Genomic DNA, 117,826 nt, shown 5'->3' on the forward strand with positions numbered 1-117,826 from the left:
TCTTCTGCATCTACAATAACATACCACTGGAATGTCAGGGTGACTTCCTTTTATCCAGATCCCACAGGGCATAATCAGTGCACCAGGGCAGAGACCATGAATTCTCTCCTTGTTATCGTTATCATGTTAATTGCTGACTGTTAACTATCCTGTACCCACCTATGTAAAAGATGTATGTTCCTATCATTTTATTTTTCATCCAATCCCAGAGGTTTCCCTGCTTTGCTTCCCCCCACCTCCCTAATCTATCATCAATGGATTTCATGTAACCCACTTACATCTCCTCTTTTGGTTGTAATGTATAAAATAAGGTGCAAAACTGCCATTCTCTGGAGCATTATCTCAATCCATTGAGATTTTGCTTCCCAGAAATTGTTGACAGTTTAGCTCAAATAAACTCACAAAAATCCTCTATAGGTTTGAATGCTCTTACATTGACAGATCAATGGGACAAACAAAAGGGTCGAGGGTGTTGCCAAGGTTTACAAGTGGACAGGTAAGATTCCTATTATTTGAGTTTGAGAAGGTGGAGTCCGCAGTTTGCTTTGGGGCATTTATAGTGCCTGTAAAATGTCCAAGTGGAGAATGTCTCATTCCTCCTGGAATTCAGGTGTGGGGTTGAGGGTGGACGTTTGTGTCTTAAGTGTATAAATTGTTCTTAAAGCGGTGAGATTCGTTGTATCAAAAGAATGATTATAAGAAGCCTAAGAACTGAGTTCCAAGGCACTCAAACAATTAGAAGTTGGGGACATGTGCTCAACCATCAGAATCCACCTGGCCACCACCTCCCTGCCCGCCTAAGCTCAGAACTACATTTCCCAGAATCCTTTCCGCCCCGTGCTTCTGGGTTAGAGCGGCCAATGAGTCCCGCGTGATTTAGAAGGCGGAAGTGAAGCGGAAGCCATTATTCTCGGGAGGCGTTTGGCGCTATACACATGGGCTGTGGAGAGCTCCCCTGCGGTTTCCTTCCAGCTGTTGGCGACCCTCCGCCTCCCCGCGGCAGACTGGACCTTCCGTTTGAACTTCTCGACTCTTGGGCGGCAGCTTCCGTGACCTCCGCTCCCCCGGATTTTACCCTGTCGGGTAAGCCCTGCTTTCCCCCTTTAACCCTTTACTCTGGCTTTCCTGAGGCCACGAGAGGCCCGCAAGGCAGACGGGGACCTGGGACTGGAAAGCCAGGCAGCCAGGCTTGGAGTGTGTTTAAGACCCTGTCATCAGCGGTATGAAACTCTAATGACGCGAGGACTGAAATTTAGGACCATATTTAGCGACATATTTAGGCACTGGTGATCTGGGGTAAAAAAAAAAAAAAAAAAAGCAAAAAAAACCCTAACACCTTGTGATGGGGACGTAAAAAGCCCGGCCGAGTGAATTCAGGGCATTATGGGCGCTCAGGAAATGGAGACCGTGAGGATAAATTACCTTCCGTTTGTTTTTGTGGTCAATTTCCTTTGTGGTCAGCTTGTCTAATATGAATTGTGGCAGCATTTGTCTTGAATGCCTTTTATACTCAAACTTTTAGTTGATTCTTATGCAAATAGCCTATAACTAGATTTAAAAATTCAGTTCGACATTATTTAACTTGAGAGTTAGTCCATTAATAGTTATTGTAGTTACTAACATTTTGCATTGATTTTTACTACCTTATTTGGTTCCTTTTATTTATCCGCTCATAGGACATAGGTGCAAAGAAAAACCCACAAACGCATGAAAACACATACAATTAAAAGGACAACAATAAAGCAAATCCACAAATCAGTCCAAGAAAATATTATGAAACCTCAGAAACCTGTGTGCTCCTAAATTGCAACCTCCTCTTCTCCCAAGATTCTCTTTTTGGATTTTACTGTTTATAAGTTCTTCCCAAAAATGTATTTCCTAATTTGAGTAATTATTTTTTACTAGACTCACAATTTAAAGTACTTTCAGATACATCCTTTTTCCCATATTTGTGCAGCTGCAGATTCTAATTTAGAGATTTCTAAATATCTTATAGGTGACTTTTGTACACATACCCATTCTTTTTGAGGTACCTTACGGCTTAAATTTTATTTTATTTTTTCAAAATATTTTTATTGATTGATTTTTAAAGAGAGGAAGAGAGAGAGAAACATTGAATTACTGTTCTACTTATTTATGCATTCATTGGTGTTTCTTGTTATGTGCCTGACCAGCAATGGAACCCACAACCTTGGTTTATTGGGACTGTACTAACCAACTACCCAGCCAGGGCCTTACTAAATTTTAGAGTCAGTTTACAAAGTTCCACCTACTGGGGTTTTGTTTTCAGGTTGTGTTGAATATTAATTTTGAGAATATTGACATTATTATGCCATTGAATCTTATGATTAATCAAATTATGTACATTTACATCTTCTATAATGCCTTTTAATAAGGTTTTATAAGTACTAACAAAAAGGATTTTGGGGGGTTTTTTGTTAGATTTATTCCTGGGAGCGTGTGCATGCACTTTAAAATTAATTTTTTTCCAAAGCTTTGTATATTGAATTTAAGTTCTGCAGGGTTACTGAAGTATATAATTCTCTTAATTTTCATGTAGTGTTTTGGATGTTTTTGTCTGTATAGAATGAATAAGTAAATATTTATATATTTTTTTTGCTTAGTACACGATTTACTTTTTTTGCTGGAATAGCTGAGGACAGCTGGGGACTTCTGATAGCACTGAATGGAATTTGGATAGGAGGTAGTCCTGTTTTCTTTTTTACTTTAAGGGGAATGGACTTTAATGCTTACTGGAAGCTTTTTTTAAATTAATTTTTTAAGTTGATTTGAGAGAGAGGAAGAGAGAGAGAGGGATGGATTTGTTGTTCCACTTACATTGTTGATTTTTTAATTTTTTAAGAAAGAGGAAGTGGGAAAGAGAAACATCCATGGCGTTTCCATCGACTGCCTCCCGCACATGCCTCGGCTGCAACCTGGGTATGTGCCCTGACTGGGAATCAAACCGGCAACCTTGGCATATCAGGACTTTGCTCTAACCAACCGAGCTACCTGCCCAGGGCCTAGAAGCTTTTTTGAGAGAGTATTTAATAGGTGGAGGAAGCGCTCTTCTTTTCCTAGTTTAGGAGCTCTTCATTTTTCTCATGAACAGCTGTAGCTTTTTACAAGTGATCCTCCCCCCCAAGCATCTACTTTGATATCTGTTGATGTATTTCAAGCACCTTAAAGATGCCTGGCCTGTGATAGGTGGCTACTACTGTTTGTGCATGGAATGAATGAGTGAATAATATGCTTGTCTTACTTGTCTGGTAGTGTGGTGAACTATACCAATGAACTTTTCTAGTATTATATTAAATTTGCATTGGTAAATAACTTACTTGGAAAGGATACTTACTATTGTATCATTTTTGGTGATTCAGATTTATGTTTGAGTGAAATTGGCTTGTAATTTTCCTTTCCTTTGCAGGTTTGTGCCAGCCTTATAAAATGGGGTGGGGCTGTTCCCTCTTTTTCCTAAACTCTGGAGTATTTTGCCTAAGAATAAACTGACTTTTTCCATAAAGAGAGTTATACCAAGAAAAACTACTTAGCTCTGGAGTTTTCTTTGTGGGAAGTTTTAAAGCTATTGGTTCAGTTCCTTTAAGGGTTATAAGGCATTTAAGTTCTCTATTTCATTATGGTAAGTAAAATTTCTTTAGGAATTTATTCATTCTATCTAAGGTTTAAATTGTATAGTCAAAGTTGTTAATAATGTCATCTTACTATGTTTTTAATGCTTGCTACATCTGTAATGTTTTTTCACTCCTATGTATACGTTTCTTCTTTTAAAAAAATAAACCCTGTCAGAATTTTTGTCAATTTTGTTTTTCTCAAAGAACTTTCGACTTGATTGAACTTTATAATATGAATGTTTTCTATTTCATAACTTTCTGTTCTTTATAATTTTCTTCCCTTTTTTAAAAAAAAAAATATATATATCTTTATTGATTTCAGAGAGAGGAAAGGAGAGGGAGAGAGAGAGATAGAAGCATCAATGATGAGAGAGTCATTGAACAGCCACCTCCTGCACGCCCTCGACTGGGGATCAAGCCCGCAACCCGGTCACGTGCCCTGACCGGGAATCGACCCTGATCTCCTGGATTTTAGGTTGCCGCTCAACTGCCGAGCCATGCTCTCCAGGCCCCTTTACTTTTTTGAGGGTCACTCTTTCTAGCTTCTTACATTGGGTATCTGTCACATTCCACAGAAGTGCAGCATGTAGTATTATATTTCAGTTCTAAATATTATGAATATTATGACTTCCTTGACATGTGAATCATTTAGAATTTTCTCTTTTAATTTCCATTCCTATGGCTTTGTTGTTGTTATCTTCTGGTCATTGTTTGCTTAACTTCATTGCACTGGTCAGAGATCGATGCCATTTCTGAGACATATATTGTGCTTGTGTGGTTGGAGTTTCTAGTTAGGAAGTGCTGTCTCATCTTACTCAGTCCGTGTATAGTTACTGAATTATCCACCTAAACTATTTCAGTGAGAGTTCTGGTAGTGGCTTTGTCCATTCTTCTTAGAGTTCTGTCCTTTTTCAATGTTTTCATATTTTTGAGGCTGTGTCATAACATATACGGGTATATACGGCTTTTTCTTGAATTATACTTTTCATTATGTAATACCTCAGTTTTCTCTATGAGCCTTTTTGCCTTAATCCATTCTTTCTGGTGTTAATATTATAAAGCAGCTTAAAAAAATGTATGTGCCTTATATATATGTTTATTTCCATTCTTGTTATATCCCTATGTGTTAGATGTCTCTTACAAACAATATTTTTTTAATCTATTTTGAGAATATCTATTTTAGTTCAAGCGTTTAGTTCATTAACATTTATGTGTTAATATGTTTGGTTGTTGACTTTGTTCTGTCTTTTCAGTTTCTTTTTTCTAGCTTCCTTTTGAGTATTTTTTATTCCACTTTTTTCTCTGAGCATTTTGAATTTATTTTACATATATATTTACTCTGAAGAAGTTGGCCTTAGAAGGGAGGGCACACATCTCCTTGTTTGTAATAAGAGAGAAAGAGAAAATCATAGATCAGTTGGGAGGAAATTTTATATAACTAGAGACCAGAAAGTAAGAAAGATTTCTTCTACCCCTTTAAAGTATAATTTGCAAGAAAATGCATAGATCTTAGGTGATCAGTTTGATGAATTTTTTTGACAGTTGTATGCATTGTGTAACCACTAACTAAAAAAATATATGTAGAAAATTTCACTTGCCCCAAGGAGTTTCCTCTCTGTTCCCTCAGTCTATCCCCATCTCATGCTTCTCCATCGAGGCAACCATTTTTTTACTATAGACTTAAACAACTTTTGCCATTGACTTAAGTTTTGCCTATTCGTGGACATCGTGTAATTGGAATCAGAATTTCTTGTGTCTACCGTCTGATGGTCAATATATAGAGATTTGTGTATGTCTCAGTAGTTTCTTTTTATTGCTGACTAGTATTTCGTTGTACACGTCACAATTTGTTTATTCTCTTGTTGATGGATATTTAGATTGCTTACACTTTTTGGCTATTATGAATCAGATTGCTGTATCTCTGATAAATATCTAGGCATGGAATTGCTTAGTCAAATGGTAGGTGTACTATTTAAGAAGCTGGCAAATTGTTTTCCAAAATGTTTGAACCGTTTCACATTTCCACCATCAGTGTATGAGAGTTGAGGGTATGCCACATCCTTGTCAACATTTAATGCTGGTGGGCTTTTTTATTTTGGCTGCTCTAGTGGGTTGAAATGCTGTATCATTAGTTTTAATTTGCATTTATCAGATAACTAATGATGTTGAGCACTTTTGCCATGCTTGTTATATTTGTCATTAAATATCGTAAAGTGTCTTAATTCTAGCTTTTTTTTTCGTACCTTTTTTATTGTTTTGTAGGAGTGCTTTAATGTGAATATGAATTTTTTGTCAGGTATATGTGTACTACAAATATTTTCCCCCAATCTGTTGCCTTTTTTTTTTATTGAGGTATAACTAACATAACATTATTTCAGTTTCAGTTATACAACAAAATGATTCGATATTTTTATATATTTATTGAAAAATGATCACAATAAGTGCAGTTAACATCCATCATCATACACAGTTACAAAAATTCTTATGGTGAGAACTTTCAAGGTCCACTCTGTAGCTACTTTCAAGTATGCAGTGTAGTGTTATTAACTATAGTCACCATGCTATACGTTACATCCCTGTGACTTACTTCATAACTGGAAACTTGTACTTCTTGACCTCATTTACCCATTTCATCAACCACTGCCTCAGGCAGCCACCAGTCTGTTCTCCATATCCCTGACCTTAGTTTTTGTTTTGTTTTGCTTTGCTTTTTTTAAGTTTCCACATATAAATGATAATTTTTTCTGGCTGACATTTCACTTAGTATAATGCCCTCAAGTTCCATTGATGTCCCAAAGGCAAGATTTTTATGGCTAAATAATATTCATATATCACATTTTCTATGTTCGTTCATTCATTGATGGGCGTTTAGGTTGTTTCCGTGCCTTGACTATTGTAAATAAAGCTGTAATGAACATGGAGGTGGAGATATCTTTTCAAATTAGTGTATTCATTTTCAGATAAATACCCAGATGTGGAATTGCTGGATTACATGGTGGTTTAATTTTTAATTTTTTGAGGAAACGCCATACTGTGTTCCATAGTGGCTGAACCAATTTACATTTCTACCAACAGTGCACAAACGTTCCCTTTCCCTAATATCCTGGTCAACACTTGTTGTCTCTCTTCTTTCTTATATAGCCATTCTAATAGGTGTAAGGTGATAGCTCATGGTTTTGATTAGCATTTCTCTGATGATTAGTGATATTGAGCACCTTTTCATCTGCTTCCTGGCCATTTGTATGTCTTTGGAAAAATGTCTATTCAGGGCCTCTGCCCATTTTTTATTTGGATTTTTTTTTTTTTTTTTTTTTTTGCTATTGAGTTGTATGAGTTCTTTATATGTTTTGGATATTAACCCCTTGTCAGATATATGATTTTCAAATATTTTCTCCCATTCAGTAGGTTGCCTTTTCATTTTTCTGGTTGTTATTACTGTGAAAGGAATATCAGATTACTTGCTGGAACATGCTGAAAGTAAGGGTAATGTTAGACAGTTTTTTATTCAGAAAAACTTGAGATTTTACCTGGTTATGGGAAGATTGGATTGCCTAGTATGCTTTTCTTTAGTGTAGATATTCCTTTAGGGTTAACATCTTTGAGTTTTGAAGGTGACCAGTTGTGTGCAGACTGGTTTTCCCAGCTCTCTTCAGGGAGGAGGTAGATGGTTAGAATCATCCAGGGCTGGTCTTTTGCTCATTCAGGGTTATAATAGGCAGAGGAATTTGTACAAATAACTTGTAGAAGTAATGGATTGTGATGAATCTCTGCTTGATAGGTAGAGCAGTGAGAAGAGGAATTTGCTGTTCGAGAGCAAGATTATAGAAGCATGAGTGTCCTAGAATCCTGTGTAAAGTGAAGAGTTCATGCAAGAAGAATGTTGTGTAGAAGTTTTATCAGAGAGCAGATTTCTAAATCATTGCCTGTGAGGTAAAGTTGGTAACTAGAGATAACTAGGACAGTGCGTTGGCCCACAGTTGTATATGTTGGTGTAGAGTGTGGGGCCAAATAGCATTGGAGATTGGAACATGGAGTTCTAGATGGATCATCCTCATGAATACTAGAACCATCCTCAACCTTAACAAGCATTAAAGTTGAAGAACAGAAGTCGGGCCCAAATATTCAATGAGTGAAGGAGTTTAACAGAGTTGTACTTGGTGACACTTTACTTGGGAGAATGAATCTGAATCTTTCTTGAGGCAGGTCAGTGTTGTCCACCACATTGCCTGAAGGTTTTGCCAAAGGTAAAGGCTTAGGATCAGATAGAATTTGCTGTTCAAAAGAAATACTGGAAGGCAAAAATCAATTATCCTATGAGCAAGAGAGGTAGCCTTGACTTCTAGTAGTCTTTCTCTCTTTTACTACAGATGCCTGCTCAAAGAGTCCCATGAGAGCAAGAGAGTAGCATTCTGATGCCAGTGCTCTGTTGTTCTTCAAATTTATTATCATTCTCACAGGATGGCAGCTGTTGATCTCTCTCCCACATGTGGTAAGTTCTTGGGGTAAAGAATACCCTCAGAAATCAAGCTTAAATGGCCACTGCCACTTCACCAAGGTCAGGTGTGTGCAAGGACAGAGGGAGGGCTGCCAAAGGAGGATGGATGAACTATAAAGCAGTGGGACCAAAGTCCTGAGAGGCCCCCCAGGTGACTGACTGATTTATGCAGGGTCTCTGTGAGTTTGCATGAGGGAGGGAGTGTGTGTAGTTGGTGTGAAAGGAAGAACACAAGTATGGGTAACCCTGTACTATTCCATTTCTAATTTTGATAACTCTGAGCAAAGTAAAAGCCCTACCTCTTAAAGCTTTAATTTCTTTGCTCATAAGTTGAGAATATATATCACTTTTGTTATGGGTATGTTGGCCCACATCCTTTTTCCCTGTCTTTGAGTAGAGCAGGGCTGCTCTGGATTCTTACCAAACATGTATGTGTGTATATTGATTGGGGATGTGTACTGCACACTTACAGTTTAGTGGTTTGTGAGTGTCAGGCAAACTTTAGTTCTTATGGATCCTGTTTTCTCTAGCTATATCCACCCAGGACCCTGCCCATATCCAGGAGTCAGAAATTCCTCTTGCTTCAGAAGGCCATTCTTGTCACCAGGATGTGGACCTGTTTGCTTGTAATGACCTGGAGCCTCATATGCCAACTAATGCTGGCACCCAGGTAACACCAAAATCTCTGGGCCCCTGAGGGTGGGAGAGGCACTTCCTAGAACACCCTCAGTATCACATGATAAAATTTTTTTAGACCTTTATTCTGGCTAATTGATGCCTGATCAGGGATCAGGAGAAAGAGCCAAAGAATGTTGGGGGGCTGACCTGGTATCAGGGTTGTTAGGGAAAAAGACTTATGTACCAAATATTTCTCTTGTAATATGGTTCATAGCACTTGGGCCAGGCTAAAAGTGGACAGATATTTTGGTCCCATGTCAAAGTTGCCTTTGAGGCACTCATAGGGAAGAGAAGACAACTGCTGACTGGCTTCTGGAGTAAATGTTGAGACACCAGAACCCCATATTGGAACCCCATCCTGTGATTCGAGTCTCTCATACCCAGTCCTCAGTCTCTGCCATCTTTGAGCTCAGACTGGTTTCTCACTGACCACAAATGTGTGCGGTGTTTCAGGACTCAGTGACTTTCCAGGATGTTGCAGTGGACTTTACTGAGAAGGAGTGGCCCTTGCTGGATTCTTCTCAGAGAAAACTATACAAAGATGTGATGTTGGAGAATTATAGCAACCTTGCCTCAGTGGGTAAGACTGGCACCATTTTTTCATTTATGAGTCAAATGATTTTGTTTTAAGTACTTGCTATGACCTAGGAGCTGGGTGGGGATTTGGAACACAATTGTGACCTGGTGCCTGCCCTCCTGGTGTCTCCCCATGGATATTGAGACCTATTATATTGACCTTGGAGGTTGTCAAGTGTGTCTGAGCTTGGATATAGGTTTATGAATTGAGTAATCCTTAACTTCTGAGTTAAGAAATCTTTTGAAGGGCAAAACATGTGGGTATTTGTGGTTATGTTTTTTGTAATAGGTTTTCACTGTGCCCCTTAGAAATTTGTCACCATCATTTTGCTGCTCCTAAGTCAGTCTTGTCCATCTTCAGAACTCTGACTTCAGAACACGTGTCCTCTGCACGATCCTTCCTCAACATGTATCTTTCCCCGTGAGTAGGGTGTCAGGTGGGGAAACCCAGCCTCATCTTCCACTTGGAGCAAGAAGAGGAGCTGAGAACAGAGGAGAGGGGACTTCCCCAAGGCACATATCCCGGTAAGCACCAGGCAAAAACAAGTGCTTCTGAGTATTCTATCCAGTGATTGGAGTGGAGGGAGATCCATTAGGAAATGTCACCCAGGGAAATTTGAAAATGCTCATTCTCTTTCTCTGCTCCTCCATTCTCTCACAGATCTTTGGTTTCACTGCCCTTTCACCTTTATATTTAAGATGTCCACATGGACTCTTTCTTCTGTTCTTTCAAATTCAACATTTCTGATCATACTCTTTCTGTCATTATTAATGTTGATCTTTGGAGAATTACTTCTTAGTGTGCTGCCCCAAATGTCTACCCCTGTCATTGCCAAGTATCACACAGCCAAATTTTTCAGTCATTTTGACTCATGCATTCTTCCTTTTCACCTCACCTTTCCTTTTTTAGGGTTAGTATTTGCAAAAAAATTTATCTATTTTTGTCACTAGCATTTCACCATTTTCTTTTATCAGCAAGTTTATCTTTTTCCAATTTGTTTCAGATTGGGAGATTCCATCTAAAACTAAATGGTCCATTCTCATGGAAGATATTTTTGGGAAGGAAACATCCAGTGGTGTGACAGTGGTAAGATTTCCTTGGGATAACTCTGGATCTTCCATATTAGGAGACGACTGGGCCAGTGTAAGTTAGAAAAGGAGCTCAAGAACTAGGCAGGTGGCATTCCCCAAGAGGAAGCAGTGTTAGAGACACTAATATTACCAGTTACTAACCCCAAACTTTTCCACTTAGAGTTCTGATGAGTAAATATTTCTGTATCTCCGATAATTGAGTGTTGGGGCTCATTTCAGTTAACAAAGTGTATTTTGTAAAAAGCTTTGTAACGGTTACACACATGGAACCTTAGGGCATACATAGCATTCACCTGTTCTATTTGATAGAGTCCAAAGGGAGCAGGAGCAGTACTTTTGCACTGTAAATTATGACATCTTTAGTCATAATGATGTGCTTGAATTTATGTCAGTTTATGTGGGGATAATTCTTAGGAATGTAATGAATATTGGAAATGCCTTAATCAGCACTCATCTTAAATCAATAGGAAAGAACTCATCTTGGAGAGAAATCCACTGAATATGCTCACCTGTTTGAAGTCTTCAGCATGGGGGCTCATCTTACTCAGCAAATCACTGGCAAGAGGCCCTATCACCACCAAGACTATGGGGTAGTTTTCAAAAACAGGCCACATCTAACCCAACATGTGAGCATTTACAGTGGGAGAAAAATGCATGAATGTAATCAGTGCCAAAAAACCTTCACCACGAGTGCTTCCCTTACACGACACAGGAGAATTCACACTGGGGAGAAACCCTATGAATGCAATGTCTGTGGGAAAGCTTTCAATGATCCCTCAGCCCTTAGGAGTCATGGGAGAACTCACCTCACAGAGAAGCCCTATGACTGTAGTCAGTGTGGAAATGCCTTCCGGACCCTCTCCTCCCTGAAGATACACATGAGAGTTCACACTGGGGAGCGACCTTACAAGTGTGATGAATGTGGGAAGGCATATGGCAGGAGCTGCCACCTTATTGCACACAAAAGAACACACACTGGAGAGAGACCCTATGAATGTCAAGACTGTGGGAAAGCTTTCCAGCATCCCTCACATCTCAAAGAGCATGTCAGGAATCACACTGGAGAGAAACCCTATGAATGCACACAGTGTGGAAAAGCCTTTCGATGGAAGTCTAACTTTAATTTGCACAAGAAGAACCACATGGTAGAGAAAACATATGAATGTAAAGAATGTGGGAAGTCCTTTGGTGATCTCTTATCACGGAGAAAACACATGCGAATTCATATTGTAAAGAAACCTGTTGAATGTAGGCAGTGTGGGAAAGCATTCAGAAACCAGTCCATCCTTAAGACACACATGAATTCTCACACTGGAGAGAAACCATACGGATGCGATCTGTGTGGGAAAGCCTTCAGTGCAAGCTCAAACCTAACTGCACACAGGAAAATACACACTCAAGAGAGACGCTATGAATGTGCTGCCTGTGGGAAAGTCTTCAGCGATTATTTATCCCGGAGGAGGCACATGAGCATTCATCTTGTAAAGAAACGTGTCGAATGTAGACAGTGTGGGAAAACCTTCAGAAACCAGTCAACTCTTAAGACACACATGAGAAGTCACACAGGAGAGAAGCCGTACGAGTGTGATCACTGTGGAAAAGCCTTCAGCATAGGCTCAAACCTTAATGTTCACAGGAGAATACACACTGGGGAGAAACCCTATGAATGCTTGGCCTGTGGGAAGGCCTTCAGTGATCATTCATCTCTTCGAAGTCATGTCAAAACTCACCGGGGAGAGAAACTCATAGTGTCATCAGTGTGGAAGAGGCTCCAGTGACACACCTTCTTTAAGAAACATGAAAGCTCAGACTGAAAGGAAACTTTACAAGCGTCAAGAAGGCAGGAAAGTCTTTATGAATTCATCTTACTGAGCACAAGGAAATACATATAACTTGGGAGAAATATAGTTTGTGTAATAACTGGAAAAACTTGAGTTCTTATCACTTTAGAGATTTGTGAGAGTTAATGCTGGGGGAGAAAATGTGTGTCTGTGGTGTGGAAAAGCCATCAGTGTATATTTAACTCTTAACAAACATGACAACTTAGGAAGAGAAACCCTAGCCTAGTATTTAATGTTGAAATGACTATAGAACCACCTGGCACCTTCTGGGCACATGAGTAAGCACACTAGGGAAAATCTGTAAATCCAACACTAGGCAAACAATTGTTGGTCGTCTTGTATTCCTCATAAGAGAACACAAAAGAGAAACATATAAAGTAAGAAACATGGAAAAGTTAGTAATAGGTCATCAAACTAAGCCAGCTGTCTGTTTTTGTACAGTTCTCAAGCTAAGAATAGTTTACATTTTTAAGGAGGAAGAATATGTGACAGAGACTGTGTGTGGCCCACAAAGTCTAAAATACTTGCTGTCTGGCCCTTTACGGAAAAAAATTGCCAACCCCTGTTGCAGAGCAGTGTTTCTTAATGGGGTGGTTTTGCTCCCCAGGAGACATTTGGCAATTTCTGAAGACATTTTTGGTTGTTACAACTGGGGAATGTGTTACCGACATGTAGTTGGAAGACATCAAGGATGCTGCTAAATAGCCTACAATGCAGAGGAGCCTCCCAGAATAAAGACTTAGATGCCCCAAAATGTTAATATTGCTGAGATTGAGAAACCTTGGCCTAGAACAACTTAATTTTTATGAAACTTGAGTATTCATGATAGGAGAATTTCTATTTAAAACTTCAAAAATATAATCAGTATAATTCTTTCAGGAAACCTATAAGAACCCACACAATCCCTATGTGGAGATGATTTCAGCCACAGCCCCCTCACTTGTGCTTATGAGAATTCACTCACACCCCAAAGGAATTTTCTAGAGAATGTGAAATTGTATTTGATATCTTTCATCGTGAAAACAGACCCTAGCTCATAGATCTTTATTCTTTGCTTTAAGGTTATTCTCTAAATGGCTCAGGCCACATCACAAAAGGTTTGTATGTAGTATTTTTATTATTATTTCATTCTTAATGTTTTAACTTCCTTTTGGATCACTTACTTGACCAATAGACTCTTTAGAATCTTACGTAATGTGTAACATGGATATTTTTAGTGCCTGTTTGTTATGAGTATCTAAATCAAATGCATTGTGACCAGACCATGGTGTCATCTTCAGATGCGCCCTTTGGGATGTTTGAGCCAACAGTGGCATATACTTCTAGTTGCTTCCCTAGTATCTCATCTTCCACATCAAGAAAACTCAATTTTTGTCAGATTAGTAAGGTGTACTATTTTTAAAATCTCTTACAAGTTTCCTTACAACTAGTACAGTCCATGTTCCACAGCCAGTCCATTAACAAATAAGCAGATGTTACTGCGTGGTCTCTGAGAAGACTCTTGAAAAGGGCCATTTTTCTCCACATGTTTTGTTTTTTTGCTCTTCCCCCTACTTCTCACCTGGCAAGGAGATCCAGTACCTAGTGTTAAAAGATCCATCTTGTGACCGTGAGGATGCAAGGCACAGGCTAAGGAGGATCCTGCAGGAAATTCACAAACAATTCTGGCCTCCCCAGTGGCTTCTTTGAGTTTCTATACTAGCCCTGAATTTGTTATTTCCAGACTTCCTGTTACATGAAAAAATAAAACTGATTATTGGTTTAAGCTGCTTTGGATATTTCATTTTTTTCTATTAGTTTTTTTTATTGGTGGAGGGAGGGTTCTGCCTCATCCTGCTGGATGCTGTCTAACCCATTCACTTAGCCACTAGTGAGTTTTTATAACTGCTGCATGTGGGTATAATCTCCTTATGCTCTTAATTGTTGGATATGGGTTTTTAAATTCTTCAAGTCAAGTTTTAAAATTGCATTTCATATCTTTGATCAACTTAGACATTTAATTTCCCAACTTGTATTGAAGAACTGTATTCATTTTCACAGAAGTGCTGAGTGGAAATCTACTTTATTCAGTTTCTTCTTGAGAAGAAAACTCTTTGTAAATGTCCTACAGAAATATAGTAGCTTTCTGTTCACCCTTTGCAAGTAAAAAGGGTGGGTCGTTCCACTACTGACACATTTTTAAAAGTGCTAAGAAGCAGGGGCCATCAGTTTCTTTTGCATGTGGAGGCAAGGAAATTTAGATACTTGTCTGAGGCAAACCTGTTAGCAAGTAGTAGTGCTTGTATTAAACCCTGGTGTCTGGTTCCCGAGTCCGTATTTCTCTTATGTCAGGCCTTGTTCTGTGCCCCGGTCTGGAGTGAATCAGGATATTTGCCTTCATGTTGCTCACATTCTACTTGGGGTTGAGGCACCTGATAAATGAATGTATATAATATCTCTGATGATGGTCAGTGCAGTGGAGGAAAAAGTAAGCATGGTGATGATAATGTGGGATTCAGTGGAGCTGAGGAATTAGTAATTTTTTTTCCTTTTCAATGCTCTGGAATAATTTATACAGCATTAGTACTCTGTGGTTTTAGATTTGCTAGAATTCCCTGTGAAACCATCTGGGACAAGTGCTTTTCTAGTGGGATATTTTCTTAGGAACTTTATTTCTTTTATGGTCATTGCTCTGTTTTAAGCTTTCTAACTTGAATGGTGTCAATGTTGGTAATCTGTATTTTCCTAGGAGATTGTCCAATTCATCTGGTAAAGGTCAGCAAAGTTATCTTAAGAGTTTAAAAATGTTTTCTGATTCAGTGGTCATCACCTATTTTTTGTATATTTGCTTTTTCTTTTCCTGAATCAAATGAGCTAGTGGTTTATTTGTGTGCGTGTGTGTTTTAAAGAAATGGAATTTTGACTAGTTAGATCTATTGTTGTTTTGTTTTCCTCATTTACCCCCCCTGAAAATCAAAAAAACAAAAACTTTATTTAATTCCATCCTAACAGCACCAGGTGCAGTGTCTGGGGACAGACAGGATGCAACGCTGTGTGACCACTCACATAATGTGACTCCAAGAAAGCCTGGAGGGGAGCCTATCTCCAGGGAGCTGAGCCAAGGGGAAGAGGGGAGTCCCCAATGAGGTAGGGACAGACATGGAGAAAAGGCGCTACTTCTTGGCAAAGGAGATCTTCATGGGGTACTTCTGGGTGATCTTGAAGTCCTGTAGGGAGTTGTGAGCAGCCCCTGCCTGCACCTCATTGTCAAACTCGATGACTGCCATGTCGTACTGCCCTGGGACAAGCTAGACCTCCTTGAAGACGGAACTAGTTGAAAAATATAGACAGCATGAACTCCTTGGTGGTCTCTGGCAGGCTGGTGAGGAACAAGATGTGATTTAGTGGGTTTTCTGAAAGAGGCTCGGTAGGTGGCACCTGGCCTTACATAAGCTGCTGTTGGGGGCATGGCCCCCAGTGGGATCTGGCCACATTTGAAGCCTGGAGATGGGATCATGCCGGGGGATGGCATGTAGGGAGGCTGGCCCTGAATGTGGTGCATGATGTGGGGTGCCTGAGTCCTTGGCAGCATGCCCTGGACTGGCTGTGGGACAGCCCCCACCATGAGGGCGACTGTCCCACCCTGCACCACCGTCTTATTAGCGGCTGGGTTCTACTGGCTCTTGGCTTTTCTCTTCTCCTGCTTATGTTCCTGCTCCACGAAGGTGCCCTTCATCTTAACAATGATATCTGAGTCAGCCTTGGCATACTGGATACACCTGGGCTTGTAGAAGGGGAAACCTGCATGGAGTACAGGTATTGGTGCTGCTGACCTCCTTGAAGATGACAAAGGCTTGGGCCTCATCACCAGGCTCCATGACATCAGGATATTCAGGATCTGGTCAAACTGTGAGAAGGTGGCATACAGGGACTGCTTCAGCTCATCCTTCTTGATCTGATGTAATTAGTGTGGCTGGGGCAGGTCTGAGGAACTGTTGGAGGGAGGTGCTGTGGTTGGGCAATGGTGCCTAAGGTTTGGCAAGTGGCTCCTGCTACGTTTCTCAGTGCTAAGTACCTTCCTTATTAGTTTCTGCTTTTATCCCCATTTTTTCTTTATGCTTTTGGTTTATTTTTTCCCTTTTTTAAACTGGTAATTAATTTGTTCTTAATCTTTTATTTTATTGACAAGTATTTTGTGTAGTGAATTTTCCTCTAGTCACTCCTTTAAAATGCATTCCATAGATTCTAATATATAAATCTTGATAATAATTTCTTTAAAGTTCTGTAATTTCATTTTGTATTTCTCCTTTTACTCAGGTGCTAATGAGAGGTTTTTAAATGTCCAGGTAGAAGAGCTTTTTGGTTTTGTTAATAAGTTCTAAGTGTATTATATGTTGATTTTCTGCAATTTAAATATAGTATGCCTCTATGTAGATTTTCTTTGGTATTGATCCTGCTTGGTGATCTCTTAGCTTCTTGGATCTGTGGTAGTTCCCCTCTCATAAGTCCAAAATCTCTGCCATACCAAAGTGTGGTTCTGATGCTTGCCCTCTCTCTTTAGATTGTTATATTTTTCTTGCCTTTTGACGTGTCTTGCAGTTTTTTGTTGCAAAGCTTGACATGATGTGTTGGGTAAAAGGAACAGCAGTAGATAAATAGGCCTTTAATGGGTTTTTTCTAGCTAGAAGTTAGCCTGTTTACTGGTTGCTGTAACTATTGTATCAGAGACTAGTTTTCTCTAGTATCCTTATTTTTGTCTCCCCTGTTTTCTTTGGGTTCTTCTACAGACTCCTTAAATAGGGCTAAGACTAGCAATTCTTTTAACTGTATTCCCATTATACAGGAGCCCTAGAAAATTCTTCTTGCCCTTTAGTGTAAGGAACACAACAAGTTCCTTTATATGTCTTTAGCCCACTGCTACTTTTTTGAATTCAGAATAAAATCTGATTTTTTTTTCCAAACCTACCCATTTACTCCTTGGGAATCTAAATAAATAAATCTGCTTCCTAAAGACAAGTTCCAGACTCAGACCCTTTACAATTGTTTTGACTTAATGTTTTTCATAATTTTTTAAAAACTACCTTCTCCACCCCACACAAAAGATGTCATATTTGAATATTTTTTACATAGATTAACTACAGTCTTTCACACACCACAGTAAGGTAGCCAGTCACATGCAGAAGACAGGTGAGAAGAGTCAGCTTATCAGCTAGAAACTGCGACCCTTTGTCAGAGTGCTGACTGCTCTGCCTTTCATGTCTGCATCAATTAATGAGTCAGTCGGGCTGGTGGTGCGTGATGGAGGGGCACATGGTCAGAGGGCTTCTGTCTTACACTCGCCTTCCTGAAGTCCCTGCACCCTTCCTCTCCCCTTGGAATGCTTTTGTGCAGGTGTTTGGGTAAGCCGTGGGGGCACTTTCACATCCTTGAGTGAAGGTTCTGAATGTTGCATAGGCCTTGGTCAGTAGTTTTCCCAGACCATTAGTGAAGAAATAGCAACCATTGCCTGGCTCTTGCCTAGTTTGGAAAAAATAAATGTATGTACCCTAGAGGCCAGGCCTAAGGGGAAGAGAGCACTTCTTTCAGCATTGAGTAAAATGGGGCTATTTCTTTAATTAGGAGCCCTGGAAATCAATGCAGTTACTCCCTTTGTGCCCAGTCCCTCCATCACATTAATTAGCACAGAAAGAAACTGAATTCCCCTTGCTACCTAAGTGTCCCAGGGCTCTTGAGTCTCATTACACTTCCTGCCAGTTCTTGAAACAGACAATATCTTACACAATCTCTCTGGAGGGGACTTCTAATTATACTCTTACCTAGTCTTATGTCATTATGGCTTTCAATTCTTGGAGCCTCTCAGCAGTAAGCAGTTCTGTCTTGTGTAATATTTGGGTAACACCAATTCACTCAGGATTTTTTCCTCTCTGGAGAACTAGTGACTATCAGTTAAGTGTCTTACACAGAATTAGGCTTTGGGAAGAAAGATAATAAGACATACTACTGTCCTTAAAGGAGTAAAGGTCAAGGAGGAGGGACAGATGTAAACAATAAATAAGATAGTTAGTGTGGCCCGTTAATCATTCAGGAAGTCTTGAGAAGAGGTTGTTGGACTTGGAGTGGTCAAGGGAACCGTATGGAAGAGGCAATGCAAGCCGAGTGCAGAAGGCGTATGTACAATGTTGAATGAGTGTGCCAATCCTGAGTGTAAGGCACAGAAAGAATTCTCTGACATGTAAAAGAACAATCTTAGAAGCAAGAGATAAAGCTGGAGGGGGAAAATGAGATTATGTAACACACAGAAACATATGTTAGCACTACATACCACTCTCAATTTAAATGTTAATGGAAGTTAAAGGAAATCCATTGACATCTGATGAGATTTGCAGTTGAGAAAGGTGACCTGTGCCCCATAGTAGAATGGAATAAAGGGGTCCTGTTTATATTTGCTGCATAGTGAATTACCCAAAGCACAGTGGTTTAATACAACCACAGTTTATTTAGTTAACTGTTCTGTTGGTTGACAGCTTGGGCTGTGCTTAGCTGGGCTTACTCATGTCTGCAGTCAGCTGCCAGTTTGACTTGGGGGTCACTTGCTTCTCACTCAGGTCACATCGTCAAACCATGTAGGTGGGGCCTGTATACAAGCTGCCAGAAGGCTCAGAAGAGTACAGGCTCCACTGTGCAGGTGTCTGTTGAGTCCCTGCTTGTGTCATATTTGCCCTGCACCCCGTTGCCCAGTGCAATCACAGGGTAAGCCCAGAGTGGAAAGGTATTCAGAGTTATCCAGAAGGTGCGTAGGCACAGGAAAGTGAAGAAATCGTAGCTATTTTTGCAGTCACCACAGGGCCAGTGTTTGTATCGCAAGTGTCTAGTGGAGAGGGAATAGCTTTCTATAGATAAAATTGACATATAATACATTCTTGAAATACACAATTTGATTAGCTTTGACCTCTGCGTACACTTGTGAAGCCATCACCACAGTCAAGCTGGTGAGCCCCCAAAGTTTCCTATCCCTTTGTAATCCTGATTGTTCCCCAGACAGCCAGTGAGCAGGCAAGGTTCTTGTCCTCTGGAGTGTTGAGGTATTAAAATCTGTTCATCTGCTTATTCAACAGATGGCTTCTATTGAAGACCTAAGGCTCTTCCATGCAAGGACTCGCTTGACTAGAGACTGGTATCTTAGTTCCGTTCTGTTCTGGGCCTTAGGAAAGCCAGGGTCTTCCCCTCACTTCATTGTTTCTGCATTTCCTTTCCTGATTCTTCTGAGTCAAGGTAGATCAGTGCTGCTTACCCAGGAGTGGTTTTGCTCCTTAGGGGCATTTGGCAATTTTAAGTGTTAATGACTGAGGCGTGAGGGTGGGGAAGCTATTAGCATCTAGTGTATAAGGCCAGGGATGCTAGTAAATTTTCTACAACGCATAGGACAACCCCACATCATAAAGAATTATCTGGCCCCAAATGTTAACAATACCCAGGTTGAAACACTGTGGTAGAGGAATACTTTTCTCTACCAGGAAGTAATTGAAAGATAGAGGACAAATCAGATAGTGCTCTAGGCTCATTCGTATGGTCCCGTTTTCCTGGCTACTTCTAATCTGCCCAGGTCACCAGGGCCAAGTGCTCCGTAGGATGGTTGGTAGTAAGAGCTTCTGGCACTGAATGAAGTGATTTTTTTCCCCAGAAGCAGTCAGCTTGTATCTCACCGTCAGACATCTCTGGTGAAGGCAGCTGGGCAGAGCTTTCCAGGTTACAGCATCCTGCCAGTAGATGGCATAAGATGGGAGCACAAATAAATGCTGTGTTCATAAATATGATGCCCACTACTTTTTGAGAATCTATATATTAGATATTTAACACTTAATTTTCTGCAATCACCCCAACAACTATTTACACATAAAGAGTCCAAGGCTGTTTAGAGATAGTCAATAGTATCCTAATAAATGGTAAAAAGGATTCAAACATTGGAATCTGAATCCAGTGATCACCAAGAGGGTTCCATGGGCATCAAGACAATGCAAGACAGATGTTGACAGATTTTTATTTTTAAGTTTTTACTTTTTGCTCTCAGGTTAAGAAATTCACCCCATGAGCTGAACCAGTATAAAGAATGCTTTGTTTTCCCAGTTCCCTGTTGTCGGAAGTCTTTATCTGGGGTCATATCCTGGTCTAATCCTTAGTTTCTAGTCCAGGAACTTTCTCTCCTGGACCTGCTGGACTCTACAGATCTGATCAGCATGTGGTGCTCCTAGGACTGAGGCTTGCACAGGCCCCCCTCTCCTACATGGCTTTCTTGGTGCTCCGAGAGTTCTGGGGATGTATACAACCCCATCTAAACCCATATCCAGATCAACTCTAGCCAGTTCCAACTCTGTTCTGCTGATAGCAGATCCCTCCTCTGCACTTGCACCCCTACCCCCCACACACCTCCGTGGCAGTACAGCTATTTAATGGGGTTTCAAGGACAGAGGAGTCCCTGGCTGGCTGTTTATAATCTCTGCACCCTTTGTGTGGTCAATATAGACCTCGGTGGCCCTCATGGATCTTGTGGTGACTAACAATTATTGAGTGCTTGTGGCAGACACTGTTCTGAGCTCCCTTATGTGTAACGTTTAATCCCTGCCAGAACTCTTTAGGAAACGTTATTGCCATCCCTGTTGTTATGGATGAGGGTATGGAGGCACAGAGAAGTAACTTGGGCAAGATCGTACCGTTTGTTAGATGAAAATATTTGAGCCCGGACTCCTCTTAGCCACTATGCTATGCTGCCCCTCAGTATATGGTAAGTGCTATGAAAACTGGAATGAGTGGAGGGGTGGCCAGGGTAGGCCTCTGAAGAGCAGACAGTTTTGATCTGAAGCCTAACTTGTGAGAAGGAGCCAGGCATGTGAAGATTTGGTGGAGCATGAACCAGGCAAGGATGACAGAGTGGACTGCTTTGGACTCCCATTGCAGATCTGCTGACCCGTATGGATCAATAACAGAACTTTCTCCCAAAGTAGACACTACAAAGAAGTTTTTATTCAAGTCCTCAGTATAGGTCAATGGCCACCACCAAAGGAAAATACAGCAAGTAAAATTCTGTGGGGTCATGGAGGTCAGTATGAGACAGTTCAGAAAATGGTTCCAGACAGACCAGGGAAAACTTGGTGCAGTGGGCATGGTGCTTTGTTTTAGCTAGAACATAACAGGGGTAAAGATGAGTCATTAATGTGTAAACACTTGTCACTCTGCCTTCTCCCCTGCTGCATTCCTTGACTTGCTTTCTCCCCCTTTGATGCGTGCAGGAGTCTGCATTCTCGAAAGTTTATTTGCACAAGAAGTTTAGTTATTGGTTGGTCATGCTTTTTCCTTGGTAGATGGTGGGCCTTTGGGTGTGCTACTTCACGTTTGTCTTTGGTTCGGGTGTCTTCTAGTACACCAGGAATAGCATTTCTTCTCCATGTCTTCAGACTACATATTCAGGAACATTATCAGCACTTTGGGTCTCCATTGTCCTTAACTTGCATAATCTCACCAAGAGTAAGCTTCTCTACTGAAAAGTTTCCTCAGAGCCTTTTTCATGTCCCTGTTCCTCAGACTATAGATGAAAGGGTTCAGCATGGGGGTAACCACTGTGTACATCACCGAGGCTATTGAACCCTTTCTGGAGGGGTGAGCTGTTCCAGAAGTGAGGTAGACCCCAAGGCCAGCACCGTAGAACAAGGAGACAGCTGAGAGGTGAGACCCACAGGTAGAAAAGACTTTATACTTACCCCCAGCAGATGAAATGCCCATTATGGAGGAGATAATTCTAGAATAAGAAAAAAGAATCCCAGTCAGGGGAATGACACCCAGCAGGCTAGTTATAAAATGCTGTAGGATGTTGTTGGCAAGGGTGTCAGAGCAGGCAAGCTTGAGGATCTGAGCAAGTTCACAGAAGAAGTGGGGGATTTCTGTTTCTTTGCAAAAGGACACCCTCAATACCATCAGACTTTGCAGCAAAGAATAGGTCAGACAGATTAACCAAGAAAGCAGCAGCAGGAGACTACAAAGGCGAGGGCTCATGATGACTGTGTAGTGTAAGGGGTGGCAGATTGCCACAAACCGGTCATAGGCCATCACTGTCAGGAGCAAATCATCTAGCCCAGCAAAAATCATGAAGAAATACATCTGGGTCATACAACCTTCATACATGATGTCTTTGCTCTGTGTCTGAATGTTCACCAGCATCTTCGGGACGGTGGTGGAGGTGAAACAGATGTCAACAAAGGACAAGTTGGACAGGAAGAAGTACATGGGGGTGTGGAGGCGGGAGTCGGAGCTGATGGCCGCAATGATGAGCAGGTTTCCTGTAACACAGACTAGGTACATGGACAGGAACAGCCCAAAGAGGTGGGGCTGCAGGTCCATGTCTTGGGAAAGTCCCAGAAGGATGAATTTTGAAGTAGCTGTTTGGTTCCCTGCTTCCATAATATTTATGGGAATTGCCTGAAGGAGGCAAGAATAATGTTGAAACAGTAACAAAACAGGAATGTGCCACCCATTTCAAACTCATTCATTAAGTTTTATGTTTTATCTAAGAGAGTTGTTTTCTTACGTTGCTGAAAATCTCTTCAGTAATAACCTTTCCTTCCCTGCTTCCACCACTACTACCTGGAACACCTCCTCTTTAAAATGAATGTCCCACACTATTCAGGGTTCTCCTTTGCAAACTGCCCTAGAAATCCCGTGTGCCACCTATTTGCCCTTCCCCTCTCCAACTACTGGCGCCCAACCACTGATCTTGCTGTCACTATAATTTTGCCTTTTTGAGAATGTCATGTGGTTAGAATCATGCAACGTTTGCAGACTGGCTTCCTTCACTTAGCAATATATAAGATTTCTCTATGTATTTTCATGGCTTGATAGCTCATTTCTTTTTATTGCTAAATAAGATTCCATTGTCTGGATATACTACAGTTTCCATTTCCTATTGAAGATCTTGGTTGCTTCTAATTTTGGCATTTATGAATAAAGCTACATAAAATTTGCAGGTGTATGTGCATACATAAGTTTGCAGTTCACTTGGGTCAACACTAGGAATGCAGCTTCTGGATTATGTTTTCCTCTAAAGAAATAGCAAGTAATAATAATGATAACCCATCAAACTTAATGAGACTATCACATGTTGGTGATTGGCATGACAATGTATGAAAAGACTCCTTTTGGCTCAGAGATCAAGTTAGTAAGTATTAAGAGCCTTCCAAATGGGAATCCTCTATTTTAGTTCTAGGTATGAGACTGTCGGTAGTCTTACTGCTTATGGTACTTTGAATGCACTGTAGAGCATTGCTGTTGGAGTATAATGTTTATAGTTGTGGAAGTTTTTGAACAACCCAAATGGAGTGGTTAAAAAACACTAACCAACATGACAAAGTGAACATGTTATAATGTTAAATAGAAAGAATAGGACAGAAAGCCATTCACATAGAACATTAGCAAGTTAGAGATGAACTGTGACCGGAAAGAAATTCACCAGGATGTTCATGTTGCTTATATCTCTGAGAGGTAAGATTCTGGGTACTTACTTTCTTTTTCACTTCTTTTTCTGTACTTTCTTAATTTTCCACAATGAGCATATATTATTTTGTGATCAGAAAAAAATTAGAGAGAAATATATTCCTATCTTAAAACAGGTTTCAAGATGCCGCCTCTTCTCCCTTTTCCCCTGGGGCAGGTCAGGTACAGAGTAATCACTCAGTAAAAGATAATTTATCGTGAGCCATTATGATAGTATTTAAAAGATGAAAGACGAGAAAGCAGGAGGAAGAGAAACAAATATGAGATGAAAACAAGGAAACGAAGCTGTAGAATAAGTCAGAGTCCTCCAGAGAAAGAGAACCAGCGGGGGGTGGGTGTGTGGGTGTGGGGGTGGGTGTGGGGGTGTGTGTGTGTGTGTATAGAAAGATTTATTGTAAGGAATTGGCTCATGTGGTTATGGAGGCTGACAAGTCCCGATCTCCACTTGGCAAGTTGGAGACCCAGGAGAGCCACTGTGTAGTTTCTGTCTGAGCTCAGAGGCCTGAGAACCAGGAGAGCTGATGGTGTAGTTTCAGTCTGAAAGCTGGCAGGCTTGAACAGAAAGAACTGATGTTTTACTTCTAGTCTGAAAGCAGGATAAAAAAACAACACCCAATGTCCCAGCCCAAAGGTAGTCAGGCAGAAGGAATTCTCTTTTACTCAGCCTTAATGTTCTATGCAGGCCTTCGACTGGTCAGCTGAGGCCTACTCCCATCAGGGAGGGCAATCTGCCTCACTCAGTGTAGGGATTCAAGTGCTAATCTCATCTAGAAACAACCCAAGACACCCAGAATAATGTCTGAACAAATATTTACCATCAGATACATGCTCTGTATATATTTCTATATGATCACAAAATCATATAGATTATAATTATGTGTTCAGTTCAAAGGGCTGAAAAGGTCTGCACCTGGCTGCAGTGACAATGAGTTTGATTATGAAATGGGAATGATATCCATTGCCTTCAGGCCTCTCTGATGGGAGGCAGACATTATTGACCAGTCAGCAAAGAATTGGAGATAATTACCTTGATTTTGAATATTTGGTGGTGGCGCTAGTAGTGGGGGGGGAGGGTTTGTGTGTAGCATGCAGAATAAAAGATGTAGAATAAAAGATGTAGGGCATATTTTTCAGATATGGGAGGATTATAATCAGGTGAGAAATGCAAATTTTATTGCTTCGGGATTCCTAGGATCTTAGGAAGACAGGCTGCAGGAACTTTGTGGGAACACCTGAACCTCAGGTATGTAGTAGGACATGAGAAGTCAGGAATGGGTGGAGATGGCTGTTGCTACAATACCTTTTTTTTTTAATCCTCACCTGAGGATATTTTTTCCATTGCTTTTCAGAGACAGTGGAAGGGAAAGAGATGGAGGGAGGGAGGGAGCAATATCGATGTGAGAGAGACACATGGATTGGCCTCCTGCACGTTCCCCAAGCCTCCCACATGTGTCCCAACAAGGGCAGAGGGATCTAGCCCATAACCGAGGTACGTGCCCTTGGCTGGAATCAAACCTGGGACCCTTCAGTCCACGGGCTGATGCTCTAACCTCTGAGATAAACTGGCTAGGGCACTACAATACTTTTTTATAAAATAGGTGAATATATGAATATTATTATTTAGGAAGCCTCTGTCTTTGGTTCAAAATGACAAAATAAACTGCCCCTGGGCACTTTCTTCACTCACCAATGCTGCTTTAATTCAGATCCTGCTAATCTCTCATCTGTGCTACAAATAGATTGGCACCCATTTGGCCCATTCTGCAGGGGATGTGAGAATAAATCCAGTCTCAGCATTGTGTGCATCTTATAATTATTCGGTGGCTCTGTATCCCTCCAGGAGAGAGCCCAAACTCCAGTGCCCTCCATGATCTGACCCCCATCCTGTTGCTCTGTCTTTACCTCCCATTCCACCACCCTCTTCCTGCCTTCTAATCCATCCTTTGTATTAAGGAGGAAATCTCCCAAAACTTTTCAGTGAGGCAGAAGGATAACTATCACTGTGAAGTGTTGTCTAATTGCCTGCCTAATTCTCTCACTTTCTGGGGGAAGGTCCCTTGGCTTAGGACCTAGACTCTATGAAGTTAATGCTCATAGGAATTTAATAAATTGCAAGTGATTTTTGTCCAGCATTCATTCAAATTATTTTTTTTTTTCAGCTAAAAAGATTACCCCCAAAGTTATTGTTTATTGCCCTGTAGGAATCTCTATCAGGTAGAAAAGATAACCCCAAAGGCTATGGTTTTATTTTCCTATATTTTTACATCTAACTTAGAAAACTAATGCCATCATTCCTTTCCTGCCTATATAAATTTCTGTTCTTCAAATGCTCTGCAAACTAGCTTTGCTCCCCTTGCTCCTCATTAATAAGTCTTCGGCATGTGCTCTATATATATCTGTGTGAGTCACATTTTTATCCATTGGAAAACAATGCTTTGACATCAGATATTCAGCGTCTTACAATTCTGGGGACATTCTGTGTAGTTTCATAGCTTTGGACCTTTGCATTTACCAGGTCCTCCTCCTCCCTTAGTCACATGGACGAGTCCTATTCCTGTTCCCACACTGTCCTGAAATCTTATATTGACACCCCCACGCAGCACCCTCTTTGGACACTCTCTGTACCTTGGTAGACTGGACTACACATGGGGCAAGCCATCACCTCACATGCATCTGTTTGTTTCTAGACTTTTCATCCGCCCAGGAGAGCAGCGCATCGTAGCTACCTCTCTATGTGCAGCACTTAGCTCTGTGTCAGGAACAGGGGAGATGCTCTATAGATGTAGAAATGTCCCATCAAAGCAAAAATTGGGGGAGGAAACATTCAAGTGAGTGGAGAGAAGTTATGAGGGGAAGGCCCACAGCTGAGAGGCAGTGAAGAACAGCGGACCTGAAGACAGAAGGAAGGTCTAGAGAACATGAGGTCTAGTGAGGCTTGGAAGCCTGTCCCGAGCGAGGCCTTTAACTTGATTTTGTTGGGCTTTTCTTCCTCTACATCCCTGCCCACATGCCAGGAAAGCACGCAAGTGAAAGTTTTGTTCCCCTCTTACCTGTGCCACAGCAGCTTCTGAGAATCCTCGAGCATCACGATGGAATTTCTGAAGGTCTGCGCTCTATTATCTTTGCTTCTCCCAACGGACGACAAATAAAGACGCAGGAACAGGGATGAAGTGCTGAGCGCAGCGCCCAGGGGAGTTTCCTCCTGGCCTGGGCCAGGTGAGCCTAAAGTGAAGGGCACAAGAGGATTATTTGGTTCTGAATCCCCTTGCGTCTCATTAAATAAATTGCTATTTTAACGGAATGTTTCTGGAGAGCCCCTCCTGTGAGGGTCAGTGGAGTGATCTCCCCTCACTGGGAGGATTGAAGCCATGTGTTGGATCCTAAGTGCCAGGTTTTGAGTTCTGTGTGCCATGTAGCTGTTTTCATTTCATCTGCAAAATCCCCCTCAAAGTCTGCGTGAACACTTTATTATTATTTTATAGAAGAGGAAAGAAGCAAAGCATTTCTGTGTCATCTGTGCAGGTCATGAGGCAGAAAGGAGTGAAACCAAGTTTAAATCCGTAGTCTGACTCCTGACCTGGCGCACCTGGCTGGTGTTCTCCCCCTGCCAACCTGACTATTTATTCACTTCCCCGGACGCTCCGGGAAGAGACCGCGGACTCACTGTGTCTCCCCTTGGGGGCTTTCCAATAGACCACAGCAAAGAGCAGTGAGTAAACCTGCTGTAGCAACTTCATAGGAACAACGGATGGCTGGATCACAGGCAAAGAGCACAGCGTCGCACACAGTAATTTAGGGCAAAGCCCCTGTCCTGGATATCCCAGTAGAGCTGTCCCCTTCCTCCATTCATGCATTCAGCCCAGTCAATCTCAGAGAGACATGTCAGGGTCTTGGTTCCATTTCTACTCAGGAAACTAGAAACAGTTTAAAAGTATACCTCAGATATGCCTGTGGGTAAGACCTCTGGACTCTGCTTAAAACTTTCTAAAGGTTGGGAAACTTAATTTTGAATCCTTGTCTGCTCTACTACTATCTCTGTGACATGGGGCAAGTTCTTAATATCTCTGAGCCTGACTTGATTCCGAGTTGACACAACCACGTTGAATGATTGACAGATAGCGGATGCTCCCTGTGGGGTCAATGTGTGGTGGGTGCAGTACGTAAAGGAAGGGAAAAGTAAGTTTTAGATATCACCTTTAATAATAATAATGCCAATCCTTATGCCAGTCAACTTAAATGTTGATGGTATGATATCCCTTGGCCCCTGCCGGGGAAGCCATACTGCCTACGCTCTTTATGAACCAAAGGAGTGTGTGCAATATCTGGAAGAGATTTCTTCTGTTGTGTATTCGATGCTTCCTCTGTGATGAGAAAGTACAGGCCCTAGGGATTGAAAAATGAATGAGACACAATAATTTTTCTCCAAATACTAAGTGGGTGACAAAAATAAAATTTTTCAGACAGCAAAGTGGACAAAATTAAGAGGTATACTTAGGAAATAATTCATGAATTTTTGTTTCCTGGTACCAGTCAAAAATTGATTAATTTTGACATTAGAAGCCTGGCAGTGTAAGAGGTTACCCTGGTCTTTGTCCTTGAAGTTACAGTTTGAACAGCTATAATTCAACAAAGGATTCCCTGCTCAATACACAAACATCTGAGAGATCCACGCTGTTATGCAAAGTGCTGAGGTCCCAGAAAAACTCACTGTATTTTTTGTGGATTCCAAAGAAATAACCCAGAGGATTGGCTGTGAAAGACATGGCTTTATTAGAATTAACCTGCTCACCAGTGGCCGCTGACCGGTGACATTTACTGCCACACCAGCTGCCACTGGTGAAGTTGTCCCGCTAAGTCCCACCCAGCCTGCGAATGGGCCAGTGAGCCGCACCAGGAGCAGCTGGCCTGCGAGTGGGCCAGTGAGCCGCACCAGGAGCAGCTGGCCAGTGCTCTTATTTTGCCGCCACCTAGACTTTCCCAGCACAAGGTTTTAGAGAGCACAGAAAACAGAGAAAAACGGCCTGCAGGGGTACGTGTGTAAGCTGTGTGAGGTCAAAATACTATCTGTTTACGATCCAGGCTCACATCTAGAAGCAGTTTCTCTTTGGCCTTTCCTAGACTGAGTTGCTGGCCAGGCTCCCAGGGTCTCACAGTCTGCTTACAGACGGCCTTCACTGTATTTCCCATAGGGTGGGAGGGGGAGTTGGAGCATGGGAAGGGGCCCATGTTCCCATTTACCATACATGCACATTGAAACATCCAATGGTGGGCACATTGGAGCAAACGGGAGGTAGGAAGGAAGAAGAGCAGAGCCGGGTGCCACAGATGCTGCCTGAAGCTCACTGCATATCTCAGCAGAGGGGAGAAGTCAGGTTGCAGCCTGCATTCCCTGAAGCCTTGAAGATCAGAGAGGTAGAGGGAGCATCCCTGCTTGCGCAGAGCAGAGACAGAGTGCAGACATACGGCTACAATTGTCTGGCAGCTGCCACTGCCAGGCAGAAAAACAAAGCCACAGAGTTTGGATACCTCCCCTCACCTTCCCAGAGCTAGCAGTGGGCCCCAGAAGAAGCTGTAGCAGTGAAGGCTGGGCTACAGAGCACACTATATGCAACCCTGGGAACTGGAGAGGCAGAAGCATTTTCCCCCAAGGGGAAGGCACATGCTTGGGCTAAATCAAGAGACAAGGATGGAGATACAGAGGTAAAGGAACTGAGGTCTGACAAGGAGAGCAAAGCCACAAATGCATCATCCAGCCTATCTCAGCTCACCCCACTCCCACCCACTGTGGCTGAGCCTAGTGGAGGCACCTAGGACTCCTCCAGCAGTGAAGAACTGCTGACAGTGTCTGGCTACAGAGAACAGCACTGAGATTTCATGGGATCAGAACCCCATCACCCTCCACTTTCCCCCACAGAAGTGGTGCCCTGAGACTTAGCAACCTGTTCACAAAGGAGATACCCACCTCCTCAGGGAATACAGGGCATTTTTCACCTTCCTGCATGAGCAGGAATCCAGAGAGGATAGCAGTGCAAGAGAAACTTTAAAACTTGCACTTCAGCGCCACCTACTGGTAAACTAATTAAGACTTTACCAACCTACTAACTAGAGAAGTGCCACTCTTAAAAACAAACAAAGCAGACTTTATTCCCATAAACGCTTAGGCAGAGAAAGAATCCATCAAATACCAGGAAAAATCAAGGTAATAAGGCAGCTATAAATAAAATCTCTAGAAGGTAAAGACATGGAAATATGTGATTAAATAATAGAATTCAAGATTGCAGTTCTGAGAAAACAAGATACAAGAAAACACAGGAAGTTTAATGAACTCAGAAATAAAATCAATGAACAAAAGGAGAACTTTACCACAGAGATTGAAACTTTAAAAAAAGAAACAAATAGAAATTCTGGAGCTGAAGAACTGGATAAAAGAGGAGAAAATGAACTAGTGAGCCTAGGAAATAGAGCTAACCAGATAGAGGAAATAATTAGTGATCGAAGATAGAAATCCAGAAATGATGCTGGTGGAAGAAGAGTGAGACTTGAGAGTAAAAAAGAAAAGAAAAAAGAACTACGAGAACTGAGAACTATCTGACTCCCATCAGAAAGAACAATATAAGAATAGTAGACATACCAGAAGGAGAAGGGAACAGAGAGCCTATTCAAACAAATAGTTGACAAGAACTTCCCAAGTCTTTCGAAGGAGCTGGGTCCTCAAGTCCAAGAAGCAAACAGAACACCTAATTATCTCAAATCAAAAAGGCCTGCAAGGCACATTATATTAAAACTATCAAAAATTAATGACAAAGAAAAAATTCTCAAAGCCAGAGAAAAGAAGACAGTACCCTATAAAGGCAATCCCATTAGATTACCATTGGATTTCTCATGCTAGGAGAGAGTGGAGTCAAATATTCAAACTATTGAAAGGTAGGAATTACCAGCCAATAATATATCCAGCAAAGTTAACCTTTACATATGAAGGAGAAATAAAGACTTTTACAGACATATAGAAGCTGAGGGAATTTCCCACAAGACCTGCATTTTAGGAAATAATGAAGTTATTCTACCTGAAACAAAAAGACAAAAGGGACAAAACTATGAGTTAGATGACTAACAGACAGAAGCAGGAAATTGCAATCTTTATTCAGAATAGGGTATTATACATTTAAGTATAACATAGAAGTTAAAGGAGGTAAAAAAAATTTTTTAAGAGAAGAAATTAGCTACAGCAATTCAGAAATGAATTCACAGCATAAATAGGGATACTTTGTAACAACAGAAATATAAAAGGGGAAGGGACAAAGGTCTGAATTTGCAAAGGAGGATGGAGATTAGATGTATTCAAAAGAAAAAGACTATTTATGAAATTTTTTTTAACAAAAACATAATGGTAACCACATACAAAAAACACAAATCTGAGATACTTAAAGAAAATATTTACACCCGGCCAGGCGTGGCTCAGTGGTTGGGTGCCGACCTAGGGTCCAGGCGATCAGGGTTCGATTCCCAGCCAGGGCACATGCCCGGGTTGCGGGCTCGATCCCCAGTCGGGGGCGTGCAGGAGGCAGCCGATCAATGACTCTCTCATCACTGATGTTTCTATCTCTCTTTCTCTCTCTCTGAAATCAATAAAGATAAATTTTTTAAAAAAAAATAAAAAATAAAAAAATAAAAGAAAGAAAATATTTACACCTGTTAGAATGGCTGTTACCAACAAGACAGGTAATAACTTATTAACTTAAAAATATAGAAAACAAAGGAAAAAAATATGGAACGCCACCAAACAAAACCAACAAACAGAAACAAAGTGAAACAACCAATGGAGACACAGAGGTACCAGAAAATCAAAGAGAAAAATGGCTATAAAAGATCCTCATACATCAATAATTACCCTAAATGTAAACGGACTGAATTCACCAATAAAAAGGCACAGAATAGCACATTGGATCAAACAAAAACATATGCTGCCTCCAGGAGACACATCTCAGCTGCAATGACAAATAGGCTCAAAGTAAAAGGATGAAAAGTGATTCTCCAAGCAAATGGCTTTCAGAGAAAAGCAGGTGTAACTAGACTTATATCTGACAAAATAAATTTCAAGATAAAAAAGTGTAACGAGACAAAGGTGGACATTTTATAATGATAAAGGGGACAATACATCAAGAAGACATATCAATATATATTGTACTCAACCAGGGAGCACCAAAATATATAAAGCAACTACAAACAGAACTCAAGTGAGAAACTAACAAAAACATAATTGTCATAGGGAACCTAAATACCCCACTGACAGTTATAGATAGATCACTCCCCCAAAAAATCATAAGGAAATACCAGCCTTAAATGACACTGGACCAAATGAATATAATCGACATTTACAGAGCCTTTCATCCCAGAACATCAGGACATTCTCCAGTGCACATGGAACATTCCCAAGAATGGACCATATGTTGGGACACAAACAAGCCTCAACAAATTCAAGAAGATTGAAATTATACCAAACATATTCTTCCATCAAAATGCTTTGAAATTGGAAATCAGCTGCAAAACCAAAGCAGGAAAAGCCACAAGTATGGGGAGATTAAACAGCATGCTATTAAAGGATGACTGGGTCAAAGAAGAAATAAAAGGAGAGATCAAAAGATACATAGAGACAAATGAAAATGACTGCCACATATCAAAGCTTTTGGGATGCAACTAATTAAAGAATAGTACATTTCACTTAGAATGAAGAATAGATAATTTATAAAATAATTCATTTACTTTCAAATGAATTACAGAACTCCAATTTTTATGGTAAATCATAGAGTATCAATTTAATTTCCTACAATCAACTGGAGCATTTCCTTTTTCATTTAAATATTTCCTCATGTCCAAAATGAAAAATCATCTTATAGTTCTATCCTCTCTTCTCTTCACAACCAAAGTTCTTGATAGTGCTCTACACTCCCGAGGTCAGTTTCCTCACTGCTAATTCACTGCCAAGCCCACTATAAATGGACCCCTCCCCATCATTCTACCAAAATTGCTCCATTGTTTTCCGTATCACTAAACCCAAGACTTATGGTTCAGCCTGTATTTTATTGACCTCAGACCATCATGTTACAGGGTTGACTCCCTCCTTTAAAACAGGACTTGCTCCATCTCCACGGTGCGTTCAGCTCCACGTAGCCTACCCAGTCACAAGGGGTCCCCTGAGACACACGCATCTCCATTTGCTTCTGTGTTACTTTGAGACCCTCAGTACTGTGGCCACAGGGAGATGGGCCTTTGCAGCACAGACACATTCCTGAGGTGGAATCTCTTTTTCCCAAAGCCAAATCTACAGCGATAAGAGTGAAGGAAGAGGTGTGGGGCGGGGAGGCAGAATCCACCCGGCTCCAAAGCCGCCTCCCTGGAAACAGAATTAGCACGCGTTCAGGTCTGCCACTTGCTCTGCGCCCCCAGGGAGCTGGATGGCTTCAAGAGTAGAGCATCAGAGGAACAATTTATTTAATGAGGAAAGAGGACACATCATCCCCCTGGGCCTTGAGGAGCCATAAGTACTTCCCTGGCATCCTCACCCGTAGTTCAGTGACGCCCGACGAGGGGAGACCACACTTGTGCCTCTCACAGACATGACTTTGTGACAAGCTCCATCTCTACCATTCCCTGGGTGAGTGTCTTCAGCATCCAACAGTCAGAGGAGAAAGAATTGGTACAAATATTTAAGCAGTGCCGGTGGAGTGAGTCACCTGGCCTAGCCAGTACTGTGTATGGAAAGGAATATTTAAAAAGTGGGGAGAGGGCCCTGGCCACGTAGCTCAGTTGATTAGAGCGTCATCCCGATACACCAGCGCTGTGCATTCAGTCCCAGGTCAGGGCCCACACAAGAAGCAACCGACTAATGTCCAAATAAGTGGAACAACAAGTCGATGTTATTTTATTTTCATCTCTGAAATTTATTTTCCTGGTTATATATGTCTTTTTTTATTCCATTGTTTCTGTCACCACCAGCTCCAATGGAAACTCATTCTGGAGCCAATGACTTGCTCAGTGTCAGCGCCCTGCTAAGAGCTTTTGTCCTTGTCTAGTGCAGTAGTTCTCAAAGTGTGGTTCCTGAAGCAGCAGCAGTAGCATCAGTACCCCCGCCCCCCGGGGTGCTTGTTGGAAATGCAGATTCTCAGACCCACCCAAGACCTGCTGACAGAAATTATGGGGATGAGACCCAACAATCTGTTTCAACAAGCCCTCCAGGGGATTCCGATGCCTGCTATAATTGGAGAACCTCCGCTCCAGCAAAGTATCTGCTTCCACACCCCGGCCCCATCATCATTTGAGTTTTACGAGGTTATATATACTCCTTGATTCAACAAATATGTACTGAATGCCCACTATGTGTCAGATGTTATCTATGTTGTCATTGCAATTGTGAATGGACCTACTTTCCCTCTTATTTTTCCTAGTGATTCTTTGCAGATACAAGAAAGCTAATGACACTGATTAGTCCGAATGGTGTTTAAGTTGACTTTCTTTAGTGTTCCCAAGTAGGTAATCATATCAGCAGCTGATAGTGACCAGTTTTGCTTTTGGTTTTCAACTATTACATCTGATTTACTTTTGTTTGATGGCATTCCTTTTGAATTATTAGAAACAACATTAAATAATGATAACAGCAGGCATAATTTCTCCCTGCTGCTTCTTATGAGTTTGTTTTGTTTTTTAGGGTTTAATGATGGATCTTGGATTAGCACTTGAAATTTTACTGTTCCCTTCCCATCAATGACTGTTCAATTTATTATATGCATTTATGTTGAAACTATCATTATTTCTGCATTGGTCTATTCATGCAAATACTTTTGTTATCTGACTTTCTAATATTAAATATTTTTGTGCCTTTCAGATGAACATTAATGCATAAGGGAGTATGTTATTTTTATCAAGCCGACAACTTCATCTTACTCCTTCAGATTGCTGCATTTGTAGTCCGTGTGAGTTTAGCTTGTGGATTTCTTGTTTGAGTTATGTATTATTTTTGGTTTCAACCTTCATTCAACTTTTCATGCTCTTTGAGAACAAACCACTGTGAATACCAGGATCAGTAAATGTTATAGCGTGTGATCTGAACTTGTGTAGCTTATGATTCAGTGGTGAAAGGGACAGATATTAATTAAATAATTTCATAACTAAATGCAAAAACATAACAATGACTTAGGCAATGAAGAAGAATACAGGGGGCTATAAAAGCACGGACTGGGGGGCTGTGCTTGCTGGTCAGGGAGGGTTCAGGAAGGCTTCTTTGAAGAAATGATGTCCCATATAAGAGATAAAGACAAGAATTATCACAGAAAGGCAAAGGCATGGAGGACCACCCCACCCGGAGGGCAGTGTGTACACAGGTGTGGCTGGGAGATTTTTAGGATTCCTAAGAAGTCAAAAGAGTTGGAACTGGGAGAGTGAAAGGCTAGTGTTGTGCTTAATAACATTGGGAGGTTCGAAGGAACCAGCATGTGCTGGCAAACCTGGAAAGGGCATTAAAAGAAAGAAAAATCATAGACCAGCCTCCCTTATGGACACTGAGGCAAAAATCCTCAGATGAAAGCACCTTTCAGAGCATATTTGTGTTTGTTTCTGCCTGGGGCTTAGGATATATGTCAACCAGGACCACTTGGGACTGAATTCCTGTGGCTGAGGTCTAGGTGGGTGTGAATGTGGGCTCTAACTCTGGGTAGTCGCCTCAGCTACACTGATGTTGGATGTCAGACCCTTTCTGACTTTTCATGGATGGATTTTCTTCTTTTTCTACCCTGTACTATTAGGCATTGTGTGAAAGTGTTCTTTAACTCTGAAATTTTTACATTATTTTGGGTTTAAAGAACAGTTGAAAGAATAGTTCCTATGTATATCCTTTACTGGATCCCCCAAATGTTAACATTTTTTACCACCCTCACTTTTTCTGTCTTCCTTTTGTGTGTGTGCACATGTGTGTGTGCGTGTATGTTTTCAGAACCATTTGAGAGTACCTTGCACCTCTAAATCATTGATATTCCCTAAAAACAAGGACATTTTCCTCACACAGCCTCAGTACAATGATCAAAATCAAGGAATTATCGTTGATATAATACTGTGATTACATTTATAGACGTCAGTCCTATTTTGACAATTATCCTAATACTGTGATCTAGAGCCAAAGAAAACCCAAGATCATGCGTTACATTTGGCTGACACCTCTTTAGCCGCCTTTAATCCAGAACAGTTCCTAGACTTTCTTTGAATTCGATGACGCTGACATTTTTGAATGTCCCTCAATTTGGGTTTGTCTGATGCTCCTTAGTCTTTAGATTGAAGTTCTGTGCCTTTGGCAAAAGGCCTACGTAGTGACATTGAGTCCTTTCCAGTGCCTCCTACCAGGAGGCACATGATATTGATTTGTCCCACTTTGCAGCTTCATGACCACCTGACAGGGTTGTTATGAAAGGGATGCTTAAGATAAGTGGTCAGGAATTCTGTTTTGTAGGATTCTATTTTGGTTTCATTGTTATAAAATGGTTACTTAAGATGAGTGGGGGGGAGAAGAGGCCCCATTGTTTAGGATTCCATTTATATGTGAACGGAGACCCAACTTTTAGACAAAGTGGCAGACTTTATAAATAACTTCCATGAAAGGCATAGTCAACATTTCTGTTATGTGGAAGGTGACAGTCTGTGCTAATTTGTGTTGTTCTTGCCTTTTCCTTCATAGATATTTCAACTACATGAAAGCAGGAAACAAAACAGGAATTTTCGAGTTTACCCTCCTTGGACTCTCTGAGGACCCAGAACTGCAGCCCCTCCTACTGGGGCTGTTCCTGTCCATGTACCTGGTCACCGTGCTGGGAAACCTGCTCATCATCGTCATCATCGGCTCAGACTCCCGCCTCCACACGCCCATGTACTTCTTCCTGTCCAACCTGTCCGTGGTGGACATCTGCTTCAGCACCACCATAGTCCCCAAGATGCTGGTGAGCATCCAGACAGAGAACAAGGCCATTTCCTACATGAGCTGCCTCACTCAGGTATATTTTTCCATGTTTTTTCCTATCCTGGACACTCTGCTCCTGACCGTGATGGCCTTTGACCGGTATGTGGCCATCTGTCAGCCCCTGCACTACACGGTCATCATGAACCCTCGCCTCTGCGGCTTGCTAGTTTTTATGACTTGGTTCATTGGTGTCATGACATCCCTCCTCCATATCTCTCTGATGGTGCATCTGAATTTCTGCAGAGATCTCGAAATTCCGCATTTCTTCTGTGAGCTGACACAGGTCCTCAGGTTGGCCTGCTCTGACACCTTCCTGAATAGCATATTGGTATATTTTATGACGGGTGTGCTGGGTGTGGTCCCCCTTTTGGGGATCCTATTCTCCTACTCAAGAATTACCTCTTCCATAAAGAAGATGTCCTCGTCGCAGGGAAAGCAAAAAGCATTTTCCACCTGTGGGAGTCACCTCTCAGTAGTTTCTTTATTTTATGCAACAGGCATTGGGGTTTACTTCACTTCTGCAGCGACTCACTCTTCCCAGAAAGTCTCGGTGGCCTCAGTGATGTACACTGTGGTCACCCCCATGCTGAACCCCTTCATCTACACCCTGAGGAACAAGGATGTGAAGGGGGCCCTGGGAAGGCTTCTCCACAGAGCAGCCTCTTGTCTGTGCTAGATCCATGGGCCCTGGGACTGAAGTTTAGTGAGTACTAGTGGCAAAAACTTTCATTCTAAAGTTCTTACTCTTAAGTCTCTCAAGCTGTCATTCTTTTATCCAGTCTAAGGATCTATGACTTTGCTCTCTCCTAGTTTTTAACACACATTTAAACAACTAATCTCCCAGTGATTCCTTTGATGATCTTTTTGTCCCATCTGCTGTCCAAAAATTATGTCCTTGGTCTTCTTCCTTACCTTCACACTAGTGAGTTCTAAACTTGGATTTGAAGAGAGCTTAAACTACTAGAGAGTTTAAACTACTGATTGTTCACCTTAATTTATTTCTATGTGTTTGATTATGAATTTGTGCTATTTGTGTGTGTGTATCACCAACAGTGTTTTTTTTTTTTACTGGATAAAGTATGATTAAAATACATATCAAAATACAGTTGATGTGTCAGTGCTTGTTATACGGTAAGCCTGTGCAAACTGTTCTCTGTTATCTTCCGTAATCTTTGCAATAGGGAAAATTACTGTCCCCATTTTAGAGGTGATGAAACTGAGACTCTAAGAAAGCTAAAAACAAAACAAAGCTTTCCCAAAGTTATAGAGGGATGAGGGACCAAGTGGCAAAAGCAGGATAAACCCAGAACTCTAACCCTGAGCCCATAGTCTTATCTAACAGTCTTCACCGTTTTTCACATGGATTTTGATGTTGTGTCCATGTCTTTGGTAGATTTTACTGCTGATTGACAATATTTCTAATTATCCTCTCCTATTGCATACCCATGAGAATTGCATTTCCTTTCCCTCTAAGGTAAAGGTGGCAATGTTTTTTCTGTCCAATAAAATATGAGTGCATAAAATATGAGTCCAATAAAACTGATGCATTCCTTCTAGGCTAGTATATTTAAGAGCTGGTAAATTATTCTTTAGATTCACTCTGCCTTTGATATGACTGTTGTGGAATAAGGACATCATAAGATCAAAATAGTCTAGAAAGCTGGCAAACACATGTAAGACTTTACTGGATAGTTACTCAAGTCCATATATAAATGATTTTTTAAACATAAAATCCCATAAATTCTGTTAGTGCCACAATTCATAATCTCCTTTCAATGTGATATATCTGTGATATGACATGATAATCATGACCAGAATGAGATGAAGGGGCATTTCCAGCACAGCCAGTTGCTACTCTATTTACCCAGAATATTGCTAGGTTTTCTTAGAAGGTCTACTCCTATGTACTCCTTGGAGTCCTCAGCATCTCCACATCTTGGTTCCTCTTCTATGTCCAACTTGAATAGTTCAATCAAATAGCCAAAAGTCTCAAGACTTTACATATCAACCAGCGATAGTGATGTATTTGGTGACAAAGAGAGATCAGATTATCACTAGGTTACTTTGTTTAAAGGAAAAATAATATTCAAGAAAGACTTGTCATACAGCTTAGTGTTAGTATATGTAGTATATATGTCTGTGTCTATATCTATCTATATCTATCTGTCTATCTATCTATCATCTATCTGTCATCTATCCATCCACCCATTCATACTAGATTCAGCCTAAGACATCAACATGTCTCTGAGCTCTTCTCTCTCTGTTTCTTAGTGAATGAGGAGGTTTCTGTGGAGAAAATGAAGCAGGGTGTTTCTGAGTATGCCAGTGTGCACAATGAAACATTTTCAGGAACCAAAGATGGTTCAGTGATGAAAGAAGAATCACATAGAAATATATGACTGAGAGAAGTGGAAATCATAAAAGAGTAGAGTCTTATGTGGGCATGTGTGTTTAATATTATTTAATATCATAACTTCCATAATAACTATATTGACTATATATAGTGAATAATATCATAATATAAATATTTCTTATTTTTAAAATTAACTTTACTTTTTAAAAAAATTGATTTCTACTTTTATTTTTAATTTTAATATTTACTGACTCATTCTTTTATTAGGTTTATTTTCTTAATTTTTCTAAATCTTTAAAACTCAACACTTTAAAGTGCTTGATGATAAAAAAATGTAATATATGTTAGAAAACTTGGAAAATGCAAATAAGAGATACCAAAAGAATAAAGCACAATTTACATCTTGATGCATTTACCTATCTGTGTGCACTATATGTTTACAGACAAAACATTATTTCCTGATTATCCCTTCCAGGCTGCAACTAGTTTAATAAGTATTTTCCCACCAGAGATGAGTTTGACAAATTTGATTATTGTTATATTTTAAAATATTTGTACTTTCAGAAATGAAAAGGGGAGCTTTGATTTTTTTTTCTATTCACTGTTATTTTTAGTTAAATTGCACAATGTTTAATACTAGTTGAACTATAGAATGTTCAGTTTAAAAAGACATAAGCCAGGGTGCTGGAGATTAAACCCCATTTTGTATCTTACTGGGTATATGACCTTAGGCAAGTCATCTCACTTCCCTGGACCTCAGAACCCTCTGGGGGGTTGGGGGGAGTTAGAATCACCACACCAGGTAAGCCATCCAGAGTAGCAGAGATATTACTCAAGGGTGAGGGGAATTGAGAATGCCTAGTAGAGGAGAGAGACACCGAGTGTCAGTTGTGGCTTTGAGACCATCTACAGTAGCAGGAGCTATAGTTCTTCCCACTGATCCTCCTCTTTTTAGTGCATCTCATTCACCCTCCCCTGTAAAACATGCATTGAAACCATGGAAGAGCTTCTCCCAAAACTTATACAAAAAGTTGATCTAAGTAAAGGAAATAAACAAACAAACAAGTGAGCCCACATCCAACCAAAAGGTTCTGCACAGCAAAGGAAACCATTAACAAAATAAAGCAACCTACCGAATGGGAGAAAATACTTGCAAATTATATATCTGATAAGAGGTTAATACATAAAATTTATAAAGAGCACATATAACTCAACAGCAAAATAATAAAATCCAATTAAAAATGGGAGAAAAGTGAAAAGTGTTTCCTTAAGATCCAGAACAAAACAAGAATGCCCACTTTCCCCACTTTTATTCAATGTAGTATTGGAAGTCTTTACCACAGCAATCACACAAGAAAAAGAAATAAAACACATCCAAATTGGAAAGAAAGAAGTAAAATTGTCATTATTTTCAAATGAATATTTAGTACTATATAGGGAGAACCCTAAAGATTTTACACAAAAAAAAGTATTAGAACTGCTAAATTAATTTAGTAAAATAGCAGGATATAAAGTTAATATTCAAAACTCAGTTGCATATTTATACACCAATAATGAGCTATCAGAGAAATTAAGAAAACAATCCTATTTACAATTGCATCAAAAAATAATAAAATACCTAGGAATAAATTTAACCAAGGAGGTAAAAAGCCTGTACTTGGGAAACTATAACAAATTAAAGAAAGAAATTGAAGCCCAGCTGGGCGTGGCTCAGCGGTTGAGCGTAGACCTGGGATCCAGGCGATTGGGGTTCGATTCCCAGTCAGGGCACATGCCCGGATTGTGGGCTCGATCAATGACTCTCTCATCATTGATGTTTCTATCTCTCTCTCTCCCTCTCCTTTCCTCTCTCTGAAATCAATAAAGATATATTAAAAAAAGAAAGAAAGAAAGAAAGAGAGAGAGAGAGAGAGAGAGAGAGAGAGAAAGAAGAAAGAAAGAAAGAAAGAAAGAAAGAAAGAAAGAAAGAAAGAAAGAAAGAAAGAAAGAAAGAAAGAAAGAAAGAAAGAAAGAGAAAGAAAGAAAGAAAGAAGTTGAAGAAGATAGAAATAAAGGGAAGCATATTTCGTGCTCATGGATAGGAAGAATTAACAACATTAAAATTCCCATACTACCCAAAGCCATCTACAGATTCAATGCAATCCCAATCAAAATATCAATGGCATTTTTCACAGAACTAGAACAAATAATTCTAAAATTTATATGGAACTACAAAAGACCTGAATAAGCCACAGCAATCTTGAGAAAGAACAAAGTTAGAAGTATCACAATACCTGATATGAAACTATACTACAAGGCCATGGTAATCAAAACAACATGGTACTGACATAATAGCAGGCCCATAGATCAATGAAACACAATAGAAGTCCCAGAAACAAACCCATGCCTGCATGGTGAGTTAATCTCTAACAAAGGATGCAATAATATATAACTGGGTAAATAAAGTCTACTCAATAAATAGCATGGGAAAACTGGACAGATACGTGCAAAAAAAAAAAAAAAACAAAAACGAAACTAGACCACCTTCTTACACCATATTCAAGAATAAACTCAAAATGGATTAAAGACTTAAAGGTAAGACCCAAAACCATAATACTCCCAGAAGACAACACACAAAGTAAAGCCTCTGACATTGCTCCTAGTAATATTGTTCCTGATATATCTCCTTGGGCAAGGGAAACAAAAGAAGAAAATAAACAAATGAGACTACAACAAACTAAAAAGTTTTTACACAGCAAAGGAAACAATCAACAAACAAAAAGAAAACCTACTGATTGGGATATTTGCCAATGATACATCCAATATGAGGTTAATATACAAAATTTATAAAGAATTCATACAGCTTAACACCAAAAAACACCAAACAATACAAATTAAATAATTAAATAGACATTTCTCCAAAGAGGACATACAGATAGATAAACGGATGCTCAACATCACTAATCACTAGAGAAGTGCATATTAAAACCACAATGAGATTTCACTTCACTCTTGTCAGAATGGCTATCATCAATAAATCAACAAACAAGTGTTGCCAAGAATATGGAGAAAAGGGAAACTTCATGCACAATTTGTAAGATTGCAAATTGTTGCAGCCGCTATGGGAAACAGTGTGAAAGTTTCTCAAAAAATTAAAAAGAAAGCTACTTGATGATCCAACAATTCCACTTCTGTGTATTTATCTGAAGAAATCTAAAACACTCATTTGAAAAGATATATGCACCCCTATGTTCATTGCAGCATTATTTACAATAGCCAAGCTATGAAAGCTACCTAAGTGCCCATCAATAGATGATTGGATGAAGAAGTGGTACACATATACAATGGAATATTACGGAGACATAAAAAAGAATAAAATCTTACCATTTGCTGGACCTAAAGGGTATTACGCTAAGTGAAATAAGCCAGTCAGAGAAAGAAAAATACCATATGATTTCACTTACACGTGGGATCTAAAGGACAAAATAAAGCAACAAAGGAGAAACAGACTCAGAGATACAGGGAACAAACTGATGGTTGCCAGATGGGACATTTGTGAGGCTGGGTGAAAAGAGTGATGGGATTAAGAAGTACAAATTGGGCTTGGAGTGGCTCAGTTCATTAAGTATTGTCCTGTGCACTAAAAGGTTCAATTCCCAGCCAGGGCACATACCTAGGTTTCGGGTTTGATCCCTGGTCCAGGCAACCAATTAATGTTTCTCTCTCTCTCTCTCTCTCTCTCTCTCGCTCTCTCTCTCTCTCCCTTCCTCCTTCTCTCCCTCGCTCCCCTTCTCCCTTCTTCTCTCTAAGCATATCCTAGATGAAGATTTTAAAAAAGTACCAATTGGTAGTTACAAAATAGTTACAGTAATATAAAGAACAGCATAGGGATAATAGTCAATAATATTGTAATAATTATGTATGGTGCCAGGTTGGTACTAAACCGATCAGGGAAAATCACTTCATAAATCATATAAACGTCTCACTGGCTGAAGACATTTGCATTCACCACTGTGTCTGCATTCAGGTTGCTCCTGAGCTGTTCCCACCCACATACTGAGAACAGCAGGCTGCCAGTGCATGCCCATTGCCATGGTCACACAATGACACTGGTGACCAGGATCAGCTACCCCTGACAGAATGGTGACTCCTCTTCTTGGCATAAAGGACCTGAATTGCCAGGCAGCAGTACAGCTTGAAGTTCACTGGGACTTTTGCCTTGTGTCTGGAAGTGTCTCTCTTTAGGAGTCAAGACCTCTTGGCTTGCACACACCAGAGTTGTGGAGATCTGAAGCGCAAGCTTCCCAAGTGGCTCAACGGAAGTGTCATTAGAAAGGGCCACTCTACTTCCAACCCTTGATTTATGGACCCATGTATTCTATAAATCGAACATCCAGCGCACTATGATTGTCAGGACTTAGAGCGGGTGCTGCATCCTGGGGACTATGGGGTCAGCACCTCCTGTGCACTCAAAGGCCTGCACTAAGTTGGGTCATTCTCTTTCACACTAACCTGTTCCTGTATCTTCCATTTTTCTTAAACCCTCTCACGTTCCACACTCTCTTTACACTATGCTTTATACTCCCTCCTCCCCTTTCTCCACAAATCTGATAGGTGCTTTATATTTGTCACCTCTATGTCCCCAACCCTCACTCTGCAACCCTTCTACCTGGATGGTTTCTGTCTCTACCCCTCTATTTACAGGTAATGAGTAGAGCCCTGGTTGATGTCAACAGAGGGTCCATGTCACCAACAATGTCAAGAATATTTTTTAGCCCTCATTTGCTTGGTCCTTTCAACAGAACCAAATGATTTAACAAATCTGCTTTTTGTATAAAAGGACCTTTGCCTCCATGACACTGTGGACACCAAGTGATCCATGAAATCTCCAAAGGTTCCTCAAGGAAAGAACATCACAGAAAGTTGGTTTCTGAGGCAAGGAAACATCCCTTGGGAGACACCTTGTCACTTTCAAGTCAAACCAAAGAAAGAAGTGTTTCTCCTTGGAGGAAATAAATTTATCTGCCCCCTTTGATGCTCGTGCAGACACATCCGATGAAATTTTTCCATTCTGTTATCTTAGCGCCCCATGAGATCTGAGTTGTTTGGAGAGTGAGAAGATAATAGGACAGTCTATTTAATGAGGAGCTCTGAGAATTCAACCCTTGAGACCCTGGAAACTGTCCACGTGCTCCTGTTTTCCCTTTCCTTAATTCTCTGATCCCAGCCAAATAAAAACTCAGTTGGGCTTCCCAGGGACAGACCTTGGAGAACAGAAAGGTTCAGTGACATTCTTCAGAGAGGGTCACTGTATTCCAGTGAGGGCTGGTGGAATGACAAGGAAATGAGGCCAAGTGGGTACCGGTTTTGCCTCTGGAATAGCTAGACTGGGACAGGCCTGTCTTACATAGTTTACAGCAATGAAGTCCGGTACTTTGAAGGTACTTTAGTCTCCACTGAAACGTGTCTTTTCCACCCTTTGCTCTGTTTCCTTCTTTCTCTTTTCGGAAATTAAGGATCTCTACAGTGAGAATTGTTTTCCAGAGAATCTCCACCTCTTTTCTACTCTTTCCTGTAATTGTAGCCTCTTCCTGATTTCTGTGCTCAACAATTTATTAACTACTCACTAGAGGTCGTCTATGCATGAGATATTGTCTATGTTGTTCCTAATGTGATTGGAGTTTCTTTATTATATTTCCTACTGATTTTGCAGCAAATATGACTCACTGATAGCACTTATATTTCTATATTGATATTATTATTGTTTCACCTTAGTATCCACAATTTTACCTACAAATAATATAATTATTTCTGATGCTCGGTACTCAGGTGAATTTGCATTCCTTATCTTACCCATCTCTTTAAATGTTCAGCAGAATATCAAATGATTGAAGTTGGAGTTGACTACATTGGTCTGTTCATGAATTTAACACATATGTTATAGTGAGTTAATGTAAGATATTCTGTTGTCTGCAGTTTTAAAACAGCTGTTCTTTTTTACAAATTGCCATTGGTTTCCTCATTTAGCAAGAGGAAACCAATTATATGATGAGCTTGAAGATTTCTCTTTTGTGTTATAGTTGACACTTTGGCCTCAAATTTTATTATCTGTCTAACACGGGTACCTACTGTGTGCCAGGCACCAGATAGGTCCCTGAAACAACAATGGTGAGCAGAAATAATTACAACTTCTAACCCACAAATGAACATAAAATTACAACAACGAGAGGCACTTGAAGGAATAGTACATGGAGCTCAAACTGTGGGCCTTGCCCACTCTGTCCCTCCCGACCCCCATTATCTGTTCTCCATCTCACTGGTCTCTCAAATCCCTTCTGTTACCAAGCTCAGCGACCCAAGTGCAACTGATTATTCTGTTCTCTTAACCCCAAATGCTTGCCCTTTTAAAATTTCTCCTCATTCACAATTACCCATCCTTCCTCTCTCAGCTCAAGAATTCATATTTCAGAGAACCCTTTTCTTTTATTACTATTTTTTAATTTTTTAAAAATTTATCTGTCTTTATTGTTGAGGATATTACAGATGCCCCCCATTCCTCCCCTCCATTGCCCTGCTCCACAAAGAAGTCTTTTCTACCAACCCCCCAGATTAAATAGGTCCTCAGTGATTTTTTTTCTCTCCTTAATTAACATTCTCTAGACGTTAGTAATAGAGAATCTTTTGTTTTATCGTTGAGAATGTAAACACTTTACTGTCTTTTTAAAATTAAATTTATTGGGATTACCTTGGTTAATAACATTGCATAAGTTCAGGTGCAAGGATTTATATAAACACATCATCTGTGTGTCCATCGTGTGCTCCCCACCCAGAGGCCAGTCTCCATCCATCGCCCTACGCTTGGCCCTTCACCCGCCACCCTCCCCGCCCCCTCCCCTTGTCACCACCATTCTGTCGTCTGGGTCTGTGAGTTTGTCTTGTTTGCTCATTTGTTGATTTCAGTTTTCTATCCGACGTATGAGTGAAATCAGGTGATTCTTGTTCTTTTCCGTCTTATTTCCCTCAGCATGATGCTCTCAGGGTCCATCCATGTTGTCCAAACGGCAGCATTTCGTCCTTTTAGTGGCTGAGTAATATTCCATAGTGTACATGCACCACATCTTCTCTACCCAATCACCCGTTAAAGGACACTTAGGTTGTTTCCATGTCTTGGTTATTGTGAATAATGCTGCAATAAACATGAGGGTACATACATGTATCTTTTTACAAATAAGTGCTTTCAAAATTTTTACGTAGATATCCAGAAGAGGAATTACTGGGTGATAAAGTAATCTATTCTTAATTTTTTGATGAACCTTCCTACTGTTTTCCACAGAGGCTGCACCAATTTTCATTCCCACTAGGGTTCCCTTTTCTCTACATTTTCTCAAAAACTTATTTCTTGTCTTATTGCTAATAGCCATTGTAACAGGTATGAGATGGTATCTCATTGTGGATTTTATTTGCGTTTCCCCTATAGCTAGTGAAGTTGAGCATTTTTTCATAGGTCTGTTGACCATCTGTATGTCTTCTTGGGAAAGTGTCTATTTGGGTTCTCTGCCTATTTTTTAATTGAAATTTTTGTTTTCTTGTTGTTGAGTTGTATGAGTTCTTTACATATTTTTTATATTAGCCCCTTATTGGAAGTATTGTTTGCAAATATCTTCTCCCATTTGGCTTGTTGCCTTTTTATTTTCAAATCTTAAATTTGTCTTTCAGTTTTTTAAATGATTTCATGTATAGACACTTTGAATATTTTAAATAAAATATATTAATTTTTTTCAGTTCATGCCACTGATTTTAATACAACACACTGACACTTGAGAGCAGGTACACATACGCACATGCCCACACACCTGCTTTCTGTTTTATTGTAATGGTAGTGTGCTTCTGTTTCCCCCTATTATTTATGTAGTCAATGTGCATCTTCCTGTTCTTGGAAGAACCCACTTGGCAGGAAGTCTCTGAAAGGGGGAGCCATAAGGATCTTCATTAATTGGAAGTGCTGGGTGGTGATAAAAAACAAACAAACAGGCCTCTTGTGTTTATAATGATGGCTGCTCCTGATTAAGATAAATACAAAAATGATGACCATGCAAGACAGATTTATGGTGATGTTAAGAACAGAAGTTAACTTTTATCATGTCTACTATATGCCATAGGAACTACACTAGAAATATTATATGCATAATCTCATTTAATCACTCATCTGTCCTACAATGTAGGGAATATTCACTACTCCCATGGTGGAGGTGCGGTATCAGCAGCTAAATGAGATTAAATAACTTCATCAAGGTCACAGAGGTGTGACAGGGTGGACCAAATTCTATTCCAGGAAGTCTGACTCAAGATCCTCCTTTCTAAATCACAGCTCTATACTGTACTTTGGAGGAGTTATATGTCAAAAATAATTGTAATGAAAAGAATAGACCAATAATGATAATAGCCATAATTTATTGAGATCTTACTGTGATTAAAGGCATTTTCATACCTCACAAAGATGGTAATAGCAGTAACCACATTTTTAGAAAGAAACACAATAAGGTACATGGAGAGTTAACTGTGACATCAATATAAAGCATCAGGTCACAGAATTAAGGCTGTTTAAGTTGAAGTCACATATTTTACTCACTATTATGAAATGAAAGTGGTATTGAGATTATCAAAGAAAATACTTCAAATGTCTTCAGTTCTTTTGGAAGGCTTGTATGAAAGAAATTGGTTTATGTCCATAGCTTACAATAAGAGAATTAGAACCTTTGAATTGAAGATAAAAAGAAAAAGATTTCTGCTAAATCAAAGAAAGTCTGAATAATTACACAATTTAAAATAAAATTGGGTTACCATTTAAATGAGTGTATCACTGGCATTGGAATGACTACTGGGTCATGAAAGAGGTCCATGCAAAGGTGGTATCAAAAAGTGGTGACTGAGATGCCATTCAGCTGTTTACTAAATGTTGCTTTTTCCTCCTTGTTTAGAATACACACCAGCTGCATGGACGCAGAAAACCACACAGCAGTGTCCGAATTCCTCCTCCTGGGTCTCTTGGATGATCCTAAACTGCAGCCCCTCTTCTGTGGAGTGTTTCTGTCCATGTACCTGGTCACTGTGCTGGGAAACCTGCTCATCATGCTGGCCATCAGCTCTGACTCCTGCCTCCACACCCCCATGTACTTCTTCTTGTCCAACCTGTCCTTTGTTGACATCTGCTTCACCTCCACCACCGTCCCAAAGATGCTGGTGAACATCCAGGCACAGAGCAAAGCCATCTCCTACATTGGGTGCCTCACTCAGGTGTATTTTTTTACAGTTTTTGCTGGAATGGACAACTTTCTCCTGACCCTGATGGCCTATGACCGGTATGTGGCCATCTGCCACCCCCTGCACTACACAGTCATCATGAACCCCCGGCTCTGTGGCTCCCTGGTTCTGATGTCTTGGTTCATAATTTTCTGGGTCTCCCTGGTTCATATTCTACTAATGAGGTGGCTAACCTTCAGTATAGACACTGAAATTCCACATTTTTTCTGTGAACTGGCTCAGATTCTCAAGGTGGCCTGCTCTGACACACTCATCAATAACATCTTCTTGTATGTGACTACTTCTCTACTGGGTGTGTTTCCTCTCACTGGGATTCTCTTTTCTTACTGTAAGATTGTCTCCTCTTTAATGAGAATGTCCTCTGCAGTGGGAAAATATAAAGCATTTTCCACCTGTGGGTCTCACCTCTCTGTGGTCTCCTTGTTCTATGGGACAGGCCTGGGGGTCTACCTCAGCTCTGCTCTGACCCATTCTACCCTACAAAACTCAGTTGCCTCAGTTATGTACACTGTGGTCACCCCCATGCTGAACCCCTTCATCTACAGCCTGAGGAACAAGGATGTGAAGGGGGCGTTGGGAAGGCTCCTCAACCGAGCAGCTTCTTGTCCATGATGGATCACTGGCCTCAGAACTAAGTGTACACTGTGGGCCCCAAAGGTGAATGTTGCTAATTTAAGTATGCGGTTCCTTTTCTCCCATAAAAGACAGGCTTGATTTCTTCTATTTCCACATATCATTTCTCTTTGTTTGTATTTGTATTTGTTTCTTCTCAGCTACTTCCTCTGAAATTCCTTTTTGACTTTTCTTCCCTAGATGCTGTCCACAGTGTTCCATGTTTGGCCAGCGTTCTTGAGCTATTGTTAAGGTTTGTAACTTTAAATTTAAAGCACTTATCGTATCAAGTGCTGATTTAGTTTCCCAAAATGTTGTCCTCATACCTTCCTCATCTTCACCTTAATTTTGTTGTATGCTTATTTTTTTCCAGAAGAGTGGAATAAAAATCATACAGTAATCAGAAGAAAGTGTTTAAAATATCAGGACTCTACTTGTTTCTTCTCATGAGTGACTTAATTTCATCTTAAAAACATTTATTTGAGATATTTCCTCTCATTCACTTCACTTTTCAAAAGAAGAGGCTGAGATTGAGTTGGACTATAGCCAAGCAAGCTGAATTTGCTCTCCTACCTTTCACAAGAACAGTGATGTGATTTTCAGCTTCAATCTAGATTTGAAAGATGGTTCCTTCAGATGACCTACAGGAATTTACTCCCTCAGAAACTGAGATGTGTCATGCTTTGTGATCCTTTCCCCATCCATCTTCCTTCCTTTCCTTTTTAATTTCACATACATTTCCCGTTATTGCAATTTTGAGATATACCCGCTAAGATTCAAAACCATGTAATAATGAATACAGTAGAATAAGACTTCTTTTCTCACATTATTTAATTTTTTTCTGGAACTCTGTGGTGGTACATCAAGAATAATGGTGACACATTTGTGGAACATGTTTAGAACTTAATTCACTTTGGGGGAAGCAGTAATCAAAAACCTCCCAACAAACGAAAGTCCTAGTCCAACTGACTTCACAGGTGAATTTTACCAAACATTCAAAGAAGAACTAACACCTATCTTTTTCAAACTATTCCAAAAGATGCAAGAAGAGGGAAGGTTTTCAAGCTCATTTTATGAAATGAACATTATCTTAATTCCAAAACCAGATAAAGACAATACAAAGAAAGAAAATTATAGCCAATATCCCTGGTGAACATAGATGCTAAAATTTTCAACAAAATAGAACCAAACCTAATCCAGCAATACATTAAAATGTTCATGTACCATGATCAAGTGGGACTTATTCCAGGGATGCAAGCCTGGTACAATATCTGCAAATCAATAAATGTGATACAAAATGAGGTATAAAAAGCACATGATCATATCAATAGGTACAGAAAATAACATTTGATAAAATACAACACTCATTTATGATAAAAACTCTGAGCAAAGAGGGAATAGAGGGACTATACCTCAACACAATAAAGGCCATAGATGACAAATCCACAGCCAAAATCATGCTCAACAGACAAAAACTAAAAGTGTTTCCCTTAAGATCAGGAACAAGGGAAGGATGTCCACTTTCACCACTCTTATTCAACCTAGTACTGGAAATCCTAGTCCCAGCAATCAGGCAAGTAGAAGAAATAAAAGGTATATTAATTAGGGGGGGGGAACCACAAGTAACACTGCCATTATTTGCCGATGACTTGATACTATATATACAGAACCCTAAAGATTCCACCAAAAAAAAAAAACGCTACTAGAACTGATAAATACAGTAAATTAGTAAGACACAAAATAAATATCCAGAAATCAGTTGCATTTTTATACACCAATAATGAACTATCAGAAAGGAAAACTAAGAAAACAACCCCATTTATAATGGCATCACAAAAATAAAACAAAATCCCTAGGAATAAATTTAACCAAGGATGGAAAAGACCTGTACTCAGAAAATTATAAGACACTGAAGACATCGAAGAAGATACCAATGAGTGGAAGTATACACCATGTTCATGGACGAGAAGGATTAACATCACTAAAATGTCCATACTACCAAAAGCAATCTATAAATTCAACACAATTCCTATCAAGATACCAATGGCATATTTCACAGAACTAGAACAAATATTTCAAAAATTTATATGGAACCACAAAGGACAATGAACAGCAACAGTGATCTTCAGAAAGAGGAACAAAGTTAAAGGAATCACACTACCTGATATCAAACTATACTACAAGGCCATAGTAACTAAAATACCATGGAACTGGCATAAAAAGAGACATAAAGATCAATGGAACAGAATAAAGAGTCCAGAAGTAAGCTCATGCCTTTATGGTCAATTAATATTTGGCAAAGAAGGCAAGAACATACAACAGAATAAAGACAGTCAATAAATGGTGCTGGGAAAATTGGACGGATATGGGCAAAAAAATGAAACTAGACCACTTTCTTACACCACGCACAGAATAAACTCAAAATGGATTAAAGAGTTTAATGTCAGACTCAAAATCACAAAAATCTTAGGAAAAAACATAGGCAGTAAAGTCTTTGACATTACTCAGAGCAATATTTTTTCTGATATATCTCCTCGGGCAAGGGAAACAAGAGAAAAAATAAACAAAAGAGACAACATCAAACTAAAAAGTTTTTGCACAGCCAAGGACACCATCAAGAAAATGAAAAGAAAACCCACTAAATGGGAGAACATATTCGCCAATGATACATCTGATAAGAGTTCATATCCAAAATTTATAGACAACTTATACAACTCAATACCAAAAAAAGCAAACAATCCAATTGAAAAATGGGCAGAGGACCTGAATAGGCACTTCTCCAAAGAGCACATACAGATGGCCAATAGGCAAGAAAAGATGCTCAAGGTCACTAATCATCAGGCAAATGCAAATCAAAACCACAAGATATCACCTCACACCTGTCAGAATGGCTACCATGAATAAATCATCAAGCAGTAAGTGTTGGGGAAGATGTGGAGAAAGGGGAACCCTCGTGCACGGATGGTGGGAATACAGACTGGTGCAACCACTGTGGAAAGCAGCGTAGTTACCTCAAAACATTAAAAATGGAGCTGCCTTATGGCCGAGTGGTTCCACTTCTGGGAATGTATTTGAACACTGATTCAAAAGATTCTATGCACCCCTGTGTTCACTGCAGCTTTATTTACAGTAGCCAAGACTTGGTAGCAGCCCACCTGCCTATTATGAAATGAGCGGATGAAAAAGCAGTGGCACATTTACACAATGAAATACTACTCAGGGGGAATCTTACCTCTTGTGATGTCATGGATGGACCTGGAGAGTATTTTATTTAGTTATTTTTTTCTTTTTTTGTTGTTTTTATAATTTTCTTTGTACCTGGAGAGTATTATGTTAACTGAAATAGGCCAGTCAGAGAAAGACAAGTGCCACATGATTTCACTTATATGTGGAACGTAATGAACAAAATAAACTAACAAACAAAATAAAAACAAACTCAGAGATACAAAGAACAGACTAGAGGGGAAGGAGGTCAGGGGGTTGCGTAAAAAGGTGAAGCGATTAAGAAAAAAGCCCCTCACAGACACGGACAACAGTATGGTGATTCCCAGAGGGAAAGAAGGGATGAGGGGAGGTGGAAGAGGGTAGAAGGTCCTGGGATGAATGGTGATAGCAGGACACTTGACTTTGGGTAGTGAACACACAATGTAATATACAGATGATGTATTATAGAATTGTACACCTGAAACCTAAATAATTTTATTAACCAATGTCACTCCCATAAACTCAACTAAAAACAAAAAAAGACAAGTTGACTGCAGCCTTACATTTAGAACACAGATGTATGTGAACCCCGCTCTAGAATTTAAGAAAATTATCAATTGGGTATATCAGAACTGGGGATTACCTAATGTAACAACACACATAAATTCTACGGAAAAAGTGGAACTTTGGTTATCTTTCAAAATAACAGAAGAAAAACCACATGTCTTAACACATACAATCCGAAACCCCAAAGCAGGACTATACAATAAAAAAGAGGGTATTTCTCCTTAGAGACATAAATATTAAATCAGAAAATAGAAACTATATCATATTCTTAATATAGAGGGCGTAATTATCCCTACATAGACTGAATTATCCCTACAATTCAGTGAATGTGCAGACATACAAGTTACACATTACTTTTTTCAACTGAAAAAAGAATTGCTTGAATCTATAAACTTCCTGCAACTTGGAAGTGAAGCGGGGAGTGCAGCGGCCGTTCTCCCGAGAAAGGGAGGCCCAGCCCTCCGAAAGGACACCCCCCCCCGCCCCCCGTCCTCTTGTGGAACAGCAGCCGGTCCTCAGGGAGCCGGCTGGCAGGCCGCTGGCTCGGTCCAGCTCCGCGGGCGCCCGGGCCGCGAGGGGCAGGTGCCGGCCGCGCCCCAGCCCTTGGGGTCCCCTCGCCCGGCCCCTCCCCTGAGCCGCCCCGGCTGGGCGGCCCCGGGAGCCCCGCGCCCAGCTGCCCGCCGCCCCCCGGGTGCAGCCCGAGCCCGCGCCGCGCCCGGCGGGACGGGGACGGTGGGTTCCCGCGCCCCGGCCGCCCTGCCGCGGACAGAGCTGCCGGCGAGGGCCGTGGGGCCGGGGGCGGGGGGCATTTCTCTGTCCCGTCGTTAGGACACACAGGGAGCGGGGCAAACACCCGGGGCGGCACCAGCATGGGAAGTTCAGATGCTCGGCCGCATACAGGCAGATTCTGATTTCTCGGGGAAGCAACTGCCACTCACCTCACCCCCAGGGCCACACGCTCGGGCGGAGGACAGCCCGCCGGGGACGCTGAGCAGGCCCCGCCCAGGCCCCTCCCCCCCGCCCCCGCCCCCGCCCCCGCCCCCGCCCCCGCCCCCGCCCCCGCCCGGCAGGAGGTGGCGCTGCTGCGCGCGCCGCTGCCGCGGGCTCGGAGAAACCCGTCGCCTTCCAGTTCCCAGAACCGACAACGCTTAAATATGAAGAAACCTTGTGGAGATTTGCACCGAAAGGAAAAAATTAAAAAGGGGGGAAGAGAAAGGGAAGTGAATCTTGCTGTGCGGCCTGAGGCACTTCAGGGTTCCCACGCATTCCCTGAGCGAACTGCCTGGGACAGGACGGGCTTCTACCTGTCCCTGCCCTGCGCGAGGGTAAGACGCCCTTCGGCTTTCCTGGGACTGCTTCTCCTCAACAAGCCCACTCTGTCCGTGTGATTCAGGGACCGCGACTGAGCGTTTGTCAAGGGCAAACCTCTGCCGGGTGCCACTCGGTTCCCAGAGACGGGGGTCCTCACATTGCTAAGTGGGGGATGCGGCACAGAGGTGGAAAGACTGACACACACTTCACAGCTAGTGGGTGAAAGCTGGGGACTCAGGCAGAGGTCCCCTGATCTCAGCCCGGGCTCTGTCCCTACACCAGGGCCCAGCGATTGTTCCGTGACAAATGGGGCACAACCACCAAGTCCTTCTCATGGGACTGGGCGAGTTCATCTGTGAATTAGCAAAATGCGCCAAGTGGTTTGCACGGACCTTTATTGCATGAGTGTTGCGGATCGCAGGGTTTTCTATGAATAGTCACGCATTTTCCAGCACATTTTGTAAACATGAGATTGGAAACATCATTCCCTATACAAGATAGGCATTTTCATGTGGCTCTCTCATGCAAAGACTATTGCTAGTAGGACTTCAGGGACCTTTCTAATTTTATACCTTGGCAGTCAGAGCATGTAGTTGATTTTGTCTGATTTTTCTATTGGGAAAACAAGTATAGCTAATTAATAGTCAAATGGCACATATATCAATTTTTATAATTCAATCAATTGTTTTTGGATATATCTTTAGAAAATTCTCACTTGTGTGATATAGAGGGGGCTTATGAATTTTCCTAGCACTGTTATAATAAAAAATAGGAGAATAAAATGAAGTTTATCCCTCAGGTAATACTAAGCATCATTTAAAGTGCTGAACTTGATGTATGTATTTCAGAGAGACTGGATACACAATTCCGTGGTAAATGAGAACTCTGGGAACAGTATGTGTAGCATGAGGGTGTGTAGGTAAGTTTTCAAGAAAACTGGTTATGAATACATAACTCAATGCTAATATTATGAAAATATTGAAAGGAAAATGCATCTGCCAAATTCATGATAGTGTTTGCCTTTGGACAACTCAAGTGCAGGGGAAGATCATGCAGGGATAGACAATACCCTCAAGTTTTATCAATAATAAATATTAATTCTATAGCACATATTAAATATTCATAGTTTAATATGGGTAGTGGGTAAATGGTATTGATAATAATTGATAACATTAATACAACATTTAGTAATAGCTTGGCAATGGTTCCCTACACTAGCTATATGTGTGGAAATTCTGATTTAACTGGTTCTAGGTTATGACCGGCCCATCATTAAATTTTAAAAGATGGATAGATAATTATAATGATCAACTAGCACACTGATAACCAAAGTTTAAGTATTTTATATTTATTACTTTATTTCTTACAGCAACCCTATAAGGTCAGTTCAATTAATATACCCTTTTAACAGATGAGCAAACCACAAAGGTGTTTGTAATAGCAGTCTATTTTCCCTTTTGATTTTCCCCAAATTACATCATTTTTTTAAATGCAAAAATAGTTTATGATGATGTAGTTTATGTAAAGTTAGGTAGTATTTACAAAATATAAGTGATCAGCTACATACGTTTGAATCTAGCATGTCACACAAAGGAATAAATATTTTGACAAAATAATACTTCACTAATTGCATCATGTGTTGACCTGTCAAGACAAATGCCCTGAATTGCCTTCAGGGGGCTGATTTAGTAGAAATGCAGTCCCTCTGTAAGGATGAATTGACTTGGAAAGCTGTTAAGCTGGCATAAGAAGAGCAACTTAAGGTTTGAGGCCTGGTGTTGGTCCAAAATTTCTCAGTGGTGAGTTGGTTTTGATGAGAAATCAACCCTTCACAAAAGTTTGTGATTAAAGACAAATTTAAGAAGTTTAGCAATCTACTCTGAACCAAAACAGTAAAATGCAAGCTCAACCTCAATGTTTCTGAGATTGTGTATCAGTGATAGAAAATAACCTTTCAAAAAAGAACAGTAAGTAAAGAGTATTCATGAAAATTAGTTATTTAATCATTGGTGCATTGTAAGTTAATACCATCTTCAGGGACGGTGACGCTGTATGATTTTGTGCATTTAACAAAAACATATTTTCACAATGTGAAGTCCATCAAGACCAAATGTTGATATATTTGAGTTATATTTCAAGGGACTTTGACCATTTTATTTTAAGTTAGAATACATTTACTGTGGTTTTAGCTCTTCTAGACTACATTCTAAATTAAGGAAATTTCCTATTCTGCATTTGAGTGAGGTAAATACATTTAACTCCTTCTTAGTGTCGTTCAAGTAAAATAATTTTTGTCTTAGAAAAGAATGTTTCTCATTCCATATTTTTCCTTCAAAACTAGAAGGCTGATATTTTACTCTGCTCATGGGTTTGTTGTCTCAAAATATCCTTTCTCCTCTAATATTCTTTGAGCCCGTTTCTATGAAGTGGGTGCCCATAGAAACAGGTGAACAGCCCAGCCGTCAGCAGGAAAGAGTTCTAAAGAGTCCCCCGCTGAGAAATGTTGCAGAAGGTAATGAGCAGGGAGGGTGCGTGGTCCTCAAGTGTAAATACTTTATTTGTGAATGGCTTGAATCCAAAAAATGGACGCCTCTCTCCTTGTTTCATTTATGTAACACTCTCTTCCTTTTCAAAATGTGTCCTCTCTGCCTAGAACCACAGAACCGAACAGGCGACTCAGAATTCCTCCTCCTGGGCCTCTCGGGCGACCCCGACCTGCAGCCTCTTCTCTTTGGGCTGTTCCTGTCCGCGTACCTGGTGACCGTGCTCGGGAACCTGCTCCTCATCCTGGCTGTCATCGCTGACTCCCGCCTGCACACGCCCATGTACTTCCTCCTGTCCAGCTTGTCCCTGAGTGACATCAGCTTCAGCACCACTACAGTTCCCAAGATGCTGGCGAACCTCCAGACACACAGCAAATCCATCACCTACGCAGGCTGCCTGACTCAGGTCACAGTTTTTCCTCTTTTTGCATGTTTGGACAGTCTTCTCCTGGCCGTGATGGCCTATGACCGGTTGGTGGCCATCTGTCAGCCCCTGCACTACACGGTCATCATGAACCCCCGCCTCTGTGGCCTGTTGGTCCTGCTGTCATTTTTCATCAGCCTTCTGGACTCCCAGCTGCACTACTTGATGGTGTCCCAACTTACCTTCTGTGCAGATGTGGAAATCCCTCATTTCTTCTGTGACCCTTCTCAGCTCTTCAGCCTTGCCTGTTCTGACACCTCCACCGATAACATATTGATCTACTTTATTGGTGCCGTCTTTGGTGGTGTTCCACTCTCAGGGATCCTTTTCTCTTACTATAAAATAGTGTCCTCCGTTCTGAGGGCCCCACTGTCAGGTTCAAAATATAAAGCCTTCTCAACCTGTGGCTCTCACTTGTCAGTTGTTTGCCTATTTTATGGAACAGGCCTTGGGGTGTACCTCAGTTCAGTGGTCTCATCTTCCCCGTGGAAGGACGCGGTGGCCTCGGTGATGTACACTGTGGTCACCCCCATGCTGAACCCCTTCATCTACAGCCTGAGGAACAGAGACCTCAAGAGGGCGCTGGGGAGGGTGATCAGAAGAATGGCCTAATCTCATTACCTGGGCCATCATTTTTGGTTCATAGGACTGGAAAAGGCGGCAAAATCTCACATGGGCACCAAGAATTTCTGACTCTGCAGTCACATGGTATATATGTACCTAAATGGCTCTCTGCTTTCTGTGTACACAATTTTCCCTCTTAGCACAGCTGTGATGGAATTGGGAGATTATTTTGGACTCCTACTTAAGTCACAGCCCCTCCAGGATCATGCACAGTACATCAGTGTACCCTTCCCTCTCTCCTACGCATCGCCCAGGATTCCTGGGCATGAGCAGTCTTGTTTCTATCATTATTAATAGAGAGCAGGCAGACAGCTCTGGTGGGGGGGGGGGGGCGGGGGTGTAAGGGGGCTGGGCAGATTGAGCAAAAAAAGAAAAAAATAGAGAATTCATAGACATGGACAACAGTGTGATTGTGGGGGAGGATGGGGGGAGGTGGAAGAGGGGACAAAAGGTGATGGAAAAAATAAAAGAAAAAATTCATAGCTCTCGTTATTTATTCTTTCTATACTTTCCCCATGATTCCTCTCTATTTTTCCATATTTTTGCTCCTTTCTTATCTTGGTCAGATTCTTGAGAAAATAGAGTGACTATTTAATTTATTGTCCAAACCAGGGTATTTTGTGTGGGGAGCCGTTGTGGCCCCAGGCATGGAGGAGCTGCCTGGGTGAGCTGCAGATGTGCTCCCCTGCTCCCTGGGAGATGTGGGTGAGCTGCTGTGGCCCCAGGCACAGAGGAGCTGCCTGGGTGAGCTGCAGAAGTGCTCTCCTGCTCCCTGACCCAGACCTTGAGGCACCAAGGCGATACTAATTTAGCTTGCGGCCTTAAATTCTAGAAAGGCTTATTAGGAAGCTGGCCCTAGCCTGAAGGGTTAAGGGACAGTCAAGTTACATACCGAGCCAAGGACTCAATCCTTCCCAACAAGTTCCCATTAGAAGCCAAGACAAAGATAGTTACCAAGGTCTGAGCTCCTGCAGGAGGCAGGATGTTTACCTGAAGGTGTGTTTGTGCAGCCTGGAGAGAACTACTTTGTATCGGGCAAGGGGAAGGAATGCGGGGCAGGGTGCTATTCAGCAAAAACAACAGCTCCGGTATAAATTGAACTTGGAAAATAAACTCGGGGCTGCAGCCGTCAGGAGCTGCATTCCTTCCAATCCCACCTTTTTTGTGTCTGTCTTTTCTCCATCCTCACCCCTACTCTCAGGACCCTTCGACTCTGCCAGCGGGCTCCGGCAATTTTGATATTAAAATGGGACAGTATTAATACTGAGTTTGAATAAGTAGTTATCAACTGAGACTTTCTTAGCAAACTTGGGTTATACAATTCCCAATATTCCTGATAATCTTTTTCCCATTCCATCTAACATCTCCTCCATCAATTACATAGCCAGATATGAAACAACAAATCCTGTATAATTCCACTTATATGAGGCACCTAAAGTGGTCAAATACACAGAGACATAAAGCATAAAGGAGATTAGTGGTTGCCAGGGGCCGGAGGAGGGAATAGGGAGTTAGTGTTTAATTGGGAAGTAAAGAGTTTCAGTTTTGCAAGATGAAGAGTTCTGGCGCCGGATGGTGGTGACGGTTGCTCAGCAATGTGACTACTTAATACCACTGAACTGGGCACTTAAAATAGTTAAGATGGTAAATTTTACATTAGGTTATTTTACCACAATAAAAGAAAAGATGCCCTGTTAGTAATGAGGGACACATTGCTCCAAGTGATGGGTGGACTACTTAGCCCTCAGCATCAGCCCCCATAGGGACCTGCCTCAGCTGCAGAGACCACCTTAACCAAGGTCATGTTTCCTTCTGGAGCAGCCCACATTCCATGACATTTGGCCCCTTGGCACCAATTCCAACCAACACTGAAAAATCATCCTATATCCAGACCTTCCTGGTGATTTTAGGAGGCCTTTGATGGGCTTCAACTTGGCTTGATTTCTTCCACTGCCCTTCCTTGCAAAAAAGACTTTGACAAACCACAGAGTCTGAAGGAAGAGTCCCTGCAAGACTGTCTTCTCTTCAGACACCAGCCACAAGTTCAGGAGTCCCCAGGGCCATCCTCACTTCAGACCAGTTGGCCACAAATTCAAGGACTCCCTCACATTCAATAATTTGCTAGAATGACTCGGACTGAGGGAATTTCCTCAGGTTTAATAATTCACCAGAAAGAGTCGGTCACAGAACTTAAAGCAGTGCTATACTTATGATTACAGTTTTATTACAGCAAAGGAATACAAATTAAGACTAGTAAAAAGAAGATACAATAGGGAAATATCTGAAAGGTCCCATATGTAAAGCTCGTGTCCTCTGCACGTGATGTTTAGGTTAATTACCTCCTCCTGGCCACAATGTTAAGACAATACTCACAGTATTGCCAACCTGGTAGCACAACTGAGCTTCAGTGGCCATATTTTATTATTATTTTATTATTTTTTAATCTCACCTGAGGATATGCTTATTGCTTTTAGATAGAGGGGTGGGGGGAGAGAGGAAGAGGGAGAGAAGCATCGATATGAGAGAGAAGCATCTATCGGCAGCCTCCTGTATGCACCCCAAACGGGGATTGAACTCCCAACCTGGGTATGTGCCCTGACTGGAAATTGAACCCAAAACCTTTCAGTGTATGGAATGATGCTCCAACCCACTGAACAACACCAGCCAGGGAAGCCAGAGGTTTTATTAGGCTTCATTACATACGTGTGATAAATTGAATTATTGCCCATTTGGTAGAATTCAGTTTCCAGCCTTTCTCCCCAGAGGTTGAGCGGACATCACTTGGCTTAAAGCTCCACCCCTTGATTTTCACTCTTGGTCCTTTGGGCATAACTAATCCCTATCTTGAGTCTTCTTACTAGCAGAAACTATCAGGTTTGGTCCATGCTTCCCACCACAAATAACCAATCACTCCTGTCACTAGGGAAATTTCAAGGGCTTAAAGGTTGCCTCTCAGAACCTAGGAAAAAGGTCATATCTCTCTTAAAGTGAGCCAAATTCAGGACTACTCATCTTCTCTTCTACAAGTATTGATCCGGGAGCACTGCCTGGTGAACATCCTGCATGCTAATCACTGTCTCAAAGACTGCTTTGCTAGGAAGCCAACTTGGGATATCTTCTTACTAATAAAATTATTTTGGGAAGATTCTAAAGACTATTCCAAGGGAGTTCTTTGGATAATGTTCTACAAATTACAAACCCAGTGTTGTGCTCAGTGATGGGAAAATTCAAGGAGAGGAGAGAAAGTATTGAAATATGGGGGCAGTAGGGAAGTCCCATAGAAATCTTAATAAATCTAGACAAATATCACATGATCTCGCTTATACGTGGAATCTAAAGAACTTAATAAACTGATGAACAGAATAGATTCAATGACATGGAAGCATAGATGAGACTGACGAATGTCAGAGGGATGGAGGAGGGTGGGTGGGTGAAGGGGGAGAGAGTAACCAAAGAATTTATATGCATATATGCACAAGCCAAGGACACGGACAATGGTGGGGAGAAGGACTGGGGAGGGGGAGGGGACAGGGCGGAATGGGTCATTGGGGAGAAAAAGGGACATCTGTAATATTTTAAACAAAAATAAAATTTAAAAAAAAAAAGAAATCTTAATAAATCTAGAAGTTCAGACTCAGATATGTTGGATAGAAAGGGAGTGCAGAGTTTGATACAATAAATTAATGTAATATCTGCATGAGTATTATACTTCAAAAAGTTTATTTTAAAATATGAAACCTTAGGGTGTACATAAAGTGTGAGTTAAGAATGATAATTTGCTTGGACTCCCATCCTCCTCAAACTTCTAGAGGCCCTATGTTCCAATCATAAGCACCCGCCTGCCCCTGATTTTTGTTACCAGTTTGACCAGGTTCCCCTGATTCCTCTGTTGTTTGGATTTGGAGGCATTGGACAGGGTTCACGACAGTGTCTAACACTAAGGATATTTCTGCCCTCCAGGGAAGAGGAGGTTTCTGAGGACTGAGGAACATTCCAAGGCTTGTCCATTAGAATAAAGAGATGCACAGACAGGTGACATCAAATAGTGGAAGGAGCTTTAACTGCTGCTGGCAGACACACTACTTAACTTTTCTTGTTCCCGCTGTCAAAATTCACTAGCATATAGCTGCTCAGATTTTCAGGGGAGAAATCTGCCCTCTTCAGGTCACTCAGGCCCCCCAGTTTTTGTCATTTTAGGTTTTCTTTTCCTTTTTCCCCTGTACAAAGCAGTTAAATGACCTGAGCCTTAGTTATAGGCTTTTTCCATTCTTCAAAAACAGTTCGTATAAACATTTTGCTCTTACAAGAGTGCCCTAAATGGCCTCTCAGTGTTCACTTTCTTCTCCTTTACATGGCAACCAGGTTGATTTTTAGGCGTAATCAGAGCTTGTGACTTCTCTGCTTAGAACCTTCCAATCATTTTCTGTGATTCATAGAATAAAATCTGAACTCTTTGCCAAGGTCTATAAATTCTTCATAATTTAGTCTCTTCTATCCCTTTCCAGTTCCCTCAGTGGTCCCTGGATTAGCAATGTAAGCATCACCCTGGAGCTTATCAATGCAAAACTTCAGGCCCTACCCCAGACCTGCTGAAGCAGAACCTCTACAGCTGGGACCCATTACTGGCTATTCTATTACAGGCTAAATTTGCCTAGACATATTGGTTCTCTTGTAGTTCTTCAAACACACCACGTTCTTTGTAGCCTCAAGACTATTAAACCTAATTACCTATGTCTAGAATGTTCTTCCCCTTTCTTACTCAACTTTTCACTTAAATATCAGCACTTAAATCTTTAGGTGCCTGACCACCCACCTAAATTTTCCTGATGTTCTCTCCATCAAGTTAGTCTCTATTCTTCTATTATTGTTGCCTTCTGAGTGAACTCACGCATCTTGAGTATTATTAAAGACAATCATGCCCGGCCAGTGTGGCTCAGCAGTTGAGCATCAACCTATGATCCAGGAGACTGGGGTTCCATTCCCGGTCAGGGCACATGCCCGGGTTGTGGGCTCAATCCCCGGTCGGGGGCTCGCAAGAGGCAGCCGATCAATGACTCTCTCATCATTGATGTTTCTCTCTCTCTCTCCCTCTCCCTTCCTCTCTTTGAAATCAATAAAGGCTTAAAAAAAAAAGACAATCTTTGTACCAGGCTGTCTCCACTATTCTGTTCCAAGTTAAACTAATGCTGGTCATCAAGAAAGTGAGTTTAGCTCCTCTTCCAGTGCAAAGTTTTCGTGTGAAATGTGATATTACTGGCATAAACAAGCAAGACATTGGGCACTTTCACTGCCAAAAAATACTTTGGTAGGAATTTGTTATAAAGAAATTTCTAGAAAAGCCATTGATTGTGACAAAGAAAAATTGCATGAGATATAGTCAAACAGGTAAGAAAGACTTTAAGACTTTGCAGAGGGTGAGAAACACGATGGCGGTGTAGGTAACGGCTACATCCACCGCCTCCCGCAACAACTAAAATACAGAACTACCATCACTCAGAGCCTCCTGAGATCTGGCTGCACAGAGCCCTACAACCAGGGAACTGAAGGAGCATCGAGACCGGGAGGGGGGCGGAGACGTGGGCGGATCCGGCTGAATCGGAGACTCGCTGCGGGCCCACACCCGGTGCCGCGGGGTAAACCCAGGAGGAAATATAGGCGGTGGGGGTTTCCCGGAGGAGTGAGGGGTCCCAGCCCCACAGCAGGCCCCCAGCCCAGGGCTCCAGGGCCAGCAAGAGACATCCCCACAACTCTGGGCTGTGAAACCAGCGGGGACTGTCCCTGAGGGTCGAGGAGGCTGCGGGAGCCCCAGCAGCTCCTCTAAAGGGCCCGGCGCGGACTCACTCGGACGCTCCCTCTAAGCCCAGAGCCGGGCAGCAGCCTGAAAGGACCCGGGACACTCGGGGAGGAACTAACCTGCCTGAGATCCGGGCGAGAGGCGGAGGGGCGGCTTCCTCACAGGCAGAAGGGCTGGCGGAGCCCATGGCTCCTGTGGCGAGTCCTCCCCGCACACAGCCGGCAGGCAGGCGCCATGTTTGAATCGCCAGCACCTGACTCACAACTTTGGCCCCGCCCCGTGACCCCCGGAGGCCCCGCCCCTCCCCACCTGCAGCTCATCCAGGCCATTTCTGGGGGCTTTTCTATGCAAGTGGCCTCTCCAGCCCCATCCTTAGGACTTTCCTAAAATCTCTCAAACAAGCAGCAGCGGGCCCCATACGGCTTGATAAGTGGCCCCAGGCCTGGCACTAGCGGCAGCTGCATTGGCTCAAAGCTTGGCCTCTCCTGGACACCTCCAAGCCCAGCACAAGGAGCAGCCAACTACGGTTTGCTGTGTAGCTCATGCTGAGTGGCCCTGGGCAAGGCACTGGCACAGGCTGACTGTGCACCTCCCAGGAGGCCCCAGAGACAGTGCACCTGATGGGCAACTCAACCACCCTGGATTAAAACCGTACCACTTCCACGACTGACACACTCAAGGGGCACAGTTGGTGAACATCAAAGCACCACTGAAGTAAATCCTGCTCCACAGGGGTGTCTCCAGCACAGCAGCACTCTGGCTGTAGTTGCAGCTGGTCCTCGCAGCTGATTGGCCTGGCGGTCAGTTCCTCCCAGTGACGCCAACAGCAACCAAGGCTCCACTACAACAGGACAGTGCACACAGCCCAACAGGGGAGCACCTAGAAGGCCCAGCTCAGGTGACTGGGGAGGCTGAGCCGCTGGACCCTGCAAGACACTTACTACACAAAGCCACTCTGCAAATTCCAGGAGACATAGCAGCTCTACCTAATATATAGAAACAAACACCAGGAAGCAGCCAAAATGCGGAGGCAAAGAAACATGTCACAAAGGAAAGAACAGAAGAAATCTCTAGAAAAGGAACTAAATGAAATAGATCCAAGCAAGCTAACAGGTACAGAGTTCAGAATAATGGTTATAAGGATGCTCAACCATATTAGTAAGAGTATGATGAAAATAATTGAGAAAATCGATGACATAATAAAGTACCGATTTGAAATGAAGGCTACAGGAACTGAAATGAAGAATAATTTACAGGGAATCAACAGTAGAGTAGAGGACACTGAGAATCAAATCAGCAATTTGGAACACGAGGAAACAAAAAACACCCAACCAGAAGAGCAAAAAAAAAAAATAATCCAGAAATATGAATATAGCATAAGCAGCCTCTGGGGCAACTTCAAGAGGCCCAACACTTGTATTATTGGGGTGCCAGAAGGAGAGGAAAGAGAGCAAGAAATTGAAAACCTATTTGAAAAAATAATGACAGAAAACTTCCCCTACCTGGGGAAAGAAATCAACTTACAAGGCCAGGAAGCACAGAGGATCCCAAACAAGAGGAACCCAAAGAGGCCCACAGCAAGACACATCATAATTAAAATGCCAAAGGTTAGACAAAGAGACAATCTTAAAAGCAGCAAGAGAAAAGCAGTTAGTTACCTACAAGGGAGCACCCATACAACTGTCAGCTGATTTCTCAACAGAAACTTTGCAGGCCAGAAGGGAGTGGCAAGAAATATTCAAAGTGATGAAAAACATGAAACTACAACCAAGATTACTCTACCCAGCAAAGCTATCATTTAGAATTGAAGGTCAGATAAAGAGCTTCTCAGACAAGGAAAAGCTAAAGGAGTTCATCGCCACCAAACCAGCACTACAGGAAATGTTGAAGGGTCGTCTTTAACAAGAAGCTAATGAACAAAAGAATCTGATGAACTAAATAGATCCAGAGACAATGACCTGTGTAACAGATGATCATATTTCAGAGGGAAGAGGGAAGGGGGGTGGAGGGTGGGTAAAGATTAAAAAAAGAAGTTATATGCATATATGCATAACCCATGGACACAGACAATGATGGGGTGAAGGCCTGGGGAGGGGGTGGGAGTGAGGTGGAGGGGGTCAATTGGGGGAGAAAAAATGGGACACCTGTAATACTTTCAACAATAAAGATAAATTTTTAAAAAATTAAAAAATTAAAAGAAAAAAAAAGACTATTGCAATAGGTGTCAAGACTATTGTAATAAGGGAGAGAAATTGAACCCAAATGAAAGAAAAGACTAGAGAATTCTTTAAATTGTATGATTCCATATATATGAAATATCCAGAATAGGCAAATCTATAGAGACATAAGGTAAATTAATGGTTGTCAGGGGATGGGGGGAGTGAGGCAATGGGGAATGACTGTTGACAGGTTGTAGTTCCATGTTTTTCATCAGTTTTTTTATTTGTTAATTACAGTTGACATTAAATATCTTTTTATATTAGTTTCAGGTGTACAGCATAGTGGTTAGACATTTCCATTATTTACAAAGTAATATCCTCCATAATTCATCATACATAGTTATTACAATATTATTGACTATATGTCCTATGCTATATGTTATATCCTTGTGACAATTTAGTAGCTACCAATTTGTATTTCTTAATCTCTTTACCTTTTTCACCCAGTCCCCCAATGCTCCTAATCCCACCAACAGTACACAAGAGTTCCCTTTTTCCCACATCCTTGCCAGCACTTGTTTGTTGATTTATTGATAATAGCCATTCCGACAGTTGTGAGATAAGATTTCATGGTGGTTTCAATTTGCATTTCTCTGATGATTAATGACACTGAGCATCTTTTTATGTCTATTAACCACTTCTATGTCCTCTTTGGAGAAATATCTATTCAGGTTCTCTGCCCATTTCTTAATTGGATTGTTTGTTTTCTTGGCATTAAGTTGTATGAGTTCTTTATAGATGTTGGATATTAACCCCTTATTGGATGCATCATTGGTGAATATCTTCTCCCAATAGGTAGTAGTCTTTGCATTTTGTTGATGGTTTCCCTTACTCTGCAAAAACTTTTCAGTTTTATGTAGTCTCATTTATGTATTCTTTTGTTTCCCTTGCCCAAGGAGATATATCAGAAAAAACATTATTATGAGCAATGTCAGAGAGTTTACTGCCTATGTTTTGTTCTAGGAGTTTTATGGTTTGGGGTTTTACATTTAAGTCTTTAATCCATTTTTAGTGTATACTTGTGTATGGTGTAAGAAGGTGGTCTAGTTTCATTCTGTTGCATGTATCTGTCCAGCTAAGGCAGGAGGATTTTTAAACTAGGGTGAGCCTTAAAGGGAAAAGTATTCACAGGTGTTAGCAGGAGGTTCGTTAATGGGCTTAGGCCATCTGTGTTTGCTAATTGCTACTTGTTAAACTTAGGCTCTTATCCTCCTACAGAAGATGGAAGATGGGGATGCTACCTTTCTTGATCACTACATTTCAAAGAGAAAGCTCCCAGGTGTTTAACAACAATGTTCTTGGTTTGGAAAACTGACCAGAGGCTGGAAGAAAATGTATCTACATTTCAAGGGGACATGAAAATATCTGCAATGACAGTTTTCTAAAGTAAATGTGAACAAAAGATGTAATATACAACATGATGACTGTAGTTAACACTGCTGTATGACATATAGAGAAGTCGTTAATTGAGGAGATCCTAAAAGTCCTCATTACAAGAAGAATTTTTTCCTTAATTTTTATTGTATCTATATGACATGATGAAAAGTAACTGAATCCACTGTAGTAATCATTTCACAATACGTATAAATAAAACCATAATGCCATACATCTTAAAATTTAAAAAGATAAATAAATAAATGTACTAAGAAAAGAGAGCTCAGGAGCCTCTCATCAGGAGTAAACCTGTTTCAAGTTTAGGTAAGCTGAGGTAAATGTTAAATCAATTGATATCCAAAATGTCCACTGTTGTTTCAACTTTGTAATTCTTGGATTTTTTAATATGCTCTTATTAGTGAATTTCCATACCAAAGCAGAAGTTTTAAATTATGTTTACAAGTATCTTGCAGTCTAAACTCCAATGGCAGCAGTAACTGTGAGAGGCAAGGCAGACAGATTATTGAGCAACAAATCCAGAATGGCAACCAGGGTCTGTGACCCACATGTTGGATCTGTAGTGGTGGCAACATGTCATAGATGAGCAGACATCAAAAGTATTATTTAACTAAGAGAACCAAAAATATCAAGGACAAGTCAAGAATCAAAAACATCAAGGGTAGCTCAGATGTCAGCAACCACAATTGAAATTCATGATCACTCTGTAGATGAGTGGATAAAAAACTGTGGTATATTTACAATGGAATACTACACAGCTGTAAAAAAAAAAAAAAAAAAAAAAAAAAAGGAACTCTTACCTTTGTGAAATCATGGATGGACCTGGAGAATATTATGCAAAGTGAAATAGCCAGTCAGAAAAAAACAAATATCACATGATCTCGTTTATATGTGGACTAATGAACAAAATAAACTGACCAACAAAATGGAACCAGAGGCAAGGATACATGGAACAGACTGGCAGCTCTCAGAGGGGAGGAGGGTACAGGGCACTGGATGAAAGAAGGTGACGAGATTAGCCAAAGAACATATATGCATAACCCATAGACACAGACAACAGTGTGGTGATGGCCAGAGAGAAGGGCAGGTAGGGGCTGAGTGGAGGTGGGTAAAGGGAGGGAAAATGGGGACATCTGTATAGTGTCAACAATAAAAATAAAGTTAAAAAACTAAAATAAAATAAACCTGACTCCAAGTTTTTCTCTAAAAAAAGGATTCCATCTTCTGTTTTCAAAACCCAAGCCTATTTCAGACTCAAATCCTAGAGATTAATGGGGATGTGGTTCCCTCTTTTGGAAGCCAATTACACGGTTCTTTGAAATGGTAATATCCCTCAAGGACACCACTTGGTGGCAAGATGATTCCATCTGGCTCCTTCCATTCTAGAGTGGGCAGCGATTCATCTTTACAGAGATGAATATTTACACATTTATGTTTGCCTTTCGTGCCTTCAGTGCCTTGGCAAACACCACTGCCCTGAGACTTAAAACATCCAATTTCTTTACAGTGAAGAAGACATGCAAATAAACATACCATGTCAGGAGATCCACAGGTCCTAAGATATTCTGCATCACACGAGGCCTCTAAACATCACATACTTCACGTGGCAATTCTGTGACTCAACTATTGCTCTTCCAAATTGTAATACAGTGCTATCCTGAAACCATACTTAGGACTATGTCCCCTTTTCAGCCAGATTTTGTCACTGTCTAGACTCTCACATTTGAACCTCAGTGAATTTACCTGCAAAATTAGACCAGACTGAACAACTTACTAGCACCTGATCAAATCTAATATTCTGGGTCCTGTGGTTTTTCTATCTTTACTGATACATTTTTATAGTTTATTTTGGAAATGCACTAAGCAAACATATGGAAAAAAATTTCAACCTCACTAATAACCAAATAAATAACTTATCCATCTGTATTTTCTGTTGGACATATAACATGATATGATAAACCCTGAGATACAGAATTTAAGCTCTATGAGGGCAAAGTTTTTCTCTTTTTTTCCTTCTTTACTGCTGTATTCCAGACACCTACAACAGCATGGCACACCAAAAGTGCTCAATGAATATTGTTGAATGAGTGACCTTGGTAAGAATTACCAATGGTTCTCAATAAAATGCACCACATCATAATTCTTAGTCAACTGTTTCAAGCTGGTTCCTAAAGTGCCTGGTCTTGACCCGCAGGGCTGGAAATCCAAGCTGAGGTGCAGGATTGGGTAAGTAAAAGGAAGGCATGAGGAGAGCAGAACTGAGACTAACAGGGGAGTCACCGTAAGAAGTTAAGACAAGGTGCTTAAAAGGCAATTGTAACCAAAGTCACTTACAAAGAACGAATGAGAAGCAAAATCCAATGTGATTAAGAGGTGGGATTTCTTTAGCCAACTGCTGCTACCACTATCAGCTTAAAACCCCAGGACAAGTGTTCCAAGAACTTTTTGTAGGGCCCTCTTGATGTCCCTGTTCCGCAGGCTATAGATGAAGGGGTTCAGCATTGGGGTGATCACAGTGTACATCACGGAGGCAATCATGCCCCTCCAGGAAGGTACATCAGAACTGAGATACACACCAAGGCCTGTCCCATAGAATAAAGAAACCACGGACAGGTGGGACCCACAGGTAGAAAATGCTTTATATTTCCCAACTGCTGATGGGATTCTCAGGATTGAGGAGACAATTCGAATATAGGAGAAAAGAATTCCTGAGAAGGGGACAATGCCAAGAAGGCCAATCACCATATATAGCAGGATGTGACTGATGAGTGTGTCCGAGCAGGCAATAGCGAGGGCCTGAGTGAGTTCACAGTAAAAGTGTGAAATCACCCAGTTAGTGCAGAAAGACAGCCTCAACATCAACAGACTCTGGATCAGGGAGTATGTTAAGCTGATGGACCAGGACACGAGAACCAGGAGGCCACAGAGGCAGGGGTTCATGATGACTGGGTAGTGCAAGGGGTGACAGATGGCCACAAACCGGTCATAGGCCATCACGGTGAGGAGAAAAGTGTCCATAACTCCGAAAACCAGGAAAAAGTACACCTGGGCGATGCAGCCTGCATAGGTGATGGCTTTGCTCTGTGTCTGGATGTTCACCAGCGCTTTCAGGACGGTGGTGGAGGTGAAGCAGATGTCAACAAAGGACAGGTTGGACAGGAAGAAGTACATGGGGGTGTGGAGGCGGGAGTCAGAGCTGATGGCCAAGATGATGAGCAGGTTCCCAAGTACGGTGACCAGGTATATGGAGAGGAACAGCCCAAATAGGATGGGCAGATGCTCTGAGTCTTGGGAAAATCCCAGAAGTAAAAACTCTGAAACACTTGTTTGATTTCCTGGTTCCATGTTGCTGACACATTGGCTAGATGATGGAGGAAGGAAAACAATCGGAGAGAGACTCTAGATTATTTCTACTTTTTAAATTTCTTAAAGTAAATGACTGGACATAAAAGCCTTAACTACAAAATTTAGGAATTCTATATCCTGTTATTTGTTACAGGCAACGTTTTGCAATGTCGATCAACCCTTGAGACACTCATCCATCTTCTTCCTCTCTGGCTTAGTATTACCTCTAAACAGCGAAGAGCAACTTGGAACTTAAAGAAGAAATGGTTGTACTTGCGCTAACACCAATGTGGAACATGAGGTCTGGTGGAGGTCAGTGACTTGATCTGGGTTGTCTGCCTTGTCTGGGATTCAGAACAGAGTCAGATAACCGTGTCTCAGAGGTGAGAAAATTTGAGAGAGTATCTCACATATCTGGACAGAGTATTGAGGATGAGTAGAATGTAGGTCTGCTTCTCAAGGAAAAGAAAAAAGAAAGAAAAAGAAAATATTTTCACCAAATAATAAACCACATTCACAAATGCTTAAGGCTTAATGTACCAGGGACCAGTCGCACCTTGTAGGAACAGGGCCAGATGCTTCCTGGACATTCGTTGCTTGGCAAAATACCCTTTATCTGTGAAGTGAAGCGATTGGTTAAAATGTCCAAGGAAAGAGTGGATTTTGTGGCTTAAACCATTTTAGTACCTGAAGATGCTACTGCAAAAGGTCACAAACAGAATTTCGAGTCATGTCATCTACACTGTTCATTAAATACTGGGGGAAGAGAGAAATTGCACCAGGATTTTTATATATGAGCCTGAAAGGATGAGAGTCATATTTAGCATGCACATGACGGTGATGCTTAGAATGGGACTGGGAGTGTGGGGGCACTCATCCAGAGCCCACCTACCCTCTGGTTCTCTTCACTCCAGATCCTAAGGGTCCTGTAACTAAACACAGAGGAATGAGCTCTATAACCAGGGAAAAACAGCATAAAACCGTACAAGGATCTTCAGTGTTCCATTTTGCCTTGTTGTAAGTATTTTCCTACATCTTTGTGCCACCTTCTGAAAACATACAAACTCCTTGGTGTGTTGGGGCTTCACACTGATCCTCCAGCCTTCTTTCTCACCACTTCTCAACTTTTATCCTAAATTCCAACCATTCTGAAAAGCTTTCCTTTGCCCAGATGGGCGATACTCCCTTATGTCTCTGCAACTTTTCAAGACCTTCTCCCTCCGCTTGCTTCTCTTGATTCCTACCCGTTGCCATATACGTGGCACAGGCTCTCACCTGCTTAGGTAATTCCCAACTGCCTCCTTCTCCATACTAGCTGAGTTCTTAGGGCAAAGGGGACTCTCCATATTGGTTTGGTGGCAGAATTAATAAATGGATGAGCCTACAAACCAATATTTTCCCATTGCTGCAGCTCATCATATAGTCCCTGCATGTCCATTATTCCATAAACCTTAGCACTTCTTACCCTCAAAAAGGTTTCTATAAGGAGAGAGGACGATAAGATGTTGATGGAGAAAAAATAGAAAGGGAGGCAGAAAGGGAACATAAAGTTTCTGCTTATTCATTAGCCAGGTCCTCTTCTCAATCCTGGACAACACTCATTGCCAATGTTGGCCCTACCGGGTCCCGATAATTTCGCCTATTTCTCTTGTTCTTGCATCTCCCCTGGGCTCTTTGCCCATAGCAGCATCAGCGACTGCTTTTCCACAGCCTTTGCCTGAAGTACCTACATATACATTCCCGACTTTCTGTCATAATTATCCAGAGGCACAAACAGAAGATAACTGAGAAACTAAACAGGGAAATGACAAGTGTACAAAAAACATGTCACAAAGGGTTAATGGTCACACAGCTATTTTTCTGGGATTATAAATGAGGACATTCATCATCTTCCAATTCCCTTCCTGGAAGTCCCCCCACATTCATAGTCTCAGTCCTTTTACTTGTGTATGAAACTGCTAAATACTCTCCATCCCTGTAAGAGGAGATACTGCCTCCTGTGTGCTCTCTCCTCAAACACTTGAAGATCCACTTCCAGGAGACAGCAACAAGAGAGTGAATAAAGACACACATTCTTTTACCTCTGGTTACAGGACCTCCAGGACCCGGAGAGGAGAATGTCAGGAGACAGACAGACACTGGCAAATGCCCCCTCTCTCCATCCTCCCAGGGCTGCTATAAGCATCACTCATGTCTCATCCTCATGGTTTTGGGCGGATATGCAAACATCCTGGTGCAATTTCTCTCTCTCTTCTTACAAGTACAGCAGGTCCTCAAATAACATTGTTTCATTCAATGTTGTTTTGTTATAACTGTTGGGATGCCATAGGAACTTAACTCTTGTTTATAGCAATTAGGTTAATCTATGGCCATATTGGTCTTGTTATATGCTGCTTCTCTGCAGTTCCAGGAACCTGTTGAGGAAATTAAGGGAGGACTCAGTGTATTTCATGAGCACAGTGGAGGATAGTATCAAAATTCCTTCCATGGCCTCTGCTGATTTGAGGAGATGTTCCCAAGTAAAGAAGGGTGGCAAAGACAAATTAAGGAAGATTCTTCTAGGCTAAGTGAAGATAGAGGCTCTGGAGCTCTTTTGGGCTAGGTAACGAGAAGAAACAATAAGAGATCAAGAAGAGATTACATCTCTATCAGCACCCGGGGCACCCATCTGTACACCAAAGACTGGCAACTGTACCACTACATAGTGTGTTTCTGGGAAGTGCTATGGTGTCAGAAAGGTTAGCCCCTTTCTCCCCCTTCCCATCATTTCCATCTACCATCTAATCAAATGACTTAACTAAAGTAAAAGCTCATCACTCAATGGCAAGTTCAAACAAGGAGTCAAGCCGTGCACCCTCCCAAGCAAGTATCCTCTAGAGCTCATTCTCCATAGACAGCACTGGGTTTCCCCTGCCCTGTGCTTCACTATAGTCAATACCTTATTCTCTCAGGCACCTCTTTCCCCTTTTTCCTACAACACTTATTGGGCTCTGGAAGCTTGGCAATGTAGACCCACCACAGGGGCCAACTCCCCTGAATCTTGTTCTTTCATGGAAGGTGGTGATGAAGAATGAAGGTCTGTCCACTGAAAGAGCAGGGATACAGAGCCAGGCATGTGGTATAGGGACTGGCTGATTTCTCCTGGAGAAGGCATGAGTGTCCTGAGTCTGGCTCATGAGAGCCTTGGTGACTATAAGCTGATATGCCACAGGTTTTGTGGCCCTGGGGGCAGAACCCCCTCTGAAGCTTGTTAGACAAATTGATCAATGGATCTTTGATTCCCTCATCAGGTTGACTCCTCAGGGGCAGGGGTCACAAAGGAAGAGCTGTCTTGCCAATTCCTTATCCCTGGGAGACAAATAGTGGGACCAGCTGTGATTTGTTTTCATTTGGATCTTTTTTCTCTGGAAAGAATCACTCTAGCCTTCCTTGGATCTCCTCTTGGGAAGAAGTGTCATCATTTTCGGACTTGTAGTTTCCTCATTGGATAAATGGTTGAATGGCAAAGGATCCCAAGATTCACAAGGATAATGGTTCTCAACCTTAAGCCTGCACCAAGATGACCATGAGGATTTGTTAGAACAGATGACAGAGCCCCATTCCCCAATTTCTCTCTTGGTAGACCTGAGTTTCGATCTGACAATTAGGAATTTTCACAAGTTCCTAATTATGCTGGTCCCTATGACAATCCATTGAGACCCATTTCCCTGGGACAATGTTTCATAATTTTAGCTTTATCCAAACTATCAACTGAGGCTCTTGTTAATATATAACTTCCCAGACTGATACTTATCCTAGACTCATCTAGTCAACATCTCCAGGGGGAGAGACTGACAATCTGCTTTTAAAAGAAAATTGTGATAGTTTTACTTTCTTTTATTTTTATAATGGAAATAAATGCCATTTTAACCATTTTTAAATATACGGTTTTGCGGCATTAAGTATACTAACCATGTCATGCAACCATCACCACTATCCATTTCCAGACCTTTTTCATCATCCCAAACAGAAGCTCTATACCCATTAAACAACAACTCCCCATTCCCCTCGCCCCCAGCCCAGAGAAACCTCTATTCTATATTCTGTCTCTATGAATTTGCCTATTTTAGGTAACTCATATAAGTGAACTCATAGAATACTTATCCTTTTGTGTCCGGCTTATCTCACTTAGCATCATATTTTCAAGTTTCAACCAAGCTGCACATGTATCAGAATTTCATTCCTTTAATAAGGTTGAATAATATCCCATTGACACTGAGGAATGATCTGTTTCTTGTCTCTCCCCAAGAGTTTGATCTCTTAGAAATGGGCAGAGAGAAGAGGGAATTGGCTGCCTTGAGTTGTAGAGATTGTCTCTTTCTCTGATGCAATGCCCTAGGAAGGTCAGGACCTTCAGTTGGGGGGTGGATAATGGATGCCTGTTTGGGGCTAGAATGAAGCCAACCCTTGTGGCCTTGGGTGTAGCCTTGGGGACAACTGCAGGGACACTGGTAGAGAAGGGGTGCAGATTTGGGTGAGCCACAGGGGGAACATAATGTCCAGGGCCATGGAATGCCAAATGCTCCACGGATAGAAGATAAAGTCAGTAAACCTGGTGACTGCCTTGTAGAACAGATGAAAGACTTAACACCCTCTTCTTTTCTTTCTGTGGCCTTCTACATCTTACCAATTAAAGAGCTGCTTGGGCAACTGTGATTCTCCATGCAGCTCTCTCTGTAAAATCATATAGACTCCAACTGTGGCAGTTTTAAAACATGGCTCCCAAATTCTTTGATATTCCTCTCATGAGAGTGGAGTCCATGTTCCCTGTCTTGAATCTTAACCTGTGATCTAAGTCTTAACTACCTCTGTAAGCTTTGGATCACTTACCCAGCCTCTCAAAATCTCCTTTTCTTCATTGTAAAATGGGGTCAATAATAATTATAATTTTGCAGGGTTTTTTTTTAAAAATTGAGGTTAGGATAAGGTCCTATCCAAGCTATTTATTCTCACATGCCACCACTTTGGACGGCACAGGTATAGATCTCTTTCCTTACCTCTGCTGACTCTGTGCAGCTCAATTTTGATTCTGTTCAAGCTGCCTCTCAGTGAAGTGCTGTCTGGGAATAAAGCCCTGCTGAGCTAGTTTTGAGAAGTCACAGGGGCCACACTGCACTAGGCTTTTTCATCCTTCCTCGTACTTCCTGGATATTGGGGTGCACAAAAGTCCTCCCAGTTTCAGATGCCATTCCAGTGGATGCCAGTTAGACATTTTGCATGTCTTCTGTTCCTCGTGTCCATCAAATGCTGCCTCGTTCCTGCTGCTGCTGCTTCCTGCAGGTTTTTGTTTTGGGTGGTTTGCCCTTGTTCACTTATAGTTTGGGTTTGTGAAGATCGTTGTCACCTAGTTTTGGGGCAAATGTTTCCAGGGGATTTTAGTTTTGATATCTAATTACTCAGTCTGTTTTTAAGGAGAGATTCGCAGATTGGCGGCCACCACAGCTGTCTATTGGAAGACAGTTCTGCACATCTTATGAGCAGAGGCACTGACGACTTTTTTTCCAGACATCTTTTCTCGGTGTTTGTATAGTGAACAGTCTGGGAAGATATGAATAGTGTTTCTCTACAGAGCAGAGAGCAAATTTGTCTGTTGCCCAAGATATGAAAGATAATGTCTGCTTCCAGGGCCAAAAGTTGAACAGGTAAGTTGGTGGCCTTTAAAAGCTGTGGTTTCCTAAGCCTGAGGTTCCTCAGCTGTGAGAAATACACTTCATGCCCAGTGTCTACATGAGCCTGTTTTGTTTCACTCCCATGGGCTTGGAGAGAATGGGAAACTGATGCAGACATGAAGCTCATGCAGCATGGGAGTAACAGAGTCCTTTGTCTCTGACCCAGGAGTCTTGTGCCTTCTGCTGGCATCCATGACACGCGTCAGGCTAACATGTTAGCTTGAAACCAGGGTTAGGTCTTAACCTCATCACAGTTCTTGGGACCTTCTTCCCCAAATCCCTTATCTGACCTATTTAAATAGATCCCAGTAAGTTTACCTCTAAATTAGGCATAATACTATTCTCTACCCCGTTCCCTAACAACATAGGGTTGTGATGCAAATCAAATAGTGCATGTGATGTTCTTAGTAGGAGTCCTGTAATATGAACTGTTATTATTATCATCACAGTAATCCTGCCTTACGGGGCTCTAGTTTGTGAATAACCCAGTTATATCAGGGCGGTCATCACACGGACCTTTGATCACCACCAAGGACAGCATGTATATTACTTCCTTTGATCTCCATGCAGCATGTTTATATAATTAAAATACCAATGGCAGACTTTCAGAAACCTCCTACCAGGATTATGTGAATTCAACTGAAGTTGTGGGAAGCACAAGTGGACTAAAAAGATAAAAACATAAAAATAAAGAATACAGTAGTTAGAAGAATCAAATTCGAGTGTTGAATGGGAAAGCGTAGTCTAACAGTAAGATGAACTAGCACGTGGAAAATCTTGCTCTGTGTTAGGTATTTCTGCAGACCCCACAATGCTGCTTCTGGCCATGTCATGAAAAGAAGTCTCCCTGGTTTCTCTTACACCAACAGAGTCCTTCCATATTTGCCAGGAGAACCCACAGCCATTTCAGGACTAATTCAACATGTGTCTCTAGAGGCTTCTGATTTGCCCCACCAATAAAGACTAATCTCTCTCCAAATATATTTTCTCTATAATCTTTGTATTTTAACTCTTGAAGTCTTAAAATGTTACTTTGGCTTATATAGTGAGAGAAAGTGGGATGTAGGGAATCATGATTTGTAACAACCCAATCTAATCTTTGCAGTCTTCCTAGCTCAGAATTCTCTGTCTGAGGAGCTCAGAGATGGATTTAACTGATATGAAGAAAACTTGAATACTTGCCCAGTTAAGTTGTATATGGAATAAAGTATGACAGTTATGTGTGTGTGCCTAAATGGAAGAGGGAAACTCTAGGGAGCCCATATGACAAAATGGCAGGAGTATAGAGAAGTGGAGAAGAGATGTGAGTATGGGCACATTTTAGAATTCTAAGGCAGGAGGAAAAATGTAGTGTTAAACTGAGCCAATCAGATACTCGATTCATTGTTAGTGAAGCTCGTAGGCTATTTAGTTTAGTGGTTAAAGGCAGAGTAAATTAAACAAGTTATTGGACAACTTTTCAGAAAGACCAGACTTCTGCCTCAGAAAATATGTATATCATCTCTTAAGAAATGATTGCTATGTACAAAGGTACCTGAGTATGTAGCCTAAAACAGTAGGAGGTCAAGGACAGATAGACCATGATAAAAGAGAAGGAAGCATGGTTACAAAGTAGAATCCTAATGAGGCAGTTACTAGTGAAAGGAAGACTTCCCCTTTGCTAAGGTCATGGTCCTTTGCTATCCCTGAGTAATGAAAATGAAGATAGAGTTCAGCTTACTCATAATGACTTGGGAGACTTAACAATCTAGAGGCAGAAACAGAATCACACAGCCACTGGAAATATCACACCACTACCTTAAACCTCAATTGTATGCCCTTGACCCAGACACATCATTGCAATCACCTTTTTGTCTTGAGCTCACTTTGCATTCTTCCAAAGCATACCTCACACCATAACTTTACTCCCCATATTATGATTTATCTGTGAGGGTTCAATCAAGGAGAGAAACCACACTAGTCATTTTTAATGAAGATAATTTTATATAGGTATGATTAAATAGTTTTTGAAAGGTGAAAGACAGAAATGAAAATATATGGTGATACAGTGTCATACCTGCAGAATGTACTGACAACCACATAGGCTAAGGGGAGAGAAGGAATGTTGGTACATGGGCCCTTTACTGACCATTACTGGAAGAACCTAAAGAGAAGCCAGGTGGAAAATCAGAGGCCACACCACAGCATCACAACTGAAAGTATAGAAGCATAAGTTTGAATCAGAAAAACTGTAGTTTAATATATAGTTCAGAGAGACACCTGTAGAGCGTGGAGGGATAAGATATGCGAAAAAAAAAAACTACCAGGAATATAAGGGAGGAAATCACATTGGCTATTACTAAGCCAAACTCTTTCAGATCTTCTGCTTTGTGAGCTCTGATCACTTTACTATTGTCAGGATCTGATCACGAACAGTAAAGAGCCCAAGACACTCAAGTCGTTTCTGAAAAAAGGTCTGACAAAATTCAGTAATTCTCCACCACGGCTACACATTAAACCCACTTGGGGTGCTGTTAAAAACATTATGCTCTCTGCACTCTCCAATCCAATGAGATCTTAATGTATGGTGATGAGACTCAGGAATGAAGATTGTTAGAGCTTATTAGATGCTTCCAATAGGAAGCCTAGATTGAGGATCATTCTCTCACACACCTGCACTAATAGATTGGATTGAAGCCAAAGTTTTATGAAAAATAGACAAGGACAGTGAAAAAGGTTGAGAACCATATACACACACATATATATACACATTAAAACAGAGTTTTGAATTTCTACAGGGTGCCTGGGTCATAAATGACAAATACAGACGATTCCATAGTTGTAATAAGATTCATGTGTGTAGTGATTTTGACATACATAGGATTCCAGAATACCCCCTTAATCCCTTTGGTACAAAGATGTACCAAAATAAGCAATTTTCAGATATGATAGATTAAGAGGAATGAAAGCCATGAGCTACCAAAATTGTGTGACCAAAAATGCATGTTTGCCAACTCCAGATGTTTTATTTTGCAGTCATTTCTAATTCACAGACAATAGTAATAATAAATAAATGAATAAGTGAATAAATAAATAAATAACAAAAAAAAAACCCTATAATGGTCCAAGTATCGAGACTAGGCTCTTCTGTTGAGTAGCCTCTGCAAGGCCCTCTTGATGTCCCTGTTCCGCAGGCTATAGATGAAGGGGTTCAGCATTGGGGTGATCACAGTGTACATCACAGAGGCAATCATGCCCCTCCAGGAAGGTGCATCAGAACTGAGATACACACCAAGGCCTGTCCCGTAGAATAAAGAAACCACGGACAGGTGGGACCCACAGGTAGAAAATGCTTTATATTTCCCAACTGCTGATGGGATTCTCAGGATTGAGGAGACAATTCGAATATAGGAGAAAAGAATCCCTGAGAAGGGGACAATTCCAAGAAGGCCAGTCACTGTATACAGCAGGATGTGATTGATGAGTGTGTCCGAGCAGGCAATAGCGAGGGCCTGAGTGAGTTCACAGTAAAAGTGTGAAATCACCCAGTTAGTGCAAAAAGCCAGCCGCAATATCAACAGACTCTGGATCAGGGAGTATGTTAAGCTGATGGACCAGGACACGAGAACCAGGAGGCCACAGAGGCGGGGGTTCATGATGACTGGGTAGTGCAAGGGGTGACAGATGGCCACAAACCGGTCATAGGCCATCACGGTGAGGAGAAAAGTGTCCATACCTCCAAAAACCAGGAAAAAGTACACCTGGGCGATGCAGCCTGCATAGGTGATGGCTTTGCTCTGTGTCTGGATGTTCACCAGCGCTTTCAGGACGGTGGTGGAGGTGAAGCAGATGTCAACAAAGGACAAGTTGGACAGGAAGAAGTACATGGGGGTGTGGAGGCGGGAGTCAGAGCTGATGGCCAAGATGATGAGCAGGTTCCCAAGTACGGTGACCAGGTATATGGAGAGGAACAGCCCAAATAGGATGGGCAGATGCTCTGAGTCTTGGGAAAATCCCAGAAGTAAAAACTCTGAAACACTTGTTTGATTTCCTGGTTCCATGTTGCTGACACATTGGCTAGATGATGGAGGAAGGAAAACAATCGGAGAGAGACTCTAGATTATTTCTACTTTTTAAATTTCTTAAAGTAAATGACTGGACGTAAAAGCCTTAACTACAAAATTTAGGAATTCTATATTCTGTTATTTGTTACAGGCAACGTTTTGCAATGTCGATCAACCCTTGAGACACTCATCTATCTTCTTCCTCTCTGGCTTAGTATTACCTCTAAACAGCGAAGAGCAACTTGGAAATTAGAGAAGAAATGGTTGTACTTGCGCTAACACCAATGTGGAACATGAGGTCTGGTGGAGGTCAGTGACTTGATCTGGGTTGTCTGCCTTGTCTGGGATTCAGAACAGAGTCAGATAACCATGTCTCAGAGGTGAGAAAATTTGAGAGAGTATCTCACATATCTGGGCAGAGTATTGAGGATGAGTAGAATGTAGGTCTGCTTCTCAAGGAAAAGAAAAAAGAAAGAAAAAGAAAATATTTTCACCAAATAATAAACCACATTCACAAATGCTTAAGGCTTAATGTACCAGGGACCAGTCGCACCTTGTAGGAACAGGGCCAGATGCTTCCTGGACATTCGTTGCTTGGCAAAATACCCTTTATCTGTGAAGTGAAGCGATTGGTTAAAATGTCCAAGGAAAGAGTGGATTTTGTGGCTTAAACCATTTTAGTACCTGAAGATGCTACTGCAAAAGGTCACAAACAGAATTTCGAGTCATGTCATCTACACTGTTCATTAAATACTGGGGGAAGAGAGAAATTGCACCAGGATTTTTATATATGAGCCTGAAAGGATGAGAGTCATATTTAGCATGCACATGACGGTGATGCTTAGAATGGGACTGGGAGTGTGGGGGCACTCATCCAGAGCCCACCTACCCTCTGGTTCTCTTCACTCCAGATCCTAAGGGTCCTGTAACTAAACACAGAGGAATGAGCTCTATAACCAGGGAAAAAACAGCATAAAACCGTACAAGGATCTTCAGTGTTCCATTTTGCCTTGTTGTAAGTATTTTCCTACATCTTTGTGCCACCTTCTGAAAACATACAAACTCCTTGGTGTATTGGGGCTTCACACTGACCCTCCAGCCTTCTTTCTCACCACTTCTCAACTTTTATCCTAAATTCCAACCATTCTGAAAAGCTTTCCTTTGCCCAGATGGGCGATACTCCCTTATGTCTCTGCAACTTTTCAAGACCTTCTCCCTCCGCTTGCTTCTCTTGATTCCTACCTGTTGCCATATACATGGCACAGGCTCTCACCTGCTTAGGTAATTCCCAACTGCCTCCTTCTCCATACTAGCTGAGTTCTTAGGGCAAAGGGGACTCTCCATATTGGTTTGGTGGCAGAATTAATAAATGGATGAGCCTACAAACCAATATTTTCCCATTGCTGCAGCTCATCATATAGTCCCTGCATGTCCATTATTCCATAAACCTTAGCACTTCTTACCCTCAAAAAGGTTTCTATAAGGAGAGAGGATGATAAGATGTTGATGGAGAAAAAATAGAAAGGGAGGCAGAAAGGGAACATAAAGTTTCTGCTTATTCATTAGCCAGGTCCTCTTCTCAATCCTGGACAACACTCATTGCCAATGTTGGCCCTACCGGGTCCCGATAATTTCGCCTATTTCTCTTGTTCTTGCATCTCCCCTGGGCTCTTTGCCCATAGCAGCATCAGCGACTGCTTTTCCACAGCCTTTGCCTGAAGTACCTACATATACATTCCCGACTTTCTGTCATAATTATCCAGAGGCACAAACAGAAGATAACTGAGAAACTAAACAGGGAAATGACAAGTGTACAAAAAACATGTCACAAAGGGTTAATGGTCACACAGCTATTTTTCTGGGATTATAAATGAGGACATTCATCATCTTCCAATTCCCTTCCTGGAAGTCCCCCCACATTCATAGTCTCAGTCCTTTTACTTGTGTATGAAACTGCTAAATACTCTCCATCCCTGTAAGAGGAGATACTGCCTCCTGTGTGCTCTCTCCTCAAACACTTGAAGATCCCCTTCCAGGGGACAGCAACAGGAGAGCGAATAAAGACACACATTCTTTTACCTCTGGTTACAGGACCTCCAGGACCCGGAAAGGAGAAAGTCAGGAGACAGACAGACACTGGCAAATGCCCCCTCTCTCCATCCTCCCAGGGCTGCTATAAGCATCACTCATGTCTCATCCTCATGGTTTTGGGCGGATATGCAAACATCCTGGTGCAATTTCTCTCTCTCTTCTTACAAGTACAGCAGGTCCTCAAATAACATTGTTTCATTCAATGTTGTTTTGTTATAACTGTTGGGATGCCATAGGAACTTAACTCTTGTTTATAGCAATTAGGTTAATCTATGGCCATATTGGTCTTGTTATATGCTGCTTCTCTGCAGTTCCAGGAACCTGTTGAGGAAATTAAGGGAGGACTCAGTGTATTTCATGAGCACAGTGGAGGATAGCATCAAAATTCCTTCCATGGCCTCTGCTGATTTGAGGAGATGTTCCCAAGTAAAGAAGGGTGGCAAAGACAAATTAAGGAAGATTCTTCTAGGCTAAGTGAAGATAGAGGCTCTGGAGCTCTTTTGGGCCAGGTAACAAGAAGAAACAATAAGAGATCAAGAAGAGATTACATCTCTATCAGCACCCGGGGCACCCATCTGTACACCAAAGACTGGCAACTGTACCACTACATAGTGTGTTTCTGGGAAGTGCTATGGTGTCAGAGTGCACTGGGGGTTAGCCCCTTTCTCCCCCTTCCCATCATTTCCATCTACCATCTAATCAAATGACTTAACTAAAGTAAAAGCTCATCACTCAATGGCAAGTTCAAACAAGGAGTCAAGCCGTGCACCCTCCCAAGCAAGTATCCTCTAGAGCTCATTCTCCATAGACAGCACTGGGTTTCCCCTGCCCTGTGCTTCACTATAGTCAATACCTTATTCTCTCAGGCACCTCTTTCCCCTTTTTCCTACAACACTTATTGGGCTCTGGAAGCTTGGCAATGTAGACCCACCACAGGGGCCAACTCCCCTGAATCTTGTTCTTTCATGGAAGGTGGTGATGAAGAATGAAGGTCTGTCCACTGAAAGAGCAGGGATACAGAGCCAGGCATGTGGTATAGGGACTGGCTGATTTCTCCTGGAGAAGGCATGAGTGTCCTGAGTCTGGCTCATGAGAGCCTTGGTGACTATAAGCTGATATGCCACAGGTTTTGTGGCCCTGGGGGCAGAACCCCCTCTGAAGCTTGTTAGACAAATTGATCAATGGATCTTTGATTCCCTCATCAGGTTGACTCCTCAGGGGCAGGGGTCACAAAGGAAGAGCTGTCTTGCCAATTCCTTATCCCTGGGAGACAAATAGTGGGACCAGCTGTGATTTGTTTTCATTTGGATCTTTTTTCTCTGGAAAGAATCACTCTAGCCTTCCTTGGATCTCCTCTTGGGAAGAAGTGTCATCATTTTCGGACTTGTAGTTTCCTCATTGGATAAATGGTTGAATGGCAAAGGATCCCAAGATTCACAAGGATAATGGTTCTCAACCTTAAGCCTGCACCAAGATGACCATGAGGATTTGTTAGAACAGATGACAGAGCCCCATTCCCCAATTTCTCTCTTGGTAGACCTGAGTTTCGATCTGACAATTAGGAATTTTCACAAGTTCCGAATTTTGCTGGTCTCTATGACAATCCATTGAGACCCATTTCCCTGGGACAATGTTTCATAATTTTAGCTTTATCCAAACTATCAACTGAGGCTCTTGTTAATATATAACTTCCCAGACTGATACTTATCCTAGACTCATCTAGTCAACATCTCCAGGGGGAGAGACTGACAATCTGCTTTTAAAAGAAAATTGTGATAGTTTTATTTTCTTTTATTTTTATAATGGAAATAAATGCCATTTTAACCATTTTTAAATATACGGTTTTGCGGCCTTAAGTATACTAACCATGTCATGCAACCATCACCACTATCCATTTCCAGACCTTTTTCATCATCCCAAACAGAAGCTCTATACCCATTAAACAACAACTCCCCATTCCCCTCGCCCCCACCCCAGAGAAACCTCTATTCTATATTCTGTCTCTATGAATTTGCCTATTTTAGGTAACTCATATAAGTGAACTCATAGAATACTTATCCTTTTGTGTCTGGCTTATCTCACTTAGCATCATATTTTCAAGTTTCAACCAAGCTGCACATGTATCAGAATTTCATTCCTTTAATAAGGTTGAATAATATCCCATTGACACTGAGGAATGATCTGTTTCTTGTCTCTCCCCAAGAGTTTGATCTCTTAGAAATGGGCAGAGAGAAGAGGGAATTGGCTGCCTTGAGTTGTAGAGATTGTCTCTTTCTCTGATGCAATGCCCTAGGATGGTCAGGACCTTCAGTTGGGGGGTGGATAATGGATGCCTGTTTGGGGCTAGAATGAAGCCAACCCTTGTGGCCTTGGGTGTAGCCTTGGGGACAACTGCAGGGACACTGGTAGAGAAGGGGTGCAGATTTGGGTGAGCCACAGGGGGAACATAATGTCCAGGACCATGGAATGCCAAATGCTCCACGGATAGAAGATAAAGTCAGTAAACCTGGTGACTGCCTTGTAGAACAGATGAAAGACTTAACACCCTCTTCTTTTCTTTCTGTGGCCTTCTACATCTTACCAATTAAAGAGCTGCTTGGGCACACTGTGATTCTTCATGCAGCTCTCTCTGTAAAATCATATAGACTCCAACTGTGGCAGTTTTAAAACATGGCTCCCAAATTCTTTGATATTCCTCTCATGAGAGTGGAGTCCATGTTCCCTGTCTTGAATCTTAACCTGTGATCTAAGTCTTAACTACCTCTGTAAGCTTTGGATCACTTACCCAGCCTCTCAAAATCTCCTTTTCTTCATTGTAAAATGGGGTCAATAATAATTATAATTTTGCAGGTTTTTTTTTTTTAAAATTGAGGTTAGGATAAGGTCCTATCCAAGCTATTTATTCTCACATGCCACCACTTTGGACGGCACAGGTATAGATCTCTTTCCTTACCTCTGCTGACTCTGTGCAGCTCAATTTTGATTCTGTTCAAGCTGCCTCTCAGTGAAGTGCTGTCTGGGAATAAAGCCCTGCTGAGCTAGTTTTGAGAAGTCACAGGGGCCACACTGCACTAGGCTTTTTCATCCTTCCTCGTACTTCCTGGATATTGGGGTGCACAAAAGTCCTCCCAGTTTCAGATGCCATTCCAGTGGATGCCAGTTAGACATTTTGCATGTCTTCTGTTCCTCGTGTCCATCAAATGCTGCCTCGTTCCTGCTGCTGCTGCTTCCTGCAGGTTTTTGTTTTGGGTGGTTTGCCCTTGTTCACTTATAGTTTGGGTTTGTGAAGATCGTTGTCACCTAGTTTTGGGGCAAATGTTTCCAGGGGATTTTAGTTTTGATATCTAATTACTCAGTCTGTTTTTAAGGAGAGATTCGCAGATTGGCGGCCACCACAGCTGTCTATTGGAAGACAGTTCTGCACATCTTATGAGCAGAGGCACTGACGACTTTTTTTCCAGACATCTTTTCTCGGTGTTTGTATAGTGAACAGTCTGGGAAGATATGAATAGTGTTTCTCTACAGAGCAGAGAGCAAATTTGTCTGTTGCCCAAGATATGAAAGATAATGTCTGCTTCCAGGGCCAAAAGTTGAACAGGTAAGTTGGTGGCCTTTAAAAGCTGTGGTTTCCTAAGCCTGAGGTTCCTCAGCTGTGAGAAATACACTTCATGCCCAGTGTCTACATGAGCCTGTTTTGTTTCACTCCCATGGGCTTGGAGAGAATGGGAAACTGATGCAGACATGAAGCTCATGCAGCATGGGAGTAACAGAGTCCTTTGTCTCTGACCCAGGAGTCTTGTGCCTTCTGCTGGCATCCATGACACGCGTCAGGCTAACATGTTAGCTTGAAACCAGGGTTAGGTCTTAACCCCATCACAGTTCTTGGGACCTTCTTCCCCAAATCCCTTATCTGACCTATTTAAATAGATCCCAGTAAGTTTACCTCTAAATTAGGCATAATACTATTCTCTACCCCGTTCCCTAACAACATAGGGTTGTGATGCAAATCAAATAGTGCATGTGATGTTCTTAGTAGGAGTCCTGTAATATGAACTGTTATTATTATCATCACAGTAATCCTGCCTTACGGGGCTCTAGTTTGTGAATAACCCAGTTATATCAGGGCGGTCATCACACGGACCTTTGATCACCACCAAGGACAGCATGTATATTACTTCCTTTGATCTCCATGCAGCATGTTTATATAATTAAAATACCAATGGCAGACTTTCAGAAACCTCCTACCAGGATTATGTGAATTCAACTGAAGTTGTGGGAAGCACAAGTGGACTAAAAAGATAAAAACATAAAAATAAAGAATACAGTAGTTAGAAGAATCAAATTCGAGTGTTGAATGGGAAAGCGTAGTCTAACAGTAAGATGAACTAGCACGTGGAAAATCTTGCTCTGTGTTAGGTATTTCTGCAGACCCCACAATGCTGCTTCTGGCCATGTCATGAAAAGAAGTCTCCCTGGTTTCTCTTACACCAACAGAGTCCTTCCATATTTGCCAGGAGAACCCACAGCCATTTCAGGACTAATTCAACATGTGTCTCTAGAGGCTTCTGATTTGCCCCACCAATAAAGACTAATCTCTCTCCAAATATATTTTCTCTATAATCTTTGTATTTTAACTCTTGAAGTCTTAAAATGTTACTTTGGCTTATATAGTGAGAGAAAGTGGGATGTAGGGAATCATGATTTGTAACAACCCAATCTAATCTTTGCAGTCTTCCTAGCTCAGAATTCTCTGTCTGAGGAGCTCAGAGATGGATTTAACTGATATGAAGAAAACTTGAATACTTGCCCAGTTAAGTTGTATATGGAATAAAGTATGACAGTTATGTGTGTGTGCCTAAATGGAAGAGGGAAACTCTAGGGAGCCCATATGACAAAATGGCAGGAGTATAGAGAAGTGGAGAAGAGATGTGAGTATGGGCACATTTTAGAATTCTAAGGCAGGAGGAAAAATGTAGTGTTAAACTGAGCCAATCAGATACTCGATTCATTGTTAGTGAAGCTCGTAGGCTATTTAGTTTAGTGGTTAAAGGCAGAGTAAATTAAACAAGTTATTGGACAACTTTTCAGAAAGACCAGACTTCTGCCTCAGAAAATATGTATATCATCTCTTAAGAAATGATTGCTATGTACAAAGGTACCTGAGTATGTAGCCTAAAACAGTAGGAGGTCAAGGACAGATAGACCATGATAAAAGAGAAGGAAGCATGGTTACAAAGTAGAATCCTAATGAGGCAGTTACTAGTGAAAGGAAGACTTCCCCTTTGCTAAGGTCATGGTCCTTTGCTATCCCTGAGTAATGAAAATGAAGATAGAGTTCAGTTTACTCATAATGACTTGGGAGACTTAACAATCTAGAGGCAGAAACAGAATCACACAGCCACTGGAAATATCACACCACTACCTTAAACCTCAATTGTATGCCCTTGACCCAGACACATCATTGCAATCACCTTTTTGTCTTGAGCTCACTTTGCATTCTTCCAAAGCATACCTCACACCATAACTTTACTCCCCATATTATGATTTATCTGTGAGGGTTCAATCAAGGAGAGAAACCACACTAGTCATTTTTAATGAAGATAATTTTATATAGGTATGATTAAATAGTTTTTGAAAGGTGAAAGACAGAAATGAAAATATATGGTGATACAGTGTCATACCTGCAGAATGTACTGACAACCACATAGGCTAAGGGGAGAGAAGGAATGTTGGTACATGGGCCCTTTACTGACCATTACTGGAAGAACCTAAAGAGAAGCCAGGTGGAAAATCAGAGGCCACACCACAGCATCACAACTGAAAGTATAGAAGCATAAGTTTGAATCAGAAAAACTGTAGTTTAATATATAGTTCAGAGAGACACCTGTAGAGCGTGGAGGGATAAGATATGCAAAAAAAAAAATTACCAGGAATATAAGGGAGGAAATCACATTGGCTATTACTAAGCCAAACTCTTTCAGATCTTCTGCTTTGTGAGCTCTGATCACTTTACTATTGTCAGGATCTGATCACGAACAGTAAAGAGCCCAAGACACTCAAGTCGTTTCTGAAAAAAGGTCTGACAAAATTCAGTAATTCTCCACCACGGCTACACATTAAACCCACTTGGGGTGCTGTTAAAAACATTATGCTCTCTGCACTCTCCAATCCAATGAGATCTTAATGTATGGTGATGAGACTCAGGAATGAAGATTGTTAGAGCTTATTAGATACTTCCAATAGGAAGCCTAGATTGAGGGTCATTCTCTCACACACCTGCACTAATAGATTGGATTGAAGCCAAAGTTTTATGAAAAATAGACAAGGACAGTGAAAAAGGTTGAGAACCATATACACACACATATATATACACATTAAAACAGAGTTTTGAATTTCTACAGGGTGCCTGGGTCATAAATGACAAATACAGACGATTCCATAGTTGTAATAAGATTCATGTGTGTAGTGATTTTGACATACATAGGATTCCAGAATACCCCCTTAATCCCTTTGGTACAAAGATGTACCAAAATAAGCAATTTTCAGATATGATAGATTAAGAGGAATGAAAGCCATGAGCTACCAAAATTGTGTGACCAAAAATGCATGTTTGCCAACTCCAGATGTTTTATTTTGCAGTCATTTCTAATTCACAGACAATAGTAATAATAAATAAATGAATAAGTAAATAAATAAATAAATAAATAAATAAATAAATAAATAATGAATAAATAAATAAATAACAAAAACACCCTATAATGGTCCAAGTATTGAGACTAGGCTCTTCTGTTGAGTAGCCTCTGCAAGGCCCTCTTGATGTCCCTGTTCCGCAGACTGTAGATGAAAGGGTTCAGCATAGGGGTGACCACAGCATACACCACTGAGGCCCCTGCACCCTTCCTGGGAAAATGAGAGACAGCAGAGCTGAGGTACACCCCCAGGCCTGTTCCATAAAATAAACAAACAACTGACAGGTGAGAACCACAGGTGGAAAAGGCTTTATACTTTCCACTCGACGATGAGATTCTCAGAATGGAGGAAACAATTTTATAGTAAGAGAAGAAGATACCTGAGACTGGAATACCACCAAAGATGGCCCCAATAAAATAGAATAATATTTGATTCGTAGAGGTATCATTACAAGCAAGCTTGAGGAGTTGAGGAGGGTCACAGAAGAAATGAGGAACTTCCATGTTTGTGCAAAAGGAAAGCTGTGATATCATCAAGCAGTGCAGTTGGGAGTCCAAAAGGCTGATCAAAAATGACACCAGAACCAGCCGGCTACAGAGGCGGGAGTTCATGATGACCGGGTAGTGCAGGGGGCAACAAATAGCCACAAACCGATCATAGGCCATCACAGTGAGGAGTGCACTGTCCAAACATCCAAAAAAATTAAAGAAGGACAACTGAGTCAGGCAGCTAGCATAGGAGATGACTCCGCTATGAGTCTGAACGTCCAAAATCACCTTTGGGACAGTGGTAGAAGTAAAGCCAATGTCAGCCATGGACAGGCTGGAGAGGAAGAAGTACATGGGGGTGTGCAGCTGGGAGTCAGAGCTGACGGCCAGGATGATGAGCGTGTTCCCCAGGACAGTGACCAGGTACAGGGACAGGAACAGGCTAAAAGTGAGAGGCTGCAGTTCCGGATCATCTGAGAAGCCCAGAAGGAGGAATTCCAATGCCCCTGTTAGATTCTGAGGTTCCACATAGCAGAGACACCTTTGGAAATTACATGAGAGTTGGTAAAAGGAAACAAGCACATCAGTGTGTCTATATTTTGACTTTAAGCAATTCAAAACTAAAGTATTCACTCTCAAGGACCATACCCCTTTAGTGATATTTCTCAGTTATGACATTCTTCTTAGAAATCTTTTCAGATTGCATTTTGCTCCATTACCCTGTTACTACATGCATCCCCTTTGAAAGAAAGGGCTGAAGAAATTAGAGAAATAATGTTATTTAGAGATTTATAAATCCATAAACACGATAACATATCACTACCATCCTGTGAGGGAAGGAAAAAGAATGAGAACTATCCTCTCTTTTAGAACAACAAAAAAAGTTCTTTATTAGTGTCCTTAGTTCAAGGATACTAAAAAGCAGTCAAATGTACTTTATTTTATCCAAATGCAGTGCAATTAATTCCCTTCGTTTGTACTATTTATAAACACACTATAAGAGCTCTGTAGTAAAGTGTCTGAGTCCATTTTTGTGTACGATGCTTGGCTACTAATTGCTTTTAAACCACTCCTCTCTCTCTTCCCCTTCTGCTCACATCTGGGCTAGCTGATAAGAAAGCCTGGCTTCTCCATTTATAAAAGAAATGGCATGGCATGTACTGTACAGCATGGTGGCTATACTTAATAATACTCAAACTAAAAAGAAAACCATCAACAAAACAAAAAGACGGCCCACTGAATGGGAGAACATATTCTCTGATGACACATCTGATGACACATTCCTCCTTCTGGGCTTCTCAGATGATCTGATAATGATTAATATAGAAAATTTATAAAGAATTCATACAACTTAACACAAAAAGAATAAACAATCCAATTAAAAATGGGTTAAAGGACCTGAAAAGACACTTCTCCACAGAGGACATATAGATGGCCAAGAGACATATGGAAAAATGCTCAGCATTGTCCTGCACCCTGGTCCTGTGAATAGAGTCTCACTGCTCAGATCCAAACCTGGCTCCTCCCTTTTTACCCAGAACCTTGGTCCAAATTAAATAAGAATACTGTGCTCCTTTCCCCAGCTCTAAAATAGCAATAATGTGTACACCTGGATTTGGATGTATTGTGCATGTAAAAATTAAAGCTACATAGCACATAGCTTTGACTCTGACACAAAGAAACCCTCAATAAAGTTTGGTGATACTATGGTCACTCTCCTCACCACCATCGCGATCCTAACCACAACATTCAGGATTATTTGGGAGTGAGGACGAGATGAAGAGAATTGTTTCCTGCTCTGGTAAGGGCAGGGACTTTGGAGGCTAGGAATGGTAGTGGAGGACAGAATTCTCAGTGGGAGTTTTGAAACCCCCAACAGGAAAAATAACATAAGCTTCATAGGCCTCTCATCTGAAGCCTGGCCTGTCGATGCCTCCCATCTGCCTACCTCAGCTGTCCCACTGCCTTGATAATAAGGAAACAAGTTTCCCACAGTTCCTCCTCCACCCACCGTCGCCCTTGGCACTCACTGGTTTGTGCTGTATCCCTGCTGAGTCATGACCTGGGAGTTTGGGTCCACTGCCTGGTAATGATGAGGGCTGAGGCTCTGTCCTCAGGACTAGTGTGAAGACAGGCTCAGGCATGGGTCACCTGATGTAGGTCTCAATGCAGGGAGGAAGAGCCACAGGTATGGCTCTTAACTGGGACTGGCAGCCTGATGGACTGAAAGCACTGGCTAATTATTTACTCCAGCATGACCTTGAGAGCTCAATGCACAGAGCTCATAATTAGCAAAATTGGTCCACATTTTCCTAATCTCTGAGGACTTCCCAATATTAACAGAAGAGGAAAAGAAAACAATAAATGTACTTAGAAGGGTCTGGGACTCTCCTCTTCTCAGGAGAAAGCTCATTTATATACTTGGCTTCTGACTTCCAATTTCAAGAATCTTATCATAAAATGCAGACTCTTTATTTTCAATGTAGGACTTTTTGACTTTTACATCTACAAATTTATTGTATTAATCATGTAAATTTGGGAGAATTAGGCCTTCTCTAGCAAGAATCTGAAACTATTCCCATTTTTTAAGTTAAGATTTCTATCTCTACAAGGAGCTTTCTAGTTCTTCTTTTTAGGTTTGTTTGTGGGGGTTTTTTTTGGACATAAATATTGTCTATTGAGGGTTTACTGTGTGCAAGATGCTGTTTGCAGCACTGTACATTTTCTATCTCTTTTTTCACTTATTATTTTTTCTGTTTTTATTGAATTTATTGGGGGGGCCTTGGTTAATAAAATTATACAGGTTTCAGGTATACAATTCTATAATACATCATCTGTATATTATATTGTGTGTTCACTACCCAAAGTAGAGCTAGGATTGTTTTGGTTTTTTTGCTTATTTAAATGGCAGTCCAACCTCTGGTTTTTCTCTTTCATTTATGTTTGTTGGTATACTAGAAAACCACTGACTTCCATAAACTTTATAACTTGCTACTTATCTTAAATAAAACAGGGTACCCGACAAGAGTGCAATCAAAGTGTTAGCTAGGGCTGCAGTCCCCTCAAAATTTGACTAGGAAGAGACGTGTTTCCAAACCCACTCACTTTTGGAAGGATGGATTTCCTCGTGGGCTCTTGGCCACAGGCCTTCCTCAGTTCCCTGCCACATGGGCCTCTCACAGGGAAATTCACACATGGCTGTTGACTCCAATTAGGACAAGTGACAGAGAGACAAGGGCCAGGAATATAAAATCTTTGTGTTTCCTAATATCGGAAGTGACATCTCATCAGTTTTGCCATGTTATATTGTATGGAAGCCAGTAAGTAGGCCCAAGACACACTCAAGAGGATGGGTTTCCACAACAGCATGAATACAGAAGTGGAGGTAATCGGGACCATATAAGAATCTGCACCCCCCCCCCCCCATCTTGCAGGCTTCACCCTCTATACTGGAGAGATGTCTCTGCTACCCAACATAGTCCACAACCCATCACACCACAATGCTCTCAGCATATTTCCCTGCAGATAAACTGGCATATGAGTAGAAAATGCCTCTGATTTAGTGTTTCTGCAGACCCCATCATGTTCCTTCAGGACATGTAGCTCAAAAAAGCCAGCATGGTTTCTCTTCCATCACCAGGATTCCTCCACTGACTTCATACCAATCTGCACCAATTCTATGCCCAGATTCAACAAATGACCCCAGTGTCTGCTGATATCTTTCATTGAAAAGAGCTCATCTTTTCTGGGATGTATTTTTTTATTTGTTTGTTAATCTTCACCCAAGAATATTTTTTCCATTGATTTTTAGAGAGAGTGAAAGGGAAGAGGGGAGGGAGAGAGAGGCGGGAGGGAGATCTGAGTGAGACGCATCATTTGGTTGCCTCCTGCATGTGCACCAACTGGGGCTGGGGATCAAACCTGCAACCAAGGTACATGCCATTGGGGAACCGAACCCATAACCCTTCAGCGCGTGGGCCAACACTCTAACCACTGAACCACACCAACCAGGGCCAGGATGTATTATCTTTACTTATTTTGTGTTCACAGATCCTAACATTTACATAACTGTGCTTGGGGCCTGATTCAGTTTTTTTCTTGTTGATAAAATGAGTGTGGGAATGATGGTACTTTGCATCTCCCCCAACCTGCTCATGCAGTCCTCCTGGCTCAGAGTGCTCTGGGTGAGCAATTTAGACAGTGGTCTGTCATTAACTGATAGGGAGAAAATGTGGCAAAACCAGGGTGGTGAAGTAGGAGACACCAGCCTTTGTTCCCCCACAAAGATCAACAATTAGATCCATGAACAAAAACAGCTCTGGGAGAGCTCAGGAGTCCACATAAGAAACTTCAGCAACACAGTGGAACAAAACACCTGAGAATAGCCCCACAGAAGGAAACGAAGAGCAGCCTCGCTGTATCCGCATCGTGCCATCACCCAGGCCAGCGCTGCTCAGCAACGACAGGGAGCTCCCAGCTAGAGGAGTGGGTAACCTTGTGGGAGAAGGGAGAGCACAGTGAGCAACCAGCTTCCCCAGCCTTGTAGTGCCCCAGAGGAAGGACCTGTTTCATTTCCACCCCACCCAGAGAATGGCAAAGCGTCCACATAAAGACACAGCTAAAAGCAAGGAAGAAAGCAGGGACTACCAAGGTCAGCCACAACAGGATGTAGGACTGGAGTAAAAACGGACATAGAGACCAATGGTACAGAATCAAGAAATAAACGACTGCATACACGGTCAACTAATATTTGACAAGGGAGGTCCCATTGGTTCGCAATCTAAGGAACTTCCCAGTGAAATTTGAACTGTCACATGCACAGAAGGCAAGGAGAGACCAAAGAAAGAAGCAGCTCACTCCAGGTTTGTAGGTGGTAGTTTTCATAAGCCAGAGAGTTTACATACAATGCTTGTCTCAGAAACCACAAGACAAATAGAACTACACACCTCCCCACCAAATCTTAAAAGTTTATATATAATAAAGGCCTTATCTGTGTTCAGCCATGTATAACATCCAGATGGTCTCAACCACACATAACTAGCTCAAGGGTATATCCTTGGGCCAGCTTCTAGCTCAGGGTAGGCAAGTGAAATGAACATTCCAAGGACAAGGGTGAGGGTGAGGAGTCTCTGATTCCCCAGGTCCAGCTCTTGGGCCCACTGGCAGTCACATCTTCTGGATGAACTCCTCCAACAAACCCAGTCATCAGTATTTATAAAGTTCTCCAGGGCATTCCAAAAAAATTCACAATTGAAAACCAGTAAACTGCATCCTCAGAAATTACCTGAATAAATAGATTTGACAGATGCAAAGTTTGTATGGAAAATACTCGAAACTATGGGGAAGATGTAAAGTTTAAGGATATACTAAGAGAATTGTGCATTTCACATGCATACAGAGTCAATGAGGAGAACCTCCCATGCATTTACTGTGATGTACAAAGAATCTCAGGATACTCTGCCAATTCAATTTAGGACAAATCAAAAGAAGCAAAGTTCATAGCTGAAGCACAGAGGAACAAAAACCATGAGACTAAAAAGAATGTGACCAAGGAAACAGTATTCACAGGTCTCCAAGTTTGGTTTCACTAGTTTTTCCAGCTACACTGCAGAAAGGATTCCACAGATATTGAGATGAGACCCCTCTGCTGTAGAGCCTCCATAGGGCACACTTAATGTCCCTGTTCCTCAGACTGTAAATGAATGGGTTCAGCATGGGGACGACTACGATATACATGACTGAGGCCACCACATCCTTCCTGGGGGAAGGGAACAACACTGACCCAAAGTAAACTCCAATGGCTGTTCCATAAAATAAGCAGACAACTGACAGGTGAGAACCACAGGTGGAGAAGGCTTTATACTTCCCACCTGTTGATGGAACTCTCAGAATGGAGGAAACAATTTTATAGTAAGAGAAAAGGATCCCAGAGAGTGGAACACCACCAAAGATGACACCAGCAAAATACATGACTATGTTATTGGTGAAGCTGTCACAACAGGCAAGATGAAAGAGTTGAGAAGGATTACAGAAAAAATTAGAAATGTTTACATCCTTGAAGCAGGTAAGTTGTTCCACAATCCAATAGTGGAGCTGGGAGTCCGAAAGGCTGATGAAAAATGACACTAAGACAAAGAAGCAGCAGAGGCGAGGGCTCATGATGACTGAGTAGCGCAGAGGGTGACAGATGGCCACAAACCGGTCATAGGCCATCGCAGTCAGGAGGAGACTATCCAAACATCCAAAAAGCATATAAAATGACATCTGTGTCAGGCAGCCAAAATAGGAGATGGCTCTGCTTTGAGTCTGGATGTCCACAATCATCTTTGGGACGCTGGTGGAGGTGAAACACATGTCAGCCAAAGAAAGGTTGGCGAGGAAGAAGTACATGGGGGTGTGGAGGTGGGAGTCAGAGCTGACAGTCAGGATGATGAGCAGGTTCCCCAACACAGTGACCAGGTACAGGGACAAGAAGAGCCCGAAGAGGAAAGGCTGCAGTTCCAGATCATCTGAGAGGCCCGCGAGGAAGAATTCTGAGACATGTGTTAGATTTTGTAGTTCTATGTATCCAGGACACCTTTTGAGAAAGAAAAGAGGGTAGGGAAAAAGGAATTAAGTAAATGGGCACACTGCACTCTTGTCAGTATTTTCTATTCAGGCCAAGCACTTGTGAGGTCATACACCCCAGTACCTTTAGCAATATTTCTCAGTATGACAAGTCCTATCTAATTAGAACTGTTTCTTTATTGGTTTCTGTGTTATTCACCTCTTTCCATACACACTTTACTTACCAGAAACTCAACTGAAGAGTATCAGAGGAGCAAGGACATTAGAGATAATAAATCCAAACTCACAGGAAAACACAGCCTACTTCTTTCTTTTTTTAATTTTATTTTTTCTATCCCCTTTTCTCCCCCTTTGCCCTCTTCCACTTCCACCCATCCTCCTCCACTCTGGCAATCACCACACTGTTGTCCATGCCCATAGTTCTCTCTATTTTGTTTCTCTTTTTTACTCAATCCCTTCCCACCCTCCCTCACCCCCAGCCTACATCTTTAAAAAATATATATAGAATAAGAAATACCCTTCAACCAAGATGGCAGCAGATTAAGTGGAAACTACACTAACCTCCTCACAGGACCAAACTGGAATTACAACTAAATTATTTTTAGAAAATCATCCTGAATATCCAACTGAAGACTAACTGGAGAGAAGCTTTATAACGACATACATACAGAAGAAGCCCTATCAAGACTGGCAGGAAGTGTGGACACATGACAGGGCTGGCCTAGCTCTCAAGGATGGCAGCTGAAATTCCAAAGAAATAATTCAGCTGTGGGGTGGTTCCTCCTCAGAATTGTGGGATCTAAACCCCAAATGGGCTCCCAAGCCTAGAACACCAGAACTGGGAAAGGCACCCACATAACATCCACCTGTGAAAAGCAGTGGGGTTTCTATCTGCCAGGGAGAGATGGCATAGAAACAAGGGCACACTCTTGAAGGGCGAAGGCACACAATTTTATTCTCAGCTATTCAACCTGAGCTCTGGTGGAAGGAGGGTAGAGCAGACTAGAGCCTCATGAGAAGAGTCTGGGGTTGATGGCTCTGGGAAGAGAGCTGAAGGGTCAACCACCAGGATCCCTGTACTGAGTCATTCCCCCATATTTCAGAAGCCAGCTTTCTTGAGCAGAGCACTCCCCTCCATCAGCCTGGGGAGAAGCAATAGCCCCACCAACTGGAATGGCTCTCACTCACCCTATGGAGCATATGCCCTGCTGAGGAATACAGTGACTAAGCTTAACAGGCAGCCTGCAGGCATAGGTAGATCTCTGGGTGCTTTGAGACTTTTGCTGACCTACCCCCAGGCCTGGTACTAGTAAATGCTGGCCTTGGTGAACAGCTTGGTGCTTTCTGCACATACCTGGGACCAGTAGAAGAAGCCACAAGCTATGAATCACTGATAGTTCCAAACAGGCTGCCCAGGGCCAGTTACAGGCAGCTTCTGACAGAGGCCTGCACTGGAGTCCCTCCAAAGAGGCCCAGAACCAATATACTCAGTGGCCAGCTTCAGACAACAGCACAGCAGGATCCAATAAGCTTCATAAACAACATATTCACAGGGTCATATCAGCAGAAACGAAACCCTGCCAAGGCAAATTCTGCTTCATGTGATCAGCACCTGCACGGCACCTCCACACTGCATTGGTGGTTGAGCCTCACAGTCAGTCAGCCTGAGGGTCAATCCCAGACAAAAATGGCCAAAAGCAATCAAGACTCAATTACAATTGGAGGGCCCACATAATGCACACAAGGGGCATTCCTAGAGCACCCAGCTCAGATGCTCAGGGAGACTGTGCAGCTGGGTCCAACAGAACACCTACTACATAAGGCCACCCTATCAAGACTGGGAGTAATAGCATATGTACCTAATACATAGAAACAAACACAAAGAGGCAGCCAAAATGGGGAGATAAAGAAAAGACCCCAAATGAATGAAAAAGAGAATTCTCCCAAAGAACAGCTAAATGAAATGGAGGCAAGCAATTTATCAGGTATAGAGTTCAAAGTAATCATTATAACTATGCTCAACAGCATGGGGGGTGGGGGGGCGGAGATTTAGAAACAGAAAAAAGGACCAGTCAAAAATCAAGAAAGCTATATCTGAAATAAAGAATACACTGGAAGAAATAAACATTAAGTTGGATGAAGCAGAGGATCGAATAAGTGATTTGGAAGACAAATGAGAGAAAAACACCCAATCAGAGCAGCAAAAAGAAAAAAGAATTTTAAATAATGAGGCTAGTTTAAGAGACTGTTGAGACAACATGAAGTGTAACAACACCCACATAAAAGGGGTACTAGAAGGAGAAGAGAGAAAGCAAGGAATTGAGATCCTATTTAAAGTAATAATGTTTGAAAACTTTCCTAACCTGGTGAAGGAAACTGAAACACAAATCCAGGAAGCCCAGAGATTCCCAAACAAGATGAACCCAAAGAGACTCACACCAAGACACATCACAATTAAAATGGCAATTGTTAAACACAAAGAGAGAATCTAAAGCTGCAAGAGAAAGGCAGTTAGTTACCTACAAGGGACCTCCCATAAGACCTTCAGCTGATTTCTCAACCCAAACATTTCAGGCCAGAAGAAATTGGCATGAAATATTCAAAGTGATGACAAGCAAGCACCTACAACCAAGGCTATTTTACCCAACAAGTCTATCATTTAAAATTGAAGGAGAAATAAAGAGCTTCTCAGACAAGAAAAAGCGAAAGGAGTTTGTTACCACCAAACCAGTATTACGAGAAATGTGAAAGGTCTTTCTAGAAGAAGAAAAAGGAAGATGAGAAGGAGGAGGAGGAAGAGGGGAAAGAAAAACAGATGAACATAGTTTAAAAAATAAAATGGCAATAAATATGTACTAATCAATAATCACTTTAAATGTGAATGGCTTAAATGCTCCAATCAAAAGACATAGGGTAGCTGAATGGATAGAAAAAAAAAGACCCATGTGCATGCTGTCTTCAAGAGACCCACCTCAGAATGAAAGATACAGACAGGCTAACACTAAAGGGATGAAAAATATATTTCATGCAAATGGAAAGGAAAAAAACTGGGGTAGCAATTCTGAAATCTGATAAAATAGACTTTAAAACCAAGGCTATAGTAAGAGACAAAGGGCATTAAATATTGATAAAGGGAGCAATTTAACAAGATTATATAAGCCTTGCAAACATTTATGCACCCAACATAGGAGCACCTAAATATGTAAACCAAATATTGATGTACACAGAGGAAGAGATTGACAGTAATACAGTCATAGTAGGGCATTTTAACACTCCATTAAGATCAATGCATAGATCTTCCAGACAGAAAGTCAACCAGGAGATGGCGGCCTTAAATGACACACTAGATCAGATGAATTTAATTGATATCTTCATAGCCTTTCACCCCAAAGCAGCAGAATATACATTCTTTTCAAATGCACATGGAATGTTTTCTAGGACAGACCACATGTAAGGACACAAAGCTAGTCTCAACAAATTTAAGAACTGAAAGCATCTTCTCTAACCATAATGCTATGAAACTACAAATAAATCACAAGAAGAACACTGAAAAACACACAAAGGCGTGGAGGCTAAATAACATGATACTAAACAATGAATGCGTAAACAATGAGATTAAGGAAGAAATCAAGACACCTTGAAACAAGTGGAAAATGAGAACACAACAACCCAAAATCTGTGGGACACAGGGAAAGCAACCCTAAGAGAGTAACTCATAGCAGTTACAAGCCTATCTCCAGAAACAAGAAACTCAAATAAACAATCTAATATTACACTTAGAGGAACTTAGAAAAGAACAACAAACAAAGCCCAAAGTGAGTAGAAGGAAGGAAACAATAAAGATCAGTGCAGAAATAAACAAAATAGACACAAACAAGCACTATTTTATCTTGTCTATAGTCCTATGGGACTTTCCAGAAAAGGGTGAAAACACTGGCATGAATGGTCAAACGTGTGGAATTCACATTGCCCTCTTTGTTTCTATAAATAATGGAAGAGACTATTCAATATTTAACTGAGATTTTTTGTTTTTGATGCCTCGTCTCTGCCAAGTTATAGCCTTGGGGTGGGAGATCAGAAATGCATGAGACTCCATCATTTCCCTCCATATACTACGCATGTACTTGTAAAAACAAAAATGAAACGTCGTGTCAGGGATGTAGGGAAACCATAACTTCAGGTCACCAAACACTTAAGTCATATGACATGAGAATTAGCCTTATCATTATTATTAATAAAATATCTTAAATTTATTTTGCCCTTGCTTTATGCATCTGTCACATATTTATTACATAGAGGGGCATCCATTATTTCTTTCATCTTTATTCAGTGACACTGTGTCAGCTAGGAATCGACTCAGATGACAATCCAAAGTTTCAAAGACACTAAGAACTTTCCCTATAACACAATAATAATACGTGGAGCAGACAGGATTAAAATTAAATTCTCAGTCTCTGAAGTTTCATGCACTAAACTTCAGTGTGCCCAGATTTTCTGAAAGTTTTAAGCAGGAGTGCAGAGAACTTAACCACAGGTACATCCAGGGTTCATTTTAAACTGTTTTTAGTATCCTCAGTAGGAATGGACCCCAAGACTCTGACTTTGTCTCTTTTTGAAATTGAGTAGGTTGATTATAAGAATAGAGAAAGAAATGGACAGTTGAAGTGAAATCCAGGAGCAAGGACAAGAGAGAGATCTTCCCTAAATGATCGTGTGCCAATTATTTCTATGACCTTTGCCTCTGATCTCAGCCATCCTTTCTATGGTTGATGCAGCAAATGCTACCTACTGCTCTCCACTGTGGTCTGCCAGAAAACTCCATAGGGAAGAGCAGAGTGAGCAGGGGTTCCTGTCAGGATTGACAGAAAATGAAATGACTGTTTGGGTCAGCAGAGGAGAAGGCTGGCCAGATGCCCTGTGTCTGGAGTCAGACTGCCCAGATTCAAACCTGGCTTCAGCTCTTTCTATCTCATGACCTGGTACAAGTTACATAACATGCTATGCTCCTTTCCATTTATGTAAAAGAGTAATAAATAATCTGTGTACTTATCATTCAGGAGAGATTATGCAGATGAAACCAAGCAAAGTATATAAAACACATGTCCCAGAGCCTGGCACTTGGGAAGCCCTCAGTAAAAGTACATGATGCTCTGGTTAATGTCATCCCTCTCATCATCACCTTCATGATCGTTTTGGGGTGCTTAGGGGAAAGTTTAGAGAGACTCATTTTCTGCTATACTGGGAAAGATGCCAACCAGAGCCAGAACCAATGAGTGTGGAAGCAGAACTCTGATTGAGAGTCTCACACCCCCACCAGAACCAAGAACACAAACTTCATAGAGCTCTGATCTGAAATGTTGTATATTGGTGCCCTCTCACCTATCTGTCCCAACTGCCATGTTCATCTTGTTGAGGAGGAAATCATGCTCTCAGTGGTTCCTTCTGCAATCACCATCTCCCACAGTACTTACTGGGCTGGGCTGCATCTCTGCTGGAGCATGACCAAGGAGTATGGATGGATCTGCTGCCCTTCTCCTGACTTGTGTGTGATAAGGCCTTGGGGTTTCTCCTCAGGACTAGCAGGAAGACAGACTCAGGCTGGGACCTTCTGCTGCATATGCCCACAAAGGAAGGAGACACAGATATGTAGCCACTGTAGTAAGACTAGCAAACATAAGGGCTAGAGGCACCAGCCAATTATTTACTATAGTGTGACCTGAGGGACTCAATGCTCAGATCGCCTAATTAGGCAACTGGTCCACGTTGTCTTAATCTCTGTGTATTTGCTATTGTTAATGAAAGGCAAAAAAGAAAAAACTAAATGCCCTTGGAGGGTCTTGGTCCTTTCTCTCCTGAGGAGGAAGGTCACCTACTCCTTGCATCTTACTTCCAAGTTTTAGGATCTTAACATAAGATTCAGACTTATTTTTCAATTTAACCACTTAATGTATGATTTTAATACCTGTAAATCCATTGTATTACTCATGAAATCTATGCAGAATTAGGCCTTCTACACAAGAATGTGATATTATTTCCATTTTATCAGTTAACATTTGTTTCTGAGGATAACTTCTTATTTTCATTTCCTTAGATATTGCCTGGGTTGGCATTTTGTATTTTCAAGATTTACAGGTCTGGGGGTTTTTTGTGTGGATTTGTTTTGTTTTGGAGGGGTTGTTATTATTTTTGTTTTGCTATTTTGAATGAATTTTATTTCTAAGATTTTTCTCTAATTGAATGATATTAGTATATTAAAGTACTATTGATTTTTATATATTTATTTGATAACTGGTGCTTAACTACTTCAGGGAGCCTCTCATAAGGTTTTAATCAAGGTGTTGCCCAGGGCTGCAGTCATCTCAAGGCTTGACTGGCAGAGGCCCAATTCCAAGTTCACTCACAAGGCTGTTGGTAGGATGCCCATGTTTGCAGGCTATTGGCCAGAAATTTTTCCCAGTTCCTTGACAAGTGGGCCCTTGATGGGGCAGCTCCCAACATGGCAGTTGGGTTATATCAACCCTGGAGAGCAAAAGAGGGACATCAGGAAGAGAGCCAGGTTTGTTTCACTCTATTTTCATTGTTGGAAGCAAGTCACTATGTCCAGCACAAATTCAATGGGAGGAAATACACAAGAGCATGGAAACCAGGAATTGGGGTCTCAGGTACTGCCCACCACATAGGCCTCATCTAGAAAGGCTTTGTGCTCAGGCTCTTAAAGACTCAGATCACATTTGTCTGCCTTCCAGCATAGTCTCAAATTTATCATACAACAAAAATTCATTGGAGACAACCTTGCAAATGGGTAGAACTTCCTCTCCATTGGAAACTTCTGCAGATCTGACTATATTACTTCTCTATTACTTCTGGTCACACAGTCTCAAATAGACCCCTTGGTTTCTGTTATACCAGGATAGCTCCTCCATCAACATCCGTCCAATTTGTACCCATTCCACAGTCAAATTTAACAAATATCCCCAGCAGTTCAGATTTCTGCTAACTAGAAAGCAATCTACTCACTCCAGAATCTATTTTGTTTATATTTCCTTGTGTTCTTAGCTCTTAAAAACTACAATAAAACGTAGTTTGGGTTTCTCTATGTGTTGTTGGTTTTTTTTTTTCTACTGGATAAAGTGGGATGTCTGTGGATAGTGGTGTGCTGTAACCTTCTAAATCCTATCCATGCAAGCTTCCTGATCTAGAGATCTCTCTGCTGAGGAACATGGAGGTTGGTTTCTCATTAAGTGATATGAAGAAAACTGTAGATACTATTTTGTTGAACTCAAAAGGAACCCAAAGAATGAGTTATCATGACAGACGACAGGGAAGAATGGTAATAAAGTGAAATTTTAACCAGACCATTACTAGTAAGCGAAGAGAACTCCCCTTTGCTGACAACATCGTCCTTTGTAATTCTAGAGTAATGTAAAAGAAGATAAGTTTAATGTGATGACTTGGTAACTTCATGATCCTCAGACATCATTAGAGAACACAGCAACTATAAATATATCATAACTGATTTTCTAGTTGTATATTCGTGGCCAATACATATCATTTAAAAACACCTTTTTCCTGATCATATTTTACATTCTTCCAGTTGCAAATACCTAATGAAATACTTTATACCTCATATCACAACATCTGTCAGAGTTCAATTAAAAAAAGAGAAACCAACCAGGCATTCTGATGAAGATTATTTAATATAGGAAATTGTTTAAATAGTACCTTATTTGTTCTTGCAATATTAGATGAGATTGTTTTCTTAGTTTCTCTTTCTGATAGTTCATTACTGGTGCATAGGAATGGCACGATTACTGGATATTATTTTTTAACCTGCTACTTTGCCAAACTCATTTATTAGATCTTAGAAGCTTTTTGGTGGAGTCTTTAGGGTTTTCTATGTACAATACCTGAGCCTTTTTCAGTGACAGAGTGTTATGTGTGGCCAGCAGGCAGATGCAGGTCTCAGGGTGTGCTGTGCCTTTTGCTGAGCATCCCCAGGCTTGGTACTGGTGGCGGCCAGCCTTGGTTTGCAGTATGGCTTCTCCCACAGGCCTCCAGACATAGTACAGAGAGCTACCAAACATGGACTGTTTTGTAGCTCCTACTAGGTGCCCCAGGCTCATCAAAGAAAGTAGCTGAACTTAGCCTGCACTGGAGGCCCTCCCAAGAGCCCAGAACCAACACTCCTGGTAGTTAACTTCAAACCACTATAGAGAACCACCCAATAAGCTCCACCAAAAGCACACCCAGAGGGTGATCCTGAAAGGCACCAGGGCCTTCTGGGGCCAAACCCTGTCTATGGGGACAGCCCCAACACAACAGACTGTATGCTATGATTATGGCCAATACTGAGCCAATCAGCCTGAAAGTTAAATACACCCACTGAGACACAAACAGTAATCAAGGTTCAACTTCAACAGGAGGGTACACACAGCCCACACAAGGAGCACTCTTGAGCACCCAGCTCAGGTGATCAGGGAGATTGTGACACTAGGCCTTCTAGGACACCCACTACATAAGACCAACCTGCCAAGATTGGAAGACACAGGAGATCAACCTAACACAGAAGAAAAAAAACAAAACACAGAGACGCAAACTAAATGAGAAGACAAAAAAAACATGTCCAAAGTGAAAGAACTGGAGGAAACTCCAGAAAAAAAAACTAAACAAAATGGAAGCAAGGAATCTACCAGATACAGAGTTCAAAACGCTGGTTATAAAGATGCTCAGTGGACTTAGGGGAGGAATATATGAACTCACTGAGAGCTTCAACACAGAGATAGTAAGTATAAAAAAAGAACATAGAAACCATAAAAAATAGCCAGTCAGGTATGAAGACTACAGTATCTGAAATAAAGAATACACTAGTAGGATCTAGTAGGATTCAACAGCAGATTAGGTGAATCAGAGGATTGAATCAACCATTTGGAAAAGAAGGTAGCAGAAAACATCCAACTGATCAGCAAAAAGAAAAAAAAAATTTTTTTTTTAACTAGAATAGTTTAAGGGACCTCTGGGACAACATCAAGCATATCAACATTCACATCAGAGGAGTACCAGAAGAAGAAGAGAGAGAGCAGGGGATTGAGAATTTATTGAAGAAATAATGACTGAAATCTTCCCTAAGCTGGCAAAGAAAATAGACACACGGCCCGGCCGGGCATGGCTCGGAGGTTGAGCATCGACCTAGGATCCAGGCAATCAGGGTTCGATTCCCGGTCAGGGCACATGCCTGGGTTGTGGGCTCGATCAATGACTCTCTCATCATTGATGTTTCTGTCTCTCTCTCTTCCTCTCTCTGAAATCAATAAAGATATAAAAATATATATATATTTTAAAAAGAAAAGAACATAGACATACAGTCCAGGACAGAGAGTCCCAAAAAGATGAACCCAAACAGGCTCACACCAAGATACATTTTTTAAAATGCCAAAGGTTGGTTAGAGCTTCATTCCAATACTTTAAGATTGCAGGTTTGACCCGGGTCAGGGCACATAGAAGAATCAACCAATGAATGCATAAGTAAGTGGAGCAACAAACTGATCTCTCTCTTTCTCTTTCTCACTAAAATTAATCAATTAAAAATTAAGTGCTACTATATTTTTAAAAAATATGTTTGCTAATACATCCCCTAAGGGAAGAGAAACAAAGGAGAAAATAAATAAATGGGACTACATCAAACTGAAAAGCTTCTGCACAGCAAAAGAAATCAACAACAAAATGAAAAGGGGACCCACTGCATGGGAATACATATTTGCCAATGATACATATGATAAGGGGTTAATATCCAAAATATATAAAGAACTTATACAATGTAACTCAACACCAGGAAGACAAACAATCCAATTAAAATTGGGCTAAGGATCTAAGTAGACACTTCTCCAAAGAGGACATACAAATGACTAACATATGAAAAAATACTCAACATAAGTAATCATCAGAGAGATGCAAATTAAAACTACAATGAAGTACCATCTCACACCTGCCAGATGGCTACCATCAATAAATCAACAAACAATAAGTGCTGAAGTGGATGTGGAGAAAAAGAAACACTAGTGCACTCTTGGTGCGAATGCAGAGTGGTGCAGCCACTATGGAAAAGAGTATGGAGTTTCCTCAAAAAATTAAAAATGGAATGCCTTTTGATCCAGTGATCCCACTTCTGGGAATATATTGTAAGAATCTCAAAACACTAATTTGAAAAGGTATATGCACCCCTGTGTTCATGGCAGCATTATTTATGGTAGCTAAGATATGAAAGCAATCTAAACCCATCAATAGATGATTTTATAAAGAAGTGGTGGTGGTGGGGGGAGTATATATATATATATGTGTGTGTGTGTGTGTGTGTATCTATATATATATATATATATATATATATATATATATATATATATATTGCTTATCCATAGAAAAAGAGTGAAACCTTACCATTTGCAACAACATGCACGGACCTAGAGGGTGTTATACCAAGTGAAATAAATACCATTTGATTCACTTATATGTGGAATCTAAAGAACAAAGTAAAACAACAAACAAGGCAGAAACAGGCTCATAGATATGGAGAACAAACAGATGGTTGCAACAATTAAGAAGTAAAAATTGATAGCCACAAAATAATTACAGGGATGTATAGAACATCATATGGATAATAGTCAATAATATTATAATAATTATGTATGGTGCCAGGTTGGTAGTAAACCAATCAGGGGGATCACTTCATAAATTATATAAATGTTTAATTATTATTCTGTACACCTCAAACTAATATACAATAATATTGAATGTTAACTGTAATGAAAAAAGAATTTTTAAAAATCTTGTAGGCTAAAAATATAATTGTTGATTCAAATGTCCCTGGGGATGGACTATAGAGAATGCTCTGCTCATTGTCCAGATCCTCCTTCAGGATTAGGGCCTTATTTTCCAGGTGCAGGGCAGGTAGCCGTCTGACAGCATTCAGTCCTCTTTCTGAATAGCCCTGAGCTAAAGGAAGCTGCCACACCCAGGAGACACCACTCAGATCTCTCATGATGGGCAGCATAACTGGCCAAAGACATTTGCATTCACCACTGTGTTTGCACTGAGGTTGCTCCTCAGCTGTTCCCAGCCACTTACTGAGGGCAGCAGGCTGCCAGTACATGCCCATTGCCATGGTCACACAATGACACTGGTGACCAGGATCAGCTACCCCTGACAGAATGGTGACTCCTCTTCTTGGCATAAAGGACCTGAATTGCCAGGCAGCAGTACAGCCTGAAGTTCACTGGGACTTCTGCCTTGTGTCTGGAAGTGTCTCTCTTTAGGAGTCAAGACCTCTTGGCTTGCACACGCCAGAGTTGTGGAGATCTGAAGCGCAAGCTTCCCAAGTGGCTCAACGGAAGTGTCATTAGAAGGGGCCACTCTACTTCCAACCCTTGATTTATGGACCCATGTATTCTATACATCGAACATCCAGCGCACTATGATTGTCAGGACTTAGAGCGGGTGCTGCATCCTGGGAACTATGGGGTCAGCACCTCCTGTGCACTCAAAGGCCTGCACTAAGTTTGGTCATTCTCTTTCACACTAACCTGTTCCTGTATCTTCCATTTTTCTTAAACCCTCTCAGGTTCCACACTCTCTTTACACTATGCTTTATACTCCCTCCTCCCCTTTCTCCACAAACTGATAGGTGCTTTATATTTCTCACCTCTATTTCCCCAACACTCACTCTGCAACCCTTCTACCTGGATGGTTTCTGTCTCTACCCCTCTATTTACAGGTAATAAGTGGAGCCCTCTTTGATGTCAACAGAGGGTCCATGTCACCAACAATGTCAAGACTATTTTTTAGCCCTCATTTGCTTGGTCCTTTCAACAGAACCAAATGATTTAACAAATCTGCTTTTTGTATAAAAGGACCTTTGCCTCCATGACACTGTGGACACCAAGTGATCCATGAAATCTCCAAAGGTTCCTCAAGGAAAGAACATCACTGAAAGTTGCTTTCTGAGACAATGAAACATCCCTTGGGAGACACCTTGTCACTTTCAAGTCAAACCAAAGAAAGAAGTGTTTCTCCTTGGAGGAAATAAATGTATCTGCCCCCTTTGATGCTCGTGCAGACACATCCGATGAAATTTTTCCATTCTGTTATCTTAGCGCCCCATGAGATCTGAGTTGTTTGGAGAGTGAGAAGATAATAGGACAGTCTATTTAATGAGGAGCTCTGAGAATTCAGCCCTTGAGACCCTGGAAACTGTCCACATGCTCCTGTTGTCCCTTTCCTTAATTCTCTGATCCCAGCCAAATAAAAACTCAGTTGGGCTTCCCAGGGACAGACCTTGGAGAACAGAAAGCTTCAGTGACATTCTTCAGAGAGGGTCACTGTATTCCAGTGAGGGCTGGTGGAATGACAAGGAAATGAGGCCAAGTGAGTACCGGTTTTGCCTCTGGAATAGCTAGACTGGGACAGGCCTGTCTCACATAGTTTACACCAATGAAGTCCGGTACTTTGATGGTACTTTAGTCTCCACTGAAACGTGTCTTTTCCAGCCTTTGCTCTGTTTCCTACTCTCTCTTTTTGGAATCTAGGGATCTCTACAATGAGAATTGTTTTCCAGAGAATCTCCACGTCTTTTCTACTCTTTCCCGTAATTGTAGGCTCTTCCTGACTTCCTTGCTCAACAATTTATTAACCACTCACTAGAGATCGTCTATGCATGAGATATTGTCTATGTTATTCCCAATGTGATTGCAGTTTCTTTATTATATTTCCTACCAATTTTGCAGCAGACATGACTCACTGATAGCACTTATATTTCTATATTGATGTTATTATTGTTTCACCTGAGTGTGCACAATATTATCTACAAATAATGTAATTATTTCTTAAGTTCAGTAATCAGACGAATTTTTATTCCTCATTTTACCAATCTCTTTAGATGTTCAAGTAATTGAAATTGGAGTTGACTGCCGTGGTCTGTTCATGAATTTAACACAAATATTCCAGTGAGTTAATGTAGAATGTTCAGTTGCCTGCAGCTTTAAAACAGCTGTTCTTTATTTAAAAATTGCCATTGGTTTCCTCATTTAGCAAGTGGAAATCAGTTATATGATGAGCGTGAAGACTTCTCTTTTGTGTTATAGTTGACACTTTGTTCTCAAACTTTATTATACATCTAACATTAGTAGACTTTTAGCATCAGATAGGTCCCTGGAATGTCGGTGGTGAGCAAAAACAGTTAAAACTTCTAACCCACAAATGAATGTAAAATTACGACAACGAGAGGTACCTGAAGGAATAGTACAGGGAGCTCAAACTGTGGGCCTCGCCCACTCTGTCCCTCCCGACCCCAGTTATCTGTTCTCCATTTCACTGGTCTCTCAAATCCCTTCTGTTACCAAGCTCAGCGACCCAACTGCAACTGGTTATTCTGTTCTCTTAGCCCCAAATGCTTGCCCGTTTTAATTTCTGCCAATTCACAATTACCCATCCTTCCTCTCTCAGCTCAAATATTCATGTTTCAGAAAAGTGGTTTTCAACCCACCTCCCCAGACTAAATGGGTCCCCGGTGATTTTTTCTCTCCTTAATTAATCAGCATTCTCTAGACATTAGTAATAGTGAAACATTTTTTCCATTGAGAATATAAGCATTTACTTACTGTCTTTTTAAAATTAAATTTATTGGGATAACCTTGGTTAATAACATTGCATAAGTTCAGGTGCAAGGATTTATATAAACACATCATCTGTGTGTCCATTGTGTGCTCCCCACCCAGAGGCCAGTCTGCATCCATCGCCCTACGCTTGGCCCTTCACCCACCACCCTCCCCGCCCCCGCCCCTTGTCACCACCATTCTGTCGTCTGGGTCTGTGAGTTTGTGTTGTTTGCTCATTTGTTGGTTTCAGTTTTCTATCTGACGTATGAGTGAAATCAGGTGGTTCTTGTTCTTTTCCGTCTTATTTCCCTCAGCATGACGTTCTCAGGGTCCATCCATGTTGTCCAAATGGCAGCATTTCGTCTTTTTAGTGGCTGAGTAATATTCCATAGTGTACATGCACCACATCTTCTCTACCCAATCACCCGTTAAAGGACACTTAGGTTGTTTCCATGTCTTGGTTATTGTGAATAATGCTGCAATAAACATGAGGGTACATACATGTATCTTTACAAATAAGTGCTTCCAAATTTTTACGTAGATATCCAGAAGAGGAATTACTGGGTGATAAAGTAATCTATTCTGATTTTTTTATGAACCTTCCTACTGTTTTCCACAGAGGCTGCACCAATTTTCATTCCCACTAGGGTTCCCTTTTCTCCACATTCTCTCAAAAACTTATTTGTTGTCTTATTGCTAATAGCCATTGTAACAGGTATGAGATGGTATCTCATTGTGGATTTTATTTGCATTTCCCGTATACCTAGTGAGGTTGAGCATTTTTTCATAGGTCTGTTGACCATCTGTATGTCTTCTTGGGAAAGTGTCTGTTTGGGTTCTCTGCCTATTTTTTAATTGAAATTTTTGTTTTCTTGTTGTTGAGTTCTATGAGTTCTTCATATATTTTTTATATTAGCTCCTTATTGGAAGTATTGTTTGCAAATATCTTCTCCCATTTGGCTTGTTGCCTTTTTATTTTCAAATCTTAAATTTGTCTTTCAGTTTTTTAAATGATTTCATGTATAGACACTTTGAATATTTTAAATAAAATATATTAATTTTTTTCAGTTCATGCCACTGATTTTAATACAACACACTGACACTTGAGAGCAGGTACACATACGCACATGCCCACACACCTGCTTTCTGTTTTATTGTAATGGTAGTGTGCTTCTGTTTCCCCCTATTATTTATGTAGTCAACGTGCATCTTCCTGTTCTTGGAAGAATCCACTTGGCAGGAAGTCTCTGAAAGGGGGAGCCATAAGGATCTTCATTAATTGGAAGTGCTGGGTGGTTATAAAAAAAATAACAGGCCTGTTGTGTTTATAATGATGGCTGCCCCTGATTAAGATAAATACAAAAATGATGACCATGCAAGACAGATTTATGGTGATGTGAAGAACAGAAGTTAACTTTTATCATATGTCCACTATATGCCACAGGAACTACACTAGAAATATTATATGCATCATCTCATTTAATCACTCATCTGTCCTACAATGTAGGGAATATTCACTACTCCCATGGTGGAGGTGAAGTATCAGCAGCTAAATGAGATTAAATAACTTCATCAAGGTCACAGAGATGTGACAGGGTGGACCAAATTCTATTCCAGGAAGTCTGACTCAACATCCTCCTTTCTAAATCACAGCTCTATACTCTACTTTGGAGGAGTTATATGTCAAAAATAATTGTAATGAAAAGAATAGATTAATAATGATAATAGCTATAATTTATTGAGATCTTACTGTGATTAAAGGCATTTTCATACCTCACAAAGATGGTAATAGCACTAACCACATTTTCAGAAAGAAACACAATAAGGTCCATGGAGAGTTCACTGTGACATCGATATAAAGCATCAGATAACAGAACCAATGTTGTCGGAGTTGAAAACACATGTTTTACTCACTATTATGAAATGGAGGAAGTATGGCAATTATCAAGGAAAAGACCTTAAATGTCTTTAGTTCTTTCCCAAGGCTCATATGAAATAAGAAGTTGGTTTATGTCCATAATTTGGATAAGAGAACCAGAACCAGTGAGTAGAACATAAAGAGAGAAAGATTTCTGCTAAATTAAAGAAAGTCTGAATAATTACACAATTTGAAATGAAATTGGGTTACCACTTAAATGAGTGAATCACTGCCATTGGAATGACTACTGGGTCATGAAAGAGGTCCATGCAAAAGTGGAATCAAAAGGTGGTGACTGAAAAGAATTTATATGCATAGATGCACAACCCAAGGACACAGACAATGGTGGGGAGAGGGACTGGGAAGGGGGAGGGGATGGGGTGGAACGGGTCATTGGGGAGAAAAAGGGACATCTGTAATATTTGAAACAACAACAAAAAAATATATAATTTTTAAAATTTTTTAAATAATAAATAAAAACTAAAAAGGTGGTGACTGAGAAGCCATTCGGCTGTTTACTAAATGTTGCTTTTTCCTCTTGTTCAGAATACACACCGGCTGCATGGACGCAGAAAATCACACAGCAGTGTCCGAGTTCCTCCTCCTGGGTCTCTCAGATGATCCTAAACTGCAGCCTCTCCTCTGTGGAGTGTTCCTCTCCATGTACCTGGTCACCACGCTGGGAAACCTGCTCATCATTGTGGCCATCAGCTCTGACTCCCGCCTCCACACCCCCATGTACTTCTTCCTGTCCAACCTCTCCTTTGTTGACATCTGCTTCACCTCCACTATAGTCCCCAAGATGCTGGTGAACATCCAGGCACAGAGCAAAGCCATCTCCTACATGGGATGCCTCATTCAGGTGTTTTTTTTTATGATATTTATTGGAATGGACAACTTCCTCCTGACTGCGATGGCCTATGACCGGTATGTGGCCATCTGCCACCCCCTGCACTATACGGTCATCATGAACCCCCGGCTCTGTGGCTCCCTGGTTCTGATGTCTTGGTTCATAATTTTCTGGGTCGCCCTGGTTCATATTCTGCTGATGAGGCGGCTGACCTTCTGTATAAACAGTGAAATTCCACATTTCTTCTGTGAGCTGGCCCAGATTCTCAAGGTGGCCTGCTCTGACACTCTCATCAATGACATCTTCATGTATGTGACTACTTCTCTACTGGCTGTGTTTCCTCTCACTGGGATTCTCTTTTCTTACTGTAAGATTGTCTCCTCTTTAATGAAAATGTCCTCTGCAGTGGGGAGGTATAAAGCATTTTCCACCTGTGGGTCTCACCTCTCTGTGGTCTCCTTGTTCTATGGGACGAGCCTGGGGGTCTACCTCGGTTCTGCTCTGACCCCTTCTACCCTACAAAACTCAGTTGCCTCAGTTATGTACACTGTGGTCACCCCCATGCTGAACCCCTTCATCTACAGCCTGAGGAACAAGGATGTGAAGGGGGCACTGGGAAGGCTCCTCAACCGAGCAGCATCTTGTCCATGATGGATCACTGGCCTCAGAACTAAGTGGACACTGTGGGCCCCAAAGGTGAACATTGCTAACTTAAATATCTGGTTCCTTTTCTCCCATAAAAGACAGGCTTCATTTCTTCTATTTCCAAAACATGTCTGATTTCGCTTTTGTTTGTATTTGTATTAGTTCCTTCTCAGGAACTCCCTCTGGAATTCCTTTTTTTTTACTTTTCTTCCCCATGTGCTGTCCACAGTGTTCCATGTTTGGCCAGCATTCCTGCAGCTATTCTTAAGGTTTGTAATTTTAAATTTAAAGAACTTATCACATCAAGTGCTGATTTAGTTTCCCAAAATGTTATCTTCATACCTTCCTGATCTTCACCTTAATTTGGTTATATGCGTTTTTATTCCAGAAGAAATAGAATGAAGCTCATACAGTAATCAAAAGAAAGTGCTTACAATATCAGCAATCTACTTGTTTCTTCACTTGAGTGACTTAATTTCTTCTTAAAGACATTTCTTTGAGATATTTTCTGTCATTCACTCCACTTTCCAAAAGAAGAGACTGAGATTGAGCTGGACTACAGCCAGGCAACCTGACTTTGCTCTCCTACCTTCCTTAAGAACAGTAGTGTGATTTTCAAGTTCAGAGTAGGAATCTAGATTTGAAAGATGGTTCCTTCAAATGACTTACGGGAATTTACTCCCTAGGAAACTGAGATGTGTCATTCTTTCTGATATTTCCTTCCGTTCCTTTTTTTTTTCATTTGACTTATATTTCCCATTATTGCAATTTCGAGATATACACTCTAAGATCCAAAACCATGTAATAATGAATACAATAAAATAAGAGTTGTTTTCTCACATGACTTAATTTTTTCTGGAACTTTGTGGTGGTGCATCAGGAATAACAATGACATATTTGTGGAACATGTTTATAACTTAATTCACTTCGGGGGAAGAATGTTGACAGAACCGAGTCTGCAGTGAAGCATGGAGTGGTACATGCTGTCAACACTCCTCCCACGTTCCCTGGGATCCCCTCACCACGGCCATTGCATGTCTGCCCTCATCCAGCACCAGCTGGGGCCTACTTGTGGTAGGTCCAATATGTGGTAGCAGAAGTGACCGAGAATTATGTCCTGTCAGAGACAGCTCTTGACGGAGAGGTGTGGGGTACACCTTATCTCTCATTCCTCAGCTGGGATTTGGATTTTGTACCAATTTCCAGAATTTCCCCACAGGGTGATAACGGCTCATTCACTGTTGTGGCTGACTTATTGCAAACTTTCTTGGATGCCTGCTCGTCCCCTCCTCACTCTGCTCCCTCCTATCCATGTTCCTTGCTCCTTCCAATAAAGCTCTTCCCTGAGCATCTCCATCTACAGGAGCCAAATATAACACAGGTGATAAAGACTGAAGAAGTATTAAGACAAGAGCTGAAAGGAAGTGGAAACTTTTGAGAATGAAGGAATTAATTATTTGGAGACAGAGTAAGGACTGCAAAATTACTCAGAAACAATAATTTGTTAAATAGGGAAGCGTTACTTCACTTTTACTCACTTTGGTTCCATTAAGTTTAATCCAGTGTGCATTTATTACCTAACTGCATACAAACTGAGGAGGGGATCTTAGAGGTAAAGTTATTGCAGTGCAGAGTGTTAAGTATAATAACATTGGTGTGGAGTAGATCCTGTTGAAAACTAAGGGAGGGAGAAACAAGATGGCGGCGAAGGTAACAGCTGCACCCGTCGCCTCCCGCAACCACATCAGAATTACAACTAAAACACAACCACCATCACTCAGAGCCTCCTGAGATCTGGCTGCACAGAAGCCCCACAACCAGGGAGCTGAAGCAGCACTGAGACCAGTAGGAGGGGCGGAGACGTGGGTGGATCGGAGCTGAATCCGAGAAGGGCCACAGGTCCACACCCCATGGGGCAGGGTACACCTGGGAGGGAATCTCGGCGGTGGGGGTTTCCCGGAGGAGGGAGGGGTCCCAGCCCCAGAGCAGGGCCCCAGCCCAGGGCTTCAGGGCCAGGAAGAGACGTCCCCACAACTCCGGGCTGTGAAACCAGCGGGGACTGTCCCTGAGGGTCGCGGAGGCTGCGGGAGCCCCAGCAGCTCCTCTTAAGGGCCCGGCACGGACTCACTCGGACGCTCCCTCTGCGCCCAGCGCCCGGCAGCAGCCTAAAATGACCTGGGACACTCGGGGAGGAACTAACCTGCCTGAAATCCGGGCGAGAGCTGGAGGCCCGGCTTCCTCCCAGGCAGAGGGGCTGGCAGAGGCCATGGATCCTGTCGTGAGTCATCCCTGCACACAGCCAGCAGGAAGGCGCCATATTTGAATCCCTAGCACCTGACTCACAACTTTGGCCCCGCCCCGTGACCCCCGGAGGCCCCGCCCCTCCCCACCTGCAGCTCATCCAGGCCATTTCCAGGGGCTTTTCTGTGCAAGTGGCCTCTGGAGCCTCATGCTTAGGACTTTCCCAAAATCTCTCAAACAAGCAGCAGCGGGCCCCATACAGCTTGATAAGTGGCCCCAGGCCTGGCACTAGCGGCAGCTGCATTGGCTCATAGCTGGGCCTCTCCTGGACACCTCCAAGCCCAGCACAGGTAGCAGCCAACTACGGTTTGCTGTGTAGCTCATGCTGGGTGGCCCTGGGCAAGGCACTGGCACAGGCTGACTTCGCACCTCCGGGGATGCCCCAGAGACAGTGCACCGGGTAGTCAGACTTGATCACACTGGATTACAACCCTACCACGTCCACGAGTGACACACTCAAGGGGCGCACTTGGTGAACATCAAAGCTCCACTGAAGTAAATCCTGCTTCATAGGGGTGTCTCCAGCACAGCAGCTCTCTGGTCATAGTTGCAGCTGGTCCTTACAGCTGATTAGCCTGGGAGGCAATTCTTCCCAGTGATGCCAACAGCAACCAAGGCTCAACTACAACAGGACAGTGCACACAGCCCACACAGGGGAGCACCTAGAAGGCCCAGCTCAGGTGACTGGGGAGGCTGAGCCACTGGACCCTGCAGGACACCTACTACACAAAGCCACTCTACAAATTCCAGGAGACATAGCAGCTATACCTAATACATAGAAACAAACACCTGGAAGCAGCCAAAATGCAGAGGCAAAGAAACATGGCACAAAGGAAAGAACAGAAGAAATCTCTAGAAGAGGAACTAAATGAAATCCATCCAAGAAAGCTAACAGAGTTCAGAATTTGGTTTATAAGGATGTTTAAGCATACTATTAGGGAAATAACTGAGAAAATCAATAACATAAGAAAGTACCAATTTGAAATGAAGGCTACACAAACTGAAATGAAGAATAATTTACAGGGAATCAACAGTAGAGGACGCTGAGAATCAAATCAGCAATTTGGAACATGAAGAAACAAAAAACACCCAACCAGAAGAGCAAAAAGAAAAAAGAATCCAGAAATATGGAGATAGCATAAGCAGCCTCTGGGGCAACTTCAAGAGGCCCAACATTCATATTATTGGAGTGCCAGAAGGGGAAAAAAAGGAGCAAGAAATTGAAAACTTATTTGAAAGAATAATGACAGAAAACTTCCCCTGCCTGGGGAAAGAAATAGACTTACAAGTCCAGGAAGCACAGAGGATCCCAAACAAGAGGAACCCACAGAGGCCCACAGCAAGGCACATCATCATTAAAATGCCAAAGGATAAAGACAAAGAGAGAATCTTAAAAGCAGCAAGAGAAAAGCAGTTAGTTACCTACAAGGGAGCCCCCATACGACTGTCAGCTGATTTCTCAACAGAAACCTTGCAGGCCAGAAGGGAGTGGCAAGAAATATTCAAAGTGACGAAAAACATAGAACTACAACCAATATTGCTCTATCCAGGAAAGCTATCATTTAGAACTGAAGGTCAGATAAAGAGCTTCTCAGACAAGGAAAAGCTAAAGGAGTTCATCACCACCAGACCAGCACTACAGGAAAAGTTGAAGGGTCTTCTTTAAGAAGAAGTTAAGGAACAAAAGAATGTGACGAACTAAATAGATCCAGAGACATTGACCCATACAGCAGATGATCATATTTCAGAAGAAAGAGGAAAAGGGGGTGGAGAGTGGGGGGAGATTAACCAAAGAACTTATATGTATATATGCATAACCCATGGACACAGACAATGACCAGGTGAAGGTCTGGGGAGGGGGTGGGAGCAAAGTGGAAGGAGTCAATTGGGTGGAAAATGGGACACCTGTAATAATCTCAACAATAAAGATAAATAAATATAAAAAAGAAATTAAAAAAGAAAACTAAGGGAAAAGTCCCCAACTCACCTTGAGTAATTTCAGAAAAATCTTTAAACATTTTTAACATTTTTATTGAGGTATAACCTACATACTTGAAATTCACCCAATGATCATGTAAATTCATTGATTTTAGTAAAATTAGAGTTATGCAATGATTACCACGATCCAGTTTTAAAATATTTGTCACCTCAAAATATATCCTTGTGCACATTTCCAGTTACTTCCCACTCCCACCTCAACCTTAGGAAAACACCTATCATTTTCTGTCTTTATAAAGTTACCTTTTCTAGATATTGATTTGTTTTAAATAAATGGAATCATACAATGTGTGGGCTTTTGTTTCTGGCTTCTTTCTCTTAGCACATGTTTAGAGGGTCATCCATGTTGAAGTATCAACATTTTGTCT

At 41.5% G+C, this 117,826-nt stretch overlaps 9 protein-coding genes, 1 non-coding gene and 2 pseudogenes across 13 annotated transcripts; 6 read left to right on the forward strand and 6 right to left on the reverse strand.

Moving 5' to 3' along the window:
* Window positions 1–994: 994 nt before the first annotated feature.
* Window positions 995–15,442, forward strand: ZNF317 (zinc finger protein 317). 3 transcript variants are annotated; one of them, XM_016197919.2, is made up of 7 exons: window positions 995–1,083; window positions 8,000–8,121; window positions 8,658–8,797; window positions 9,259–9,385; window positions 9,811–9,906; window positions 10,386–10,468; window positions 10,941–15,439. In XM_016197919.2, the coding sequence occupies exons 2-7, from the start codon at window positions 8,091–8,093 to the stop codon at window positions 12,249–12,251; spliced, it is 1,788 nt and encodes a 595-aa protein (XP_016053405.2). In that variant the 5' UTR covers window positions 995–1,083; window positions 8,000–8,090; the 3' UTR covers window positions 12,252–15,439. The 3 variants fall into 3 exon arrangements, with proteins under 3 accessions (XP_016053405.2, XP_087672823.1, XP_016053407.2); XM_016197921.2 differs by having other exon boundaries at window positions 1,018–1,083; window positions 7,979–8,121; XM_087816697.1 differs by lacking the exon at window positions 8,658–8,797 and having other exon boundaries at window positions 10,941–15,442.
* OR7D2 (olfactory receptor family 7 subfamily D member 2) lies at window positions 1,000–37,933 on the forward strand. Its single transcript, XM_016197923.2, has 3 exons — window positions 1,000–1,083; window positions 34,711–34,798; window positions 36,550–37,933. Exon 3 carries the CDS (start codon window positions 36,563–36,565, stop codon window positions 37,502–37,504), a length of 942 nt encoding a protein of 313 aa, XP_016053409.2. The 5' UTR covers window positions 1,000–1,083; window positions 34,711–34,798; window positions 36,550–36,562; the 3' UTR covers window positions 37,505–37,933.
* LOC148093334 (small Cajal body-specific RNA 24) lies at window positions 14,365–14,490 on the forward strand. Its single transcript, XR_015714456.1, has one exon.
* On the reverse strand, window positions 15,467–16,915 carry LOC107525728 (U1 small nuclear ribonucleoprotein A pseudogene; annotated as a pseudogene).
* LOC107525686 (olfactory receptor 7D4-like) lies at window positions 21,232–53,847 on the reverse strand. Its single transcript, XM_087816698.1, has 3 exons — window positions 53,803–53,847; window positions 26,882–27,053; window positions 21,232–22,760 (listed from the first exon to the last, which is right to left on the reverse strand). The coding sequence occupies exon 3, from the start codon at window positions 22,740–22,742 to the stop codon at window positions 21,804–21,806; it is 939 nt and encodes a 312-aa protein (XP_087672824.1). The 5' UTR covers window positions 22,743–22,760; window positions 26,882–27,053; window positions 53,803–53,847; the 3' UTR covers window positions 21,232–21,803.
* On the forward strand, window positions 48,145–49,801 carry LOC107525687 (olfactory receptor 7D4-like). 2 transcript variants are annotated; one of them, XM_087816696.1, is made up of 3 exons: window positions 48,145–49,138; window positions 49,295–49,346; window positions 49,467–49,801. In XM_087816696.1, exon 1 carries the CDS (start codon window positions 48,155–48,157, stop codon window positions 49,091–49,093), a length of 939 nt encoding a protein of 312 aa, XP_087672822.1. In that variant the 5' UTR covers window positions 48,145–48,154; the 3' UTR covers window positions 49,094–49,138; window positions 49,295–49,346; window positions 49,467–49,801. The 2 variants fall into 2 exon arrangements, with proteins under 2 accessions (XP_087672822.1, XP_087672821.1); XM_087816695.1 differs by having other exon boundaries at window positions 48,145–49,346.
* A 2,962-nt stretch (window positions 53,848–56,809) lies between the features above and the next one.
* Window positions 56,810–57,977, forward strand: LOC107525756 (olfactory receptor 7E24-like). Its single transcript, XM_087816015.1, has one exon. The coding sequence runs from the start codon at window positions 56,810–56,812 to the stop codon at window positions 57,752–57,754; it is 945 nt and encodes a 314-aa protein (XP_087672141.1). The 3' UTR covers window positions 57,755–57,977.
* An 11,606-nt stretch (window positions 57,978–69,583) lies between these two features.
* On the reverse strand, window positions 69,584–70,534 carry LOC107525757 (olfactory receptor 7C1-like). Its single transcript, XM_016197995.2, has one exon. The coding sequence runs from the start codon at window positions 70,514–70,516 to the stop codon at window positions 69,584–69,586; it is 933 nt and encodes a 310-aa protein (XP_016053481.2). The 5' UTR covers window positions 70,517–70,534.
* An 8,806-nt stretch (window positions 70,535–79,340) lies between these two features.
* LOC148093335 (olfactory receptor 7C1-like) lies at window positions 79,341–80,282 on the reverse strand. The gene has a single exon (XM_087816016.1). It carries the CDS (start codon window positions 80,262–80,264, stop codon window positions 79,341–79,343), a length of 924 nt encoding a protein of 307 aa, XP_087672142.1. The 5' UTR covers window positions 80,265–80,282.
* An 8,852-nt stretch (window positions 80,283–89,134) lies between these two features.
* Window positions 89,135–90,182, reverse strand: LOC148093336 (olfactory receptor 7E178-like; annotated as a pseudogene).
* A 4,916-nt stretch (window positions 90,183–95,098) lies between these two features.
* LOC107545210 (olfactory receptor 7E178-like) lies at window positions 95,099–101,603 on the reverse strand. The gene is made up of 2 exons (XM_016223258.2): window positions 101,575–101,603; window positions 95,099–96,113 (listed from the first exon to the last, which is right to left on the reverse strand). Exons 1-2 carry the CDS (start codon window positions 101,601–101,603, stop codon window positions 95,099–95,101), a joined length of 1,044 nt encoding a protein of 347 aa, XP_016078744.2.
* Window positions 101,604–112,226: 10,623 nt separating this feature from the next.
* On the forward strand, window positions 112,227–113,165 carry LOC107545214 (olfactory receptor 7D4-like). Its single transcript, XM_087816017.1, has one exon. It carries the CDS (start codon window positions 112,227–112,229, stop codon window positions 113,163–113,165), a length of 939 nt encoding a protein of 312 aa, XP_087672143.1.
* Window positions 113,166–117,826: the final 4,661 nt, after the last annotated feature.

Source organism: Miniopterus natalensis, chromosome 4 (genome assembly GCF_054644295.1).
Source record: "Miniopterus natalensis isolate mMinNat1 chromosome 4, mMinNat1.hap1, whole genome shotgun sequence".
Lineage (NCBI taxonomy): Eukaryota > Metazoa > Chordata > Mammalia > Chiroptera > Miniopteridae > Miniopterus > Miniopterus natalensis.

Bases quoted from the DNA above. Each gene is read 5' to 3' on its own strand.
- LOC107525687 (XM_087816695.1), top strand. From the start codon at position 48,155: ATGGACGCAGAAAACCACACAGCAGTGTCCGAATTCCTCCTCCTGGGT.
- LOC107525757 (XM_016197995.2), bottom strand. From the start codon at position 70,516: ATGGAACCAGGAAATCAAACAAGTGTTTCAGAGTTTTTACTTCTGGGA.
- LOC107545210 (XM_016223258.2), bottom strand. From the start codon at position 101,603: ATGCTCCAGCAGAGATGCAGCCCAGCCCA. The intron at 96,114-101,574 runs GTAAGTACTGTG...CTTTCTCAAAAG, and splicing joins CAGAGATGCAGCCCAGCCCA to GTGTCCTGGATACATAGAAC.
- OR7D2 (XM_016197923.2), top strand. From the start codon at position 36,563: ATGAAAGCAGGAAACAAAACAGGAATTTTCGAGTTTACCCTCCTTGGA.
- LOC148093335 (XM_087816016.1), bottom strand. From the start codon at position 80,264: ATGGAACCAGGAAATCAAACAAGTGTTTCAGAGTTTTTACTTCTGGGA.
- LOC107525756 (XM_087816015.1), top strand. From the start codon at position 56,810: ATGTGTCCTCTCTGCCTAGAACCACAGAACCGAACAGGCGACTCAGAA.
- ZNF317 (XM_016197919.2), top strand. From the start codon at position 8,091: ATGGCAGCTGTTGATCTCTCTCCCACATGTG. The intron at 9,386-9,810 runs GTAAGACTGGCA...CCCCGTGAGTAG, and splicing joins TAGCAACCTTGCCTCAGTGG to GGTGTCAGGTGGGGAAACCC. The intron at 9,907-10,385 runs GTAAGCACCAGG...AATTTGTTTCAG, and splicing joins TCCCCAAGGCACATATCCCG to ATTGGGAGATTCCATCTAAA.
- LOC107525686 (XM_087816698.1), bottom strand. From the start codon at position 22,742: ATGGAAGCAGGGAACCAAACAGCTACTTCAAAATTCATCCTTCTGGGA.
- LOC107545214 (XM_087816017.1), top strand. From the start codon at position 112,227: ATGGACGCAGAAAATCACACAGCAGTGTCCGAGTTCCTCCTCCTGGGT.